At 41.9% G+C, this 144,179-nt stretch overlaps 3 protein-coding genes across 4 annotated transcripts; all 3 read left to right on the top strand.

Annotated features, from left to right (window-relative positions):
- The first annotated feature begins 51,264 nt into the window (after nt 1-51,264).
- Nucleotides 51,265-84,249, top strand: LOC138268682 (C-C motif chemokine 25-like). Its single transcript, XM_069218575.1, has 5 exons — nt 51,265-51,406; nt 64,052-64,144; nt 67,937-68,057; nt 71,191-71,344; nt 80,149-84,249. The coding sequence occupies exons 2-5, from the start codon at nt 64,078-64,080 to the stop codon at nt 80,167-80,169; spliced, it is 363 nt and encodes a 120-aa protein (XP_069074676.1). The 5' UTR covers nt 51,265-51,406; nt 64,052-64,077; the 3' UTR covers nt 80,170-84,249.
- A 905-nt stretch (nt 84,250-85,154) lies between these two features.
- LOC138267760 (proto-oncogene Mas-like) lies at nt 85,155-98,138 on the top strand. The gene is made up of 2 exons (XM_069216948.1): nt 85,155-85,245; nt 94,260-98,138. Exon 2 carries the CDS (start codon nt 94,306-94,308, stop codon nt 95,341-95,343), a length of 1,038 nt encoding a protein of 345 aa, XP_069073049.1. The 5' UTR covers nt 85,155-85,245; nt 94,260-94,305; the 3' UTR covers nt 95,344-98,138.
- A 12,995-nt stretch (nt 98,139-111,133) lies between these two features.
- On the top strand, nt 111,134-118,426 carry UBA52 (ubiquitin A-52 residue ribosomal protein fusion product 1). 2 transcript variants are annotated; one of them, XM_069218574.1, is made up of 5 exons: nt 111,134-111,267; nt 113,369-113,490; nt 114,081-114,167; nt 116,860-116,962; nt 118,267-118,426. In XM_069218574.1, the coding sequence occupies exons 2-5, from the start codon at nt 113,388-113,390 to the stop codon at nt 118,358-118,360; spliced, it is 387 nt and encodes a 128-aa protein (XP_069074675.1). In that variant the 5' UTR covers nt 111,134-111,267; nt 113,369-113,387; the 3' UTR covers nt 118,361-118,426. The 2 variants fall into 2 exon arrangements, with proteins under 2 accessions (XP_069074675.1, XP_069074674.1); XM_069218573.1 differs by having other exon boundaries at nt 111,199-111,349.
- Nucleotides 118,427-144,179: the final 25,753 nt, after the last annotated feature.

Genomic DNA, 144,179 nt, shown 5'->3' with positions numbered 1-144,179 from the left:
AACAAGGTAATCAAGTTGTGAATCACGAAAGTGAGTTCCCCACAAACCTAAAAAGTGCTGGTCTCTGGAAGCATTGGGATTACACATGGAGCAGTTGTCAAAACTCCAATGGAAGCCATGTATCAAATACTAGTATCCCAACAGGTAGAAAGTACTGGGACCAACAGCCTAAAACAACCTAGTGGACAAGGAGCTACGAACAACAACAAATGGGAAGTAGGAACCTACTCCAACACGCACAGCAAAAGGCAGGTGGGGCTCTGAATGAGGTACTTAGTGTGTGTCCGAAAATGGACAGAGCACCAGCCCTACTACCGAGGCCCAGGCAAGGTGGCACATTCCGATACTCTGAGGTAGAAAAACTAAGAAAACTGTAAGCCACGTACTTGGAACTGGGAATTATATGTGTCATATCACCTAGAAAAAAACATGCCAGTATAGTTATTCTTCTGTGGAGTGGTTTAACTCGCAATTGGGCTGAATTTGTGGGGTGTTTATGTACATTACAGGTGCATAGTTTGACTCCACTAGTATGTCCAACTCACTATGTTGTATAGATCCATAATTGGATATGGCGTGTAGTAAATTATTCTTAGATATTTGAGTATAGTACTAAAGGTAAAGGGGAATCTACCAGTGGGATTTTCTCCACTGTACTATTACTGTGGCAGGAGAGGGTTCCCAAGAGTTTTTAAAGAGGGTTGAGTCATTCAACTACAATTAGTCGAGACAACAGTACAGGTTATGCATACAACACAATAATAATGGACATAACATAAGAATTGAAGCGGACAATTGACAGTATCGGCAGATATTATTCGATTAATCATGTGGATAAAACTGAAGTTAATTCTATAGAGACTAAATAGGAATATTATTTACAAGTGGAATTTATATTATAAAAAGATGGATGTTGTAAAACAATGTATCTGTCTGGCAGTGACATGAAACACAATGTGCGCTTAGGTACTAAATGTCAACAGCTAGTACGTGCCTTTGAGTGTTTGGAACAGGGATTAGAGACACAGATTTCTTACATAAGAGGGTGAATGAAAGCTCAGCCTGCTTCCACCTAACTACTGTTTGTTGTGGGATGTGTGAAAACAATGCATTTGTTTCAACTAGAGAAGACAGAGAGGACACTTTGAATAAACCTGTTGTTGTTGTTAGAGTTTGGCTTACTACAGTCGTTATCTCATTGCATTGATGGCAGTGCTGAATGCTTAGGGTCTGTTTGCAAGTTCTTCCTAATTTTACATCCCAAACTTCTGTTTACGCAGGGGTCACAATTACGAGTCTGAAGGTATCTAACACATCAATATTTATCGGATGCCTTAAACAACTCATCGTTTGTTAAATTTCAGCAGGTCAAACCTGCTGAAATGTAATAGGGGGAAACATAGGGTATTTACTGTATCATGTGGATTTTGGTGCGTTAAACAACAAAAACGTGTGTTAATCCCTATAAACGAATAATAGGTGCTATTTATTGCACCCAATAAATAATGTACCCGTAGTATCGTTATTTATCAGGGGCGATAAATAACATCTTAGCTTGTAATCAGGGCCTAAGGGCCTGATTTAGATTTTGGCAGATGGGTGTTTCTGTCAGAAGGGTAATGGATAGACCGTCCTCCGAAATATGTATCCCATAGATTATAATTGGATTTATATTTTGGCATACAGGCTATCCATCACCGTTGTGACGGAGTAGGCCGTCTGCTGAAATCTAATTCAGGCCATAAATCTCTGTGTCTCAGCGTTTGATACGGAATATATGCCTCAATTTGTAGCTGTAATGAAAGCAGCTCATGAGGCTCTTTCAAACACTTTCTTAGTGGAAACAAACCACAATTTACCAGAATTATTAAGAAAGGCTGAGATAGATATTTTATTACCACCAAAGGCTATGAGCTAATTTGTTAAGATTTTGAACTGAAGGCTGTTGTTAGTCATGCACTTTTGATTCTGGTGGGAATTAATTGGCAGTCAGACACAGTGCTATCTCCATATACAATCTGTCCTACACCCAGCGACATCAGTGTATAATTGGACCTATACAGTAAAAAAGTGAGGTAAGTTGATGTTATATGAAATGAGCAAAATAGAAGACCACTGAGGGACGCAACTGGTAACAACCACTAAAAACAGAAAAACTAGCCTGAGATGACCAGTTACAATCTCACTAACGAAAAAAAGCGTCACCAGTTTAAAGTGTTAAGGTCAGCACTGGAAAACACTGGATAGCTTATGAGAAAGTATGCATGGGGGAAGAAATTATATAAAGTGTGCTTGCCCATCATGTATTCAGACCTTAAAGTATGCACACAAAAAAAAAAAATATATATATATATAAATCAAAACCTAAAGTTTTCTCAGAAACCCTTGATGGCTTTAGGAATGACTTACAAACTTTAAAAAAGTTTTGATATTCCTATAAAAGTGTCAAAATGTGATGTAATGTGCTTAGGTTTTATAGAAGGGATTGAATTTTCAGGCGTTCATCGACTTAGCAAATTTGTGTGTGTTGTAAACAATAAACTTAAATTTGAATTGATTTAAATTGCTGCTTTTATAAAAAGCATAAATGCTTATGTTTACTCATCTATAAATAACACAATAACAAAAGAAAGGATAAATGGAAGTATGTTGAGGAAGCATTGAAACATAAAAAATGTAAAGCTAAGTGTGCAGGTTTGGCCCCTGTGCAAATCATCTTTTCTCCGTTCCTGTTTCTGCAGAGATAGTGGTGTTTTTGTCATGGTCTCTCTCACAGTGGTATCCAGAAAGACTCACATACCACTTTATGCAGTAATATGTGGCAGCATCCATAAGTTCAATGTTGCGTATAAGAAACTGGTACTCGGTTCCAGCAGAATTGATGGTGGCTGTAAAACGCGCTGATGACGTCCCTGGTGCATAGCTCGGATTTGCCCATGAATGATGATGAGACATGATGCCCATTGGGGCTCCTCCTGGTACCTGCTTTATGAACGCTATCACCCCGCCATCTTTAACTCCAACATTACAATTGAACGTTATGCTCTGTTCCAACCTTACTGAGTTGGTAGCTGGAGTCAGCACTGGTGCCTGTGACTGGGAAGCTGAGAATAAATATGCAGAAAAAAATTGTAATTAAGACATCTGCCCTACAATCATGTCGGGTCATACAACATATACCTGATCGTGGTGCACCCACATGATATCCACATTGCAGTGGTCAACAACACATGGATGAGCAGCATCTTTATCACAACAGGTGTCCGTACTGAGCTGAGTCTTGACAAGACTGCCTGTAGAGGAACTACTTATACCAGAAGAGGCCACTACTCCCTGTCAATAAATGCAAATATTCAGCTTGCACAGGCTCACAGCCCAAGCTAAGGTTGTAAAGATGTAAATAGAGCCACATCTGTGTCCTCATTTTGTAGATAGTCCCACTCCTGCTTCTCATTCAAAGTGTGGCTGCCAGGAAAGTTGACTCAATTATTTGAACAACTCTCTGTCGTACTTATTTATAAATTGGTGCAATTATCGGACACTGATACTTCCAGTGCAAATAACATATGCACATGACTAGAGGTGGTTTTCACACACATTTGTAGATAATTAGGAATTGAAAAAAGCGAACAGCAGTTGCAAATGTTTTGCTCTGATGTTTGCACATGCAAAGTCCACCAGGTATGACTTTTTTTAAGAAACACAGCGGACAAGGAGAGAGCCCGATTTGCACACTCTCCGAATTGCTATGTATATACGAGTGAAAATTGCTCTCGATTTTTAAATTATCTCTTGAATCTAAAACACCTTTTTGTAGAACCTGTTGCTCTCTTAATAATTTAAATTCTTTAATTTTAGCACACACGTCTTTGTACAACAATACCCACAACCCAAGACTTATCAATAGTATACCACACCCATTACTCTGTTTTCAGATTTCCACTGCCACAACATCAATAACAAGTGATACCACAAGACATTTGAACAACAGACTTGTGATGTGATGGACCTACATGTATATGTCTTGCATATTCATTTATAGGTGAAGGATAAAATGTCAAAACGTCTTTGTTTTAAGTTATATGGGACTCTGACTCCCAGCTCCAAGAAATGCTACCTTTCCATTTTGTAACACCAGATTCATTGCATATTGAACCTCAGGATTTTGGCAGGTGGTAGGGCCTTAACTTATACATCAGACACAGCCCCAGGAAAAATTATCCAGGACTGACACTGGACAAGTCAGTAGGTGTAGCTGAAACTGTGATAAATAGCCAGTAAACTATGGTGCATATTACAAGTGGCAAGTTGTTCCCAGTGGAGCAAATAACATTTTACCAGCACCAACAGGAATCGCAAGAAGTATGTTATTACTGCACCTGGCATTGCTTGGAATGGCAATACTGCTAGGTTTAAAGGGGTCGTATCCTCCAGGTCTTACCTAAAGGCTTTATGTCCTCATTAAAGCACTGGGATCAACAGATCCAATAGCATCAATCTCTGCATGTTTTTTTACAATTGCATGGGGGCCTTTCAAGAGGGCAACTGGTAATACCCAGTAATGTCAGCATCCCTTATTACTGATGCTACCCCTTACACCTAGGCCAATTGTAATAGGAGCCAAAATGTTGACATCCATATACTTACAGGGTGACCCATGTCTCTTCATTGGAGCTCTGTTATGAGGTTTGGGGAATGCATTCCTTGTTTCTCTTCATTTTTCCTTCTCTTGAGGTTTTCACAAGCCACAGATCTGCAAGTCCTAGGAGTAGCGAAGGAAGGCTACGTCTCTCTAAATTAGTATTGATAGTCTCTTGTAAAATTTGAGAGGTGGTAGAGATCCATTCAGCCTCAGTTTTTGTAATCAACATGATTATAAGAATATAGCCAGGAGTGTGTTAAACTAAAACTCCTTAGGCTCGGTTTCTTTTTTAGAAAGTGACTAACTTTGTAACATCAGGACATGTTTCTGTCAAACACTATTGTCCGAGCAATATACCATAATAAACAGAGTTTGAAGCCTGTTACGCTTCCAAAACTGTTTTTGCTGTATTTTTCTATTGCTAATTTTTTAATCAGGCAACATCATGAAGTTGAAAAACTTTTCAAAACACTTTCATAGAGTTTTTACATTCCAAATGCCCCATTTCTACACTCCCTTAAATTATATATTTATTTTGGCATAACAAAAATGCATTGCCTCATATAGAACGTGGCTTCAACAGGCCATCCGTCAAAAATTGGCAGATGTCTCTAGTTATGTCATATTTTTATGCATTGCGTATCTGTTGGAATGTTTCCAAATGGGTGCAATAAACTTTATCTACATGCCGATGCTGGCATTTGTTCCAGTTTACTGGATCTCTCCTGCACTGTTGCACTGTCTGCTGATAATAGATCATCTGAACCTACAGTGACCATATGTCCTCATTTTAATGTCCCATCCGCTAAATTCTAAGGGACTTATTTAGAGACTGACGGATGGGACTCTCAGTCAAAATGTAGCAGATATCCCGTCCACCGTATTACCAGTGTCTCATTATACAGCGGACTAGATATATTTCAAGTTTGTGACACAGTATTGATCCAAGTTTACAGGTGATAAACCACAGTGTTCCTGATAGTGTAGCCACTCCATTTCTTCTATTAGAAACACACTCACTGGTTGGTAACCACCGAGACTGAACAGAAGAGAAAGCATCAGAAATCCCACACTATTTATGGGGATACTTTCAGCCCCATTTACACCATTTTATTTCCTGCCCAGTAAAACTGTGAACAAAATGGCTTTCCAGGCTCAGAACAATTATCAGTATCCTCCACACACAGTGTGCAAACAAACAGCATCGCAGAAATTTTGAGTTACTATTTTCAAAATGTAATTCTTGCTTTGGGTTGTCTTTTGAAAATGTGGAGAATGCAAACCAATTTAAGGTTCCCCTGTGACATGGCAGGCTGGGCATCCTTTTGGGAATTTATAGAAAGGGCTACGGCCATGCTAGTGGAAAAACGTTGGTGAAAATTGGGACAGCTGAAGTGGGTTCTCTACACCCAGAAGTCTGGTGGATCACAAGTGACTCTCTAAAGTTAGTTTTATCCTTTATTCAAAAACCTGCTCAACCCATAAATTGTCAAGATAATTTCTGGATTGAGATATAGTTAAAATATGATTGCCTTCTTCAGAGAGGCTCCTACATGTTGAATCACTAACGTTTCCCCATTACACGGAGCAGTTATAGGCTGGGAGCTATATTAGACCCTGTCAATATCAATAAAGTATTTCACTTGCACTTGCCTTTTTCATTTCTTAAACTCAGCTAGACCTGCTGGTACTTAAACCTGTGAGATGATCCCGCCTGTTGTTCTGGGAGGAAAGTATTCATTTTGATGTGTCAATTGAGGACGCTTGGCAGAAAAAGAAATGTTGCTCTCCAAATGGGACATTTTCTATTCTAATGGAGGGCGCCAATAGCCAGGGACCCTCTCACTCACGTAAAGTCAGTACTCCTTCCTTCCTAGGTAGTGAAAGAAGGTTTGGGTCACCTTAATTGGACCCAGGCATTAAGACAAGGAGAAGGAGGAGTTTCTGAAGAAAATAAAACCTTTATCAGGCCACAAACTGCAACAGAGTATCATCAGTGATGCAGTAGGTTAAAAGTAGAGTTTGAATGCCTGGTTCTGGGTTTAAATCTTTTTATTGAGTTAAAGACAGGAAATGCATATAAACCAGCTTATGTACATAAAGCTGTGTACAGAAGAAACACGGCAACCCAAACCAACTACACGGAGGTCGAGCACCATTAGGGGACACAACTCCCTCACCGGTATGAGGGGGATGTAAAAGCATATTTGTAGTAACCAAAACAACAAGGGAGGAGAATGCACAATTATGAGAACTGCCGGCGAGCCAAAGAGAGCTCATAGGGGGGGAACCTGCTCTGGGGTGTGAGTGCCTGATCCTGAAGTCATGGAGTCTTGAAATGAGAACTTTGGAGAGTCCAGAGTCGGTGATATTGCAAGATTGCGAATGACAACTAACTTGTGAATTTGTGGGCATTGATAAAGTCCTCACTGGCCCTCCGACTGGACAAATGGTCAGAGATCTAGTAGAAGGCTGGTTTAACTCTCCTCCCATGTTGGGAGATATAATAGAATAGCTGCAAGGTTTGTTGGTCTTTAGTTTTAGTGGAAGGGGCTTCTCTACTGGTTCATTTCTGGATTTGAGAGTCAAACTGTGCGTATAACTATACATTGAGAAAAATGTAGCATCATTCGCTGTGGTACATTTTGAAAGCTGCGCCTTGCAAAGCTTTACATAAGCCTAGGGATGTTTAGTGGGGTAAATGGGAAGAATGTTTGCAAGGATTATTTGTGTATGAAAATTTGGCTGTGGTGAAATAATAGTCATCGGAGAGAGATATTTAACAATATATTATGTTAGCTGGATTGTTATTAGGGTTACTAGGGCTATAAGTTATTGGGTTATTGTGTGAGAGGAGTGGAAGCACAACTCAGGCAACAACTGCAGTCCATATCCGGGTAAACCACAGAAGTCACTAAATTAAACCACACTTAGGGCCTGATTACCCAAATGTGACGGATATCCCGCTCGCTGTATTACGAGTTCCATAGGATATAATGGACTCGTAATACGGCGGGCGGGATAGCCGTCACAATTGGGATGGATTAACCACCTCCGCCAAAGTTGTAATCAGGCCCTTATTGTCTGGCAGCTTGGCACAAAGCAGTCTTGCTTCAGTGAGCGTGTGATATGATGTTTAACAAGTGTAAAGTCCAGTTTGGAATTTCCAAAATTTGAATTCACAATCGTATCTAGCTTTACTCTCAATAAACAGTATGGTGTAATTTTGGGTGGAAGTAAAATTGACTTCACAGTGCAAACAATGTTTCCATGACTCATTTTCATTGTGGACATACGCTTGTAGCTGGCCGGGGTAAATACCTTTGTAGGATCGGACCAGGGAGTATCAGTCCCAGAATTGACTCGGTGTTGAATAAAAGGTTTCTAAACTAGAAACAAACTCCCATTGAGAAAAAAGGAAGCACAAGCTAGCAACAGGAAATGCCGTTCAATGTGTGCATATGTGCACTACATAGTTTATGCATCCTTAGCCTAAGGTAAATTGAGAAGAGTAAATGTTTTTTTTTTTTAAATCAGACCCATGGTATGGAATCAAGCACAAAGGATGCAATAGAGGCATTTAGCCTATTGTGTAAATATCTCAATTTTAGGCACTTGCATGGCTTAAGGCCATGCTTGGAAAAGTGGTGCAATCAGTGCATTGATTCAATTACTTTTATAGTGAGCTAAAGGATGCTCTTTTTGGACAGATTCCAAAATTATAACACTGGCAATAATATTTCTTTTAGAACTTGTATACTAAAAATATGTTTAAATATCATTAGTAAGTAATGGATACTTTCATTGGACTAAACAATTAGTCACTTTGAAGCTTTTGTGGCCAGTAGAACATGTCATCAGACTGACTCTGGAGGACATTCACATCCAACTTACAATGTGAAACATCTTACTTCTGCTTCTCTGTGTCCTTCCAATTTATATGGTACATTGGAAGGCTTTTCAGCTATCCAGTGTTTAATGTCCCATTGTTTGACCCATGTGTTCCCCTTAACCTGCTCGCCCTCCATCGGACACGAGACCACTGTGGAAACAAATGCACAGTACAGTTCATATATGCTGGAACCCAAAAGAACCATCGCCTGTGATTTAGCATGGAGTGAACATGAATCCTGATCTCCAGATGTTGGGGATTGTATCAAGCACTCGCAAATAGATGTGGCTCTCATGAGCCAAGTTCTTTTACATAACTGAGAACACATATGAAACGTGAATTTGACACCATAGAATACACGCTTGAGAATACACTGATGAGATAACATTAACATCCAAGACTAATATGTTGTCTATAACATGTATATGTCCTGATGTGGGACAACCAGTGAACTCCTCTCAGGTCCTGGAATGCTACCCACAATTGGAATAATCTCCTCTTTCTTCCAAGTCATTCGGAGCTCAATTCCTGTTTTCCCATGATAATTCCTGCTGGGAGATGGACCCATATATTACCACACCTCTGTGACAAAACCTCTCTGTAAATTGATCCTAAGCATAGTCCAAATCTCACTTATCTAACTTCAACCAGAACAGAAGGCACTCCATTTCAGTAACCATAACTATTAAAATGTTAACAGTCTGAAAAAATATAAAGTACAGATTTTAATTTCCAATTAATTTATTAATCTTGGTCACAAGTTGTACTTATTTTCAGATTCAGAGCCCAGATTTCACTACAGCCAGCACAAAACTTTTACTATGGGGGTTTTGGTCACAGTCAGGTGTGCCGCAGTCGCACACTAGGTATCAGAGTAGGCATTACTGCAGCAGTGAGAGTCAGATACAGTCTAGGCACAGGCTTGTTGGAGAGGTGCGTGGATTTGAACATACACACCAATGGCACTGAACAACACTGCGGTGTGTGGCCCGCCGTGGTTTTTAAAAGACACTGATGCAGGGCATGTGTTCACATAGTGACACACCTGTATTTGGCTCAAGCTAACCAGCAGCTCCACCATTTTCATCCTTGTGGACATCACTCAGCCTGGCCAGGAAACAAATCATTGTGCTTTGAGTGACGCAATTTGTTTCAATCCAAACCAGGGAGTGCTTCTCTTCTCTACCTGGCAGTGCCACAAGCTGGCTGCCTGGACCTGGTACCAACCTGAATTGAGTCCACACTTGTTGAGTGCAAGGTGGGTGGACTCATACATCAGGTACCAACTGGGGTGCCAAATCTAGCATCATTAGCTGGCGCAGTGGCCAATGTGGATGGGCCAGCAGCACAACAGGGGTGTGCAGCGGTGTGCTCCCCACAGATCAGTGTGAATCATTGGATAGTTCTTTGAAGAGAAATGCAGGCCACATCCCCATTTTGTGGTTTCTGTGATGTTCAAGGCAACATTCCCTTAACAAACTGTGTCTGCCTGGAAGAGGACATAAACTGTACCAATCCTGTCACATACATAATGGCACCAGGCACTGGCAAACTTTGGCTCAAACAAACAACTGGTAAAAGACTGGTCTAACTGGGCAGTCTGGTACATTGCATGGGTGAAGAGTTTGACACATGTAGGCATATTCACGAAAAGTTTGAAATCTAGGGGAATAGCCACTGACATATTTCATCCCTGAAAGGTCAGTACAGATGGGTCAGAGTCAGTCATACACCGTTCTGTATTTTCTGAAAAACTGCTATTGCTAGATCTGAGATGTTTAAAGTGCAAGGTGATATCTTCGAACAGCCTCGAATGTAGGGTTGGGTCAGCCAGGACAGGAAATGTGAGTACATCTGTGACAGATTCAGTCACCTATCCTAGCATCATGCCTCTAGATGGGTGGGGTAGATGGGGCTCAGTCAGTTTCATACAATGCATGTGGCACCTTTGGTACATATGAAGCATGGAAATGTTTATATATGTTTATCACAGTCCTCTGATCCTCCAAGCAGTAAAGAAAATTAAGGACATAAAGGACATAAGAACATAAAGGTAATAAACTATACATTTTGGATCCCTTCTTAGGCCACAATCGAAAAATATAACGAAGTCCTAGATTTTCAGTCTCACTCAAAATGGGATCCTAAACGTAGTCTATTAGAGCCAGACAGAATTCCTAATACTATAGACCTAAAAATGGAATGTGAGATATCTTTAGAACTGCTTGAGAAGGGGGCCATTGGAAGAAACTACCAAAGGACCTCAACTAAACAAGGTGTCACAACCTCATCATAGAGATCTGCTTTGGGTTATTAGAGAGATATGACCTTTGCAGCCATTTATATCTAAGTTTGTAACTAAGATTGGGTATTTTCACTGGGACTAGAGAGACATTGCCAGTGTTTCCCTTAACCCTTTGGTCGTCTTACCCAATAGTTCAGCACTGACCTTATTTTCCAGTATGTTATAGTGCAACATAAGGTACTGATGGCCTGAATGACTGCTAGAATAATTTTCTTGCCCAATTCCTCTAACCCAAATATTTACTACTGTTCCATTCTGCACATCCACAACACTCAAGTAGGCCATACGCCTGAAGCTATCAGTCAGACCTTGTATCTGATTTCGAGCATTTTGGGTCTTCACTCATCTGGAAAGCAGAACGCCTAAAACTGCCAGTAGATGACTTTCTGTAGTCAAGGGTTTTGTAGGCTGGTATTTTTGACTTCGCTATTCTGACATGCAACCCCATCTGATCTCTATTCTGTTCCCTGCAAAAGCAGACACCCAAATCTGACAATCAGCCATATTAGCTGCCTTTGACTCTCAGTTCATATAATGACCCCTACTGCAGGTCAGATGAAAAGGCTACTCATCAGCACTAGAAGAACACTTCCATGCCTGAAGACTAGAGACAACAAGAGGATCTCAAATCTGCAAATAAATCGGCGTTTGTCAAGAGCAAAATTCAGACTTTTTAGCCCATGACCTAAAATTCTGTATGTGCTGGTCCACTCAAAAGCACAAGTGTCATGATTTAAAATCAAATGCAGAGAAAAAGCCAGCATGAATGCCTTTATTGCTTACGTTTCAAAGATGTACATATTTTTATTACTGCATTCATATAAGCAGCATGTGAATGTGCCCGAATGAAAAGAATGGTCTTTGGTAGGTTTTCTGTGATATTTAGTACTGACTGAGCCTGTGTTTGACTTGTAAGGTACTGGAAATGTGAGCAATCTTAACAGCATACTGCACTTCATTTCTCTCCAACACTTCATCCACAGATTGCTCAGTCCATCACTGTGATCTAGTTAATGTGTTTATATGTCAGAGCATGCTTAGCCCCAATTGTGAGATAACTGCATCATAGGGTTCTGAGGTACACTGTAAAACCATAGACCGCTATATATTCTCATGAGAAAATATGGGGTGAGGTAGATTGGGGAATCAGAATAGGAATTATTAATTTCCTTAGCAATCCCTCATTTCTCAGGGATCCTAAGGGTTCAACTCCCACTCCTATTTAACTCCACATCCGGCTGAGTTAAGGGCACCTCGCAGGAATGTTAACTCGGGGTGCTGATTTAGCACCCCCACATCATGGTCACCCATAAAAAAACCCTGAGCCTGATTCAGAGACCGGAAGTCGATGTTGGAAACATGAAAACTTTCAGGTACAGATTTTTCATATGATCATTTTCTAAAATTGCAGCAAGTGTTTTGATTGTATACAAAACATACATCTGTATTCACATATGTATTTCTAAAAGTGGTAAATTGACTTCTGTATGAGCTTATGTCCCAACATGATTTCAGACAGCCAGTAAGTGTAATACCCTTTTCGACCACTACTTAACAAGAGTGTTTTTGCCAAGCTTTGTAACACAGTGGTGTGCTTAAATACCAGTCTGTCACGGTCAAAAGAGATAGTAAGCCGTGTCTGTGACCGGTACCATTATAATGGATGAATGATATATTCTAGCACAGGTTACAGTGGTATAGAATGGATTGGTTGTACTTCACCTCTATGTATAGCCAGTGTAGGAGTGTTGGTGAAAAAGGAAGTAATTTAGAGATGCTCCTACTGACTATTAACCATAGTACTTTTCCCTATAGTATTATAGTATTATGATGTCACACATTTTAATGAGAACACCTAATCCGCCCTGCCTCACCTACAAAGAAAAAGCAACACCTGAAGAAAGAAATTTAACATCTCCATTAAACATAGTCTCAGAACTCCCATTTTCATTATGAGAGAGCTCATTCCAGGGTCCCTCACATAAGACAGGCTACTGAGCAACCCTCAGTGAGTCAGAGGGTAGGCTAGGTGAGTTATTTGCATGTTTTCATATAAAAGTTGACTCTCTTAGTGGACTGGCCCCCGGGTATCTCTAGGAGCAAGCTATTTTCGACGTGGCACACAGTTCCACCAGATCACAGAATGTGACTTGGTATCGCACATGCACAGTTTGCGGAAATCAATGGGTGTTTTTTGCTCAGGTGCTATGTTATCCACCTTATGAAACCATCTGCCTTTGGAGCCTAGAAAAGCCCCACAATCATTACATTCAGATTCAAAGGGATGACTCTCCTTTCTTAAATGTCTGACAGCACCAGTTGTTAGTGCACTTTATAAATGTTATATTCTTTCAATCATTTATCCATAGTGCCCAACCATGGAACCTGGTTTATCAAAAATCTTTAAATGCACAAAGATACAGAAGCATTTATCAAACTAATTACACAAATGATGACATATTTAATTTAATTCACAAACAAATATAATAAATAAAAACGTTTGTTTTAATGGGAAGTTTGAGGCTGTTCTAAATTCAGCTGAGGCCACCTCTCGTCCGTACTGTGTTCTGTTTGATGCATTTGCAGTGCTCCGACGAATCAGTTTGAGGAAACCAACCAAATTCTTAGCTTTCTACGTCAACTTCCATCACATTTACAGAACTTTTTAACATTTTCAGCTTTAAATTTTGCTTCTTTTTTAAATAAACTTTATTAAACTCTTAATATGATTTAATTTTCTAAGCAGGCGTGGACCCTCTGAGTAGGAGCCATAGGCCCTCAGGGATCTCCAGACCATAGATTAAGAACCGCTGACTTAAAGAATTCTATGTGGAGTAAATTCTGTAGGACGAGCTGACACAGGAGAAAAAATACCTAAAAATGAAGAAAACATAAAAGATGTAAACTGAAGTTTTTTAAGCTTTCTTAATTTACACCTTATTTATAAAAGTTCGAGAACTGATACAACATTCCTTTCGTGTACATAAGATGCATTATTCTAAGTGCCTTTCTCACACTTGTCTGCAGACAACTTATAAAAAGAATTCCATGAAATGAATGGTGCAAAAAGTGTAAGAATGACCACAAATCACTTCAGTATTCACAGGGAGGGTAAAAGAATAAAGGACATGTTTTACTGTGAGTTACATTAGGACTTTCGAAGTTATATTAAAAATCTGCAAATTTCTAAGTTTCAACTGGCATTTGTTACAGATATTTGAGAAATACAAAACCTGGGGCCAGCAGAACTTCTTTTTGGAGAATTTCTTCCACTTAGGATTGTTTCGCTAGGCTCTTTTCCCATGTTCAGTGCTCATTTAGGGCCAGATGTAGCAAAGGTTTTTACCCATTCTGTGTCTATGGGAAAAAGTGTTTGTACATATGGCCCTTAGTTCCTAATGACACATGCTTTATGAAGTCTCATATTTGCTTCATGTCTTAGGCTAGACTCGAGTCAAAAAGTCAGAACACTGTTCAACATTCTGATAGCCAATTTGAGCTTGGAATGGGATTGCAAGACCTGGTAAAGAGCATCAGACATTAAACAAGTTCACTACATACAACAAACATGTTATGGATTGTTAGCAAATCGTAACTTTGTTCACAGTGGTCCAGTGATAGGATTGCATTAAATGAGCCTGCATTCTGGCTTCCCTGGCGAAAATCCCATGAAGCAATTAGGCCTTAATTGAATCATGTTGGACATTTGGTATTTTTGAAAGATTTGCTATATATTCCCAGAGGAAAAAACAAAAGAAACATCTGTGACAGATTCAGTCACCTATCCTAGCATCATGCCTCTAGATGGGTGGGGTAGATGGGGCTCAGTCAGTTTCATACAATGCATGTGGCACCTTTGGTACATATGAAGCATGGAAATGTTTATATATGTTTATCACAGTCCTCTGATCCTCCAAGCAGTAAAGGAAATTAAGGACATAAAGGACATAAGAACATAAAGGTAATAAACTATTCATTTTGGCTCCCTTCTTAGGCCACAATCGAAAAATATAACGAAGTCCTAGATTTTCAGTCTCACTCAAAATGGGATCCTAAACGTAGTCTATTAGAGCTAGACAGAATTCCTAATACTATAGACCTAAAAATGGAATGTGAGATATCTTTAGAACTGCTTGAGAAGGGGGCCATTGGAAGAAACTACCAAAGGACCTCAACTAAACAAGGTGTCACAACCTCATCATAGAGATCTGCTTTGGGTTATTAGAGAGATATGACCTTTGCAGCCATTTATATCTAAGTTTGTAACTAAGATTGGGTATTTTCACTGGGACTAGAGAGACATTGCCAGTGTTTCCCTTAACCCTTTGGTCGTCTTACCCAATATTTCAGCACTGACCTTATTTTCCAGTATGTCATAGTGCAACATAAGGTACTGATGGCCTGAATGACTGCTAGAATAATTTTCTTGCCCAACTCCTCTAACCCAAATATTTACTACTGTTCCATTCTGCACATCCACAACACTCAAGTAGGCCATACGCCTGAAGCTATCAGTCAGACCTTGTATCTGATTTCGAGCATTTTGGGTCTTCACTCATCTGGAAAGCAGAACGCCTAAAACTGCCAGTAGATGACTTTCTGTAGTCAAGGGTTTTGTAGGCTGGTATTTTTGACTTCGCTATTCTGACATGCAACCCCATCTGATCTCTATTCTGTTCCCTGCAAAAGCAGACACCCAAATCTGACAATCAGCCATATTAGCTGCCTTTGACTCTCAGTTCATATAATGACCCCTACTGCAGGTCAGATGAAAAGGCTACTCATCAGCACTAGAAGAACACTTCCATGCCTGAAGACTAGAGACAACAAGAGGATCTCAAATCTGCAAATAAATCGGCGTTTGTCAAGAGCAAAATTCAGACTTTTTAGCCCATGACCTAAAATTCTGTATGTGCTGGTCCACTCAAAAGCACAAGTGTCATGATTTAAAATCAAATGCAGAGAAAAAGCCAGCATGAATGCCTTTATTGCTTACGTTTCAAAGATGTACATATTTTTATTAATGCATTCATATAAGCAGCATGTGAATGTGCCCGAATGAAAAGAATGGTCTTTGGTAGGTTTTCTGTGATATTTAGTACTGACTGAGCCTGTGTTTGACTTGTAAGGTACTGGAAATGTGAGCAATCTTAACAGCATACTGCACTTCATTTCTCTCCAACACTTCATCCACAGATTGCTCAGTCCATCACTGTGATCTAGTTAATGTGTTTATATGTCAGAGCATGCTTAGCCCCAATTGTGAGATAACTGCATCATAGGGTTCTGAGGTACACTGTAAAACCATAGACCGCTATATATTCTCATGAGAAAATATGGGGTGAGGTAGATTGGGGAATCAGAATAGGAATTATTAATTTCCTTAGCAATCCCTCATTTCTCAGGGATCCTAAGGGTTCAACTCCCACTCCTATTTAACTCCACATCCGGCTGAGTTAAGGGCACCTCGCAGGAATGTTAACTCGGGGTGCTGATTTAGCACCCCCACATCATGGTCACCCATAAAAAAAACCCTGAGCCTGATTCAGAGACCGGAAGTCGATGTTGGAAACATGAAAACTTTCAGGTACAGATTTTTCATATGATCATTTTCTAAAATTGCAGCAAGTGTTTTGATTGTATACAAAACATACATCTGTATTCACATATGTATTTCTAAAAGTGGTAAATTGACTTCTGTATGAGCTTATGTCCCAACATGATTTCAGACAGCCAGTAAGTGTAATACCCTTTTCGACCACTACTTAACAAGAGTGTTTTTGCCAAGCTTTGTAACACAGTGGTGTGCTTAAATACCAGTCTGTCACTGTCAAAAGAGATAGTAAGCTGTGTCTGTGACCGGTACCATTATAATGGATGAATGATATATTCTAGCACAGGTTACAGTGGTATAGAATGGATTGGTTGTACTTCACCTCTATGTATAGCCAGTGTAGGAGTGTTGGTGAAAAAGGAAGTAATTTAGAGATGCTCCTACTGACTATTAACCATACTACTTTTCCCTATAGTATTATAGTATTATGATGTCACACATTTTAATGAGAACACCTAATCCGCCCTGCCTCATCTACAAAGAAAAAGCAACACCTGAAGAAAGAAATTTAACATCTCCATTAAACATAGTCTCAGAACTCCCATTTTCATTATGAGAGAGCTCATTCCAGGGTCCCTCACATAAGACAGGCTACTGAGCAACCCTCAGTGAGTCAGAGGGTAGGCTAGGTGAGTTATTTGCATGTTTTCATATAAAAGCTGACTCTCTTAGTGGACTGGCCCCAGGGTATCTCTAGGAGCAAGCTATTTTCGACGTGGCACACAGTTCCACCAGATCACAGAATGTGACTTGGTATCGCACATGCACAGTTTGCGGAAATCAATGGGTGTTTTTTGCTCAGGTGCTATGTTATCCACCTTATGAAACCATCTGCCTTTGGAGCCTAGAAAAGCCCCACAATCATTACATTCAGATTCAAAGGGATGACTCTCCTTTCTTAAATGTCTGACAGCACCAGTTGTTAGTGCACTTTATAAATGTTATATTCTTTCAATCATTTATCCATAGTGCCCAACCTGGTTTATCAAAAATCTTTAAATGCACAAAGATACAGAAGCATTTATCAAACTAATTACACAAATGATGACATATTTAATTTAATTCACAAACAAATATAATAAATAAAAACGTTTGTTTTAATGGGAAGTTTGAGGCTGTTCTAAATTCAGCTGAGGCCACCAATCGTCCGTACTGTGTTCTGTTTGATGCATTTGCAGTGCTCCGACGAATCAGTTTGAGGAAACCAACCACATTCTTACGTTTCTACGTCAACTTCCATCACATTTACAGAACTTTTTAACATTTTCAGCTTTAAATTTAGCTTCTTTTTTAAATAAACTTTATTAAACTCTTAATATGATTTAATTTTCTAAGCAGGCGTGGACCCTCTGAGTAGGAGCCATAGGCCCTCAGGGATCTCCAGACCATAGATTAAGAACCGCTGACTTAAAGAATTCTATGTGGAGTAAATTCTGTAGGACGAGCTGACACAGGAGAAAAAATACCTAAAAATGAAGAAAACATAAAAGATGTAAACTGAAGTTTTTTAAGCTTTCTTAATTTACACCTTATTTATAAAAGTTCGAGAACTGATACAACATTCCTTTCGTGTACATAAGATGCATTATTCTAAGTGCCTTTCTCACACTTGTCTGCAGACAACTTATAAAAAGAATTCCATGACATGAATGGTGCAAAAAGTGTAAGAATGACCACAAATCACTTCAGTATTCACAGGGAGGGTAAAATAATAAAGGACATGTTTTACTGTGAGTTACATTAGGACTTTCGAAGTTATATTAAAAATCTGCAAATTTCTAAGTTTCAACTGGCATTTGTTACAGATATTTGAGAAATACAAAACCTGGGGCCAGCAGAACTTCTTTTTGGAGAATTTCTTCCACTTAGGATTGTTTCGCTAGGCTCTTTTCCCATGTTCAGTGCTCATTTAGGGCCAGATGTAGCAAAGGTTTTTACCCATTCTTTGTCTATGGGAAAAAGTGTTTGTACATATGGCCCTTAGTTCCTAATGACACATGCTTTATGAAGTCTCATATTTGCTTCATGTCTTAGGCTAGACTCGAGTCAAAAAGTCAGAACACTGTTCAACATTCTGATAGCCAATTTGAGCTTGGAATGGGATTGCAAGACCTGGTAAAGAGCATCAGACATTAAACAAGTTCACTACATACAACAAACATGTTATGGATTGTTAGCAAATCGTAACTTTGTTCACAGTGGTCCAGTGATAGGATTGCATTAAATGAGCCTGCATTCTGGCTTCCCTGGCGAAAATCACATTAAGCAATTAGGCCTTAATTGAATCATGTTGGACATTTGGTATTTTTGAAAGATTTGCTATATATTCCCAGAGGAAAAAACAAAAGAAACTTCCTCCTGGCTGAATACAAATCCAAGCTAAATTCCCTGCCAGGAAATATTGATCGATCCCAATAAACATCTTAAGTCAAGCAGAATATTCTCCATATAAGCTCAGTAGATGTCCAGAGGCCCTGCATCTAAAATGAGTACACACCACCAAACCTGTCAACTGGAATTTCTTCTGGGGTTTCATACTCTAGTGGCAGTACAATTAATTAGTTAACCTAAGCACACAGAAGACAGAGAAGTCAGTTTGTGCTTTGCATGTTTCGAACACTCAGATACTCTTAGTTCAGAACCCACTCTCTGGAGTCCTTTAATGATCGTTTATAGAGCACAGGTGCACAGCTCTGAGTAGCAAATCTAAATTTACAACCCACGCAGATGGTGTTTCAGTTTCACTATCACTCACAGGATCACATTGGTTATGAGCACCAAGGTTGCACCTGTTTGGGACCAGAAACTGCAGCATCTGCCCTTAGCACACACTTCCCCTTCGATATCTCCAAAGATAATTTACATGTTTCGAAAGCTCTTTCGGTGGCTTGATAAAAATATATTTACTTTTGCAGCTAGATTTGTGCAATAATACTTCCAGCAAATACAGTACTGCATCACACATTTGTATCACTTATTCAACTTCAGGGTATCCAAAACAATGTTAAAAACGAATTCTTCAACTGAAATTGGATGTGTTCGAAATTATAAGTTCATCTTCAAACTTTTGCAATGGTGCTGGTTACAAGCATTACAACTTTTTGAAGTTGCAGAGATGATCATCTTTGTAAAATGTGTCTGTGCAAATTAATTAACAGATAATATTTTCTGCGATTGCCTGGTAATTCCCACAATTAGGATTTTACACATTTTTATCCTACCAAAACCATGATTTATTCCGACATTCCCTAAATGTTGTTTCAACATTCACTAAATTAAAGCTTCCAAAGTCTCAAAAAATACATTTTTAAAGAATTATTCTTGCAGTGTCACACAACTTTGCTTAACATTTAAGCATTATAGCCTTCTGCCAAGAGGGAGAAGAGGGAGAGGGCCTTTTCAACACTATTTAAGGCAACTACATGAGTACAGGGAGACGTATTCACATAAGATAGGGCATTCTATTTCACAGTGAGAATTTTCTAAACTTCTAAGTACACAATTTCAATATGGGAATACCTCACATACTCACTTTTAGTGGCATCATGTTATCAAGCCACTGTGGTAGCAGACGTGGCGTTATTTGCCCCTGACCTTAATGTCATTGATAAAGGTAAGTTACATTTGAGTATTTTTCATGCCATGGATCACCATGTGCACAGCAATCCCACAGATGAGAAAAGCTGACGGAATAAAATGAATAAGTGCCCTAAAATGGACGTTCGGTCCTGCAATTGCTGTACCACCCCCACACACATTTAAAGGAGGGTTACCATGGTTTGCCAACCAGTGGAGCTACTTGTATCAAAGGCATCGAAACATCTAACAAATGGTTACTAGCTCTCATGCAGCGGGAGGTCTGCCATATTTAGTTCCACTGCATATATTCCATGTCAGTGGCTACCATGATACATGGTAGTCCAGGATAGTGAAAAGAATCAATTGCCTCCTGGAGGAGGCTGATTTCACAGATAATCTGACTGCATTAGGAGGAACTGGGGACAGCTTTAAGGTGATTTCCTTCCACCCTCCAGTCCTGGATGTTTCGTCGTCTATTGATGCTCAGCTCCTTGACATCAGAGTTCCTTCTCATCCCACCACCCCAAAGTACCCAACCTCAGCTAAAGCCTGGATCATCATAGCCAACCTGTGGGCTGTAAATCTGCTACTGCAAACAGTGCTAAATCATTAGGTTCCTTCCTTGACAAGAACCACACTTTACAAGTTCACATTAATGTCATTGGCAAAAGTGCTAAATTCCAAATCAAACTCTTTCATGGAAAGAAGTCCCTTAGCCTTGCTGAGGACCATCTGTGCTCCAAGGTCTAGTTCTCTCTAGACTAGATTATGGCAACTCCTTCCTTTGAAAAACTAAAACCTGTGCCTCCAAACCATAGTTTAGGACTTAAACACTTGTACAAATGACCAGCTGAATGTCTTTGCTTGCTGGGTGACATTGGCATCAAGGCGTTGACTCCTCCAGCTTATCCAGTTAGCTCCCAGTGAGGTTGAGACTCAATACTGACCTTTGTGTTGGGCCCAACTGGAACTGAAAGACCTCCTTACCATGGGCAGGTTGTCTCTCAGAGCACAAAGCGCAGGTGCCTCAAAATGAGTGGTGTCTGCAAACTGTCCCAGGATGACATCAGCTCATTTTCTGCCTCAAAAATAGCTTCTGAATTGGGGATACAAATGGATTCTGTCTCATTTCCAGCATTAATTCAAAGGAAAAAGCTGTGTTTTTGCCCAACGTTTTCACTTAATTCCACATCCCTGTGTGGTACTTCACCACCAGTCACACAATGAAGTAAACAGACACTTAAGGTAGGCAGAGAAGCATTTACTACAAGAGATGATAGAGGAATTGAGTGCCCACCAGACAGTGTCCTGCCTCCTTTGATCACAATCTCCAACTATCACAGCTGCACATCTACAACCAGAACACAGTGACTGACTGAAGGGTCCACAAGGTAACTGCAACATTAACATACAGGACTAAAAATAAGTTACAGCATGTTTCAACACTGAACAGTAAACATGCCCAATCAGGATGCAACGCGCTATTCATTTTTGACTGTCACCTAGTGCTCAGACATTGAACTGCTGTACCATTTGCTTGTACTCCATCTTGGCCTGTCACTAGGTGAAAGCCAAGTGTCATTATGTCGGACTTAGTACATGTTCACTTATTAATATATTACAAGCCAATGAACCACAACTGTATTCCATTTCTCTCTTATAGGGCGTTCTAACAGAGCTCTAGGTTTGTCATGCAGAAAAATAGTCAACTACTGCAATACTTAAAACCTTTACTTCAGTTCAAATTAAATCGCTATAAAGCTATTCAATACCAATAATACTTATTAAACAAGAGAACATAAGCAAATTTCTTCTGCTACCTTCCTGTATACATTTAGGGAATGGCAGAGTTTTTTATAGAAACGTACCACTCTCTGGAAATGAAAGCATACTTCAATAACTGAGAACTTTGACAAAGTACATTAGGAGTATAAATTTGGGTTGACGTTACAAATAAAAATCAATTTCTAGTATTTTGAACACAGAGCACATGGAAATTCAGGGAAATGTTAACAATGGATCATGAATAGCATTGACAATTGTGTTGTCCACTGCTTAACACCCACTTATGGTCCATGAATAACAATGGCCATTGTGATACCTCCTCCATCTCCAGTAATGAAGAACCAGAGATCAAGTTTTCTCTAGCAAAGACTAAATAAGCCACGCTAAATTGGTTGTCAAGTGTAAGTGAATACAAATAAAACCAGAGTATGTATCTGAAATAATGAATACATCTACCAATGTCTGTCTGCTTCTCCCACAAAATCGAATATGATTTTTTTGCCTTCTATAAATATATATTCAAGATCATTTCCTGATGAGTTCTTAAACTGTCACTTTTTTGTGTCACTCTCAATGTACTCTATTGCAACTTTCAACTACTTTCAACTACATGCTCCCACCGTATACCAGAATATCATCCTGGAAGAACTTTACCTACTGTATGCCATACTACTTCCACGGACATTGCAAAACTGCCACCGCTAATATCAGGCCAAACAGCATCCTAATAATCTGGTCCACCCTCAAAGGTGTCAGGACCAATGGTACAAGCCCCAAATCATCATACAATTTCTACTGATGATCAGGAGGGAAACTACATCAAGCCAGAAGTGTTGGCCTTACCAAACAAAGCCATCCTTTCTGCGATAATGAGAAGAGGGTGTCTAGCAGGTATTATGGCTCAGATCCCTCTGGCTTACATATACCATAATCCCACAACTACCAGCAACCAGGAGGACTGTGATCAACCATTCCAAGATTCAGTTTCCTTGATTACTACGTTGTCTAACAACATATTTAAGTCCACCTTCATAGGCTTCTTCACATGTTGGGTGCATGTGACTTTTCAACACAGAGGAAAATTACCCCTGCAGATCAGGACCATTTACTTTTTGATCAAGGAAAAACAAACTCATGATCAAAAAAGGATGCAGAGTGGTGACTTTAAATATGGCCCCTAAGCTGCTCTGCTATAGCTACCTTCTATCAGCCTAAGCTGCTAGAAACACCTCTTCTACACTAATAAGGGATAACTGGACCTGGTACAGAGTGTAAGTACCCCTTGGTACCCACTACAAGCCAGGGCAGCCTCCTACACCTAGCATATCACTCTTTATCACTTTCATGACATTACACCATCGAGGGATTTCTTTCTTAGGTCATTAAAGCAATGACAGATTCATTGTTTGATTGAGAATATTATGCAAATTCTTTATTGCAGATTTCACTGATTGAATAATTGCTGTATTAATGAATACTAAACACTCTTCAAGGCTAGGTGCCCTCCTGTAGTGGCATGGGTTTTTGTTACTTGCTAGTGGGAACAAAGATTACTCAGGGAAGACACAGGGTTGGCCAAGGGGACAAAACCGCCCAAACTCATTTGTGATTGCAAAGCCACAACTTAAATGGGGGAAATCGACCATCGAGAGAGTCAATAGCCGATGGTAAGCTTGCCTGGCTACCCCACAAACCACCATTTTTTTATTATAGAGACCATAAAGGAAAGGTTAGGAGGAGAGAGCACTTCATGGCTATTGTTTCGGATGAGAAATCCTACAATAGGGGCAATTAAAATGCAACAGAGCATGGGGTTGTTATAGAATACCATTGGGCATACATTTGGACACATGTTCAGTTATCAGATCCTGATCCTTACCACTGAAGAGACCTGTGTGGCTGCAAGAAATCTTGGACAGATGTTCATGTACTGAGACATGGGCATCCGCAGGGGGGCGCAAGGGGGCATGCTTGCCACCTCCTCGATTTAGGTACAGCCTGGTGTGCAGGCTCACAGTGCAGTGTAACACTACGGCTGCATTAGTGTTACGCTTCCTGCACTAATATGGCCGTGGCTCCTGCCAAAAACAGTCATGGATGCTGTGGACCGTGGTGGACAGGTCACAATGGGTGCCCCTCCCCATTGCCCACAATCCTGGAATAAATAAAAAATTGTGGTTGCCCATATACTGATTTCCAACAGCTCAGACTAATTTCCCCCATAATTATTTAGTTTCTCAGTAAAAGACCCTAATAGTCATATGTAACACCAAATCTAGGTCCTGCGCTTGCTGTGCACACAACTTAAAAAGCACCTCACTGATGAGGACCAGTAAGGTTGGAACCAGTCTGGGATTGCTTTTCTTACTATCGAGGCCTACCAGTTTTTGACCAGGGCCAAGTCGAATTCATATAATTTCGGTGGCCTTTAGGGAGTGGAGCAATGAACAACAAATGACACACTGGAACACCACTGTGCCTGATTATCTGCTCCAGAAATGCAATGTTCACCACTGCATGAGCTCGTTTTTTTCAAGGTCGGCATCATCATTGCACTCTATACCACACTAGTGCGCATTCTGGCTCACTACAGGGGATTTGAGCTGTTCTTGAACAGATGATTACTGAAAGGGTTTCGGGGTCCTGCTAAGACACATTATCGCCAGCAACCCAAGATGTACCACTGCTCCAGTAAAAAGAAGATGTTGCTGGCCTTACGGATATACTTCCGAAGGTGTTACAGATGTTCTGCCTGGAGGATCTCTTGTGGTGAGTGTTATTCAGTATGGATTACTGTTCCCGACCCCACATTTGGATCTGGAGTTCTCAACCTTTAAGTTGTTTGTGTGGTGGTACTGGCTCAGAGGAGGCATTTCTGGGTCCTTCTCCAAGCTCAGCAGTTTTCGGGACTTTGTGACTCACTTAGGTAGCCACGCATCGGCAAAGTAAAGGATAGTATGTAAAACATTCTAGACAACATTATGTGGTCAATCATGAGGTTATAATTGTTCATTAATAGCACAACAGAGTGTTTGCAATGTGCTAATGGCTTCTTTGGATTTTTGTCATTATCTTACATTCCATTCTACTTTCATCTCCACAGCTATAAATCCCATTTACCATTTAACCAGTGTCTCACTTGTGGATCCAACAGTGATGTCAAAGATTGTAAAATGTAGCCTCTCATATCCACCTTTGATGGGCAGTGTGATTCAAATGAGAGCTGGACCCACTTCTTTGGGACAGCCACCCACTGAGTATATCATTACAAATTTCAGTAAACATGCATTATTGTGAATTTTGTCCTATTCTACACCTGGCCGCAGTGGGGATGCATCTGTAAGCTAGCAGGTTCAGCCCAACAGCATAGCGCTGTCAATTACAGCTCACAGTATCTTCAGAGATGTAAACTATTATGTAAGTTTGATAACATTCAGGGAGCCTCAAAGATATTGTACAAACTGGAGTACATATGATCCCGAAATGTTCCACCACACCCTTTACCCACCCATTTTATGAATGACTTTCTGTGGTGGCACCAACGTCAGTGTAGAATGTAGGGCAAGGCTAAGTCATTCCTATAATCTGTAGGTGGTTTTATGACTATATCATGACTATATTGGGGTAAACGTATGGTTGAGGAAATTGCAAAGTTGAAGCACTAGCAACAACTATACAAAGTTTTTATTCAGCTGGCGAAATTTCTTTTTAATTGATTTAGCAGTTTTATAAGTCATCGAACACCAAGCATTATGAGAATGTGTTATACAGTAACATAATAATGACGTGAAGGTCGCTCGGCTAACACGCACCAAATAGTCATCTGACATATTTTACAGATTTTATACCAGATATATCGTAACAAGATAAGGTGAGGAAAGAAGAATTAGGCATGAGGGCATAGACAGTGAAAAAAGGATGAAGATGGAAAGGATGGGGAGGAGGGAGAAGTTGAAGTAGGGAGGAAGGCAAGATTGGTAGGCTTGGAGAAGTAATATGGGAGGGTAAGAGAAGATGGAGGAAGCTGAGTAAAGATAATGCAAAGGGAGGCAGCTTTAGGAGAGATAGAAAGGGAGAACCCTGAGAGGAGTATGGAAAAACTAGAGATGAAGATAGAGTGGGGGTGAGTGGGTAGGAGGTTGAGAGAGGGAGGAAAGGGGAGTGGAATTGAAGAAAGAGGGTAGGTAAGCACGAAGATGGGAGCAGATATAAGGAAGTAATGAAAAGGAGTAAAGGAGGAAGAAGGAAAGGAGATTAGGGAATGGAACTAGAGCAGTGATACTCAAAGTACGGCCCGGGGGCCGCATGCGGCGCTCCTGACCTTTACATGCAGCCCCTCACTCAACAGCAGCACTAGGCTGCTGTTTACTCAACTCTGTTCTATTATTAAAAGTATATTAAATAAACTGACAAGCAAGTATTTAAAGGTCAATTGATGTTAAATAAAGGCAGGAACTAGGGTGTCCTGCACCGCTTAACTTTATGAACACCTTCATTTTTAAACATATCTTGGAGCAAACGTGTAAAATTATGATAAAGTCTCTTCAAAATTCAAAAAAATTAAAATGCAGAACCATTTCACCTTAATCCATTACAATATATCAGTGGATTGCATGGCAAAGTATGTATTAAAATGTGATTGTTTTGAAACATGAATTTAGAAACATTCATGCTACCCCTCAACCCTGGCAACAATGCCAACTAATACTGACCTCAGAGGCAAGCCGGGTGTTATGTGTTAACTTTGAGTGGGCTGAGATGCTATTATACATGAACAACATTTATGTTTATTAAATCAAACACAGGAGAAGTTTTTATAAAGCGCACTGCCTGAAGTCATGTATTTCAAGGTCCACTTATATGTGAGAATGAAGAAAAAGATGGGTGAAGTTATATAAAACAATTGCCCAAAATTACCCACTTGACCAAACTGTGTAAACTGAGATTGAACCCAGGATTTCTAGTTTCACATTGTGCAATTCTGCCACTGGATTTACATGCTTCTCTTCCCCTACGATCAACCAAACCGTCGCCCTGCTGCCATCAATGCGGCCCACGGTCACACCACAGGACAAACTTTGTGGCCCCTCGGAAAATGTTTGTGAGTACTCATGAACTAGAGGAAGGAGAGCGGAGGATAGAGTTAATGGGAGTGTAGGAAAGTGCCCCTTTGTATGGTCACCCCCTCGCTTTTTGCCTCAGTGCTGATGGTTATGACTCTAAAAGTGCACTGGATCCTGCTAACCCCAGTGCCATTGGCCTCGCCCTAAATATGATGAATGTGGATTGGTATCCCAAAGGCAAAGACTTTAACAACCTTAAAAATCCCTGGTAAATTGTACTAATGGTGCCAGGTTATGGGAAATAAAGGGGTCACCAGGGCCTGAAGCACTGTTTGTGCATCCCCTAAGTGACCCAAGTAAACCGACGACAGCAGGCCTGCCAATGCAAGCTGCAGGAACAGAGCAAACTGCTCTAACGCATATTTACCCTCAACGTGTGTGGTAAGCTCAAAGCACTACTTTTAATAAATGCCAGTCACCACTAAGGTCAGCCTCCTAAGCCATGAGCCAGGGTGAATTATATTAAGGGTGTGGGCATATAAGTGAACACCATATGTCCCTTTAGTAGTCTCTTTCCATTAAGGGCTACTATAAGTGGTCAGTTTACCGCAGGCTAACATGGGCTGGCACCAGGGCATCCCAGGGTCGCTAACTCCATTATGGCCCTGCCGAAGTATGTCATGTTTCCAAACGACTTGTCTCATTAAACCTGACTATATTCCAAACTCAGATTTAATGTGACATGCACCCAGGTGGCTACCTTAGCAGTTGCCTGCCTGGTTGTCCTAGCCTTTCCTGTGCCCTAGGAGGCAGCCTACAGCTACTGCCAACAAAACAGGAATCTGAACCCCTGCCAAGAGGTGAGAACACTCCCAGGAGTCAGAAACAAAGCCCTGCCTGGGTGGGAGGAGTCATCCTAACAGGATGGCTAGTGAAGTGGCGCTTCTAGGTGGAGCTCTTCAAAGCCCACACCATATCTGATATGCAATCAGGCTGACTCCCAAAATAGGACAAAGCCATCCCCCCCGCACCCAGACACATATGCACCCGGGCAGGCAGGAAAATTAGGTAGTCAGGAGGTGTACAACCCACAGAAGGTTATTCACACACCTAGGGTGGGCTACCTGGTCTGTACAGTCGAGGATGGTTTCGGTCATTTAGAAAAGTGGCAAAATAGAGGGTTCTGGGTAGAAAAGGTGGCACCTCCTGCATGTAGTCACCTTAGGGACAAATTACCTGCTGGAGCTAGTAGCCTACAGACTACTTGCACCCACACCCCTAAATCTAGGATTTAAGCAGCACCCCTGGCACCAAAACCTCATGTCTGATTCAACTTGCAACTAAGGACAAAGACAAGACCCAAGTCTGCCAGTTCAAGGCCTGCACTAAGCAAAGGTGTGATATCCTGCACCTGTGGCAACTCCCTTTCAACTGCAATGACTGTGACTGGTCCCAGACCAAAAACTGGTTCCAAAGGCATGAGGAGCTTCTCTGAATACCAAAGGCAATGCTAGAACTCCATTAAAGTAGATGTACTAGTCCCCTGCAGACTGCAGGTAACACAAATGCTCCTGGAACTAAAGAATCACTGTCACTGGCCATCGGACCCGCTGAGGGATTGCCCAAAAGTACATCCTGTAGTGCATAGTGGGAAACATAGTCCTGACCTCAAGCAAGTGCCAAGTGGCTACTGTTTTCCCCCAGACCCCAGGACGTCAAAGTAACCGAACCATCTAAGTGGTAACACCAGCACTCACAGCTCCTGCATTAAGCACCCAGGACAGCCAGGACCACTCTCCACCTGGCCATTCGAGTCAGGTAAAGTTTACTGTCAGGTGAACCTTGGTCTAGGGACCTACACCATCTTAACCCCCATGTGTTCTCCTGAACTCTACCTGCTAGTTACCAAGTGTCACTAGTGTGTTTTTCCAGCACCTGCAGCTCCTGCTTTCAGCACCACTGACAGCGAGGACAACTCTGCACTCGGGCCATACAAGCCACATTAAATAGTACTGACTGCTGAACTCTAGCCCTAGGTTTCTATTGGACTCTACCTGAAAATGAACGCTTGTCACTAGCTGTTTTCTCCATTGACCGCAATGTTAAAGTCTGACAGTAGTGAAATGCACTGATTTATTTTACCTTCTAAAATCCATTAGTCCGGTTATACTGATCCGATTGTGTTCATTTTGGTGTCTAAATTTAAGTAAAAATCTGCTCCATTTTTATAAATTGGTGTTGGATCTCCTTTGATTTGTGTCATTTACTTTTGTCCATGTTGGTGCTCTGAAATGTTTAACATATGCTCCTCTAGTAAAGCCTGACTGCTTAGTGCCAACCTACCAGGAATGAGCTACGGAATTATTAATGTGAATCCAAAGGACCCAGTTTGGGGTTTTGTGAGTGTATTAAAGAGCGCAACCTAACCAGCCTCACTGCATAATACTTAACTTTCCTACGGGAGAAAAGAAACTGCAAAGGATGGAGTAAGAGAAAAGAGCAGGAGAAGAAGTCAGAAGTGAAAATGAAATGGAGAAATAAATATAATAAATCAAAGTCCAAAGTCGTAAATGGAACGGGTAAACCATAATCAAAAATGGAAAGACATAATGTTTCACTGTTGCCTCAATAAAAAGCCTGACAACATAAAGGTTGATCATTAATCTTGCAACCTGCAACAGACATCCCACGTATATTCCTGTTCCGGGTCTCTAAATGGCGCATCTTGAGGCTAGAAGGATGACTTACCCATTTTGCTAAGTAATCCTCTGGTGCCCCTTCTGACGGATGTACATGGAGGTGGGACTCACTGTGACGCTTACGTCTCTGATAATGATAAAACTCAGGCTCTGTACAAACTTACGCTTCTCAGCGGTTTCTGTGGTGAATTAACAAAGATACACACTGCCCAAAATTCACAGCAGTCTGATTCATGATTATCATATAGAACAAGAGTGGAGAATCTGGCTTTTCACAACTCGGCCTAGTCCTATTAGTCACTAATAATCCTGAAAACAAGTCCTGCTGCTGACATCTTTCCCTAGCCACAGGTTACGACTTCAATATTATTAAAGCTAACTCAGCGTTTCATCCTTCCGAGGTCAGTGAAATGAGAACATCCAAATTAGGTTATAGCAACATCTATTATTTACAGCAGGGGTTCCCAACCTTTTGACTTCTGTGAACCCCCTATTTATCATTACTGGAACCTGGGGACCCCCACTGAATCATTATAGGAACCTGGGGACCCCCCATTGAGTCATTACTGGAAGCCGGGGACCACAGCCTAAACATTGTTGATTTGAAACACAAAACAATACACACAAAAATACAGAAACAAGCATTCATCAAACACATACACAAATGATATAATTTAATTTAATTTTCAAACAAATATAAATAAAAAAAATGAAAAATGTAATTTTAATAGGAAGGTTGGAGCTTTTCTAAATTCAATTGAAGCCGCACATCGTCCATACTGTTTTCTGTTTGATGCACCTGTGCTGCTCCCACCAATCAATATGAGGATATTAATTTATTTTTTAGCCTCCAATGTCAAATTCCTTGAAATTTACAGTGCGTTTTAAATTTTTCAATTGTACATTTACCCACTTTATTTATATACACTTTATTAACCTGTTAATATTATTTAATTTTCTAAGCAGTTGCGGACCCCCTGAGGAGTCTTCACTGATCCCCAGGGGTCCCTGGACCACAGGTTGGGAACCAGTGATTTACAGCATTCAGGATGTGGCAAAATTATGAAATTAAGGGCCTGATTTAGATATTGATGGGCGAGTTACTCAGTCACAATGGTGGGAGGTATCGAGTCTGCCGAAATCTAATTCCATAGGATATAATGGCGTAACAAAGTCCTTCGGAGGCCTGCGGTGCGGGGGGTGGTGAGCTTCAGAGGGCCCCCTCAGCACAGGCCTGAGAGCTCCCGACTGGGTGGAGCTCCCCTCCCTATACTTTGTAGGGGGGAGCTCAAGTTTCATTACACCACTGCTTACAACTACGCACATTCTACAACAACAGTACTTTTTTTTTTAACAAAGTTGGACTCGCATATAGAGAAAGTTTTAATGCTTAGACTTATGTTCCCTTTCTTCTACTGTTTTCTGTTTACATACCATTTGGGAAAATAGCCCATTGACCTGAACAGGCCTTAACAGATGCCTTGCAGGGTTATGCAAGCAACCATAAAACAATCAAATCAAGTCACTTCAAACAATGTTCAGTCCTCATGCTAATCGATTTTGCAAGCATTATTCTTTAAAGAAAATGTTGAGAGATTATTTTCACTTTGCGCACATAGACCTGAATTCCAGTGACAAATGGCTGCATTTGGGAATGTAAGGTATTCTGAGTTGATGTTTCTTATACTGATAAATTATTTTATGCAAGTATAATATTATGCCACAATTCTGTACTATTACGCACCGCTAAATGCTTCTCCAGGAGTGTGTGGTAGGCACCCAGTGAGGCCCTCTATCTGCATTTTTCGGAATTCCCACACACACTCAACAACTTGCGGTATTCTCAAAATCCCTTTTACTCCTTTCCACCCTGGAAGTGGCAGAGATGTACTCCTGCAAGCGACTGGACCAAATCACTTGCCAGGGTGAGGAGGTGAAAGAAATGCCCCAAAATGAGTGTGGTGAAACGGAATGGATTACTGCGCGGGGCCCAAGAGGCAATGGTGTTTCACTGTATGTAAATAGAAAACACGTACAAACACCGAAGCAGAAATGCCAAAGCACGGGCGAAAGCTCGAACTCACAAGGGTTTTTCTTTGTGGTACTTTTGGAAAACTTCGACTGCTGCGTGCAATTCAGGAGCGTTTTATGCATTGCCAAATGTGCTGAGGCTTGTGCGCTGTAACTCTGTGGGTGGGCGCCTACAGCATTTTTAAGGTTTTGGCTCTTTAATGCTTGCAAAAACGTAACAGCTAACTCTGTCAATAGGTGGACACTTGCGACTGGATAAAACTGAGTTGTGGGATAGTGCCTTTTTAGGTCTAACAATAAAGAGGCGTCAGAGGCCTGTTATTTTTTCCTAAAAAATGGCGAAGTGTTACCTCCCCAGTGGTATGAAACGACCAGGTAAGCGAACCTTCATTTCATATATTCAACGATCTATTGCAAGAAACTGCTGGGTACTTGAAATGAAGGTCAGGCCTTGGTTGAAGTATTCTTAACTCCGTGTTATTTTCTTTTAAAACTGGTTGAGGCCTGAAATGATGCAAGCTTGACGCTTTCAGGCGTGGCCACGCGTCCACTGACAGCACTGAAGCCAACAAGAAAGTTGGCTCAAATTTCCTTAAAATGCCATCAAATATCGTCTCTCACAAACATGTCAGTATTTTATCATCAGGGTGTTCATTAGGACAGGTGTGCTATGGGCTTTAAAACATATATATGTGTGTGGGTGTGTGCAGACTCTAACAAAAAAAAAATCATCTCAAACAGTTCAAAAGTTCCTAAAACTAAAGCGACTCGTGTTGCCGCACAGTGGAAGGCCCTATGAAAAAGTTAACTGTTCACCTTTCAGTTGCTTATTGCTACGTTTGAGTGTTAAACTAGTACTAATGAGGGGCAACCAATTCCCAGAAAGGGTTAACAAGTGCAAAAATGATAAAATAATGAAGTAATATTCTCACAAGGTGTGCCGCATTATGCCACATAATTTGCCTTTTCTTGCAGCATAATTTCCTCAATCTTGCTGCATAATTTGCCCCAACAGGTGGGCTGCCCATGTGCTATGTGCATGGAGAATGTGTAGTCCTCGGGGTTGAATGCCTGCTGCTGTGTGCATGGGGGGTGCATACTCTACTGGGTTGAAGGCCCATGTGTTGGGTGTGTGGAGGATACATACTCCACTAGGTTAATGGTCCATGTGCTGTTTATGTTGAAGTGGGGTATTCCTCTAGGTTAATTGCCTATGTGCTGTTCAGTTGGAGGTTGTGTATGCCACTGGATGGAATACCTGTGTTCTGTCTGCATGGAGAATGCATACTCCACTAGGTTGAGTGCCCAGGTACCGTTGCCTTGGAGGGTGCATACTCCACAGGTGTGGTGGCTGGTAATGTTGCGTGGAGTGTGCGTTTTTCGCTAGGTTTTATTCCCATATGCTGTTTGTGTTGAGGATGTGTCCTCCACCGGGCTAAAGACCCATGTGTCCTTTGAATAGCGCATGCATATCACACACCAGTGGATTATTGGTGTTGACTTTAATTTGGTTGTGTGTGCCCTGCATGGGTGTACAGTTGATTTCCTTGTGTGGCAGGGTGTATGATCTTGTATGTGTTGCCCTTTTCCCTGTGTGAGTGTGTGCAGTAGTGTATATTTTTGAGATAACTTCTTGTATGGTGTGCCTGTGGCTTATAAGGTTGGATATTTCTTTCGCTATTTCAATGTTATGTGTGTATTATAACGTTTGGTCATTATGAATTCTGCATTTTGTGTTCTTTTAAGTTTTTGTACTTTGTTGTGCTGCTATTATTTGTGAGGAAGATGATTTGTGGTATTCTGTCTCCTATTCTACCCGTGTGGGTCTCCTGTTTCTGCAGTTGTGTATTTCTCACACAAATTAATCAATCTCATTGCCATTGATTCAATACAAAGATGCTCCCTGGCAGGAAACTGAGGAGGCAGGAGCAGGTACTTTATTAAGGAACAAGTTACAAGTAAAGGAACCCCACTAAGAGCTAGAGTTGAACCAGCTCAGCCCTCTCTGCATACAGAATCTCCAACTAACAGGGATAGAACTTTCTCACTAATGACATCACACATTCCCCATGACTCGCAACATTCAACACAGGTTGCAACAGAAGAAACCCGAGGAAACAACAGAAGAAACCATACCACACATCAACCCAGTCACAAAGAATCACAGCGCAGTCTACAGCTCCCAGCATGTTGGCAGGAAGATGATTTATTTAAGTGCAAGTTGTATAACCATCTCTGGCAAATACCACTTATAACTGCCATAGGTGGAATTCCTTCTTCATTATATGCATTGTAAAACTGGTCTGTTCTGTGTGGCCTAGATAGAGATAAGCACCTAGTTTGCATTGGCGTGGCCATTGTTTTACAGGTCTCAGAACAGTCTCTCAAGATTGTAGAATATTCTGGTAAACTCCACTGTAATTACGAAGGTGCTTGTTAGTCCTGACTTTTTGCCAACCTTCCTGCATTTTTCTGATCTCGTTTATGCTGGTTTTAGGACTCTGCTCACTTTACCACTTCTGGCCAGTGCTACAGTGCTTTTGCTCTCACCCTTAAACATGGCAACATTGGCTCCTACCCAATTGGCATATTTAATTCACCTCTGAGTCCCTAGTAAAGTGCACTATATATGCCCAGGGCCTGTAAATTAAATGCTACTAGTGGTCATGCAGCACTGAGTGTGCCACCCGCATAAGTAGGCTGTAACCATGTCTCAGGCCTGCCAATACAAGGCCTGTGAATGCAGTTTCACTGCCACTTCGACTTAGCATTTAAAACTACTTTGTAAGCCTTAAACTCCCCTTTTATTACATATGTCACCCCTAAGGTAGGCCCTTGGTAGGCAATAGGACAGGGTGCTATTTAAGTAAAAGACAGGACATATACTTGTATGTTTTACATGTCCTGGTAGTGAAAAAACTCCCAAAGTAATTTTTCACTTTTGTGAAGTCTGCTCCTACCATAGGCCATTACATACAACAATGCCCTAACGGGGAGAAACCAACGAATTATTTATACATCATAAAACAACATAGGTGAAAGCAAAAAAGCTATTTATTCATATAAATATATATATTTACTTATTTACTTATACATAAATATCAATGTAATATATTCGTCCTAAATGGACAGCCCATCTGATAAAACAACACACCCAGGGACAGATAGTGTGAGAAAAAGTGCTCGTGATAGAAATGAGAATAATACATATTCCAATGAATCAAAAACCTATACAGAAAACATTAAAAACAGTTGGTTGGTTCTTTTTTGTTTGCTGCATTAACTCCATCCCAAATCCTCAGAGAGTCTAAATCAATGCCTTCAATACTCCAAAGATCTTATGCAGTAACCAATCCAGACTATGATATATATGTCGACATTTTGACCCCTCTATATCTTGGGCCACATCCCAGCTCCACAGTGGGTCTTCTTCAGAACTAATACGATAGGAGTCCCTAAAACACCACAACAGCTCAATCAAAAACCATCACTTATATCCTAAACACCTATGTTTTCTAACAAAATTAATCAAAACTTACCATACATATATCCTCTGACTTCTTCACTTATTTTACTTGTCTATTTATGATGCGATCAAGTCTAAAACAATAAACCACATTACAATATTTACCATCACAAAAAAACAACCCAATCTATCATATTCAAACCCTTTCAATGGAGAAACCAGCAAAAAAACACCTACTCACCTGATTTTAAAATATAATTCCTCCTCATATACCAAGTCACCCGTCAATTCCAATGCATTCTAAAACAATTAGCCAAGCACAACACATTATCACATACCACTCAATAAATACCAATATCAATCACTAAAACATTAATATAATATCAGCTCTTTCCCTTACTTAATATCACTCAATAAATATTCATATAATATCCTCTTTCTATATTTCCTATAACAATCACTAAAAACTTACAATGCAATTACCAAACATCCCATTTCTACACTTCCCATATTGCTAAATTATCAATCACGACATCTCCTGTTACACTACAAGGCAACAAGCCTCTCCATATTACTCCCCATTTGCAAACAAGTAAGCCCTCACATTGTAACTATATATCCTTCTTTATATCAACATCCAATAACTTCTCAAAACAATACCAAACCTCACAAACCTTATACATCCCCTTCTTACATCAAGCCACAATTTACCTTCATTCATATGTGAGCCTTCGAAAGACTGATCGTTCACCAAGCAAACCGCAGCCTTTCAAACAGCATCCTTTTATACAACCTGGGTTTAGTACTGAAGTCTCAAATTGGTCACAGCTGCCATCTACCAATGAAAGTAATTACATCTATTAGGCAGAGTCCAATGTAGATAAAAATATATGTGCCACTTAAAAAGCAATCCGTTTAACCAGCACGTTCTCGCCACACCGAGGAATATAAACAGAGCCTTTCAATCTCAGGCCACTTCATTATCCAGAGCCTTAAATGCTTCGCACACTTCATTAAACACTTTCAGTTTCCTACCAGGGTCCAATTTAAATACAAATATGTGTGACTTAGAACAACAGCATTACATTGTTAAAGCAACTCTGAACATTCAAACAGGCAAGTTCTCACCATACCCAACGAATGTAGACAGGCCTTTTAAAACTTGCTTCATTACACAGAGTTTTCAAAGCTCAGCGCACTTCATTAAACAGTTTCAGCTACCTGCCAAAAATGATCTATTATTTTGGCAGCTTTCCAAGTTAAACCAGCAAACAGTCTCAGCTGAACAAAAATGGAAACAGTACCTCCCTGTCCAAGACAAGGGAAATCAAATGCCATAATATATGGATATTTTTCCCTGATGGCTTTATTAATCACTTTAAAACAAAAGCAGTCTGACCCAGTCATGTTGACAGCAGACGAAAGCCACTCACCCACACACACACTCCCTTATATTTTATTAACTTAACAAAATGTGAAATATCAGCCATACATCATCATCTATAAAGAATAAATAAATAAGAACCAACTAAAAAAATATATATATATGTATATATATATATATATATATTAATCTGACTCGACCATAAAGCCACTGACCAGCATATTCACCAAACAAACACCACTAATAACTAAACTGTATTGAACAGATTATAACTATTCCCTTTCACAATTAAGGGCACAATACAACAAAGTAAATTACAAACCAATCCTGCATCTCTATTACCAAAATATAGAAAAGCCAGACCAATCATTGAACCAAACTAATCATTTAAGTATTCAAACATGTCTGAATTTATCACCAAGGTATTAGAATTAATACCCAGTGCGGAACCAGACACCTGAACCTCATAAAATGAATTCAACCATTCGCCAAATCCGCAGTCTGTCTAGAGATTTCTTCATACTCATTCAAGCCATTCTGTACCGAGTTCAAAGAATGAATCCATTTACATTCTCTTAGATTTAGGGTCCTTGTTAGATCACCTCCTCTAGAGTTATGATAAACTTTCTCAATCACCATCCAGCGTAAAGAGTCAATGGGATGGTCCAATGCAGCAAAGTGTTCCACTAAAGGTGCCCCTAATGTTTTGCACCTAATGAGACTGCAGTGTTGCAAGATCTGAGCCTTAACCTTTTGTTTTGTCTGCCCCATATATAGCAATTTGCACGGACATTTGACGATATACATTACATTACTGCTATTACAATTAGTGTGCTCTTTCAAAACTACAGAAACATTTTGATAATTAAACACCTTCATTTCCATACATTGTGAACACGCTTTGCATGACCCACATTTAAAATAGCCCACAATCTTTGGTAAATTTAACATAGAAATCAAAGAGGGTTGTGTGTGTTCCGTTAGCAAGGAACTAACCACCCAATCCTTAACATGTCCACCCCTCTTGAAGGCATACATCGGTAAATTATTAGTCTCAAGCTCATTCACAATCATATTCCAGTAACCATTGATAATCTTTTTAATTTCTGAACTTCTTGTACAAAATGTAGTAACACAAATCAATCTGTTAGTCTCATTCTCAGCCCGTTGTTTGGGTAACAAAAGGTTTTCTCAGTGACAAAACCATGCTCTTTTTCTGGCCTTTCTACATAGACTCTTCGGGTATCCCGTGCAATCAAGCGATTAATCAAATCACCTGATTCCAAAAAGTAATCCTGTTTACGGGAGCAATTCCTCTGAATTCGATGGAATTGACCAAAAGGTAAGTTATCCCGCAAATTCCGTGGATGGTGACTTGAATATTGTAGTAAAGAGTTCCTCTTGCTCTGTTTCCTATACAAGATAGTGTATAAATGTTGTTCCTCTACTTTGATAGTCAAATCCAAAAAATCAATTTCAGAAGAGCTATATTTAATGGTAAACTGAATATCCTTACATCTATTGTTCAACCAATGATGAAAATTCAATAGATCTTCAGCAGAACCTGTCCAAATCATTAACACATCATCATTATATCTTCTCCACATTGTTAAATTAGCATAATAGGGCAAGGATTCCTCAAAGATATAGCGCTTTTCAAAGGAATCCATAACCAAAATAGCAACGTCCAGAGCAAAAGACGCTCCCATCGCTACTCCTTTCGTTTGAAGATAATTACCCTGAAAATAGAAAAATGTCCTGCCCATTGCAATTTCTAACAATTCAATAATAAAACTGGTAGGTACCTGCACAGGTTTGATTCTTCTATCAAGGACTTCTGTCATAGCCTGTAAGGCCTGTCCTTGAGGAATAGTCGTATATAACGAGACAATATCCAAAGTCACCAAAAATTGACTGTTGCATCTAAAGTCTAGGTCATCGATCATAGCAATAGCTTCCATGGTATCCCTTATATACGCCTTTGTCCCAATCACCAGCGGATTAAGGAAAAAGTCAACATATTTACATAGAGGTTCCAAAACTGAACCACATCCCGACATAATGGGACGTCCAGGGGGTTTCCGAGGGTCTTTATGTATTTTTGGGAGAGTATAAATAGTGGGAATACGAGGATTCTTCTTATTCAGAAAGTCATATTCTAAATCGGATAACAAGCCATTGGTCAGACCCCCATCAGTTACTGTTTTTATCATAGTCACCACTTCATTTGTAGGGTTATAACCCAATTTAACATAGCTCCCTGTATCCGCCAACTGTAATAGAATCTCCTCTTTATAATCCTGGAGATTTTGGACCACTATAGCTCTCCCTTTGTCTGCAGCTTTTACAACTATGGTGGTCATTACGACCCTGGCGGATTACTTCCGCCAGGGCCGCGGGACGCGGGACGCGGTGGCACCGCCGACAGGCCGGCGGTGCCCCGCGGGGCATTCTGACCGCGGCGGCTTAGCCGCGGTCAGAGAAGGGAAACCGGCGGTCTCCCGCCGGTTTCCCGCTGCCCCCAAGGAATCCTCCAAGCCGGCGCAGCTTGCTGCGCCGGCTTGGGGATTTCGACTCCCCCTCCCGCCATCCAGTTCCTGGCGGTTCTCCCGCTGGGAACCGGATGGCGGGAGGGGGAGTCGCGGGGCCCCTGGGGGCCCCTGCAGTGCCCATGCCAACGGCATGGGCACTGCAGGGGCCCCCGTAAGAGGGCCCCAAAATGTATTTCACTGTCTGCCTTGTAGACAGTGAAATACGCGACGGGTGCAACAGCACCCGTCGCACCTTCCCACTCCGCCGGCTCTATTACGAGCCGGCATCCTCGTGGGAAGGGAGTTTTTCCCTGGGCTGGCGGGCGGTCTTTTGGAGACCGCCCGCCAGCCCAGGGAAAAACTCATAATACCCTCCGCGGTCTTCTGACCGCGGAGCGGTATTATGGAGGGCGGAATTCTGGCGGGCGGCCTCCGCCGCCCGCCGGAATCGTAATCAGGCCCTATGTCTTTATAAGCTCTTAGGCTATAAAGAGTGTCTTTTTCAGCTTTAGTAGTGTTGTATTTTACATATCTGCCCTCGGAGACCAAATTCATTGTATCCCTCATAACCAACTGCTCAAAAGCTAAAATCTTGTGCGACATCGTATGAGGAGGAGGGGTAAAAGTAGAGGGTGTCCTCAGACCTGTCACTGAAGGGAACGTTACCGATGGGGACTTCCTAAAAAAATATCTCAATCTGATTTTACGAAAGAACTGATAGAGTTCCATTTTAAGATTGAAAGAGTCAGGTAAAGTTGTGGGGACAGAAGATAAGCCCCTTGATAGAACTTGACATTCCACTTCGGACAAACAATGGGTTGACACATTAATTACCGGGTTAGATACCTTTACCACCTGTAGTGTTGTCTCCGGGTTTGTATCTCCCCATGCTCCTCCTGTTGAAATTGCACCTGTCTCCTGCCCCTGTAACATCCCCTGGTCCAGCCTCGATCTCTGGGAAAACCTCTGTTCCAGGGCCTTTCCCCTCCCCGGGTTTGTGGCCAAGAGGTGGGGCCTAAAAAAGGACCCGTAGTCAAATCCATCTGCTGTCCATCTTGATAATGTGGAGCTGCACTAGTACTAGGCTGTTCAGCATCACTTTCTCCTCCGCTTGTGCCTGAAGACTCAGAAAAAGTAGCATATCTCCTAGGTCCACCACAGCCCCTCGTGGAATATCTACCTCTTGCCTCCTGTTTATAATAGTCTTCCACTAGATATGGATAAGTCCGTTTTTTATCATAGAGGCTAATGTCCGTCATTAGCTTATTAAGTTTGTACATCTGAGTATTAGTATCAAAGTCCTTCATACTCCTATCAAGGCAGTCCAGTGCCTCCTTTGCATTCACCAAGGCCTTATTTTCTATAATCTCCTTCCTCAAATCCGCAATCTCTTTTATTAGTTTTTTCACCTCCTCTAACGCTGTTTCTACACCCAATACCATCCAATGTTGTGAGCAGTTATTTGCTACAAAGCTAAACCCTTCCTTAAATTTCGGGATATCTACAAAGATTGCTGGTTCATTCCTCACTTGTAACCCCATCGGAATGGTATTGGATTGTAGATGTTTTGTTAATGAATGTCCATGTAAACGAGTGCGAACCAGTTTTTTCTCAAGCCTTTCTAATTTGTTAATCTTCTCGTTCAGTGATAGATCCACAGTAGATGGGGAACCTCCTAGAAACTCAGAACCTGCTTGACCCTGAATTAATCTATTAATATAGTCTTCACTATATGACAGAGTTTCCCTATCTGAAGCCATAGTGAGACAAATGAATTTTTACACAGTCTCTAAAAACATCAATCAATATTAAAACAAACCCTTCGCAGACAACTATCTGCTCAAAAGAGTACGTATAAACCACGGAGGGTAACCCAAAAACTCGACCGGGCTGGGTAGAAGATAACCATTACATACAACAATGCCCTAACGGGGAGAAACCGACAAATTATTTATACATCATAAAACAACATAGGTGAAAGCAAAAAAGCTATTTATTCATATAAATATATATATTCACTTATTTACTTATACATAAATATCAATTTAATATATTCATTCTAAATGGACAGCCCATCTGATAAAACAACACACCCAGGGACAGATAGTGTGAGAAAAAGTGCTCGTGATAGATAGAAAGGAGAATAATACATATTCCAATGAATCAAAAACCTATACAGAAAACATTAAAAACGGTCGGTTGATTCTTTTTTGTTTTCTGCATTAACTCCATTCCAAATCCTCAGAGAGTCTAAATCAATGCCTTCAATCCTCCAAAGATCTTATGCAGATACCAATCCAGACTATGATATATCCGTCGACGTTTCGACCCCTCTATATCTTGGGCCAAATCCCAACTCCACAGTGGGTCTTCTTCAGAACTAATACGATGGGAGTCCCTGAAACACCACAACAACTCAATCAAAAACAATCACTTATATCCTAAACACCTATGTTGTCTAACAAAATTAATCAAAACTTACCATACATATATCCTCTGACTTCTTCACTTATTTTACTTGTTTGTTTATGAGGAGATCAAGTCTAAAACAATAAACCACATTACAATATTTACCATCACAAAAAACAACCCAATCTATCATATTCAAACCCTTGCAATGGAGAAACCAGCAAGAAAACACCTACTCACCTGATTTTAAAATATCATTCCTCCTCATATGCCAAGTCGCCCGTCAATTCCAATGCATTCTAAAAAAATTAGCCAAACACAACACATTATCACATACCACTCAATAAATACCAATATCAATCACTAAAACATTAATATAATATCAGCTCTTTCCCTTACTTAATATCACTCAATAAATATTCATATAATATCCTCTTTCTATATTTCCTATAACAATCACTAAAAACTTACAATGACATTACCAAACATCCCATTTCTACACTTCCCATATTGCTAAATTATCAATCACAACATCTCCTGTTTGAAAGGGTGGAGGAGCTCTCACTTGCATTTCAAATGGCAGTGGTTGGACCCCAGACAAATGACTGATAACCCTCCACAGATCTCCTGGCAGGCAGGACTGGTTTAAAAGGGGAACTGGTGCACTCCAAAACCACTCTTTGAAGTCTCCTCCACTTCAATGGCACATTATGGTATATATTCTGGGTCTGTGCCCCCCTAAAATCGGACACTTCTGGATGCACAACTGGTCCCTGTCAGAAGGACTGCAGTGCTGTCTAAAAGACTCCACTGGACTGCTATTCTGGAAGGCCTGCTCTTCTGCTTGTTGCCCTGCAGCCGGCTGCTCCCTGACTCTGCTGGAAGGACTTTGCCTTCCCACCACAAGTGAACTCCAAGGGCTTGTCAGCTTGCCTCCTATTAAGAAGTCTCAGGGCCATCAAAGACTTTATCTAAAAGAGAATATCCACACCTCAACGAGCTTCATTAGGAATTTCAACCCAACTCTTGCCTCTCAGCTAAAAAAGCGATGCAACACCTGCAGAATCGACACAGCTCCTGTCTCGTGGCTGAAAATCGACCTAGAGCCTGCAGATTCAACGCAGCACATGTTTCACCATGGTTCCATCATCACAACACATCTGGATTTTCCACGCATCATCCTGGTAGTTCAATTTGTCATCAACCCTGAACCGGAGTAAGGAAGCAAGGATGCGTGTCTGGAAATCGAAGCATCGTCTTTCCTGCGAGGAAAGAATCAACTCATCACTTCCCCTGCCAGTAAGGAACCAACGCATTGTCTTACCTGCGAGGAAAGAATTGACGCATCACTTCCCCTGCACAGGAAAGAACAAAGGCATGCCGTTGCCTTTCTAGCACCTCACCTACCCTGTTGCCCGCATAGTCTTTGTTTTTGACGCATCCCAGTTACTTTGTGCTAAAGAGATACATCCATTGATTCCTATAGATTAAGACTTACATAAACCTCTAAAATGTGATATCTTGACATGTGTATATTGGACCTTTGTGGTATTGGCCTTGTTTTATTCAGATAAATGTTATCTATTTTTTTGGCATGGAGTACTTTTTGTGGTGTTTTCACTGTGTTACTTTATGAGTTATTGCACAAACTCTTTACACATTACCTTCTAAGTTAAACCTGCCTGCTCTGTGCCAAGCTACCGGAGGGTGAGCAAAGGATAATTTAGGTTGTGTTGTGACTCACCCTAAGTAGGATTGTAGTCCCTCCTTGGACAGGGTGCATACCTCTGCCAACAAGAGACCAAGGGCCACATGTAGCAACATTCAGATTTGTGACCCACAAATTGCGAGTCAGAGCGACTCGCAATTTGCAAGTCAGAAATCCGAATGTTGGATGGTGCCCCTGATGCCATCTGCAATTCGCAAAGGGGTCGCAAATGCCCACCTCATGAATAATCATGAGGTGGGTCGCAATTTGCGACCCCCTTGCGAATGGCGGCCCTCACAGGGATGGTGGCCTGCTGTGGACAGCAGACCACCATGTCTGTGACTGCTTTTCGATAAAGCAGTTTTTATTTTTGTAACGCAGCCCGTTTTCCTTAAAGGAAAACGAGATGCATTACAAAAACAAAAAATTAAACGTTTTTGTTTCATTTTTTCAGAGCAGGCAGTGGTCCGTGGGACCACTGCCTGCTCTGAAAAAATGTTTACAGTGCCATTCACAACAGGGAAGGGGTCCCATGAGGACCCCTTCCCTTTTGCGAATGGGTTACCATTTGTGCAGCAGTGTTTACACTGCTAGTTCGACAACAAATGGCGATGCCACGCCTTCCCTTAAACAATATATGTAAATCTCTCATAAGGAAGGGCGTAGAGCCCTATGGCAGGGAGCTATGTATTATTAGGTAATACATATATTTTTCATATGTCTGAGCAGCAACACTTCCAAATTGTTGTTTACCTGCAAAAAAGTTAGTAGCCCTATTGGCTAGTACAGAGTGACCGACTGGAACCCCAGTCTGGCTAACTTCTGAATGCACGTTGAGACCTGGGTCTGGGACCTACTCAATGGGGATGGGCTGCGGCCTCCATTAAGTGGCTCCTGGGAGAAGTGAGAAGTGCTGGGATAACCGGTGTCAGGCAGGAGTGGCAATGAGGGGAAAAAGCGAGGAGAAAGCAGTGAAAAATGAGAGAAAAGCAAGGAGAAGGCACACAGAAAAACAGAGGAAAAAGCAAAGAGAAAGCAGTGAAATGAGGGAAAATCAAGAGAAGGGACTCAGAAACAGGGGAAAAAGCAAGGAGAAAGCAGTGAAAATGAGGGAGAAGCAAGGTGTCACACAAAAACAGGGGAAAAAGCAAGAACAGAGCAGTGAGAACGAGGGAAAAGCAATATCTGTAAGCCTCTCTACGGAAGGCCATAGAACGCTATGGCAGAGAGCATTATTAAGTTAAACATATATTTTTCATAGGTCTTAGCAGCAACAATTCCAAATTTTAATTTTGCTGTGGAAAAGTTAGTAGCCCTATTGACTAGTACAGAGTTACCAACTGGCACCCCAGCCTGGCTAACTAATGAATGGGACTACCTAATTGGGTACTGTAAGGTAGCAAATTAATTGTGGCATTGAACCCAACCTGATGGCCAGGTCAAATTTAATGTCACAATTAAAGTTCTACAACTTTTAGAAAGTTCCCACTCTGTGCCCCCAGCTGGTCCAGTGGCCTCACACAGGCTCTGGCCCACAGACATCTTTCTGGCTGCCTAGGGAGATGTGTGAAAGACTCCTAGGCTTAGAAACAGTAGAAGCCCTGTGCAGGGAGAGGTGTAACCTCTCCTTTGCAGGAAGCCCCTCGAGGTGTTAGCTCAAAAGGGGGGCTTCAGAGGGGAAGCCGCCTTTGAAGGGCAAATGCTGATAACACTCTCAACCAGGCTGCCTTGTGTTCCTGTAAACCAGCTGGAGATAGGGACGGAGAGGGAAAGCCCATCCCCAACTGGTTTTCCCATTGGTGTGTGGCCTCCAGTAGTGACACCTCTAGGGTGGGCTACCAAGCTTCTGATGACCAAAGAGGGGTTCAGACATCTTAAGAGTGACTAGAATAACGCAATCTAGGATTGCCAGATGCCACATATGGCAGAAACTTTGTCACTAGAAGGGAAGGGACCTAGTAGCCCATTGACTAGTGACTTCATGGTCCCCTAAGGGCATTTTCCTGAGATAACGATTGTACTCCTGGCTCCCTGAAGGTCAGATCTTGTTGGATTTGGAGAAAGGACCGTAGAAGGACTGCCTTGCTGCCCTTGAGACTGCACAAAGTGAGGCTGCATCGTCGGAAGGACTGCACCTGCTGCACTTTGGGCTAATGAAGTTTGGACTGTGCCTCTGGCTCCTGGCTCGGAGAAAAGTTGATTCTCAATCCCAGTTTAAGGTTGTGACTCCAAGGATCAGGCAGCTCATCTCCTAGTACCAGCTTCAGGGCCACAAAGACTAAAGGAGCCCAAACCAGCAAGTTGTTCTGCCACTGCAGAAGATTTGCTGCTACCTGCCGCCAGGCGCCCCAAGAGACCGAACCTCGATGACCAAAAGTTTCAGTCAAGTCTGATGGAACCGGATATGCCATCCGAGTCTGGATAGGTCACCCAGGAGGGGCGCCAGCCTCCACCAAATGATTTTGCTCAAGCCATGGTGCAAGGAGATCAGTAGCCTAGCATCAGCTGGCCAGTTACCGTCGTAAAGAGGACTTCATTGGCCCCCGACCTCCGTGTCCAAAGTTGCCCCACATCACCCATGGACTGAAGAATCACCACAAAGGCACCCCTGACGATCATACAACAACTGGAACTTTCTTGAGTATCTTTTCATCCTCCATCCCCAGCATTAGGACCACTCCATTGTCGTCTATGCCGGGTGTGCTGTAAAGGCTGGAACTGGACAATGAAAGGCTGTTGTGGCTAGGTAAACATCCTAAGGATCCTCTCTCAGCCCCCAGACCTCCATCCTGTTGGATTTGGTCACCTAAACCAGGCTGGAGTGTTCAAATTAACTTTTACAAACTTTTGAAAAGTTTCCAAACTTTTTGTTGACCAATGATTGTTTGCAGTTGCATTTAAAAGTAAAAATAGCATTTAAAATCTGTATCTCCACACACCTCCAATGAATTTTGCTCCTCAAGGTCCCTAAAATTCATAAAAATATACTCTATTTTTATAACTTGGTGTCAAAGTTCTTTTGTGTTGTATGACTTTTTTATTTCATTGTTTGGTACTGTTAAATGCTTTACACTAAGTTCCTTTGTTAAGCCTTGCTTGCTCGAAGCCACAGCTACCCAGGGTTGAGCTAAAGGTACAAACGAGCCTGACTGGACCAAAGGCAGTTTTTGCAAGTGTATTCCACGGTAAGGTCCCACAGCCATACCATATAATACACCCCAATCCTCACAAGTAGCAAGCACTCACATGACTTTTACTGTATATTAATTTGGCATTGTGTTTAGGACAGATCTAGCCTAGTGATGCAGTGGTAAACATCTCAAAGTAAAGGAGCATGGGAGAGGTGCACGTGTTTGCAGAGTGCAGGCATGACTGTTTACATAGTTCAGGGAGTGTGCAATAATAGAATGTTTCCAATTCAAAACACCTTTTTAAGATTTGGTGTGGTTTACTCCTGGAAAGCAGCTGTAAATCATGAGGAAGACATAAATAAGTTACACAGACTCATAGAAAAGCCTCTGTGAATTGGCCCCAATAGCTTTTGGGAGAAATGTCCGGGTTAAAGTAGGAACACAGGCCTGAGATAAGGGTAAAATAAGAAACTGATGTCAATGAGACCTCTGATGTATGGAATTAGAAGTGGTGAGAGGGCAAGACCTGAGATGTAAAGTTAGACTGACAGACTTATTTTTGAGCTATTCCTCCTTTTGGGCCTTATACATCTCTGAGTTCCACAGGAATGAGCTGCAAGTTGTGTGAACACTTCCAGATGAACAGAGTAAATTTTTCACCGAGTGGATAGCCACGGAGGTGTGACCTTGCAGGGAGCAATGCATATTTATTTTTTATGGTTAGGTGCTTAGTAAATAAGTATTGTCAATACCAATAAGTCTGTCATTGGCTGGAAAGAAATCTAGAAATCTATACAAGCAGGACATACACTAAATTGGTTTACAAGTACAACTGTAGTCCTCAGTTAAAATACATGTCAGCATGACAGAAAGGAGTGCAGTAATTGTACTTCATTGAATGTAGTTATACCTGGTATCCTTGGTGTGGTTTCCCCTGACTTTTGCCTTCAGACCTACTGTTTTTCAGACTTAATTTCTGCAGGCTTTAGGATTCTGGGCACTTTACCAGTGGTGACCAGTGCGAAGGTGTAGATGCTCCGTACTCTAAACATGGTAATATTGACTTATCCACAATTGGCATATTTAATTTACTTGTAAGCGCCCTAGGAAAGTGCACTATATGTGCCCACGGCCTGTAAATTAAATACTACTAGCGGGCCTACTGCAAAAAGAACAGATGATGGACGGAATGCAGAGCAAATCAATCATTCACCCCCAGTCACAAAGATCTGGGTTTAATCCATCGTTTTTTTGCTCACAATGCCACCCCAGGTTGGACACAGCCAGTTGCAAATCAGTCTTGACCCTGTTCCTCATGGGAACAGTCCAGCCCGAACTGCCGAGCCAGGTCCTTCCTGGACCGGAAACAAGCATCCACGGACCGGTTTCAGGGTATCAACCTTCATCAGCTAGGCTAGCTTGAATCCAGGGGCGCAGTGAGCATGGGACCCATGTCTGGGCATACCCTTCCCACTTGGGGCGACAAATGCAGCATGATTGTGTGACACACTACAGTACCCCTGTAAATATATCTCAGGCAGTCCCCCCACTGCATAACCTGTGTGGTAGTTTTTAAACAGCCATTTAGACCTGCCAGGATTACCCACTTGCCAGGCCTAAACATTTCTTTTTATTACCTGTAAGCCAGCCCTAAAGTAGGTCCTAGTATGTCCCCGGGCAGCGTGCAGTGTATTTAAAAAGTTGGACGTATACCTTTAAGCTTAACATGTCCAGGTAATGATAAACTCTTAAATTCATTTTTCACTCATGAAAGGCCTATCTCTCCCATAGGTTAACATTGGGATTGCCTTAAAACATATTTTAAGTGTAATTTCCAAGTGGAACAAATTAGATATGTGGAGTTTGGTGTCTCTGGAGTCACAATTTAAAATAAATCACAACTCATGGTGAAGTTAGATTTTAGGTTGTAAGTTTGAAAATGCCACTTTTAGAAAGCTGGCATTTTCTTACTTTAACCATTCTGTGCATCTGCCTGTCTCTAAATACACATCTGGGGTGGATGACAGCTGGGTTTATTGCAATCTCTAGATAGTCACACACAAAGGGGGCTGGTGTGTGCCATTTCCATCCTGATGGCCCATCACCATACTGCTGGGTCGTTGTGCGCTAGATGGAAAGGAAGATCTGACACCAACACCTGTATAGGGGTGTGCCTCTCCCCACACAAAGGGTTGCATAACTCCCTATAGAGTGTCTGGAGCCAGGAAAGGAAGGGAAAGACTTTCTGATCTTCAAAGGCCTCTTTGAAACACCCCTCACCTCGAAGGCACATTTGGGTATAAGTACTTGACCACAACCCCACCAAATCAGAAGTTTACTGGAACCAATGACATCTTGCTAGGAAGAGGGACTGCTGTGCTGCCAGGAAGGTCTGCCACTCTGCAACTGCATTGCTGTGTTGGCCTACTGCTTGCTGTATGCTGTGTTGTAGGAGAGACTGACATTTTGCTACTTACTTTGCTGTGTTGGCCTGCTGTCTGCTGCTTCTTGCCTGGAGTGAGAAGGACTGGACCTGTTCCCTACATCCTTGCACCCAAGATTCTCCAAGGGCTTGTTGATTTGCACCTGTTCTCCTGCAGCCTCAAGGACATCAAACACTGCCTGCAACTCTCCTGGTGCCCTGCCATCTATGAGTCCTACCCCTGCCTAAGGTGCCTCCAGTCCTGGGACTCAGATATGGGTTCTGCGTCAGATTTCTGCCAAAACCGATGCATTGCCTCGAGTGCGTGAGAAATTCCGCCGCATCACCCTTCAACACCAATGCAGAGGCTGCTCGTGACATCAGATCCACAGCATGCACGGCACGACGACGACACTCGGTGCGGTTCGACGACAATGCATTGCATTCACTTTAACAGAGCTTGACGATGACGTGGGACCCCTTTTGCATGGCTCATTGATGACGCAGTAGACTCTTGAGGTCGACAAAAGCTCCATCCCAGGTATTTCTTCAGTTGCCCCGGTGTGCGTTCTGTAGCCACCCTGCCCTTTATCACGGTTGGCCTGAACTTTGGATTCACACCGGTCCCTAGCCACCTCAAATAACCTTTTGACAGCTGGTTACTTCTCAGCACTGTTTTCATATTTAACCTTTAAAAATTAATATCTCAAATTCTACTTATTGGATTTTTGCCATTTTGGTCTTGTTTTACCCTGATACATATTCTCTATTTTTCTAAACTGGTGTGGAGTCTTTTTGTGGTGTTTTTCACTGTTACTGTAATTAAGTGTTTCACAAACACTTTACACATTGCCACTTAAGTTAAGCCTGACTACTCTGTTCCAAGCTACCAGAGGGCGAGCACAGGTTAATTTAGGGCACTTACCCTGATTAGGATTGTGGTCCCAACTTGGACAGGGTGCATACCTCTGCCAACTAGAGACCCAATTTCTACCAGCAGCTTAAAAAGCTGATAAGTTTATAACAAACACTTTCAATAGGCACAGTCTGGTACGCTGTGAAAAAGCACCAGTCAGATAAACTAAGGTCACTTCAAAAGAATTTTACAACAGCATTAGTGAGAGACAGAAACTGATAAAGCTGGAATGTCCCATGCGATCAATTGTGGCGTAATTTGTTCTGCTATCACAAAAGGCTGTAAAACAAAGGCAACACTAAGGAAATAATAAAGTAAAAACAAAAACAGTGGCACTGAAGTTAACTATCTCGTGCGCGGATGTGCTTCTTGTGAAAGAGCAAAATGCAGTACCTCAAAATGAAGTTTGCCAATGGCTGATGAAGGCTGTGCCATTGCCACACACTGTAAACTGTAGTGGTTGGAACAAAATATGAATGACACAACAACAGACCAATGGATGAAGAGAGCTGGCAGAAATTTATTTTAGGAAAGTATATTATCCATATAATTTTACTAAAATCAAAAGATCTTGGCTAATACCATACCTAACAAGGACAGAACATCCTTACCTTTCTATTCAATACCATAGGATGATGATAGTGTACTGCAGAACTACAATTTTGAGCAAACCGGGCTAAACGTGGAGTTCATTGACCTATATGTCATGACTAAATAGGAAACTGAAGTATTGGGGGGCCTAATGTTAATCTGCCATAAAATCCTCACTTGTGCTCCGGCATAGAGTGGGAAACTGATGCATTACTTGTTTTTCTCAAATACCATATTCTCAGCTATGAACTCTGATGTCTAACTCAATTCTTTATTTCTTTGTAGACAATGCACTGTATCAGTGATGCAGCAGGTGCAGTGATGCCAGGGTCCTGGGATTGTGAGGCACCTACTGCAAACCAATTATGGATTTGTTTGCTACCAAACCAGTGGTAGGTGCCCATTTTCCTGATGTTATTATGGCCAGAACCACTGGAATTATACAATTTTGCAGTTTTTGAATTTCCTGAATAATTATGGATTTGCCATATTTGCCACATAATCCATCCCCTGCTTTATAATCTGTGAATTTCAGCAAAACAAAATTGCTTCTATCTCAAATGGATCAAAAGTTACTGAAAATGCGGTATGTTACCACGCAGTGGAAGGTTTTTTGTAAAGAATGACTCCCATCGTTCTGTTTCTTATTTCTGTTTTTGAGTGTAAATGTGGTACTAATGAGGTGAAACGTTTGCCCAGAAAGTGATAATGTGCGAAAAAAGCAAATTAATTAGGTAATACTAACACAAAATATGGCACATTACCCTACATAATAGGCCTTTTCTTGCCACATCATTTAGTCAAACCAGCCGCATAATTTGGTCCTCCATTGTCGCGTAATTCTAGTGGCCCTGATGAAGGCCCATGGCACCAATACATAACCACTGCAGTGCAGTGTTTCTCCATCCATCTCGAAGTGATGGTATCTCACTTTTCAAGTCAGGCCCTAGAAAGCAGTATTGAAGCCTAGGTGTTACTTAACCTTCTTTGACTGGCAGCGTGCTGGCGCGCGGCTTGAAAGCTGATATTCGCCTCCAGGTCTGCAAAGAGAGTCAGGTGAGGGCGGGGCTGCAGGCTATAAAGAGATTACACTTAGACACCTAAATTCCAGAACAGGCGAGTGCTGACAGAGAAAACTCCCGTCCCTTCGCTCCTCCGCGCGCTTTCCAGGCCCAGATAATCCAGCGCGCGCTCACGGCTGTCCGGAGCCTGACACCGCTGTCAGCTAAGTCACTGAGGTAAGTGCTCTGCGACCTGAGGCCTGCAATAAACTGCGACCTGTTCTGTGCACAACTCTGTACTTTGTTTTTCTTCCCTCAAATGCGTAGTTGATAAAAAAAAAGTAGACAAAGTAGGGCCCCAGATTTGTGCATGCACTTAGGCCATGAACCTCAATTCACCAAAAAGCCTGGGGTAGTGGAAGTGACATCACACGCCCTTTGACCTTCAACTACATTCACTCACAGACATGCTTACTTATACACAGTGGTTGAAATGGAAAAATAGAAGAGCAGGCACTCTGTCTCAGAGTACCTGCTTGTTTTTTAGAAGTGCTGGTACTCTCCAATGAAAAGTATTATAGGTACTCTCCCTCTCAAAATAAAAAAGTGCCGGTACTCAGTACCGGACAGTACAGGCCCTTTTAAAGCACTGCATATACACACATTCAACCTTGCACTCTCATGTAAACACACACTCAGTCTCAAGCGTGCACACAACATACATTTAAAAAACATTTTTTTGTACTTACCTCATCTACCAGGGAGGGCCATAGTACAGCTAATTGCACTCCCTTTTTTATTACACTAATAGAGAATAAGTAAACATTATGTACTATTCGTGTAATAAAACATGAGAGAAAGCAACGAGAAAGGAGCCGCAGCCAACGTCCATAAGGAAATGCGGGCATAGTGTTCCTGGCACTGATTTTGGCACCTCTGAAGCCAGGGTTTGCAGAGGCAGTGCCAGGAGTTGCAAGGGGCAGGCCATGGTTGCGACCCCATCTCATCAGGGGTATGGACCTCTATATAAATGCACCTACAATACAGTGCAATGCCTGTGTTTCCCGCGTGTTATGTTTTAGGAAGTAAAGTCAATATTCAAGGATAAAAATACAAATGGGGTGACTTAAATTGTGTATAGGGCTGTGGAAGACCCTTAGGATCTTCGGGAGTGGGCTCAGAACCTCTAGTTATGGTAGCACAAGGTCACACAAAATTCAAGATCCAAGCAAGTGGGCTGTGATGTTTGTTTTAAGTCTGTTTACACAGACTGTAAGGCTGCAGGCCAGAACTACAGGTGCTTGCATTGATGCTCGATGTATAAATCCCTTTGCATTGGTGTTTTGTGTAGTTAAGACTATGTACATTGAATGCTGACTTAACAGTCCTATTGAATTCTGTGGGAATGCTCCACATCATTTTTATCAACCAAGTGGGATGCAGTAATTCGTTGTGTGAGGGAGAAGTTGTGAAGATCTCTGGCATGGAACCTGCAGTAATATGTGGAAAGATCTCAATCTTCTCAAGGTGGGAAATTTGCAAGTTTTAAATAAAAGAGGCAGCATTATCAGACCCCCTGCAGTAGCAGGACACCAATTAACCAATCAGGCTACATCGCTCATCTTCATAAAGAGCACATTTCCTGGAATTTGCCAAACTGTGAATCCGGCCAAGGCTGAAATGGTAATTCGCTTCTGCCCAAATGCTATTTCTGTGTAAAAAGCGTTGGTGTTTACTAAAAGCAGGTGGAATGTGTACTCATTAAATGCCACAAAAAAATGGGAGAAAAAATGCAAATCAAGAGGTGCAGCGATTCTCATGCTTCGTGTTATTCCCCATTAGTAGATCATTACCTAATATTTTTTTAGAACTGGTGTGGTTGTTCCACACGGAACCGTTGCTGTGCAACTCGTGTTCGCCTCAATTGTGAGCAATGTTCAAACTTTGTCACTTCTTGCTTCTAATAGTCTTAGAAAGGCCTGTCTTTCATTTTCTTGGTAAAGGCAACCTCTGACAAAAGCCGCCATTTGCATGTAATAAACTATTACAGTTGAACAGTGACACCACAATAACTTCCAGCGCAGAGTCAGTGCACAGGTCTTTATCATATATGTGGGCAAAGCTAGTTTAAAAATGCTTACTGACTAGCCAGCCATCCCTGTGTATCTGGCCATTTTTTGGAAGATATTTTCATATAGAGGTTGCCACACAAAGACGTTTATGGGGCACAATTACTGAGCTCTTTTGTTGTGGCTCAGACAGTGTTCTTGTAATCTTCAGCTATCTCATGTAAGAACTACTTCGATCAATTTTCAAAAACAAATATTTTCTTGTTTTTACTATTCTATTTCCTTTGAGTTGCTCTATTTAATGGTATCAACATATCTGAGGAAAACCTGAATTGTTGTAAATATGTATGTCAGTTTGCTCTAGCTATGGTTAGCGGATGCAGACAGCTGTTATAGTCGATTGTCCTTTGGTATCCCTTGACGTTGGCTTTGCTACCATCGTTTAAGGAGTTAGTAAGGTAGCAGAAGAAACACAAACCAGGGATACAAGAACCCTTGTATACAGTATTTCATTTCTGCTACTTGCCCCTACTCTGGTGCCTCATCAGATAGGAAGGGAGGGCTGAGGGAAAGGTTGATGTAATTTGGGTCAAAGGTCATGTGATGCTAGTATTTACCCCAAGACCACTATTGATTAAGCATCTTCTTGTAAATGGGATGTTGCATATTTAATGTGTTTTAATCAAACCCACCAAGTACTTTAGAGATTAAAATATAATCATCCTCTTGTAGACTGAAGACCTTATGAAGGCGCTTATCCATGGTTGTACAGGCCAATTGCCACACAGGCTTTTTCCGAGTGTTTTGCTATCTCAGAATGTCTCAGGCTGCTGTTAGAGAAGGATTAGCTGCCATGACCATCCACGCCCCTAAGGCTCATTTCAGTCTTGGGCTGGACAAACCTGTTTGCACGGGCTCCTTTTGGTTTCCAGTCTGGCTATGCACCTCCATGTGAACGTTTGCGTCTCCATGATCACTGAACTCATTGGCTTCTCACACAGATATTTCGGGTACCTTACACAATACATAGTTTTAGTTTGGCGTCTTGCATATTCTTCCTCCTAGATAATTTTGTTAGGTGCATACCAATATTTGTAACATCAAAAATATAATAAAAATTTCCTCTAAATGTTCTGTTTCAAATTGTCAAAAGCCTTCAAGTATGATTGAGAGGTGTTTTTAATTTGCATGTAACTTGCAAACTTGGAGCAGGACCCCTGCTGCCAAACCCTGTCTCTCTCTTGGGATTCAAGCGTGCCTGATTTGAATCCAAACTCTTAGAGTTTTGAGCACACCATCTGTCAGTCTTGACACTGGAATCAAGAAATGGGAGTTGGAAATGTATGGCGTACACTTGTTTTACCAATATTTTCCAACCAGGTGACTGTCAACGACCCTGGACATGACCGAGGCGATTTGATCAATTTCCAGTACTGGATTGATTAAAACATAGATTGAACACAGGGAAGACCTGCAAAGCTATGTGTCAATCATGAATCCCATTTCTGATTTCTTTGCTTCAAAAGCACTCAACTTAATTTGAGTGAAATAAGTTCTGCTCTTTCAAATGTGTCTGTCAATCGAAGGTTGTGCCTGGTTGTGTAGATCCAGCTCCGGTGCTCACAGGTTTGCTTGGATTACATGCCTCACCCTTATGGTGATATGTATCTGATAAAAAAAAACACAACCAATCAATCAACTTGAAAAGCTCACAGTTGGTGGAATGGTGGCAAATAAGCATAGATGGTATCGCTGTATTGACTTTGTGTGAAATAGAAATTTTTGAAGGATTTCCAAAACACCAGGTACAATGGAGCTCTGTTCTTAAGGAGAACCTGATAATTCTACTATTCATTTTCTACCCCAGTCCTTGTAAAGTGATGTAGTAAATGAAGCAGAGGCTGCCACAGTTCTCCAGTCAACCTCCTGGTAAATAGCATTGCTTTTCATAAAGATGGGAGTACCTGTAAAATGAGGTGCAGAAAGAAAATAGGATATTTGAACATGCTTAACACTGTTTAGGTTGGTAGATAAAAAACCCAAAGTCAAAAATTGCTGATTATAGAGGAGTTCTAGGGAATAGCATGTTATTTTCATTGTAACATCAAGGTGAGTGACAGGGATACAATAACTGTACGTGTGAAGTCTGCTATTAATACTTTTTGGGCAAAGTTTCACCATATTAGTACCAGTTTAACTCGTGAATGGAACTATCATCAACTTAAATGTGAAAGGGAACTATTGGAAAGGGTTTGCTATTGCATGCCATTATGGGGGTTATTCTAACTTTGGAGGAGGTGTTAATCCGTCCCAAAAGTGACGGAAAAGTGACGGATTTACCACCAGCCGTATTACGAGTCCATTATATCCTATGGAACTCGTAATACGGCTGGTGGTATATCCGTCACTTTACCGTCACTTTTGGGACGGATTAACACTCCTCCAAAGTTAGAATAACCCCCTATGTGTCTAGCACTTTATTTTGTAACGTTTGTTGTGTGTAAGGTAGGGAGACTTTTTTGTTGAAAGAAGGTTAAGCATCAGTTGGTGGGTCATATGGAAATTGTGTCACATCTCTAGCTATGGAGAAAATGTGCCTATAGACAAAGTATAGAACTTCTGAAGACATTTACATTCAATAAAGAGGGCATAGTTTTCATTTCTTATTGATGGAATGGTGTTCTACAGTAATCTCAACCTTGAAGTAATACCACCACTGAGGTTAGCTGTACTTTTATGCATGTTAGTCTAGGGGTTACCATCAACATTTATTAGTAATATCATATCTAGTGTATTATATTGTGGGATTTCGGATGGTTGAAATCTGGAATGTAGGTATTGCACTGACTGAGCTTCCTGGTGTAAATAGAATGTGTAGAATTGCTTTGTGTTGTGTGACTGAGGTGCCTGCAGCATCATACATCCAGCGGAGGGGAGAGGTTGCTGATTCGAAACCCTGTTGGGATCCGAATTTAAGCAAATGCCACTTTCTATTATACGAGTTACTTGAGTTACGTGACCCAAATGTGCATAGTAACCACAAAAGTTACTTTATTGTTGGTAAGGAAGATCATGTTGTAATGATAAGGCCTACATCTGGGAAGAACCCTTATAAGTGCTTAAAGAAACTTTTTTTTAACAACAAAAGCATTTTGTTTAGTGATCACGTCGATACTTCTCTGCTCATCTAAACAAAGAGGCAATCGACAGGCAAATCAGTTGTGCCCTTTAAAGCGCCTCAAAGTTACATAGAGTGGTTTACAAGAAGTAATGGGATCATTTATATCCTGGATGGCAGCCAGATTGGTCTGAGTTCTTATCCACCGTATCTCTGGCCGACATCCACACGCATATATATGCCACTGGTTGATGCACATTCTGCAAAGATAAAGCCTGAGCCGAATGCAATGGATTTGTGGCTCGGCATTTTTTCTGTTTGGACACAACCATCAAAGTGAGAATTTGTTTCTGAAAATAAACAATGGCCCTGATGCACAAAGGGTTTTCTCCCTGACTCTTTGAGCCATTGTTACATTTCTTTGCCTGGATCCACCGTGCCTCACATGACAGACTGGTGCAGAGAAACTGTGCTCTGTGAGGTCCACACTTTGGGCCATTCTCCTGATGCATGATAAGTACTAGCTCTTTGGCAGACAAGCGGCTGGCATTGATTGCTGGTTGTTGAGTGGTTCCCAGTCTCCAAATTTGGGTGACCTGCTGAATTGCTGCAGTTCCCCTCCTGCCAAATGATAAATAAATACATATACAGTGTTATTATCACTCATCACATTTTCCAGTAACTGTTGCACCTGTTTTTTCCGTTAGTGTGTATATCCTTGAAGTATAAACCCATCAAGGCAGCTGCGTTATGGTACCACCACTGAGGCCCACAAGAGTGCATCAAACTGCAACATTTGGCCCACAAAAGTGCTTTGTTGCCAGGAGGAGGAAACAGCCAACTTTTGAACTGTATTTTTCCTGAGGGTTTCAAAACCTTTGCACCTGCACTGATAATATTCTCCATATCTGGCCACAAGCTAAACGTGACTCACATTAATGAGGGAGGCTAGGTGTTTTCCAAATGTGGGTTATCACTCGGGTAAACATTGAAGGGCATTGTGCATGATATGATTTCCTATCAGTGTACAGAATATCCTGCTCTGTTGTCCTCCCACAGATTGTTGCCTCCTTATTTTAAAATAAAATCCCAGAGAAGTAAGTCACAACTCAAGCTGCCAGCAAATTTGATTAAGGGCCTGATTTAGATCTGAGCAGATGGGTTACTCCGTCATAAACGTGAGGGATATCCCGTCTATCGTATTACGATCTCCATAGGATATGATGGGATTGTGATACAGCGGACAGGATATCCGTCATGTTTGCGACAGCGTATCCCCTCCACCAAGATTTAAATCCGGCCCTTTATCCTCCAGGTAGCCAAGCATTATTCCTATTATTCCAGCCCCGCCATTTTGAATTTTCAAATCCATATCACCATCAAATCCAAAGAGAACCACCAGTGGTCCGTGGACAAACCCACAACTCATAATCTAGAGAAATACCTGGATGTGCCAGTTCTGATTCAGACTGCCCTCAAAGCTGAGGCACATTTCTGGAGACATGGCATAGCCATAAATGCCTTCTTAAATATAAGAATGAAATTTGTAGAATTTGTCTTGCAGCCAGAAACCCTCTGTCTCTCGAAGTCCAGCCAGTGTGTTAGGTGGCCATTTAAACCTAAAACAAGTGTGTTAGCACTGTGTGACAGTAGTATGAAAAAATATTGCTGTTTTCTGCTCCTGGATTATGAGGACTTGCAGAGACAGCACCCCCACAGGTAAGAGTGCAGGGGAATGGCAGGAGAGAACTGGTACATCTTTCATCTCCTATATAGTGCTCCCATCTGCCCCCCTTGTCTCAGCCTTTGTGTGCTCCAAAAGAGAAGGTCAATGTTCAGTTTGAAGATGAGCCAACGATGGATGAGACAGCCTCTAAATACACTTCATGCGTTACCTAATGTAATATGTACCCAAAACTATATGCCCAGTGCCCCAATAAGTGCCGTTAGAGAATAAGGTAAATATACCAACACATTTGGTGCTTTACACATTTTCTTGTAAACAATGCAGTTACAGGACTTTACATCACTGCAATTTGCTGAAAGTGGAAGAAAGGCAGCAGATCTGTGCAGGTGATCTGCATTTTCCTTGTGATCTGAATTCTACACTTCTAACACACCTTTGATACTATCAGCCCACAATGGGGGAACATCTAGTTTGCAAGGACACTCTGTAAGCATTGAGTTGCATGCCAATGTCCTCTCATCTAAGAGCTAACTCCCTACAGTAGTGGAACACTGTTTTATATTTCCAGATTAGAAATCCAAAGATATCAATTCTCTTACTATATTATAACTGACCTACATTTCACCTCAGTCTATGAAACACTGAATATGTTATTGGGAGGAAGAATGAAATTATTGCTGATCCTGAAAGATTAACCAGTGGATACTACTATCATGGGTTTAGTATTCAGTGCCATGATAGCCAGGAGTGTACACCCACTTCACAAATAGCTTTACCTCAATTTAACAACTTCACAACATAACAAAGTATTAACTTAACAATTTAGCTCAAATCTTAACAACTTAATGTAAAAACACCATAATTCAGTGATACAACCTATGGCTACTGTCCAAATTTGTTTTGCATGGCTGCAACCTCATTATGTTTGCTTGCAAAGTGAGTGTAACTACATTCATATCTTGATACTTGGGTTCAAGTTTTTAAAGCTCTTGCTATAAAATACCTAACACTGTATGGGGATTGGTCCTTGCTGTGGTTTAGTCTGCGCTTACAAGTACTCCAAAGACTGGCCCAACCACAAAGTGTACTGAACTCTCCCCTGAAGAGATATTGGAATGCCAGTCTAGCTATTTCCAGCTATCCCTTGCCTTTGTATGTAACTGTCCACCTACGTCTAGCAAATCTGTGTATTGCACACTCCTTACATACCCCAATCTGTGATAATCTCATCATACGTTGCACTTGACATAGGTGAGTTTTTAGCAGCTCAGACAGCCCTTTTAAGTGAGGGCTTCAAACATTCACGTTATTACCAAAGACTCACATGAGTCATTGATGAAGCTGTGTGGTTCAGACGGGAGACATTGAGAGCTGAATGGCTCAATTATTTGGTACATTGGTAGAATGATTCAGTTTTTTGGCACATTGGGGACCATTGTGGGATACTGGGGTGACAGAGCTGGCAAACCTGTTTTATGGTCCACTGTAACCTGCATTCTCCATTGCACAAAATAGCAAAACAGTGCAGAACCAACACAAGTCACCCTTTTAAAAGCTGGTTGACTTTTAGACAATAAAGTCCTAGTGCTATTGCAATACACTACTAATCCGATTACTTCTTCGTGCTTCCATAGCAGAGGCACACGACTCAACGTATCACATGTAATAGGTAGCAATATGTTCGTACTTTGCAGTTATTTTACTTTTATTATCTTTATATATTTACATTAAATACAATTTTAAGGGGTTGTACTTGCTTGTGTAATATGAAACACTTTTTCTGTGGGCACAATAATGTACTGAGCTGCACTCATACTAAATTGCGCTGTGTCTTAATGGGCCACACTCTGTCATCGTGGGAAGGGCTGTCTTATGCAGTGCTGTCCTTTAATGGTCTCTTTTCTTACATGTTGAGCAGTGATGTATTGTACAGGGGATCGTTGTTTCATACCAGGCAGTGAGTGTTAAAACATAAAACAATCAGAATTCTTGCTTTTCATAAGCAGTTGGTTTCATGTATGCATTCACACCTCAATGTTTATTTACTTTAGCCTGCTCCATAGGTAATGCTTTAAATTATACAGCACCTAATCCAGCAATATCCATTACTGTTTCCATGAATATCAAATGTTAGCACTCTAGTGGTTCATTGGAACCCTGTGGTAAGTTGATGTAGAACATCGGGACCCAATCTTACAGGCTAGTGCTACTGTCAGGATTGTATATTTCACACACCATTTCAGACATTTTTCTCTCATGGCTAGGAATATGTTTTCAAATTTGTAGAAAATGTAGCCTCATTAGCCCTTGGAGCACGTTCCATAATTTTCATGAGAAAATCATAAGAGATTATTTTATCTCAAACATGGTTAATCAAATCTCAGCAGAGGGTCACAGGGTGAGATCCCCTTAGAATTTACTAAAATTCCTAAAAGTATTAAGGCACTACAATTAGTGATTTCTATTGAGACTAAAAACTGTTATCACCCATCATATATGTACCTTTATGTGACCTTCAAATCTAGCCATTCACTACAATGAATTTTAGTGGGTCAAAATGGTGAAATTTTATCACCAAAGCAATCTAAAATATATGCTTCCTGTAGCCTTTCAGCTAAATAATTAGTAAAAGCACACTTCCAGCAAAGAGTTTCCACCTCAGTTTTAAGGTTCTGATTTACAATAGCAATGTTATCCGAGATGGGCATTTCCAGGTAGTTACTGACCGCGCAGAGTAGGGAGGTCCCTTCACCTCATCCCCTCTGACCCCTCCCAGTCAATAACTCTCTGGGAGTGGCGCCTCCCTTGGACAATATTGCTTAAGTATTGTTTCATAACAGCTATTCTTTGTCCTTAATGGACCACATTGTGTCATGGCAGGAAGCTTAGTTCATAATGGGCATCACTGCATCCTTTCGAGGAGTGCTCTGTAACACTCGGCAGCACACCGTCACAGAGGGCATCAATGTGTAATATGGATACGGATTGCACACTGTGTCATAGAGGCCACTGCGGATATGCGTAGTCGCTTTATGTCTGGCACCTACCACTAGTGCTTTGGCATGCAAAGGCTCAATGATATTAAAAATCTGCTGTTTCGGAATCGGCACCAGTGTACCCGCCGGGCCATTCGAATGAACAGACTCATTGACAAGATCCTACAGCGAACAAACAGCATGTCATGCAGGGCTAGATTAGTCATTCTGTCACTGTAGCATCTCTCGGGTAACCTACAGGCAAGGAGGGGTTGATTAAGAGCAGAATGTGCTGCCAAGACCTAATGATTGCACCATAATACCACCCTAGCCAAGGCCTCCTGAACTGTGGAACCTGATTAAACTGTTTCAGCCTTGAAGGTCCGAACATACACAAGGTCTGTTATTTGATCCTCTGTCCTAACTGTGTGCAATTACACAAAAGTAAAACCACAAATTACAAGACCAAGTTTTATTAATCAGTCATAGGTTATGATAAGGTTATGTTGTTTAAAAACTGTGTAAGCAGCTTGTGGGTGTTAATGAGTCACCCATCCAGTACCGTTTATGATGGTCTTTAGCAGTTGGCAATAACAGATTTGTAAATGTGCAACCAGATGCAAAGTTGGGAACACTCTCTCAGGATGCTATAAATGAACTTTGCTAAACTTTAACAAATATGTTGGAAGTAAGGTAGGCTAGTTGTGTTGAAATACACCATCTCCAGTTCCTCTTCAATTGTGTTTATACTGACCAATCGTACTACTGCCCTTCTTATTAGTACTAGTAGTAACAGCAATACTAGCTCTATAAGTATTATTACTTTCATAACCTTATTAATTCTTCTACTTCTGATGCTCCTTTTGTTTTCATGAGTATTGCTATTTTAGATTGCTGTTACTATCTTTAAGGCTATGCAAATTTGCAAAGTACAGTAGGTTGCAACTTCATATAATTTTTCTTAAAACCTGGGAAGCTTCACAACATTAGGAGTCACGTGGAGCAGGCAGTATGTTGCACCTGAGAGGTGGTTGCATATGTTGTGCTTACAGAAGTCTCAGCTTCGCCTGGTGATGCCCTTTGAAGTCAATAAAGACTCTGTGGATTATTGCACGGTGCAAATCTGGGTGCTGATTCTGGGGCTGTGTGTCATGCTGTAGAATATTGCAACTTGTGCAACAGCGTGTGTTCTCAACCTGTTTTCTGCAGTCTCTTGCATTCTTCTCACAGTGGAATGCTGGTACTCACTGTCATCTGAGGATTTTTGGGGCCCCCGGCAAGACATATTTTAGGGGCCCTGGTATGGAATTAATTTGGATTTTTTACCCATTTCATGCTAATGCTAGCTCACGCAGTGCCAAACTATTCTAAATAACATTAAACTTAAAAAGGGTTACAGAAAAACAGTTGTGATATGGCTTACAAGGAACCTAAACATCCTTAAGATGACACTGGGTAGAAAGACAGGGTCAGAGGTAGAGATAGGTAGAGAGGGAGAGCGGTTGAGATACAGGAATAGGATAATTAGTGGTCTAATAGAGAGAAAGTTTATTCTCCCAAGCGGCCTCTTGGAAGATGGGGAGCTTTGAGCAATTGCCCATTTTGCCTATCCTTTAAAATGTCTCTACTTGTACTGTTTTCAGAGGAATGAGAGAAGAGTCGGGTGTTAACAAAGGAAAGGTCCGTTCAGTCCTGGTTTATGACTGATCATTTTCTGGGGAGACGCTCATTTTGAGGCTAACCAGAGTGGATCTGTGCTAGCAGCTTTCTGAGATTGAGGAAAGTGTCTAACTCAATGCATCCTTTTAAAATATTTTAACGGTCCTAGCAGGTTCTTTCTAGTATTGCTTTTTTAGATTGGTTGCTTTCTTGAGGACAAAGCGAAACAAATTATTTGGTCCAAAAACCACCCATCTAGATTGTGGAGCAAATGTTCCCCGGGAACATAATCACATGTGAGCTTTGGAAACATTCATAAGAGCATTGTTTACATGTGCGACTTTCAGCAAAAAAAGAATACTCTACAATGCAGAATAAATGACCGGATCACTGGGAGTGGTTGGTCGCTGCTGAAACTGTCCCCACATGTGCTACCTAATGTGTGCTATCTTCATTTGAAGATTATTAGCCAGAAAAGGGAGGGGGTAGTTGGAATGGAGGGAGACAGCCTCAAAGCACATGCATTCTTATAGTGTGCTGCAAATAAAAAAGTAGGCCTGGCGCGAAAGCGCAAGCAGCGGAAGGACAATCACTCAGAATGTACACAGTACCTGGGCCATGCTCCAGGGGAGTGACAAAGACACAAAGAGGAAGTGAAGCAGGCATGTGCTTATCAAAGAGAACTTGGAAAATTAGAGTGACAATGAAGGTAACCAATTTTAACCAATGGGCAGGCTCCAAGCCGCCGTAAGCTAACTGTATGTCTTGCATGCACTCTCTCAGGGGAGACCTAAAAACTAATGCATCATGATAAAACCCTGCAGCAATGTCATGCCATTAACAGGATCAAGAAGTAACCACAGCTCGAATAGTCCTTTTTCATTTCTGAAATTCCCACTCATTAACCATTTGCTTTTCAGAGGGTAAGGACTTTGCAAGGGGTCAATAACGTGATGTCACTGGTACTGCAATTTAAAGGTTTTGCGATAACACTTCCCCTGACATGACCATTTTTATGATACAATGTCCTTGTAACCAGTAACAACACTGAAGAAATCCGAATTTGTGACAGAGTTACCAAATACTGTTGATTAGTATTTTTGGGTCGGTATGTCTTCTTCTCCCATTGAATTAGCCTGTTTATCACCTATCAATTACAGGTTCATCCACCCTTTGCTTGGAAATCTTGTTGTTGCTAAACGTACATGTCCTACATTCCCATGTCCTTTTCCCAGAGCTCTAACTTGGTGGGGAAATTATGCTGTCCTAATAAATTAAAACATATTACTTTTCTTGAAAAGCAAGGCTTTTAGTAAACCCCCTTAGATAAAGTTTCAGCTCTCTTTACTATGCTCTCATTTCTACTTTTCACAGGTTGGAAACATTTGGAGTTTTTAAGAATGAACACTTGGATTCTGATATCAGTAATTGTGACTAGTGTTTGTGTATACACAAGTGATGGCCAAGGTAAGCTTTTACCAAACTATTTCAAACTGGAACTGGGCCCTACAGTAACTCATAGTCCTGGTAAAATGTAGGTGTGTTAAAATGTTTGAAAGCCACAATATGTAAGCCATTGAGGCTTATAAGTACATGATATACCATGAGAAAGTGAGATAGGAAGGTCGGATTAGCTTTATTGTCACCCAATTTACAGATTTGTCCAACTTTATAGAGAATAATGTGCCTACGCGTCATTGGCATCCATTTTGCAGAAGTTGTTTACACCTTTTGGTCCCTGTTTAAAAGGGTGATTTTGGCTTTAAATCTAAGTTCACAGCCATAAATATCTCATTGACATCTTCCAGCAATTCACAAAAGGATCCCGGTTGTAAATACATGTATTACTGCAGATTTCCCCATCAGGCATGTGTGGAAATCCAGTGTGGTAAATCCAACTTAAGAGATTTCAAGTGGCTGTACAAAGGCGTGGTTTGGTTTTGCGGCCAGTCCAAACTCCAGTCCGAATCGTTTCCATCATACAAATGGTTGTAAGTTACTCCAACCAAAGCTGAAGCAACCCTACCTCCAAGATGGGAAAATGGGAAGTGAATTGCTACTAGATTTGCTCAGGGTGCTGCTGGTGGATTTCTCCATGGGGCAAAAGATGTACTTCCTTGAAGAAAAAGAAAAAAGAATTGCACAATCCTAAACTACGTAGAATTGTGCACCGAAGAAACAGGTCATCATAGAGTATATCACATAACATTTCCAGTAGTACATCTGTAAACCTACCCCCGGTACAGCTTCCCAGGCCTTCACATGGTTCCTTCAGGAGGAGATGTGCCTGGCTTACTTTACTTATATGGGGTTTTGGGGAATAAGGCGTTGTATCTACTTCGCCTGTGCTTTTATCACCAACTTGATGCAGAATGTGAACAAAGTGCAACAAACCATAAACTTGCTGTCCTGTGTCTTGAAGATAGTGCTAGATATCCATATGTTTGCTATTCAGTGGAATTTTACACCTGTTAAACTTTGGCATTCTTAATGAGCAAAAACCATGGGTGTGCAGATCCTCACTCATGGTAATTTCCGGCTGTGGTAAATTCCACACCACTTGTAATTGTGATCCCTGTGAAAACATCTGCATAAAAGGGTGTAATGAAAAAAACAGTGAATAGACACCCAAACTGAGAATCCGCAGGGTGACCCATCCTTTAATGTTATGCCATTATCAGTTAAATTTTTCTACTATATGGGTACAACATTGACCTGCACGCCTGTTCCCTCAATCCATATTAGAAAGTATGCATTCTTCCAGTGCCACTGTAAACCTTCAGATCAGCTCCCTTGAACGTTTGCTACATGATATATGTGTGCGCAGAGACTGTCAAGGCATGTGAAAGACACATACAACAGAGAATATAAGGTCATCGACAAATATTTGACTTTGCATCATCAAATTTCAAAAGCCTGGGAATGTGGTTTTCGAATATATGTGCAAATCTTAGCACACTCAATCCTGGAGGGTGAACAGGTAGTAATGCTGATTGTTACGAAGAGAGCAGATTCAAGCAGTACAGGCCATGATCTTCCAGCCAAATATGATGCAATAGCTTAGCCAGAAGTGATAGAAAGAAACTACATCTCCTTTGTTTTTTAAATCAGCGACTCTAGAACTGATTTGCATTGAAAGTCGAGGTCTAATCTGGGTCAGTAGCACAGCTTGGACTTTGCAAATGGATGCCAAAAATGTTCTCAGAAGGCTTCCACAATCAAGAAACGTCTCTGAAACTGTGGTGAGAGAAAGAACTTACAGCACCACAAAAACAAATGTACACATGCTAGTAAGCATTGATGGCAAGACTTGGTATGAACATCATGCATGAGTCAAATATTCACAAATTAATTTGTACCTTATATTTCTGGCAGCTTCTGAAGCTGAACACGTAAAATCATTTGACAGCTATGTCAATAAAACATCAGAATTCAAAAACTGTATCACTAAGACATGGATTGAGCTCACATCTGCAAACTTTAAGAAGACATGTACCAGGTAGCTTCTAAACAGGCTCTCTATACACCAACTCATAATTCTGAACCAAATCGATCAATAAGTGGTAACCGTGGGTACCAGCTGATGCCACTGCCTTACTCTTTATTAGCCCTGGCCCAGTGGTCATGAAGGCTGCAGTAGTAACAGATCTTTAAGAGCCCACTACACTCTCTGTAGTTTCCACTGCTAGCTCTTATAACACACTCAGCACTACAGAGAAGGCTTGTGAAGGACATAGGGATGGACAAGGGGTCAACTTTTCAAGGTCACAGAGTATGTGATGTCTCCTCTACTACCACATGCATTTAGGTGAATCCCTGCCCAAGAATCTCAACACTCATGGCAAATGAGGCACTCATGGACACCGAGGCCTAATTTTATGATTCTCTGTTTCAACGACACTGAACCCAACCGCACTGCATGAGCTTAGAGTAAATGCTGACAGCTCTCCAGACTCGGGTGAATAGAACACAGTATTTTTTTATACATTTACAGATTAAATTAGTAGTTTCCAGAGCTTCAGAAAGTACTGTTTTGTGATTCTCCCTAAATTGTAAATTTTGCTTTACTCACTCTATCATCTCCCTAAAATGTATTAACCCAAATTATAATTATTTTCCAATTTATAGACGTTAACAAAGCATTGCCATGGATAATGCACCGATTAGACATTTAGCTTTACAGCCCTACCACCAACATCAGACATCATCAAAATCACCAGAAAAGCCACCACCAATACTGCTACAACTGCTACAGCCATCATCAACACTGCAACACTACTAATAACCATTGACAAAAACACCACCAAACCACTATCAAAAAGCCACTCATACCACCAGCAGTAATACTTCAAAGGGCGCCACCAGAAATGAAGCAACAGCGCCACCAATACTGCTATTGCCATAATTTAGCAAAGCCGTAAGGTCTGGCTTTAATGTGCCATATAATGGAAACAGATTTTCGGTATGGCTATGTTTGCTAGTGTTGTCTCAATAAATCAAGACCTACTAGCTTTTAGCAATGTTGGTTTATACGGATAGATTGCATTTTGACTGTGGTCTTGCTTTATCAGTATTGCGCTAAAGTAGTCCTTAATAATGTGTTCCTAGCGCAAGCCAAATGGACATCAGTGATCTTCAGCAGCACAAATGTAATGGATGGAAATGCTTGAATTAATCTAATTGACTGTTATTTACTGGGGTGCATTCTACTACTTTACGCTTTATCTCGCCTGTGCCATGAGAGAGAGGCGTGCACCCTACGCAATTTAGTGTTCACTCCATCACATAAAGAATACTGGAGTTGCATATCATTATAAGACCTTCTTGAGTACAGAAGCGAATACAATAACACAAAGTTTCCTTCATTATGTTTACAGTCCCTAGTCCTTAAGGAATAATATTTCCTAGCTCCGTCCTACAGCCTGTGTAGAATAGATAGGGATAATGGCCCTTTCATACACCCCCTCGGCAACACAATTTTGAGTTTTACCTCAGTATCTTCCTTTGCAGAGATCTAAGGAATTGGGCTTTATTAAAAGTTTGATCTCCAAGTGTCATCCTAAAAACAAAAATTCTGCTGTCAGCATAGACCTCTGTATGGTTACTGAACTTTCCCTGCCATGCAATATTTGTATAACATATGGCACCTGATACCTCATGCCTTATATATTATGTATATGTACTTATGATGTACATGTTTAAGACAATAAATAAATCTCATAATATTAACTTCTGTTTTCTCATTTATATTTCATGCAGGATACTATGAAAACTGCTGTCTATCATATGCTCAAAATATAAACCTAAGGATACTTTATAAGCATGTGAAATCCTATAAGCAACAAGAAATCAATGAGAGCTGCAATAGGAAAGCAGTCATGTAAGTAATCACTGTTCCTTTTGTAAGCTTTGCTCAGTGATGTAGAAGTGTTTCTTCCATTGAACATTACACACAAATTTATGGTCAATGATTATACAATATCTGAAAAGTGACTACAGCTTCATGTGAAATGCTAGTGGCATGGCATTGTTGCCTGTGCCAGGTGTTTCTTCTTCATTCACAGGCTTTCCTCTCTATTCTTGGGAATGTCTGCCTGGAACATTTCAGTCTTGCAGTGTTCTGAGTGGTTTACATGTATCCTTCCAGGGTTGACATTGCTTGCATTCAAGGAACCACTTTTTCTATTTCCTTATGCACTCCATTGGATTTTTCTTGCGTTCTCTATTCAGTGTACTGCTTCCCTCATCATTTTGTCCATGTCACCCTTCGATCTCCTTGTTGCTTTGCCCGTGCTTGACCATTGCTTCCCTGCCCCTCACCAGCCTCCTGCCTCCTGTTTTTAAATATCGGCCACCTCTGCTTTTCATCCCCCCCCCCCAATTCTGCAAGCAATTTTTATTTTATTTTCTTTAAAAAAACATGTTTGCACCTGCCGGGCTGTTTGCGAGCATCCATCTTACAATAATATGTTCAGCTCATTTCAAGGGGGCCGCCTGTGATTGCGCATGCATGGGGAGTACATACCAAGACATAGGCGGTCATTATGAACATGGCGGTCCGGACTGCCATGCCGGCGGTCACGGAAATTACCACCACCGGCATGGCGGTCTGGACCGCCATATTATATTCACATGGAGACTGCCACAGGCGGAACTCTGCCACCGCCGCCAGGCCGCCTGACGATGGTGGAGTTCCTTATCCGACAGGGCAGCGCTGCAAGCAGCGCTGCCCGCCATATAAAGAACATGTGGTCCCCCAGCCTTTCCATGGCGGTTTCCCCCACCAGGGAAAGGCTGGCGGAAGGGGTACTCCAGGGCCCCCTGGGGGGCCCTTCACAGCCCTGTCGCACGTGTCAGTGCCCGATTTACGGGCAGTGATAGGCGCAATGGGTGCTTCTGCACCCGCCGCACTGCTACATTGACGACGGCTCCATGTGGAGCCGTCGGCAATGTCCAAGCCCAGCATTCCGCTGGGCCAGCTGGAGGAAACACAGTTTTTCACCCGCCGGCCCAGCAGAATGTTGTTTATTTGGCCGCCGGGGTCCGAGTTCATAATGAGGCCTATAATTTGGTTTTATTTTATTAAACCTGTTAAAAATGTGTGCATTCAGCCATGGCTATCTTTGAAAAGATGCTTTAAAAAAATACAATTGCTCTAAAAAATGGCAGCCGTGGATGTACATGCATTAATGTCATTATTTTAATGCAGGGAGCTTTGCCTCACTTACCACCAGGAGACCATACTGATCTCAGTGGCACCTTTGCCATTTTTGTATTTCGGAACACTAATAAGCAGTGATGGCACTGCCAAAAACGGTAGCCGCATGTCAGGGACTCTTGCAATATGGGCCCTTCAAACCAACCACCATTTAATTTTGAATTTACATTTTCAGTAGACACGTGTTGTGACGGAAGCAGTACTGTGCAACTCAGTCATGTGGGAGTGGAGTTTTTCCCCCACAGCAGATTAGATTAGACCCGGCCATATGCAAATCAGTCTTAATCCTACTCGAGGAGTAACAGTCCAGTCCACACTGCAAAACAAGGCCCTCTCCAAATTGACGCATGTGCAACCTAAGTCAGATTCCACCCTGATTGGGGCTTGTCAGTCAGGTAAAGCTTGGTTCAAGTGTGAGTATAGGTCCCATGTCTGGGAATCTCCTTGGACACTTAGGGCATTACATCAAAACACACAAAAAGTGATGGGAGGAGTGCTTGTGATTTGTCTAACCACTGGCAAACGCTTGGCTAGCATTCCGACCAGTCATTCTTTTGCCCACCCTGCCACCTCAGATTAGACCTAACCAAATGCAAATCAGTCTTGATCCTGCTCCAATAGGAACAGTCTAGCCAGAACTGCCAAGCCGGGTCTTCTCCAAACTGGAAAACAAGCAGCTCAAGACTGGTTTTGGCCTGATTAAGGCTCATCATTTGGGTGCAACTTGGGAACTATGAATCGGAATGCTAACTCCAGTGATTGTCAATACTTAGACAGATTGCAAGCATTCACCATTCAACTTTTGTCAGTTTGAGGGATTTTCTGGTCACCAAACATATAATCAACCTCCAAACACAGGAGTCTTGAGATTCACTAGGCATGTTTGCTAGCATGTTTGGTATGTTCACAATCGCTGCTAGTGCATCATGGTTTCTAATTTTCTAAAGTTATTAAAAAAATGGTGCCAACGTGCTCCTGTACCCTCTCTTAGTAGCAGAAATTGGCCATTAGTCACAATAATTCACTAGCCTGAAGTACAGAAGTAAAGAACAAAAATTTATTAGCACCTTATAGTGACACTGCTTTGAGGTTCCAATCACTTAGTAATCACTTAGGTAATAATTTTGTAATCGATTAGTAATCATCTTAGGTAATCATTTAGTAATCACTTAGATAATCAGTTATGTAAGAACATGTTACACAGTAACAAAACAAGGCCTGTTCTGTAGGCTTACCGTCTGGCTACTAATGACAATATTTATTAGATTAAAAAGTTTGGTTTTTTTGCACAGATTTAGATACATATCTGACAAATCATATCACAGTCTTCATCAACTTCCTCTACAGATCTTTCCTTTTCTACATAGAGGATATGCCCCAACTCGATAAAACGTTTTTAGATCCATTCCTTAACATTTCTCGTATTTTATGTTCCCAGTGAGGATCGTCCCATGGTTTTGTGATGGCCTTAATTATGTTCAGGACATTACTTGGTACAAATTAACCACAGTGTTCACTTTGGAAGTTTAAATCCTGAAATCGGATAATTTACACTGCCCCTACACTTGGAGTGGATTATTAATCTTATTTCAAGGAATGCTGATCATTATGCCTTCTTTTCGAAGTTATTTTCTTTCTGAGTGAGAGTGTAAAATACTTAATCTCTGTTTCTTACTTCTGACTGCCCAGCTTTACTTTATTAATATTGTCCATATTAAGAAATAATACACACTGACAAAAAATGAGCACAAGAAATTCACAAAATTAATAAATGTTATTACTCTTTTATTCCCAGATTTCGGCTGTCCAGGAAAGGGAAGGTCGTTTGTGGTGACCCCAGAGAGCACTGGGTGCAGATTCTCATGAAGCACCTAAACAACAGGCACAACTTTGGCACCATGAGGCCATTTCAGAAGAATAGGCATAAATCTGCACCACAGTTGGGCAAGGTGTGTAAAAATAATCCAGATGTAACAGCTAGAGTCAGAGACTACACTCATGGTGCTGTACCTAGCAGCGCAAACTAAAGTGTGCAGACTGATATTTATGGAGGCGGATACCAAGACGTGAGTGCTGGAGCCAGCTTAGTTCCTTGTACTAGCAGTGAGCACTGGAGTCAGCACACTGAAACACATAGGCCCTTGCTGCCCGCCAAGTTGAAACCGCTGGGCGGCCGCCAATGCAGCCACACTCCCGTGGTATCTATTTTGAGATCCCCGCTGGGCCGGCCGGCGGAAACCTGGTTTCCGCCCGCCGGCCCAGCGGGGATCTCGGCCGCAACAAGGGAGCTGGCTCCAAATGGAGCCGGCGGTTTTACTGCTGTGCGACGGGTGCATTGCACCCGTCGCGCTTTTCACTGTCTGCTATGCAGACAGTGAAAAGCTCCATGGGGCCGTGGCAGGGGGCCCCGCGACTCCCCTTTCCACCAGCCTTTTCATGGCGGTTAATACCGCCATGAAAAGGTTGGCGGGAGGGGGACTCGTAATCCCCTGGGCAGCGCTGCAAGCAGCGCTGCCCTGGGGGATTACAACCGCCGGGACCAATTTGGCGGGAAACCACTTGTCCCGGCGGTGCGACCGCGGCGCTTCTGCCGTGGTCGTAATTCCCAGGAAAGCACCGCCAGCCTGTTGGCGGTGCTTCCGTCAAAACAGCCCTGGCGGTCTTTAACTGCCAGGGTTGTAATGAGGGCCATAGTGCCTTGTACAAGCAGTGATCGCTGGAGTCAGCACACTGAAACACATGGTGCCTTGTATTAATGGTGAGTGCAGGACTTAGCACACTGAAACACATGGGGCCTCATTACGACCCTGGCGGCTGGCGGAAAGCTACCGCCAACAGGCTGGCAGTGTTCCGCCAGCTATTATGACCGTGGAGCAGTAGCCACAGCCATACCGCCGGCCCCCCCACTATACCACCAGGCTTCCAACTGGCGGTCATAATCCCCAGGACAGCGGTGCAAGCACAGTGTTACTGTCCGCTGGCCCAGTGGAAAAGTCACATCAACATTTCTGCCGGCTCGTAATAGAGCCGGCGGCAATGCTGATGTGCAGTGGGTGCAGTAGCACCCATTGCACATTTCACTGCCCGAAATTCGGGCAGTGAAATGTGCGATGGGGCTATGCCTGGGGGCCCCTGCACTGCCCATGCCAAGTGCATGGGCTGTGCAGGGGCCCCCAGGAGCACCCCGAGTCCCCTTACTGCCAGCCTTTCCATGGCGGTGTCTACTGCCATGGACAGGCTGGTGGTAAGGGAGTCGAAATCCCCAGGGCAGCCGGTCCCGGCGGTGTTACCGCGGCGGTAACGCTGTGGTCAAAATATGGTGTTCTGTACCACCAGCCTGTTGGCGGTACGAATGCCACTATTACCGCCAGGGTTATAATGAGGGCCATAGTGCCTTGTACAAGCAGTGAATGCTGGAATCAGCACACTAAAACACATGGTGCCTTGTACAAGCAGTGAGCCCTGGAGTCAGCACACTGAAACACATAGGCCCTCATTACGAGCCTGGCGGTCTGTGACCGCCAGGCTCGCGGTTGGCGGGAGCACCGCCGACAGCCTGGCGGTGCCCCTTAGGGCATTCTGACCGCGGCGCTTTGGCCGCGGTCAGTGCAGGAAAACCGGCGGTCTCCCGCCGGTTTTCCGCTGCCCGTCAGAATCCTCCAAGGCGGCGCAGCATGCTGCGCCGCCTTGGGGATTCTGACACCCCCTACCGCCATCCTGTTCCTGGCGGTTCGCCCGCCAGGAACAGGATGGCGGTAGGGGGTGTCGCGGGGCCCCTGGGGGCCCCTGCAGTGCCCATGCCAATGGCATGGGCACTGCAGGGGCCCCCGTAAGAGGGCCCCGCTTGTATTTCACTGTCTGCATAGCAGACAGTGAAATACGCGACGGGTGCAGTAGCACCCGTCGCACCTTCCCACTCCGCCGGCTCGATTCCGAGCCGGCGTCCTCGTGGGAAGGTTGTTTCCCGCTGGGCTGGCGGGCGGCCTTAAGGCGGCCGCCCGCCTGCCCAGCGGGAAACACAGAATGCCGGCCGCGGTCTTCAGACCGCGGTGCGGTATTCCTGCGGCGCAACTTTGGCGGGCGGCCTCCGCCGCCCGTCAAAGTTGTAATGAGGGCCATAGTGCCTTGTATTAATGGTGAGCGCAGGACTCAGCACACTGAAACACGTGGTGCATTGTACAACAGTGTTCTGCTTTCCCACTTATCTCATAACCGAGCTTACAGAACCTCTCTGGAATGCACTTCTGAGTTTAAAGAAGACATTTATTGTTATTAATTCCCCACCCACAAGTTCCTGAGAGACGAAGTTAGTAGATTGGAAGCACACGTTCAAAAGTAGTCGCAGCAATGAAAGCAAAATATATCAAAGTGCTTCTCAGTTGCAATGTACACAGCAAATATAGGTGATTATAGTATAACATACCTGCAAAGCAAAGCATAAAAGTCAAATTCATCACCGTATGGGCAAGGCGGTGGGGCCTATACTCAGCTTCATCTTTCTGGGGTCTGCAAGTTGATGACTCCGGTCAACTGCGAGAAAGAGATTCTCTACCCAAACGGGAGACGGGCAACTGACGTCTAGTTCCCGTCTGAAGTCAAGCAGATTCAAATCTAACTCACTGTAGCCCAGAGTCATCCTTAAAAGCAAACTCAGTGTGAGAGCCAAAGAACCTTGGAGAGCGGCCAATTCTCCTGAGCTCCTCGTTCTCAGACTGGATTGCGAGGTAAACACAAAATCTACGTGCTCTTATCAGCTAAGGTCTGGTGTGAAGAAAACAGCTGGGTCCATCTTGTGGAAAAACACGGCTTGGAAAAACACAGACATCTGTAATGTCTCAACTGCAATGTCTAACCCTACGTTAAAGCCAATAGGCAGCTAACCTAAATATCAAATGTAATGTCTAATGTCATGTCAAAGCCAATAGGCAGCTAACCTAAATATCAAATGTAATGTCTAATGTCATGTCAAAGCCAATAGGCAGCTAAACTGAATACAGAATGTAATGGCTAATGCCATGTCAAAGCCAATAGGCAGCTAAACTGAACAAAACATACAGGGGGTCATTACGACCTCGGCGGTCTTTTCAGAAGACCGCCGAGGCCGCGGGAGACAGAATACCACCATTGCCAGCGGTATTTCTGTCTCCCTATTATGACATTTCCGCTGGGCCAGCGGACGGTAACAGTGTTACCGTCCGCTGGCCCAGCGGAAATGTCACATCAACATTGCAGCCGGCTCGTAATAGAGCCGGCGGCAATGCTGATGTGCAGCAGGTGCAGTAGCACCCGTCGCGCATTTCACTGCCCGAAATTCGGGCACTGAAATGCGCGACGTGGCTATGCCTGGGGGCCCCTGCACTGCCCATGCCAAGTGCATGGGCAGTGCAGGGGCCCCCAGGGGCACCCCAAGTCCCCTTACCGCCGGCCTTTCCATGGCGGTGTGTACCGCCATGGACAGGCCGGCGGTCGGGGACTCATAATCCCCAGGGCAGCGGTGCATGCACCGCTGCCCTGGGGATTATGACCGCCAGGCGGAATCCTGGCGGCAAAGTGGAGGGGCCGGCGGTATGGCCGTGGCTTTTCCGCCACGGTCATAATTGCTGGCGGAACACCGCCAGCCTGTTGGCGGTGTTACCGCCAACATACCGCCGGCCGCCAGGGTCGTAATGACCCCCACAATGTGCTACTGGTGAACATTGAGCAACTAATATGCGCAGTAGTGAAACACAAAGTAATTGGCCAAAAACAAAAAACAAAAACATCAACACAAAAAACATTATAAGCAAATCAGATTTGAATGATAAAAGCAATCACTGTAAAGCAATGGAAGTGGATTAACATATTGATCTCATAACCCTTCACATCAGATACATCTACACAGAAAAGACTGAAACGTATATTGTCTCTAATTCAACAGTGTCTCTAGAATAGCAATTTGATGTAGCATGAGTTCTACTCATGTAAAGGTGCACGGTCCACCTGAAAGGTTTGCTGGAAGGTAAGTGAAAGTCAGAGTTCCACACGACAAAACACAGACAGTTAACTGTTAAGGTTGCTTAGTTCCAGTGGAAGAATGCAATCAAACAAGTTGAACTTGAACTGAAGGCGCCAGTTGCGCAAAATGGATCCATGGGGTCTGTACTTTACTCAATCAGGTTCAGGTTTGGGGTTCGGTCCCTTCCCCGACCCCACACGCACACACCCGAAGGGAGACCACACAGCACACTCATGGTCAGTGGCGAAACGTGGTAGGATCTGCAAAAGAAAAAAGTATGACTTTTCTTGCAAATAACATTTGTCATCTGAAATGTGCCCTTCCTCTTCCTTTCTCTGTTTTATAATCAGCAGGACGTTTTTAGGGCCCTTTGTTATGATTTCTGCAGGTTCTGGAGGGTCACTTGGGGCTTCAACCCACACCTCAGCACTGAGGTTTTTATCAGCTGCACCACAGCTTCCCTTTCCTTGCACTGTCGGAAGGGCTGGGGCAGCCTTCTTCTTTACCAAACCTCCATTCACTGCATGTTTGACAAGTTGGGCCATTCTGTCTCCAATTTGTACGAATGAATCAGATTATTTTCTAGTTACCAGCATAATTTTAATTTCTCCTTGGTAATCTGCAGCAATCACTCCCCCTAAAACCTGATCAATTTGCCATAGTGCCTTGTACAAGCAGTGAGCGTTGGCGTCAGTAGCACAATTAAACACATGGTGCCTTATGTAAGCAGTGAGCCGTAGAATCAGCAGACTAACACACATGGTGCCTTGTACAAGTGGTGAGCGCAGGACTCTGTGCACTGAAACACATGGTGCCTTGTGCAGGTAGTGAGCGCTGGAGTCAGTGACAAAACACATGGTGCCTAAGGCTAGCAGTGAGTGCTGAAGTCACCTAGTGCCTTGTACAACAGTGATAGCTGGAGTCAGCACACTGAAACAAATGGTGCCTTGAACAGGCACTGAGTGCTGGGGTCAGCAGCACATTGAAGCATGCGTTGCCTTGTAATTGCAGTGAGTGTTGGAGTCAGCACACTGAAACACATGATGCCTTGTACTAGCAGTGAGCACTGGAATCAGCACATTGAAACACATGATGCCTTGTACTAGCAGTGAGCACTAGAGTCAGCACACTGAAACACATGATGCCCTGTACCAGCAGTGAGCACTGGAATCAGCACACTGAAACATGTGGTGCCTGCTAGGACAGTGAGTGCTGGAGTCAGCACACTGAAACACATGGTGCCTTGTAAAACAGAGAGAGCTGGAGTCAGCACACTGATACTGAAAGTGCCTGGCACCAGGAATAAGCTCACTGGTTCGAGTGGCGCCTGGCTTCTAAGAGTCAACATCAGTGCCAGCACACTGCTACATTGTTCTATATCACATTATGACCCTGCAAAATATTGATCCAAAGATATATCATAACCAATGTCATTGACTCTTCAAATAACGCCAAGGTACAGATAGATTTATTATTAACTCACTTGTGATGATATTAGTATCACAGTCACAATTTATCTGTAGGTCAATATTTCAACTGTGATAATGCGAAAGAACACCATTTACATCAAGAGCACATGACGACTAGTACCAAACAGTGACCACTAGATTCAGCAGACTGAAACACATGGTGCCCGGCACCAATCAAAGATCCCTGGAGCCAGCACAGAGATACACGTGGTGCATGGTACCATGTTGTTTCCGCTGGAATCAGCACATTGATACACATGGTGCCTTGTACAAGCAGTGAGGACTGGAGTCAGCAGACTGAAACACATGGTACCTTGGGCAGGCAGTGAGCGCTGCTGTGAGCACACTAATTCATGTGGTGCATGAAACCAAGCAGTGCACTCTTTAGTCACCACATGGACATAGTGCCTAGTATCTACAGTGAGGACTGAAGCCAACCTACTGACATAGATGGAGCCTAGTGGCAAGCACTCAAAGTTGGATTCAGTACACTGATACTCATTCTGTCTGGTACTAAGCAATGAGCTTTTGTGTCAGCACAATGATACACATGGCCCTAGGTGACAACTGTGAGCTCTGGGGCCATTACACTGACACGCCTGGTGCCTGGTACCAATAGTGAGTGCTGGAGTTACCGACCTTGCGCACATGGCCAGCAAGCAGTAAGCCAGGAGATACCAAACTAATTCACATTGCACCTCTGATAAGCAGTGAGCGCAGGAGGTAACAGGCGAGTGCACACAGCTTCTGCCCCCAACCAATGAGCGCAGGAGTTAGCAAACTGCTATACATGGCATCTGTCACTTAGTAAATAGCAAATGGTATCGTCAACAGACTGATGTCTCTGGCACTTGCTACCAAGCAGTGACAACTGGAATCCGCATACTAATCTGCTTGGAACCTTGGGCCTCACAGACATTATTTACATCTGGAACATAGATTCAGGGAAACATGTAGACCACAATGACACAGCAAGGGAAGTCAAAATAAAGGTGAACTAGGGGCAAGGTAGTAAATGAGTGCAAGGAACGATAGAAGATAACAACTGCACTCAAGAAAAAGCTATGATGCTCCCTCTCACAGTATCATCTTTGTTTGCTTTATTTAAAGGCCTCAATGTGTCTGGTGAAAAATGGCAGATTGTCTGATTCATTGATTAATTCAACAAGCATCAGATTCACACTTCACAGCAAACCTCAACTAGTTGCGCTTGACACCAGGTTGAGATATTCTGGATAAATATTGATATACATCCGTGAATTCTCATAGCTTCAAAGCACGCTAAAGGCGATGTGGCACACTAAACAGTGGTGTCCAGTTTAGGTGTAGGAAGACCAGATATATGCCAGATTTTCAGGATATGCCCATAAAAATAGGTTTTCTTGCAATGATCTAAATGGCTTTTATTCGAATAGCCTTTAGCCTGAAAATCTGGCATGGATCTTCAAACTGACAATAAATTCAGCCTACACATAAATATTGCTCTCCACCTACACAAGGCCATTACCCATTTGTATGTTATCTGCTTAAAGCTATTTTGCAAACCTAGGGCCAGATGTAGGAAACGATTTGCGACTCGCAAACGGCAAAAATGGCCGTTTGCGAGCCGCAAATGTGAGTTTCCTATGCAGAAATGCATTTTGCGAGTCGGGACCGACTCGCAAAATGCATTTCCGACTCGCAAATAGGAAGGGGTGTTCCCTTCCTATTTGCGACTCGCAGTGGGATGCAATTCCATTTGCGACCGCGTACGCAAATGGAGTCGCAGTTACCATCCACTTGAAGTGGATGGTAACCCACTCACAAACGGGAAGGGGTCCCCATGGGACCCCTTCCCCTTTGTGACTGGACCCCATATTATTTTTTCAGGGCAGGTAGTGGTCCAAGGGACCACTCCCTGCCCTGAAAAAATACCGAAACTAAAGGTTTCGTTTTTTTTTTTTAAGTGCAGCTCGTTTTCCTTTAACGAAAACGGGCTACAATTTAAAAAAAAAAAACTGCTTTATTTAAAGCAGTCACGAACACGGAGGTCTGCTGACTACAGCAGGCCTCCATGTTTGCGAGTGCCTTGACTCGCTATGGGGCCGCAATTTGCGACCCACCTCATGAATATTCATGAGGTGGGTCATTGCGACCCCATAGCGAGTCGCAGTCGGTGTCTGAGACACCGTACTGCATACCAATTTGCGAGTTGCAAATTGCGAGTCGCAAGGACTCGCACTTTGCAACTCGCAAATATTTTATTTGCTACATCTGGCCCCAGGAAACGTTATAGAACACTCTATTTAGTCCACATCTACACCTTTAACTAGAAATCTAGTTGTAATTTCTTAGGGCTTTGCAGCTTTAATTTACTTACATTTACTAGTGGTAAGTCCATGCAGTTGATCCATTGATGGGCTTGGGGGAAACTGATAGATTGATACCAGGAAATGAATTCAATTGAACAGCATATTACATGTGGGTGTTTTCTAAATGTGCTATGTCTGGTAAATGAAACAGAAATATGACCTGAAAGTTGGATCAAAGTCCTTTTAGCTGTCTTTATCTGTCTAATACCTTTTTTAATGTACCCATTAACTGTATGCTTAATAACTTTATTCAACTATATTAATCTTATCAACAGACAACTGAGTCAGCAACCAACAATCAGAGATAAATGAGTGGAAGATGTTTGTAAGAAAGCATGAGAAAGCTTGTCCCCAGGTGTGCACACGGAAATTTAGGAAAAGCCTTTGAATACATGGAGGAAATCTCCACCACGTTAAGTAGTTGCAACTTAGGTTCACTTCTTTAAACTACCTTATGCTCTGGACTGGTACTAGATCACGATGTTTATTCAAACCATACTAATGTGTTCATTAATTGTAGAAAGTGGAGGATTGAGAAAACTATCTTTTGCTTAGCAGTTTGTCTGATTAGACCGTTAGATGTTAGATACGACACACCTGGATTTTATATGCTGCTGTAAGAGTTTGGTTCTGACTTTTACATGCAGCTTCAGAATCGCTTTGCAATGATCCTTGTAAAGACATCGATGCTTTTTGTGTGTTTAAACAAAAATTTGAAGTCATTTTTCATGGCTTTAACATTTTATGGTTATAAATAGCTTTCTTTTGAAGGTCTAAATAGAAAATGGTATTAAAATTAAGGAAGTCAATAATTACAATGATGGGACATTATCAAGGGTAGTCATTCATGGTAAACAAAGTTATATAAATAGAGTTAAGACAGAAAAGTACTTTATAATACCATTTGTTAAAATGTGTGCTAATTGCTTTTCTTTTAGAGAAGAAGAAATTCTGCATGAAACGGGCTAAAGACTCTTCTGGATCGAGGGACTGAAGCTTGGTTCATGCAATATGGTTTATGTAAAATAAGTAAACTAAGAACTGAACACTAAAAATATTACAAGGAGCTATTGTATTTAAAATAGCACATATTGTTTTCATTGTTCATTGTAACTGTTTGAAAAGAATTGACATGATTTTATATTAAGACCGTGTTCCCTTTGTGTTTTATCAAAAAAAGATGGCAATTTTTTTAAGAACACACATTGTTCTTTTCGTTCTTGGCCCAATGGGCTTGGTAGTTTCACGTCTATTGTCAAATTATATATTTGTTTCTCTTTAAGTGTATTTTGATGTTATTTTGTATTAAACAAATATGAAATGTACAATGTGTTGCAATACCTGCTTTTACAACACTAGAATACTCTGGGCTCCATTGAAGATAATAAAGTGCAGAGAGTTGAGTGCATGGAATGTTAGATTGAAATTAAGTTGCCTCAATATACATACTATATTAGAATCCTTTATGTAAATATTCTGACATTATACTTTGCTATTTTGCATTATATTTTCTACTTGTACTTCCCTAGTCATTCATATTTTTACACCTAACTTAATCCGAAATGCCTCCAGTTCATGATATTAGCTATGTATTGCAATTTTTACTCCATAAAAAGGAACACTGACTATGTGCTCTTTGTAAGACCGACTACAAAAGGAAGAGCACTGATTTTAAACTTTGCTCGTAATAAGACTTTATTGATATTCAAGATATTTTATCTTCACATGTCAGTCCATTTTAAAACAATTCTCTGTAAGCCCACCATTCTTTACGTGTCAGTTTTACAAAGAAGGGATGTCACTATGCCTTTTTGAGGCATTCTGCCCAGAACTGGGTGACCGGTCCAAAGCCATTTTTGGTGGTGTCATATCAGCCTTCATCTCTGGCTCCATGGAAGGGAACACTACCTTCCCCCATGCTCAGACTGAGAAGAAAATACATTTTTTGGCCCTGTCTAGTTTATTTTTTCAGTGGACTATCCTTCAAAATTTAGGAATTTCTTTAATCGGTTTCAATGGGTTAAAAATCCTAACTCCATAATTTTAGGATTACTAAATGACTATAAACGAATCCCACTTCCGAAATTATTCTTGTGGACAACATTTGCTATGAAGAGGGCAGGATTAAGGTCTCACATTTTGTCCCCACTGTGGAAGGTCATTCAATATTCTAAGACTGCTCTTCAGTCACTAGACTAATGAGCTCTCACTCTGGTCAATTGAGTTTGTCGAATTTTACACAGGTGATGTTTTCCCTAGTTGACTTCATCTGCTGTGTACAATAGGAATGGTTTAGAGCATATTGGTGTTGGAGGGCAGTAAGGGGAATGTGAAAAAGGTCAGTGTTTCAGGGGCAGCACTTGATTTCCCTTAAGTTGGAGTGTCAGTCGGTCAAATGTTTATGTTCAGCATATCTCTCTGACTGTCACACATACACCCTCCCATCATTACACAGCCTTAAGCAGAACCGTAGATGTTATAACTATCCCACAGGTTACACAGCTGCTAGACACCATTAGGAGCTGTGAAGCGTCCATAGTTCACTATAAATCTCAGAACCTCGTGAGATTTCTGATTCACCTATACCTAACACATCAGAAGCAGGCCATGAAAACCTGATAACACCCATAAAGTTGTCAGTAGTATCTCAGCCAACTTGACATTCCGTATGGAAATACAGATCTCAGCAACATTGTGGATTTTAGAACTATCCTGTAGCTCAGCTCTTAGTAACACTTTAGATTGCAGAGTGATCCCCGTCACTCAGACCTTAGACAAAATACTATTTTTCGGATTCCACATCGTTCAGCTAAGACAACAAAACTACCTGCGAGCATTCAAAGCCTCAGTGAGGTGTTTAGACAGCAACTCTATCAGAAGAACTATCATCTGGGTTATTTATGCAATGTAACTCACAGCCTCAACAGCCGAACACTTTTCAATAAAGGCGTGATATAGTGGGGGTACGCCTTTGCATAACCCTTCCCCAGTTTGGGCCACTCCATGCAGAGTGGAAAGGAATCAACGTAATCAGCAAAGAGATTGAATCACCTTCTTTGCACCAGTGTTTCAGGGTCTTATTTATAGTTTGGTGGACTAGATACTCCATCAAAACTTTACAGATAACACATGACGGTATTACTAGTGCAAAAGGCTATAGAGCATTTCTAAAATGGCAGACAGAATATTCGCAGTGACAGTCACCCAAACTCTAAATAAGTCCTTAATATTGAGCAACTATAGGGCCTGGTGAGTCAGTCAGGCAATCAAACTTTATTCAGTTTTAAACAAACCATAAAAGCCTACATATAAAACTCATTTCAGTAATTCAACTAAAAATGATGATCATATCATTGAAACAAAGTTAAAATAATATATTAAAAAACAGAAGGGATGAAAACAGCACCATCAATGAATTGATTACATAAAATATCACAATATTAGATACCCAAAATATAGGACATACCTAGAAAAGTGCATTCATACAGTGCGTTAATGTGGAGGCTTGAAAGGTAAATATTCAGTTCATCAAATTTATACAACTTAGCAAAGATTGCTTTAACGGAAACCCATCCACTCATTTATTTCGCCCATCTTCCTTTTAAAGATTTTCTAGGATCATATGCCTACTATTTTCTTGTGCTGCACCACTGAGGCTATAAACCTGTAAATGGTAATACAGTTTGCCTCAGTCTCAAGCAAGTGTAAATAAAACAAGGCTTCTCTGAATTTCCTAATATTTAGGTTCTGCAATAAGGGTCTTAAAATGTGCAGCCTCTGCTCTTTGTAAAGGTCACAGAAAAATAATAGGTGTAATTGTGATTGGCACGATATTGAATCACAGGGATACTGTAGCAGGTGTTTGTTTTTATAAACATTAGCGGGGTAACACACTAAAAAGTAAACAATGCCAAGTCTAAATCTATCCAAATAAAGCCTCTGATGTTGCAGAATTTTAGTCAAATACGGTTTAATGTCGGTTGTGGTGCACAGAGGAGAATATGCCTCAGCTAGCTTTTTCTTTTTTTCAGAAGACAACCTATTTCTTGAGAATGGTTTAGCAGGTCCTGCTTAGCAGTGGTCCTGTTGGACTGGTTAATAGTTTGCAGGTTATCACAGAGATCAGTTCTTCCTATTGCCCGCAAATTGTTCTTAACCCACCTCAGGCCTTGCTCAGACAGACAGCCATAGAAGGACCGGTACTATTTTTAGCCGATCCTTAAGATACTGAAACCCTAAATATTAATGCACAATAAAAGAGGGGCTGGAATTCAGGAGGGAAAGGACCCTTCTTAAAAAACTGTTCTCATTGGACTGGAGAGATGACCAATCAGTGAATCCCCATACCCCTGCACCATAGGTGGCAACTGTTGCAGATCTGGTTTTGTAAATAGCGAGGGCAGCATTTAATGGCATAGATCTCCATTTGGCAGCAAATTTGAATAGAGCAGCTAAAGATTGATCTATTTGCTCGGCCCTGACACCAGTCAGGTGTTTCCACGAACTGGCTTTATCGAACTGGATCCCAAGACAAGTGAAAGTGAAGACACACTTAAGGGGAACACTGGTGATATGAAAAGAAGGTATCTTACTCTGAGGTTGGCCACACACCATAACCTGGTGAGTCCAACATGCTTGTTTCTGATTCAGTTTAAAGGGAGGAAAGCCCTCCCAAAAAAATAATGCAAAGATTTAAATATATGACAAACTGAAATAAAAACGATAAGAAAACAGGTATGATAAAGAAAATGAAAAGAATATATGTGTTTTGTCTTTCTCAGGAGTGCTGTTCATAGTTGCGTGTCAGAATATTGTACACAGAAAATATCATCTGCCGTAAATATTGTGGTCTTAATATCGTTTACAACAAATACCACGCTTTGACTCCAATCAGTTGATATTTTTGTGAAAAATATTAACTACACTATATTTATATGATATTCTTGTACTATACTTAATTGGTTAAATTGCGACTACTTGCATTGCCGAAAAATGAACCCAACCTGTGTTTCAATAAATCGTGAGAAGATATTCCTTTTTATCCAGTGCTGTGTGGTTTCATTCATTTCGACATTGTCACCAAATGCCTATTTTATCCATATGAAAAGTACCTCTTGAGTCTACCGGTATCAGTGCTCTGTTTTCACTACTGTTTCTCTCTGTCTCACCCCTAATTCAGTCTGCACCCATTTTACTTCATTCCTCTCTGACCAGTGCTTGATTTGCACCGGTGCTTGCAGGTGGAACCCGCCGGTAGGCGTTTTTGGGGCCCAGCACTTATCTTTCCTCCACAGACTTTGATCTGGAGCAAAAGAAAGAAAAATACAAAAGAGGGAAAGAATGAAGAGGAAAAACAGTGACAATGGGAGAAAATAGAACCTGCAAAAGTGAGGTACAGAGGAAGGGAGTGGCTGGTGGTTGATGAAAGAGGCATCATGTGGCACCGCTGATACTCATAGCGCTGGCGTGGGGGATATGAGCAAAACTTTGGGCCCCAGCACTGATACTTTTACAAAATTGGCCTGTAACATTGTTTAAATCTCTGTCTCTCTCTCTCCCACCACAATTTTCTGCTGCCTCTCCCTTTTACTCCGTCTAGCTTTTTACTGAGCCATCAGTTGAGCCTCTCTGCTGTCTGACGTCCTTGGATCATTCTAACCTAATTTCTCTAATTCTTTATGTTGGAGGAAGAGCAGGGAGACACATGCAGTTATCTTAGAATGCAGTTACAGAAAAACAATTTAATAGAATCCTCTCGCTCTCTTCCGGGTTGGGGAGGAAAAACATTAAATGAGTCCGGGTATTAAGTTCCGCCATTAGAAGAAAGACTCGTTGATCCGCGGTAATGAGGGCAGAAGAAGGGCCCAATTACTGGCAGCTGCACAAAGAAGACCTTTTTTGACAAATTGCAGGGTTGGGTGGACTACAGTGAGGGGTGGAGGCAAGTGCTGAAGTCCATTTTCTGCCACAAACCACTGAGTGAAACCAGTCTGCAGAGAAGGTCTGTCAGGCAAGAGGGAGTTTCCACTACACCGGTGAGTATAAAACGTGTACGTGCGTGTGCCTGGCACTGGCTAACGGTGAAGGATGATTGGTGGAGAGAAGATGTTCACAGAGACATCTTAATGATTTGGGGGCCCAGGGAACAGCTCTGAATTTATGACCCATTTCAGCTTCTTCGTGCCCCCCTTGGTCGGTGCACAGGCACACCAAATTCTAAATGTGTTCGCATCTAATATTCAGGGATAGTGACTGTGTGTTTTCAATATTGTAACACAGCAGCAGCTCGCTAATATTATTGCTAATAATCCCAAATGTGAGGTCCCGTTTTGATCCTAAAGATTTTTTTTTTTTTATGGATGCTGTATGAACATAAGCACATTTATCTGCAAAATGTCTGTATTACACTCTCACACATCACCCACATTAAAATAAATTAAAGGAAGACATTATTTAAAACAATCTGTTTAGGAATCTTTCAGGGTCATCAGGGCCAGACTCTGCAAGCAGAGCTGGGTCTGTAAGGGGCCCCTGAGAGGCTGGGGCCAGGGGTGTAGATTGGTCAGTAAGATTGGTGGGGTGAGCTTCAGATTTCCCAGCAATCGGGCTGGCATGCAATGTTTAAGTACATTATAAGACAAGCAGAGTGCATTGGGAGGGCTAAGGAACAGAGGAAAGTGAGAGGAATGCGGGTTGGTAGGGGACTAAGTGAGGGAAAATACAATATTTTGTAAAACAAATTACCAATATTTTTGAGAATTTTAAAAACTGAGAGAGAGAGAGTGTGTGTGCGTTTTTGTCTGAATGTATGTAGAAATTCCTGGTGAAGTCCGGCAGACATCTCACGATACCCGACTGAAAGCATCTGTATCAACTATAGATCAGAAAATTAATTTATTGAGGGGGTGTAGTACCCCACACACCCCTCCTGAAACTATGCTCCTGGCTGTGCCCCTGGGGCAGAGCCCACTTTGCCCATGCCCTGGGCAAGGGAGGGCTTCTTGAATCTAGTCTGGCTGCTGTAACTGGTGGGATTGAGAAGGTATTGGGATACATACCCATTCACTCCTTGGCCTCTCTTCAGTGGATCACAACTAGTGTTCAGAAATGAGCTTAGTGTCAATGCTGTTGCTTCATACCCCATTCTCCAAGTCTCACTCTATGCCTTTTGACTATACGCTCCTTCTCCCATTGCGCCACATTTCTCTTAATGGCCCATATGTACAAAATTCCAAAATTTTGAATCCCAAATAGCGAATCCGTAGAAATCGCTATTTGGGAATTGCAAATTGAAACGTATGTAACCAGCTATTTACTAATAGCGATTACTACAAATTTGCATTTGCTATTAGGAAATCGCTACTTAGGAAATCACAAAATTGTGATTTCCTAGTAGAAAATCACCATTTAGTAAACAGACCATTCTGTAAGCAGAATGAAGATGTCCAGAGGGTATTGTAATGTAAAGAGGCTTAGATGCTACAAAAACTTTCATCAGGTGTAAGAGCCACAAAAAAAAAGTTCAAGGTGGCAATTATGGTCCAAATTCAACCAGTGCAAGGCAATGTAGGCAATGCCATCTACCCTGATGTGCTTCCGAGAGGGAGGGTATGCCACTTACCTCAACAGAAAAGTGACCTGTATCTCCCACTTGTAAACATGTGGTGGCGCTATCTGGAGGTCAACCATATTGGTTAATAAGTAAGGTGCCCCTCACTGCACTGTATATAATAATGTAGAGCCAGCCGTCTTTGTGTGCTTGTGAGTTTACTACTGTACAGAACACCGTGGTAATGATCGCAATGCATCTAAGCGTAAACCCTTTGAGGAATACCTGTGCTGGTGATGCTGTGTAGCTATCATCCTGCGGTCTTGTCACTAACCAGGAACACTCAAAAATTATGTATCAAGTCCTATTAGTCAGGAGATGCTCACAAGGACATCAGCCACCGTGTAATGCTACATCGCGATCATGTGCATACAAATATACTAGCCACTAGTACCAGAGGACAACTACACAAATGCTGTAATCAAGTTATGATATCTCCCAGTATCGTGACAATAACCCCACTATCCATGCAACATGGTGCTAATCAAAGGCGTTTAAGAGTCTACTTACATCCGTGGTAAACCAAAAGACACTAATTCTTATTGTTATCGGGTTTTGTGATCCTAACAGAATAAATCACCACATGCAGCGCTTCCCTGGTGGATTACGACTCCCTTCTGCGTAAGCGGTTTCATGGTGGTAGAACCGCCATGAAACGGCTAGCGGAAACGGGGTGCAGGGTGCGCCAGGGGGCCTCTGCACTGCCCATGGCATGGACAGTGCAGGGGCCCGCTTGGCCACCCATGTTGCAATGTGCACTGTCTGCTTTTTGAACATTGCGATGGGTGTTGCTGCACCCTACACACTACAGCATTGCTGCCGGCTGTTATGAGCCGGAGACAATGCTGTGGGCCGTTCCCTACTGGGCCAGCGGGCAGAAACTATTTCCGTCACTGACCGAGCGGGAAACTCATAATGGGCCCGGCAGGAAGGCTGCCGCACTGGCGGTAACCTACCCTTCGGGACTTCAGCAGACAGGCTTTTCCATCCACTGAAGTCATAATTAGGCCCATAATGTATTATACTTTATTCCAATTCACTCTGGTACCATTTTGGGTGCCTTTTTGATTTTTGCACATAGTTGCCATCAGATCCGATTCAACGGTAATAGCATTTCCTAAATGTCCATTTTGCAACTAGTCTCAATTAGGAAATGTTAGGTACATGCGGTTATCGGATAGGAAATCCCTATTTGTGATTTCCTGTTCTGCTTTTTGCAAAATGCGATTTCTACTGGGTCACATTTTGCAATGCCGCATATGCCTTTCTTAAATAACGAAAGGCAATTTTGCATTTCGTAACAGCCCAAAATAGTGATTTGGACTGTTAAGAAATGCAAAATTGGTTTCAACATATGGGCCAAAGTCTCACACTTTCTCCTTCTAAAATCCACAGTCTTTAGCTATTTATGTTCTCTCCTCTTCCTCTCCAAACTTCCTCTACTCTCTGATAGTCGCGGCTCACTGACCTTTAAAGGGACGGGACAGGTGCAGCGCAGGCGGGGGGGGGGGGTAACATTTAATTTAACAAAAACAAAAAAAACGTACCTCCTCCGTTGCTGCACCACTCCTCTCTCCCTTGTCATCGCTGCAGGCAGGCAGGCACTGGCTCCTAGCATGCCCTGCGGCTCAGAGAAGCGATAGGATTGGCTGGGAACGTCCTGGCTGGGCGCTCCCAGGCAGACTGGGAGCCTGTGCATGCTCTATCCAGCCCAGTAACACAGTGCCGGGCTGTTTGGCCGTCCCGAGACTGTCGGTCAAACACACATGCACTCTGAGGGGGGGGTGCTCTGTGCACTCCCCTCACTGCCTGTCACCTCCATGGCCCCACCCTTTCACCACGAAGAGACAATAAACCTAGTTTATTATCCCTTTGTGGTAAAAGGTTTTCAGCTTCTGCTGCTGGCGGGGGCGATGCTCCTCCTCCCTAATGGAGAAGCCGCTGCTGCTCTCTGAAGATATCCCTTTAACTTCCAAAACTTCTTGTTCTCCAGAATCTTGCCCTTTACCACTGGCACACTTGGTACTAGCCTGTTGGCGGTGAAACAGCCACCTTTGCCCTGGCGGTCTGGAGACCGCAAGGGTCATAATGACCACATAAATATATTTTAATTACTGACCCAAAATAGGTCTTAACACTGACCCTAAATATACTTTAAATATTCTGTAATCCCTTAATTCAGGAACATTATGCCTCTGACAAAAACAAGAATGATTAAGTATAATCACATTTGGAGTGTATCAGAATGGTTAAGACACACTAAAATGATTTTTAAGAAAGCTCAATGTAGATTAAATGGTTTGATTAACTTAACCTCGTGTTTGTTATTGTACGTTTACTTACTGTATGATTTGCATGCCATGATAAAAGACTATAGCTTTGTAATTTATGGCTCTTGATGATTTTTTTGGGTGGGTTTGATATTTTTACCTGAAGTAGATGCTGGCTTCCAGGAGCCTTTGAAGATCATCTTTGCAGGGTGATGTCATCACATTTCGTTGCCCTTTTCACTAAGTATCCTTGAGCATGGAGGATGGCTTTCATGGGTTCTGGGTACAATTTGGGGAGGTCAGCTCCCATCAAGTTGCTGCCATGTGGGTTCAAGAGAATGAAATTGTGGACAACAGTTCTGAAATGTACTGTATGGATGGTGGTTTTAGTTTTGGTAGACAGAAGACTGTGAAAGAGGCAACTTTATTGTGTTTAGAGATGTGTGGTGTTTTGGATAGGCTTCAACCTATAATTAACCTATATGGTTTGGGGTTGGAAAAGAGGTTGGAATGTGGCAAATGCCAAGACCCCTTGAGTCACAGGGTTTTTATGCCATTTTTTAAAGGTGTTGGAGATTCTTTAGAGTGTTAGAGAAGAAAATTCAGTGTAACTGTATTTAGGTTCAGAGGGAAGGAGTTCACTTATCATTTCTACAGTGAAACCTTTCCCAGGTATGTCGGAGGGATTGAACGCTATGAGATAAAGTTGGGTATCCTGGGCACATCGATGTATGGAGAACTCTTGTAGAAGAGCTGGGTCCAGGAAGTGGTTGAACAATGCAGTTTAGAGGCAAAGGGGTTGGCAGTGCAATATCTGATACCAGAATCAGAACCTCTGTCAGCATCATACCATACTCCCCGTATCTGAATCGTGTGATATTATTTGATGCCTAATTGACTATGGCCTGCGGGATCAAAAAATGCGGTACAGTATGCCAACTATGAATTGGTGATATTCCTCCACTCAAATCCACACAGTTAAGTGTCACCTTTGGCATTTCCATCCCCAGACTTGCCACAGATGGGAATCTCTAGAAATGACCTGAGAATTGGTGATGTAGAAATAACTCCTGTCATACCCACATCCCAAGGCACCTGGAACCATATCTCTGATTACATTATCATGGGTATGCCAGGGCAGGTCTTCAAAAGGAGAATCTTGTAGATTAATTTTACTGTTCTCATAGCTGACAAGTTCCCTGGTCCATGTGTGAATAATTTGCCCAGTCCTGTTTTTTTTTTTTTAGAATTCTGGGACTTGTTTTCTTATTTATTCCAGTATTAAACTAGGGCTACAAGTACCAGAATTCCAAAGGAGGGGGACTGAGCTAACTAGTTCCTCTCTGACCTGGTAAACTCGACAGCTATGTGTGCTGGGCTTGCTCCTTTGTTTGCACATGCTTGCCGTCTCTACGGAAGGTAGTACTGTAGATTAGCATATGGGCTTCAGCACCATGGACCCCTCAGAAATCTCTAGTGAATCTTCAGGTCACAGGGTCACTCCCAGGTAAGGGTTCTGCCTGCTGGCCCAATATGGCTGCTCTTGGAACAAACATCAGAATGACGCCACTTACAAAGCTGGTTAGATGTCTGCCCCTACGCCACCATTCTCCTTCCACAAACTGACTGCTCATGTAATTTTTGGTAATTAGCACTGTTGCTCCATTGCATAGGAGTGGGGGATGCATGGTCACAGGTTTAGGCCTCTTCCCACCTCTAAATGTAGGCTCTAAGCACCAGGCAGAGGTATGCCTTTGATATAACGTGTCCTCTCTGGATGGATTTTGTTTTTGATTTGGAAGATCACGTTCTCTTGTTTCTTCAGGGTAGTTCTGCACAATCCAAGTTTTCAAATGAGCCCCTGGCAGGTTCAGATTCATTGGAAAACTGTCCCAATTGGGACATAAAAACTAGAGCCAATGTATGTGTAAACAATTTTATCTCTTTGGAATGAGTAGTTCTTCCTTAAATGGGTGGGCAAAACCAAACTTCCCGAAAAGCCTGACTACTGGGGGGCTTTGTTAAACAAAATACTAATGTTATGTATGGATCTCACTGAGGGCCATTAGCATGAATGTCACATTCCAAATGTGATAATTCACTGCTGTGACGTAGCAATGGTGGGTTACATCTATCAGAAATCACTGTTGATATGTCATAAAGGAATTCCCGGCAGCTCAGGCTGGGATCCGTGATAGACTGCACAGAGGAAGCACAGATTATGTAGGCTAAGGAATGGAAGGCACAGAGAGTGCTGAGGGTGGATGACAAGCGGTCAGATATGTGTGTTTTTAATCTGGGATAGGGAGGATAGACCCTGTTATGCATGGGTATCCCAGGGGCTATACATAACAAAACATTATAGATGGGTAAACAGCGAATTACGGGGATGTTTTTCACCTCGGGGTTCTGAGTGACATCATAGAGAACTCGTTGTCTAGTTCATGTCACTCAGAACCCCTTGGTGAAAATCAGCGCCGCAATACACTGTTACCCATATATGATTCTGTATCTACATTGAGAAGCCTATACACTGTATTTCTTTAACACTCTCTCTCTCTCTCTCTCTCTCTCTCTCTCTCTCTCTCTCTCTCTCTCTCTCTCTCTCTCTCTCTCTCTCTCTATATCTCTCTCCCCCTCTCTCACTCTCTCTCTCAGTTTATTGGTCCCTCTCCTTTTATCTCTCTGAATACACAATTCACCATTATTCACGGCATGGCATATCATTCTCCTCCACTGATTGCCAGTGCGCACCTTATATCAGTCTGAAGCGTGCAGGATAATGCCACAGATGTTTGTTCATTTGTTTGCACAGTGTCATCGTATGCCTGCCCCAGAAGCCTGGGAAACAGATCAGTGGTGCTAAATGAAACTTATTCAGAGTGTGGGTGTTGCCAACAATGTTACATCATTGAACTATAGGAACAGAGCTGCCAAGTTTTTCAGGTCCATGCTTGATATACTACTTCAGTCCAACATTTTTTCTTTGAATTGTAGGACTTGTAGTCCTGTTTTATCATGGAATACACAAGACTACAAGTCCCACAATTAAAAAAAAAGAGCGGCACATCACACAATGACTGGGGAAACTTGGCAGTGCTATGCAGCCTGTGAAAATCCAAGTGTCACACAAAGAACAAGAATACCAAATGGGTCCCACCCATTCGCCAGGAGAGTGGTAACAGTGTGGAATGTAGCTGGGGGTGCATCTTGAGCACATTGCCACAAAGATGTCACAAAGCATGGCATGGTAGAGCACAGTCAATTACAGATAGCACAGTTTCCACTGAAGTTTCACAAAACTCACGCTGACATGCCAGTTTACTAATAAAACTATAGACCACACAAATGCAGATTTCAGCAAATATTTACCATTTGTGCATCACTAAGTAAACTTTCTTTTTTTTTTCTTCTGTTAACACCTTTGTTTCCATTACACTCAATATTTACCAAACAAATTGTGCTTAATTTGTCCTTTCGTACCTGCTGATATATTTCGAACTATTTGTACTGTTTGTGTACCGGTATTTTTAATGTTGTGATGTGTACAAAAAAAGCTGACATCCTACGGCGTTTCCTTTCACACTCCCCGTACCCCCACAAGATTATCAACTAATACATTTTACAAAATTCTCTAACTTTGCCACCAGAGAAAGGAAAGTAAACACTGTGCTGCTCCATGTTAAAATAATAAGTAGTCGATTGTCAGAAGACAAAATCTGTCATTTGACCAGTCTTTGAACGCACAGGAAATGTGGCAACATTCAAACAAAATGTAAAGGCATCTTCATTGCTCATTCACCTTCTGAAATCCAGCATGGGCATTTTGGGGGCGCTGCAGCACAGATTGCTCCCCTAGTTCCAGTGCCTCTGACTGAATCAGGACATTAACTTAATACTCCTGTGGTTACAGCAGTGGACTCCCCTAATGACATAGTAGAGAATGATAAAGAGGGTTGTGATGCAAATGACAGACAATGGGGCCTTTTCTCACACGTAGGTTGTAGAAAGTTGTATTAGGAGCGCATCGGGACCCTCCCAACTCTGAACTATGCTAATAATAGCTACACCCATATACTCTCATGGTGGAAGTCCTTTAGGTCATCGCATTAGCATGTTGTTGCTTATGAAAGAAGTATCAGTCCTATATGATTTCTTGATTCCAAATAAAGGCATCATTTTTGTTTCCAATCTTGAAGCTATCAAAGTGATATTAGTAAATTGTTAATAAGTTAAAACGTTTAGTCTTTTTGATTTATGTCAGAACCGATTGTCTTATGTCTTATATTTATTATTAGACACTTTGCCCACTCAACTGTACCCTCACTGATTCAATCCTAACATTGAGATTGCTGCACGCTTGGTGACGCTTTGTGATGTTTAATTTGCACGGATGAGTTCCTATCATTTAAAAACAACTTATCTTTATTACCTGGGTACCTATGTTAATACTTCGCAATTTAATTTTTTTAATAGCCATTCATCTTGGAAATCAACATACTTGTTTTTTTACAGGACAGTTTTTATGGTTATCATAATAGCATTACATTTGTCACAATTTGCAAAGATTCTGGTTGACCTGCAAATTTACAACTCCTTCCTTAATCCTGAATTGATGACCCAAGGATGCTACAACAGCAACTTCCCCGTGACAAAACAATGTGAATTGGCACATGGTTTTACAACCTATGATATAAACATAATAAAATCTAACAAAATTGAAAAGTAAAGTTTGAAGCATGACATTGCCTGAGACACCCACAATCACATTTACCACTCAACACAAATCTCTAAAACTGGAGATTCACAGGAGTACCAGAACTAGTACTATAGGAGTACTCTTTTATGTTGTCCTACACCCTTCGGGAATCAGCCCTGAAAATTCCATCTCACGGTTGCTAACTGCACAAGAAGAGTATTCATATTTTATTCCTAGTTTGGATGTTTTAGGGCTCACAAAGGTGTGTAAGGGAAAGAAGGGAACTTTAGGAGTACTACATTAAGTACTCCAAAATACTGTTGTGAATAGGCTCTGATACCTTCAGAAATCATTGTTCTTCTATTGCTGGGACCAACACAAAATGAGATACCAACACACATTGATTCTCACTCTGCAGCATTACAATTTGTTTTTAAAATAATCTAATTCAATTTTAACCCATGTTGACAGGTCTAAAGGAAACTCAACAGTCACAGCGGCTCCTGGAGGACTAATCATGCTAGAGTTACTTCTCCAACTACACAACAAAACAATAGAAGTGAGGGTTAATGAGACAGCAGGCATTGGCTTAACATTCATGAAAACGATGTTTGCACCTTCGCTGCTAATCTCCATCCTTGGATTAATAGGCAACGGGATCGTCCTTTGGTTCCTGTGCATCCGGATTAAGAGGAACACCTACACCGTCTACATCCTCAACTTGGCAGTAGCTGACTTTTGCCTCCTCCTTTACCTTGTTGTTGCTCTCCTGTATGTTTGCGGAATCTCTGTAAGGTCGATCATTACTCCCTCCAATAATGTCCTCCTGTTTTCCCTACGACTTCTCTTTACATCTGGACACTACACCAGCCTCTTCCTTTTAACAGCCCTCAGTGTAGAGAGATGTCTTTCAGTCCTGTGTCCAATATGGTACAAATGCGAGCGACCACAACAGCTATCCAGCATTGTCTGCACACTCAGTTGGGTTTGTGCAACCCTTCTCACCACAGCTGAGTGTTTGGCCTGTACAGAGAAGTTATACATTGCAAGAGTCCCACATTGCACTGCATCAGTATTGTTTTTTGCAATTTTAGCTTTTGGGATTGTCTTTCCACTCATGATTCTACCAAGTGTGGCATTGATTATCAAAATGAAAATGAGGTCTCTGAGACATCAGCCTACAACGGTTTATTGGGTTATCCTGCTCAACATTGTGGTCTTCTTGGTCACTATCTATCCTACAAGGGTTATGGCTCTGCTTTTCTACTTTCGGGTTATCCCACAACATGAATTTAACTATTATGCCATTTGGAATGTTCATTTGCTTTGCACAGCCATGAACAGCAGTGCCAACCCGTACATCTACTACTTAGTGGGAAGGAGAAAAAACAGAAAAGACAGAGGATGTGTTAAGGTGGCACTACAAAGGGCCTTCAATGACGAGCATGTTGCTCCGCGACAAGATATAGCACATGGTTTATGCAAATTGAAGACTGGATCGAGCATTGCCCCCAATTGTAACACTTCTCTTATAATGTGTAAGAATCATTCCTGAACTTCCATCAGCTATATAATTTATAGAAGCATTCTATCCCTGTATAAAAACTTCCATTCTAATTCACTTATTACAGTCAAGTTGTGATGTCTCTAGCCACTCGTAATAAGAAAATGATGTAGCTGCTCAACTGTAATAAGTTATTATAGCTGAAATGTGACATCAAATGCCTGCTACCAGAGTCAGTAGCCATGCTCAATGACTGGGTACCTTTCCTAATTAGAGATGCAGTTTAAAAAAGAAAGTAGGAGAGCTGGCTTTTCGTTCTTCTGATTTATTTTTTCTAAAATGAAGCAGAACAGCAGAAAGTCTAGATTTATAGCAAAATGTGTATTTTTGTCAACACTATATGTAATTATAGGAAATATAGACTCTGCTTGTGTCTACACATTTTGAGCTGCAGCAATATTGTAATCTGTTATACATTACAGGAGGCCTGATGTAAGGTATAGTGGGTGGGTCACGATCTGTCACGATGATAGAGGTCATTACCTCTGTCACCCTGGTTGGACTCCTGCCTGCTATAGCTATCATTGGCAGTTATGCGGTGATCTCTAAATATTAAGAAAAAATGACACAGACTGTCAACTTAAAATAGGGTGGGTGGTCTTATGTCCTTACTCTATCGACTGCTGCTGCATCAGTCTATCGGAATACGTTTTTCAGTGTTAGGACCAGTATACACCGGTGCACAAGAATCTCCATGGACAGACATCTCTCAGTCTTGTGAAACTGTGGGTGCATTACTGACCTAGCAGACAGCCAAGCTCAGCCAACCTCATGTTCTCTTTGGTTGGCCTTTGGAATCATTTTGTTTGTCCATTGTCACTGAAGACAAATGTCCAAGATTCAGGGAGAGCCTGAAGACACATTTGCTCAGCTCATACTTGCCGTGTGACAGACCCTGGTTGGTAATCTAGACTGAAATCTCTTAGTCATTGCCAATATCCTCCTGGGCGCTGAACTACAGATACAATCTCCTTTTGCTTTGAAAGTCCACTCAAGCAGCTTTTAGTTGCATTTGGACATCCTAAATACTATATTTAGACGGAAGACCAGATTATGTGGCAAGTTTACATTATGAAGGCAAAAAATGCATAGCACATTCTGTTGCTGTACTATTTTAATTTGTTTGATTCACAAACAACATTTGTATTAAAGTCAGGAAATTATGTTGCACATTATGCAGCAAATTAGTTGGCAAATGTCTTAATTCACAATTATGTGGTAAACGCTGGAGCCACAGAATCTCAAAAGTCCTCTGGCCATCACCAATATTTTGTAAACAATTTCTTTATGAAAAAACAAAACCTAAATATTCGAATTCAAATTTGTGCCTTTCGTTTTCGCCATTTTGTAGAGAATAGCTGTTTTCATGCTAATTACCTCCAAAAAAAAATGTAATAAGAAACATACTTAACAGGGAACATGTTTAACATGGCCCTTTGTTGTCACCCTTGAGCTTCTGTGGCGTTTACAAGTGAAAGTGTGTTTTTTGATTAACAAATTACAAAATTAGGAAAACATTTAAGAAAAGTGATGCTGCATTCTTTGCAGTGCCACTTTTCTTGCCCCCCTTGTCGCCCATCTAACACCACAGTGTGTGCGTCACATTAAACATATGGCACACCATGGCGCAGGTTAGGCACAATAGCATCAACATTTTTGATACAATTGTTGTACTTTGCAGGATTAGCACCAAAAATGTTGGTGCTAATCCTGAAAAGTACATGGAGGCCCATTATAAATAAAGGTGTGCCTCCTTTTAACCGCTGCTCTGTGCCGGTGTTAAAAAATACTGCAAAAAATGGCGCAGTGGAATCTCATAGATTCTACTGCACCATTTTTGTGGGCCCCCTAATGGGAGAACGCCCCTCTTGCATACATTATACCTGGCGCAGGCATCATATGCAACAAGGAGTTACAAACTGGCGCAATGCATGCATTGCGCCACTTTGTAAATATGGCACCGCAAATTTGACCTTGTTGAGCCACATTAGTGTCATAAAACATTACGCTAATGTGGCGCAAGGAGGAGCTAAGCCCTCTTAAATCTAGGCCTTATTGTTTTCGAGAATTGTCAAGCTTAGAAAGAGTTCTTTTCTAGCACAATATCAGGTATTTCTGTTGCTATGACCGATGCCCTTAAACCCCAGCCACCAGGTACAGTGGCAGTGCGTGGTTTATTTTATTTGTGTTTTAGGTTATGAACTTTTTCTGGATTAAATTAGATTACCTTTTTTTGCATAGACAGTATATGTATTTAAATGATTATAGCTAACACTCCTAAATTACAATCATACATTTAAGCCTATATTGTGCCTATACTTTGTGCAATTTAGAATCCCATTCTCATTATTTCATACATGTATTTCCCCATGCTGTAGTCCCATTCAAATCTTTGATTGTGGAAAACTCAAGAAAAGTCAGTTCACATATTTCTTACCCACTGCACTAGTGTAAGAAAACTTCAGGTTTGAGCAACTGGGATTTAGAAAATCTGATGCTATGACCTGACCAAAAAGTACCGGCTCATGAATTCAGAATATTAACAAAACATAAACTTCACTTACCCGGGTAACCAAAGGAAATGTGTAATGGATTTCTGTACATTTCTGAAAAAAATCAACAGAGACCGTAATGCATGCTACAACTAGCCCTAGTACTGTACTAGGTATTGTATTTTTGTTTACATTTCTAATATTCACATGTACTAAGGTGTTACCTAAAATTACTTTAACCGTGTGTCATTTTTTGCGAATTAGATATGGTTGTTATAAAGATCTGCAAATCTAATATTGTGGTCTTTGCCTTCTCATAACATAAAGTGTTGGACCCAGCGAAACAAATAAGCGTACAACTGTTTTTGTTAGTCCTGGAACAGTTTTGATTCTGACACGCCCCCGGTCATTTAGCCAACAGAGAGACAGTAAAAGCCGCCGTCCCATGTCTGCAGGCCCACGGGCTATCTATAAGTGACCAAGAGGCAACTTGGGGAACCCGTTGGCTTTCATCATCAACATACAATACAGCTATTGTGAACAAAGTATTTGTAATACCTAATTTAACATCTTCTGTTCCATTTTTTGTTTATTTTTTTTGAAAGCAGATTTCGACTGGGCTTCAACACTTTTTCCACTGTGGAAGATGTGAAAAAATGACTTCAAAACTTACATACCCTTTCTCCCAATGAATCCTGCCGAATGCATCTAAAAATAAGAGTGGCTGTCTCGCAACGTTGAAATGACTTCTGCTGGTTCTTCACCCTTGTGTGTTTGTTTGAATTAAGTGACTGGTCCCAGCCCTCCAAAACATGCTCTTTTTTTAAGGTTATTTCCTTTTCTCCTATTGAAATCAATGCCCCTCTAGCACAAATGTTAAATTGGATTCTAAACAATACTTAAAACTTCCACCTTCATTTTCAAAATTATATTATATAACCGTAAAATGTCAATTCAGTTCATGCCAACAGATCATTTTGACTTTAAAAAAATGAACATTTCACACTTTCATATATGAAATCTGTGTTTCATGTTTCTGATGCCTATCCTTGGGCATATGTCATATATTTCCAACCCCTAGAGCATATCTCTTTGAAGTCTGCCTTCACCACAGTTGTATTCTGGAATATCGAGTATACAATAATGTCTTGGCACACTAATATCATTGACAAAATATCAAGGGAGAAAATATTGAAAGGTAATTCATATAGGGAACCGTAAATTTATTATTCTTAGCACCATATATATGGAACTTGAAGACGTACAGATTGTCATTTGCGTATACGTGGACTAAGGTATACAAAATCTGTATATATTTGTCTTTTTATTTTTTGTACCTCGAGAGTCTGTCCATAATAGTGTCTCAAGATATTCTGTAGTCAGTATTCAGTATTCAAGCCTTTACCGCCTTATCCATTACAAATCTGCATTTAGGCACCTAAATAGCATTGCTTTCTTACAGTCAAATGGGAGATTTTCTCCAACAGATGCCAATCAGGACCCATTCACCCGTGGGATTAAAATTTGTAATCCAATTGTAAACCACTGTTTGCACGGGGATCGGAGTTCCAAACAATGTGTAGTTTAACGCGGCCAGCAATTATTAACTGCAGTCAATTCTGCAATCACCTAACATTGTCCCCGTCATTTTTGCCAAGTCAGACCTTCTGAAATTTACCATGGGAAAAATGCCTGAAAATGACAAGCACTTGCCTAATTTGGCGTGTTCTCAATTGGGCCTTATTTGCGGACCCTGTAAACATCAGACCCCTTGGTGTCAGTATTAAAGTGTTGCAGTATGTACTTCAAATCATTGCACCGTACTGGATATTGGCACCTTTGAAGGTATTGCTCAGATTCGTCTAGTCTTCCCTTCCCACAGGCAGACCCTTTTTCTTAATTTACCCTTACCGATTATTAATTAAATAACCCCTAACCTTAAGCTATTTCACATAATTTACTTCTGGGGAAGTAATGTCAGGCGAGGCACTAGAGGCGATGTAGTGGAGACAATGTGGTCATGCGTGCTACGACTATGGCCATATAAATGCAATGCAAGGTATGTGCTGACAATTGACTCCACAAACACTCGACTGTCTTGATATTCTCATACCACTGAGATATTAATTGGACAAAGGCTCGCAGCATGCAGGGCAGGGCACCTGTAACTTCACGCCTCCCTGTTTCGCCTTATCCATCCAAAAGCTATTGAAACCTGTGACCCTTAGGTTGAAGTAGGTTTTGCAATAGGGATATGAACACCTTGACCTCGATGTCACCTGCAGATTACACACACCCACATTGAGGCAGCAGCATATAAACACCCTGAGTTATCTAAGTGAGATTTCTGCAATGGACCTATAAAGACGTTTTACTATCTTACTGACATTCAAGCTGCAGTTTGTATATATGTAAGAGATAGATTGCTACATGCACAATGACCTGATGTTATCTTACCAGCAGATTCTGAAGTGTCAACAGTAACTTTAAAATAAAATATAGCATCACAAACATACATTCATGTTACACAGCATGAAAGAAAGGCTGGGATTGGCCTGAGCAGGCTGAAATGCCACTCAGGGAGGGAGTGGGAGCCTGCACTTGGTCTCCACCCAGCTGCGAAACACAGCCGGGTGGATAGTTCTAAGGGTGCATGTCAGTTTGGCCGGCCTCAGACGGTCGGCCAAACCGGCATGCACACTCGGAGTGCACCTAGGGCTCCTTCTACCCTATCCCCGCCCCCGTAAAGTGGAGAATGCTGGCCCTGCCCCGACCTACCTACACGGAAAAATAAAATGATAATAAAAATGCTTTTATTATAATTTTATTTTCCTGCTACCCTGCTTCCTCCTTTAAGCAGGGGGGCGACGCTGGGGCACACCTTCAAAATCCCCAGAACAAAGTAAAACAGATGTCCCGCCCAGCACGCAAGAGACGTTTTTACATTTTTATACTGCTGTGGTGTGCTTAGAAGCTACACACACCAAAATAAGCTGGTGGAGATGGTGTTAGGAAGCTCGTCATAAATAGGGTGAACATTCCAACAACAAAGGCCTGTTGTATAGATGGGAGTATGGTATTTAGTCTCTCAGGGAAGCCCTAGTCATAGGCAGGAGTAGCTGTAAAGGTGGTTTGTGTCAATGCGTTAAAAGATTGACAGACTGCTTTGTCAGACATGATGGCAGTCAAGCTTTTAAATTGTTTTTGTTGCATCAGAATCATAATCCTAAAGTCTGGATTATATTTTTGAAAAAAGCAAAAACTAAGAACCCAATACACCATGGAAGTCTTGGCTCATGGTATGGGGGTAGTTTGTACGTCTTTACTGCCCCTGCTGCCAGGTGCTTCACAGCGCTAAGGATCTTAAAACTGGCTATTTGAGTGCCCACTCTAAATCAGGCAGGCTATGAAGTAGCCAAACGTCTGCCGGCCCTTACTCTGCCATCGGAGAAGTATGTCAGCGATGGAGCTGGAGTAGGCTCCGTTGTCGAGATACTATTGTTCCGCCTGCATGTAAATCAACCGGGCAGACCGAGAGTTTGGCAGGGATGGCACTCCATCCCTATTGCGAAGGAGTATCCTCTCCTTCAAACTCAAAATGAGCCCCAGGTCTCCAGACGATTAGCTCAATGCAAGCGATTTACTGATAGCACAGCAGGTAGCAGCACAGTTGTAGTAAGAGCACAATCACGAACCTCCGAATGAGGCAAGGCGTGTGAGAGTAGGACAGGAGGGCGCACAATAAACCACACCATAGGTGAGCTCTGAAACCTGTGGGGACGTCCCATCAATGGGGTACGCATGACAATATGGACCAGGTAGAGGAGATTTGTAAGGATGCCAGAACATTTAGAAATTAATGCACAAAGCAAATCAGGTTAGGTGAACAGTGGAAGCCCTGTAGAAGTCCCAGGCTGGTATATTGTCACATGATGCTAGTCTGGATTAATTTGCATAAGCAATATGTGAACTAATGGTTCTTTGTAGCTGTGCATGGGATATAGGTCACAGTGCACGTGAATTAAGGAATTTCATACGACTACATAGTCAAGAAAAACTGGAGTGACTGATTTAGTCATGGGATTGTTGTCGTAAACAGAAAATCGTTGGCACAGTACGACCATACTGAAAGTAGATAAGTGCATTCATTTGCAATATTTTCGTTCAAGAAACTATAAAAAGCAACACGTCTGGCTTCAAAAATATGTGCACATCTTGTTTGTAAAGGTAATAACTAACAACCTATGTGAAAAGCATACTGGAATGTTCATAATAGTAACTCTAATCACTAAAATGTCTCAAAAAAAGTAGCATTTATCTAAGATTTTAAGGAAGAAACAAAAAGAGGGTAAAATAAATGTAAGCATATGTATATAGTACAAGTAACAAAAACACAGTCCAAAAAAGAGGTTCTGTTATTATTCTGTTTTACAAAGCTGTTAAAACTAGAGGAGTGACTGTGAAGTGTGGTAATCTGAGTAACTATGATTAACACAGCTTTCATATGTGATCATTTGAGCAGCTATGTCGAGCACTATTTTTCATGTCATAAACTGAGTACCTACTGTGAACACACTTTTCACATGTCATGACTTGAGTTGCTATTTCAAACACACTGTAATTATATCATAATCTAAGTAGCTATTTTGAAAAATAGTTTTATCTACATATAAGGCAATTAAGTATTTGAACATTTTACTATGAGATGGTTGTCTCTCAATTTTATGGAGTACTATCCATACTAGGCCTTCACTTAAAATTCAAAAAAATCCTTAGCCTAATAACTTCACTTACAACCGTAAAACATCTTTAGAAAGTGACGGTCATATTTTTATACAAAGAGATTTAAAATCTAAATAGTTCACAACTCTAATAGTGCCCCACATTGTATCTGCCAAGTTTATCGATTTATGTCCAATACTCCAGGTTTCAAACATTTCCATTCTAACTATTCGTGGTATAAACTGCAAATATTATCTAGTTCAGATGTTGTTATGAGAGTAATGTTTTATAGGTTCGGAAAACCCGTAAAGAAGATATGTTTGTGTTCACAGTAACAAGCAGAACTATATCGCTTCTGCTTTTTTATTGCAAATAAAGATTATAATAGGTCGCCTGAAATATCACAGAAAACCACTAGATGGCATCAAAGGCCTACATGAAAATAATGGTACTTTTATACAAATAACAGTTAGATCTTTGATTTTAGGTGTCATCGCACACTTCTATTGTTTCGCATTGTTCCATTGTAAAGTACAGAGTCAAAAAGTAACAGTAAATGTGGTTATAATTCTATTTGCTTGTGCATTAGACACATTTACATATTATGTCACTTATATGTGTATACACTATTGTTTAAAAGAATGTTGTGTATTTTTCAGAATATTGCCTCTTTCCCATTGATACCCCTAGTCTACTCCAATATGTTTTTTGCCAGCTACCTACCTGTATGTTAAATCGTCTATTTTAGGTCTAAATTATGCTATTAATCATTGAGAAATGTCAGAATCGAATGCCCGCCCTGCACTACAATTTCACAGATTAAAGGATACAGCTCTAAAGAAAGACAGAGGATATCCGAACAGCATTATGGACGTCATAACTATCTGGGTTATACAAAATGATGAGCAACATTACCACCTTGAAGGAGTCGCATTGTCGTCATGTTATGTATTTGAAAAGTGCACTATCATCCACAGGCATATCCTGGTGCTGGGCCTGGTGTGTGTCTGCCTAGTCCAACCTATGGTAGGTTGGTTAATTAAAAAGCCAGGTCCTCAGCCTTTTGTGGAATTCAAGGAGACAGAAAAAGAAAGCTCTGATGTGGAGCGAAAGGTCATTCAAAGCTTTAGGAGTGAAGGAGGAATGAAACTGAATTCTCACCCAGAGGAAAATGTGGTTCATGAGGACTCTTTTCCTGGTCCCTGGGCAGTTATGGACTCCTGGCAAGAACCAGTGGCTCATATGCCAGGTTAGGTTGTGCACTCCACTCTTGCCATGATTTGTTTTATAGATGGAATGTGTTATTTGCCTTCATCTTTCCCTTAGGCAGAATGCTGCCCACTCCGTTCTCTGCTATTGTTTTAATATCAAGGGAGAGGTCTAGGCAGTGGGTTTTAGCAACACTAGTGCTCTGCACTACATTGGTGGTGCTTTTTTGACATCAATAAAGACTGTTTTTTGCTTCAACTGTGTGATATCTTCAAAACTCTCCATTGTAACCTCTGTTGAAGAAGCAGCTACGGAATACTCTAGTAGTAACAATGTGTGAAAGTTGCCAAAACTTTTGATTGACAATTCACGAACATTTATTAGTATTTGTGTCTTAAGAAAATAAATATCAGGCTACTAAGGCAATATAGGTACGGTGCCTCTCAGTACCTATTAACCATATCTGCTGCTTTGAACCCCCCAGCTTGCCTGTTGTTTCCTGGCTGCCCGGTCTCCTGCCAAAAAACAGATCCAACCCACTCAACGAGCAATCCTTTTCCTTTATTTCCAAACTCTGTCTTTACATATCAGGCTTTTCAAGGGCAGTGCTAGAGGTCACAAATGGCAATCGAAGCGTTGTGGCTTCTACCCCTGGCGACCCCTAAAAGTAGCCCTTGATTGTCCTTCTAGCCTGCTTTAGCAGAATGTACTAGCCATTAAAGTCCAGGACAGTTGTCATGGGCACTAGAATTTGGCTGGTGAAAATGACCCTGCAGAGGGCCATTAATGGCTGGTAAAGCACACTCTGCCAGACTATACATCTTTAGTATCCCTCCGTGACACATACTCACTCATGAAGATCATTAATTTCTGAGACCGTTTTTTGTCACCTCATAAGGCGGTGTCAACTTCCCTTTCTTCAACATAACCCTTTACATCAAATTTTTTAAAATCCTTAGCATAATAACTACACTTACAACCATAAAACATCTTTATAAACCGACTGTGATATTTTTATACGACAGTGAAAATCTAAATAGTTTATAACTCTAAAAATCGTGCTGCATTGTGTCTTTGCCAAGTTTCTCAGTTTATGCCCAATGCTCCAGGTTTCAAACATTTCCATTCTATGTCTTTGTGGTATAAACTGTAAATGTTATCTACTTCAGTTGTCTTTTATGAGAGTAATGTTTTATAGGTTCAGAAAGCCTATAAAGAAGAAATATTTCTGTTCTCAATAACAAGCAGAACTGTTGTTATATTACACATAAAGATAATAGTAGGTTGACTGTAATATCACTAAAAACCACTGGATGGCACCAAAGGTATAAATATGAAATAATGGTATTTTTATACAAACAACAAGTAACTTAGTAAACACGCGTTTCTCAGAACTCTTGCTTGAAAGTGCTATATTACATTGAAACTTCATATGCACATGTCAGTGTCTCCGTGCACTAACACATGAAAGTAGACTTAATGACTTTCATATGCTGTTTTTCTTTATGTCAATGTATTCCACGCCCTTCTGCATGTTTTAACATATTTGTGTTCAAGTATGCACGAAATTTACACGATTCCTCACTAAAACATTCAAAAGCCTGCTGCAGCGAAAAAAGAATCAAAACGAAAAAAAGATTTAGAAATATAATGTATGTATGAGATAAATGATTTTATGTTTGACTAATTGGTGGACTTTTCAGATGTAAAATAGTCCCTTATGAATTGCAATACAAGCTTTCAGTAGGAGGAGGAATGTTACACCGCACAGCCAATAGCTTAAGGTGATGGACAGCGTGGTACCCCTGTGGGGTCCCACAGCCCACTCTGTGTATGATAGAGGTTCAAATACTCACCATTTCCAGTACTTTTTTGGCTCCTGAGAAGTGCCGGTACTCTCTCATTAAATTAATTGCAGCAGTACTAAGAAGGGCCAGTACTCACCCTTTCAAATTTAAGAAGTGCAGGCATTCCGGGCTATGCTTGCTTGCAATCAGCCATCTCGCTTTTCACCATTTGTTCATGGCGTGTCACTTCCTGGCCGCACAAGAAGTTATGACTAGCTCTAACATAATATGAAATGCCCTCCATTGATATAATATCTTGAGGTCCTCTAAAAATCTGATTTGACAAGCTTTTCATTACATTACGCTGTGCACTGCACGGGTCACTGAACTCTGTTTCACAGTGTAACCAGCAGATTGGCTAAATGTAAAACTGACTCAATTTATCACTGAGCCTCTGCTGCTCTCTAGCGGTTGTATTAATTAAGCACACGTCACTGCTTAATTCAGGCGAGTGCCATGTATATTCTCTATGCTTATGTTTGTCTGTAAAGGCTGCTTTTTATTTTATAGTCCTTCTGCTCTCATTGGTTTCGTTCACCTCTCACTCGAGTCATTGCAAAAGGATATCGAATGGCTGCTGCAATAAACAAACACAAACATACTGCTTTCTGAGTGCAGTGCACGTATTACATAATGTCGTTTGTCAAAAATTGTGATGTTGAGTCTACTTTCCAGATGTGAGATAGCCCTGATAGCATTCCAAGGGAGGTGGAAGTATACATCCCAAACACCAATAGAAGACGGTGACTGTATATGTGAGGCAATGTCTCAGGTAGTGCTGACTTCAAATAAATCAATGGCTGAAGGAGCTTGTCCCATGCTTGTGATTAAGATCAGGAATCTTATGAGCATGATTCTAGGTGACATGTCAGTGCCCATGTTGATTCGTGGTGCTACACTGAGGTGTTCTTTTTTTACCTTTTCACTAGTACGAGCACATAGTGGACCCATTTACTTGAGATTTTTGTTCTCCATTCTTTGGATCACTGGTTGTGCATGTGTCCATTTATGCAAGAGGGTCTTGAACTAGGATTTGCACTTTTGAATAATGTTAGATCATTTTTCATTTTGATGATGGCTCAAACCTGGACCTGCCAAAGTTTGATATTGTTTTTATTTGTATTAACTTCCACCTCATCTCGTCGGCTGCGATTGATGGCTCCTAGCCCTTACTGCTACTTAATGCACTGCACTATTAGCACTTTACCATCTTGAGGGTTGACACAAATCTATTCTATAGGATAGTTGGCTTCCTAATTGTAATACCTGGGAGCGTAACCACGACTTGTGCCCCTGTGACCAGGCGTCCCTATAAAGTATTTTACATATGATGTTATTTTGTAGTTTTTATTCAAAGCCTTCCTGATTTAACATTGTTTCAGATATTGTACATAGGCACATTTTTTTTCCTTTAAAGATTTAACATCCAATGAAGTAACAGCAACAGCTTATAATGATCTCAGACCTGTGATTAAAATCAGGAAGACTTATGGGAATGACTCTAGGTGACATGTCAGGGTCTGTTCTGATTTGTGGTGCTAAGCTGAGGTGCTCCTCTTGACCTTCTGCACTAGTAGGAGCTCATAGTGGACCCATTTATTTGAGGTTTTGGTCTCCACTCTTTGCACTGGTTGCTAGATTAATGCATCTACTTGGGTAGGAGGCCTTGAACTTGCACATTTGAACATTATCAAATTACTTTTAATCCAGATGATTGCTGAAACCAGGAGGCGCTAAAACATTATATTGTTTTTCATTGTATTAATCTTAGCCACTTGTACTGTTTTAACTTGTCCTGATACTATTGAATTGTAGTGTAGTGGGTATTATACAAGAATATTAATTAGGAGTGAATAATCTGTCAGCTACCCGACAGGCATAAAAGTTAAACATGCATATGCATTAAGAAATACATTCAGGACACATTACTGACTGGTTTATAATTTCTCTTTGAATATTATATAACAAGAAATGGAGATTATGTGTAGGTGGTGATCTCTAATGTGTCATATACAAGCCCTGTTTATGGCATGAGCAACCCATCCAGGTTAGCCATAGAAGGCATGGCAGACATTGGCACGAAAAGTGCAGTGTTTTGCAAGCAGAAGGAAAAAACCTTTGCATCAGCTTCATTTAGTTTTTCTTTTTTCAGAAACAACTCCCTGCTCCACTGCTGGTTTATGGCTTGTACCCTGCTTGTTCTGGTGGTTTCACTACAGAAGTTCACCCTCATCATTATTAGCACCTATAAAATTGAATATTATTTCCAAAGCCAAGTTTTACAGCATGTCTTTTATGATTCAGCTTCTGCTTCCCAGACGGCTCATAAACAAGCACCGGCCTCTCAGACACCTCTGCCCCGAATTTAAATACTAGCCCTTACTTCTTTTAGTAGGAGGGTGCAAGTGTCAGAAGTGGGAGGACAAAAAAGTGCAAAAGTGCAGGGCCGCAGGAAGTATAATGGAGCCATGCGAATAACAGGTGGAGGAGGAGAAAGAGGATGAACCACCTGAGGGAACAAAAACACTGGAGGACCAGAACTGCCATAGTGAGAAGGAGGGTCACAAGCATAAAGAAGAGGTGGATGAGAACAACCACAAGGATGACGAGATGGACAAAAAACGAGAGGAGAAGGAAGAACAGGAAGACCAGGGGTGTAGGGAACATCTGGAGCAGGATTAGCACCACTAGGTGGATTAGAGCCACCAGGGCCTCCAAGAGGAAGTGGGAAATTACCACCAGGATGACCACTACAATCATGATGATCATCAACTTAATGCCCAGAACAAAAGGGGCCTGGAGGTCCATCAGTAGGCGAACCAGGGGCATGGAGAGGACCAGGAGGTGGAAGACCAGTCCACAAGAAGATCTAGGAACATGAAAACCAAGACCAGGAGGAGAGAAAGGAGGAGGACTAGTATAATAAAGAGAAGGTCTTGAAAGAGGAAGAAGGGGTGTCTGACTTAGAAGACAAAAAGAAGGAAAACTGCAAGGAGTATGAGGGCCCGTACATCCATGAGGACTAAGAAACTAAAACCAGGATCACCAGCTGTATTAATACAACTGGACAGACAAAGACAAGGGACCAGGACCAGCAGGACCAAAGAGAATTAGAGAGAGCAAGAAGGTGGACATTACTGAGGATCAGGAGAAGAAGGCTACCACTGGAACATGGAGAATAATTGTCATGACCACCAGAAGGAATATGACCTGGAGGGCAGGCCATGATGAACAGGAGACCATCAACAAAAGAAGGAGGAGGAGAAAATGGGCCACCATGGAATTATGGCCATAACTATTAGTAGGAAAAAGGATCACCAGGCAGCTCAAGACCATGATCAAGAAGAGGGTGAGAGCTAGCAGCACTAGGACTAGCAAGACCAGAAGTGGTTCTAGATCACATATATTAGGATATGTCCTTAGTTACAGAGGTAAAGCCTCTTATACTCCTTTCTTAGTTATGTTTCTTCTGCTATGGCCCTTTCTTTCAGCATAGTTAAAGGATAGGGCACTTCACCTTTAGAGAAAAGGGCCTTATACGAACAACTGCTGTGTTCAGAAAATACTTAACCTTCTTTTGCCACCCTGTTGCTAACTTACAAACTATGCTATAGGACCATCTCCAGTTACTTTGGCAGCACTGTAGACTTCCCTTGTCTTGTCCTTCTAGCACATCTGCTGCTGTAGGATTTCATGGGACAGTAATTTGATCCTCTCCATCACAGCACATTAACAGAAGTACTGTTAGTTCTTGTCCATGAGGATCACCAAACTTGATGTCTGGCGCCTGTATCATGTTCGGTAGAACATAGTATGTTTCGGCCATAACAGCTAGGTCCTTCCTCGAACTTCATCTGCTCTTATCAGGCTTGTTGCAGCCTTCTTGAAAGTGCTTTCACAGTAGTGGCCTCAACTTCAGTCTCTCACACATAGTGCAGGGAAGCAGAAAACATGTACCACCTTCACTATATTGCCACGCTATGATGTGAGTTCTTCCCATTCTGGCTTAGCCGATTAGCCTTTATGTTTTGTCTTTGCCATAAATAACCAGCAAATGTGGCATGAGTTTCAGTGTGGCCATGGTCATGCTATTAAACTTTGACAAGAACTAAACTTCTCCACACCAGAAATCAAAGTGGGGTAGATCTGAGGAGCAAAACATGCCTGTAATTTAATAATTTAATGCATACAGTTCCCCTTCTTTCTATGGAAAGACATCCATCACAGGATGGTTAATTCAAACAGCTGAAACACTTCAGCTGAAGTGTCAGGCAGGGAGTCTCCTGCGCTGTGAAACCTAAGGAGGAGCAGACAGCTAATCACAAAGAAGCCTTCTTGCCAGGGCGTCTGCTGCCTGAAAGAAATGGAAGTGTGGCAACTGGTTAATCTGCAAATGTAAAGGCTGCTTGGAAGCTGGTATTAGCTTTAATTGACGAAAATCCCTTAACGTTTCCAGATGAAACAGATTTATTCTTTCTGAGCAGTATTGCAAGGAAGTTACCAGCTGAGCTGTGAAGTGTGTGCTTTAAAGGACAGTTATAAAAAGCATGCACTGTGTACAGGCTGGGTATTACTAACATCTATATTTTACTAGTACTCTTTTATCTTAAACTTGTTTGCACATTTTGGAGCAGCCTATCTTGTACTCTGTGTAATGCAAGTTTAAAATGATGCCTTACTTTTTCAGAAAGGCTTACAAGTCCCAGAATCCAAAGGAAAAACTTGGACTGGATAAACTTGCACCCATCTAGCAAACATTAGTGCTTCAGAGTATTTTTTTAAAATAATTATCATACATGCCAACAAACCTGATTCAGGCTGAAGCCTCAAGAATTTTTAAGCCAAAAGAGGCTTAATTTTAGCAGTCTCTGTCTGAAATTGCTTCTGCTTAAAGTCTATGGGGAAAATACAGTCCCCGAATTTTAGTTTTCAAAACCTCCCTCTTTCTTAGTTCAAAACGTTGGCATGTCTGAATTATTATTGTTGAAACCTGAAACACCAGACGTGTCAGCACATGTGTTTAGCACATCACCTTCATGCAATGTAGTCAATGCGATGGGTGATGAGCCACGACTACCTTGCCAATGACACAGCTCATCCAAATATCCGGCTGTCAACTTCGAAGGCGTCTGTAGAAGTTGCGGGGCAGAGGTCAGTAACAGTGGCGGCCATGTTGAAAGAGTACGTGTTCCGAACCGTACAAATGAATGGCTAGTTATAGATAGAAGACTTTTGGACTTCTACTTGGTAAATATGTGTAACGTATATTCAACTATGTAAGATAATCATCACTAGCTCCAATTATGTGATCGTAAGAAGGCGGAACTTTAAATTAGAATCTAATTTTTTTAAATAAATATAAAGGTTTCCGTTTATTTATTTTGAAAATAGACTTGCGCAGGTAAATAATATCAAAAGCTTCAGTTGTTAGTATTCCTAGCAAATATTCAAGACAGATACGAAAGGCACAGAAAGATCCTTCGATGGAAGCTGCTGTCTTTCGATGTCTGTCTTTTCTGTCTACGGCGCCTGTAGGGCGGTCCCTTTTCAGTCTCTACTGCTCGTAGGCGCGAGCGCCACGGAAGTGTGGAAGTTCTATTTCCGCTTCCGCCCCTCCTTTCCTTCAGTGCGTGGCCGCCGTGCGGGTGCGTTTTGAGTGCTCTGGGGTTGTGGGCATTATACTGTGGCGCCCACAGACGAGCTGAGGGGTTGTCGCCGGCACTAGAGGTAGAAGGTTTTCGAGAACAGTGGCGGGCTGTGCTTTATGGGTTGGCTCGCAGTGGGCTAGGGTCTTCGGCACTGCTCCCCTGTGTAGCCCGAGGCCGTCTCCGTGCAGGTCCACACGCTGCCGTTCCCTTAGGTTGCCTGTGTACCCGTCCCTTGTGTATACCCGCAAGTCTGTGGGCTTTCAGGGATAACGTGGTCGAACCTGTAAAGTGTGATTCTATTGAAATCACTGAGGGTCATTTTATTTGGGATGTGTATGTTGTAGGGAAGGTGAGCAGACACCCGTTTGAGGCGGTATTTGAAAGGTTAAAGGATGACGGACCCACGTTCAGCTGCGACTCGTATATTCTAGCCTGCGTGTACTGATTAGGTTATGCTGTTAGTTGGCCACAAAGTTTGTTGCTCTCTTCTTTCAATATATTCTGTTTGAAAAGTCGGGGTAGAATACTACCATGTTGGAGGAGGTCCTTTAGTAGTACCTTAAAAGCTGTTAGTTGGAAATAATTAGACAAGTTGCAGGGTCATTAAAGTGTAGCAGCCACAAGTACCAGTCTAGAAAAGCCTGTGTTTTAAGTCTAAGAGAAGTGGTTTAAACGGCTGTCACTTTATATATGCATGGTTATTCCTTAAACATAATTTTGGAACCGTAGCCTACGCGAGTCAACCGGGGTACCTGGTTTCTTTGTGTTAGTTTAAAAGTAAATTGAAGTTTCTAGCCTCCACATGCATAATGCCTGTATTTCACGTTGAAATACCCATCCACGCATAAGTGTAATCTGTGCTGCGGCTTGGGTATGCGTCCCAGTCACGAAGATAGCCACATCTTCATTAATAACCTCTTGCTTTTTTCCTGATGAGTTTAATTCAGGCGTGCTAGCCCGCTGTTGAGCAAGATTGGAAAATGAAATGGAAATGAAGTAGGAAGGACATCTAGCCGTTGTAGTGTCTATTCTGCCAATGCTGTGGCCTTATTAAATTATATTGATATTTTGCTGAAGTTGATGTTAACCCATGCACTCTATAAGGAAGGGAATACTTATGCTACAAATGCCAACAAGCAGTTCTTGTACTTGTTTCGAGTTTTTTTGTATATTTCTCAGGGTATAGTAAGGTGATTATATTGACGTTCCGTACCGAGGCAGTTTAGTGCATGATCCTACTAGACAAGTGAGGAGGCAGGAGCTGAATAGGGGTCTCCTCGATCACACCAGCAACTCAGTTTGCCACTATAGCATGTTTTCCTTCAATGTTGTTTTCGGTCATGCCATTAAGAAAGCTTAAAATATGATGAGCATGTCCTGTTTCATGGTTTGGAATCTCTCCAGTGATCCTGTTCAGTATTTTTACAGTTGCGGACTCTTGAATGTGACGCGTGTTGTCCAAGAAGTGGATTAAAACCAGTTTTACTTTAGTTTCCTTTTTCAAAATGTTGAATAAAATTGGAGTTTCTACTTTATCGTGGGGGCATGAGTTTTCTTAGTTGCCTTCCTCCTTTATGACCTGTTAGCATTCTAGATGTTATATTTTTGTTTATGGTTGCTGCTTTACAATTTGAGCACTGCCTCCTTGCCAACAGTATGGAATAATTTGAGTTTATGAATAGATGCCATCATACTTCCAAAGCAGCAGTTCAAATTATTTAATTTCTAGCACATAACCAAGGCCACTGGAATTATGTACTTGTGCGGCCACAGCGATTTCCCCACAACTTGCGATTTCCCCACAACTTGTCACCTTTATATTTCTTATTGTTGTACTTGGATGTTAAAATAATACTACGGTGCAACCAATGCCCAGACAGTGTGACCAAGTTTAAAAATGATAAAACTGCTGCATTATGCCACGTAATGTTTTTTTCTTGATGGATAAATTTACTAAAACCTGGTGTGCCGCATAATTCCAGTAGCCATCACACTTGGTTCGGTACTGCAGTTGTTTCTGTATAAAGTTTACCGTTTCTTTGAGTCACTATTGGAACCAGCTTTAACATGCTTTTTTTTTTTTTTTTTTTTTGTCCAGGTAATCCGTAGGTGCCAAAATGCAGATCTTCGTGAAGACCCTCACTGGGAAAACAATCACCCTCGAGGTTGAGCCTAGCGATACTATAGAGAATGTTAAGGCCAAAATTCAGGATAAAGAAGGTAACTTTTATGCCGTTAAGTTGGTAATCATGGTAGTGGAGGGGGGGGAAAGCATATTTTGTCATTAATAGTAAATATGCAAAATCTGGCTACAGTAATTGGATGGTTATGGCTTAATGTAAGTGCTGTGTGTGTATCGGATCAGGAGATGTAAATTGTACTCTGGGTTACTTACCAAGGGATTTGCAGGACAGCATGATAGGATTCGACATGACTTGAATGTAAGGCATGCTTATGGGCAGTTTGATTCTTCATCTGATATAATTAAGCATCCCTTCAAGGGTACTTTGGGTTTAATTAACTGTTTACTCCCAATAACAAAAATTATAAACTTGGCAAAATTGTGGTCTGAGATGCCTCCCGTAGCCCTTAAATGAACATTGTGATTCTGGAGACTTTACTAAACACAGTTGCAAATACATTAATTAAAATGTAATTATTTAATCCAACTCTGTACCTCTGAACTTCATTTACAGAATCTTATATCGTCTTCAAACATACCCTGTAATCCACAGTGCAACATTCTGCATTTCTCTACAGTCAGGTTCACATCTTATCAAAATAAATTATTAATTTTTGTCTTGCACCAGGTATCCCACCTGATCAACAACGTTTGATTTTTGCTGGCAAGCAGCTAGAAGATGGACGTACTCTTTCGGACTACAATATTCAGAAAGGTATACTGTTCTACTGATTATACCTTAAATTGGTATCCGTGTAATGTAGTTAGTAGTAGATTACAAGTAGTTTTTTGTGGGTTTTTCCGTTTGTAAAGTGGCAACAACAAGATTTCAAATCTGGAACTAAAGTAAACCATACAAGGAAATAAAATGAAAGATGGATTTTAGGTGTGAGCAGAAAACATAAACCTTTGTCAGCAAGATCTTTTTAATCAACAGAAAACTGACAACCAAGAGGGGATTGCAGTGTTGTCACATATCAGACTAAGCCATTCCACGATTTGCCAGAAGAGGAGGAGACCTTCCTAGTTAACAGGTTTTCAGTCCCGGTGCGGCTAACTTCTATCGAGGAAAGGATAGAATACGTTGTTACATGTACGCTTGCCAGTCTGACCTGCTGGCACAAATTCAGAGTTGTTCATTATGAAGTGGTGCCGCAAAACTTTCACCTAATTTGTGTGCAATATTTTGCTCAACGGATTTACAGTTGCATCGCCAAGACGCTTGCATACTTTTCGATTTATACCATAATGTGGTTAATTGGCTAGATGTAGGAGGAATCCATAATAATTGTAAGTCCTTACCCTTGGGCAAGGAGATGTTTTCACGTCTAATGGAGGTGCCCATTGTTCGCATAAAACATACCAAGATCCTCAACAAATCTTGTCTTTGAAGAACGTATGAATGTATTTTATTGCATAATTTAATTAGCGCTTCTTACTCTGTGGGTATTGAATGGCTAACCCACATAGTTAGAAAGCTGCACCTTTATAGGGTGTGTAGTTGGGGGACGCGGAAAGGTTTTGTTTTAAATTTGAAATTGTTTTCATGCTGCACACGACATCTGTAGTAGGACTATTATCGTGTTACGCAACACAACGCCTGGCAGTGTGAATGGAGAGGGTATATGAAAGCCAAACTGCAAATGTTTACTGCTGGAAACTAAAACATTGGCAGCAACTCTGCACAACCTAGCAACAGGTGGAGCTGGATGCAGTCGAGTGCACACAAAAAGTGGGTAATCTGAGATGGCTCATTGTAATCTGTGCCGTTTAGACATACTGTCAAATGAGTAAAAGGATATTAAAGGGGCAAGAATTGGAATTTGTGACCAGAGCATGAGCCATTACATGCAGCTTTTTAAAGACATGGGTACTGCCTGTTGAGCTAATACACACCAGAAAGGTGTGTAAACAATGTTGTTAAAATGGCCATATACCACTTATTCCAGCAAGGTCAATAGAAGCAAACATTTTGAGCAGGGATTCCTGGCACACTGCTCTCTGAAACTCAGAGGTGCATGAGAATGTCAGGTGAGCTGTAGTTGGGTTGTGGCTCAAACCCTTGCCAGACTAGCACTCTGCCCCTGAGGGTGAGACATAGCTCTTGGTTGGTTGCTGCACTGACAGCGCAAGAGTAATTTGTTTTGTTTTGTCTTGTTAGCCTTCCGGACTCAGCCCTTATTGTGCGCCCCAGTACTTTTCTTCAAACCTTGTTGCTTCTAGCTTGCATAAGGAAATGTCTTCTGACCTAGAATTTCCTCCCAGAACAAATTCCACGCTCATTACTAGTCTCAAATAACATTTCAGGGTACAAAGGAGACTTCACCTGCTTTCTTTGCTAGGCCAGCAGCAGAGCAAGAGTTTGATAAAACTCATTTGGTTTCATCTTAGCCCACTTCTTTGAACTGCAAACCATGTGAAAAACACCTTTTAATAGGTCTCCACAAGATAACTTTGCTTCTGATGTCCATTGTCTGATTCTGACTTTTTAGGGTAGGGCACGCAAAGCGCTGTGTCCCTGTTGTAATCTCTCTATGGACTTGTAACCACACCCATGTCATGCCCATCAGCCTTATCTTGAACAAACGCGAGACCCACTGCATTGGAAATGCTTGTTTACTATGCTCTAACTTCTAGCAAGAGGCCTTTGATCATAGTATCCAGTAGGTTTCTTTTGCTGTTCTGGACCACTCCTGATTTAACCCCTGAACGTTGGCAGTGTGTTTCGATTTAGTGTACAGGATGCCACATCTTAAGACTACCCTGCGATTTTATTGTCTTTGCCCGTCTTGTTCTTCCAAGAAATCTGGCCTTCGGCAATATAGGCACATTGTAGGGTAAAAATCAAATCATCCTTACTACTTCAAAGCTGATTGCAACATTGTGGGCTGGACTTACTGTTTTGTGGGCACTTATTCACATTCTGCTGGTGTACCCCCCTGCGAAGATGACTTCAAACTTGCCTGTAGAAGATGAAAGTATGCCAAACGGAAGAAAATCAAACTGCTGTCCGCCCCATCTCGCTGCATTTAATGGTTTAAGGCTGTTTGCAATGTCTTTACCAGTCTTTCTGATTCTTGGGCCATTGGCCCATACTGCTGATCCTTCCTATAGCCAATATGTGACCCGCAATCTGTACTAGGTTGCCGAAGTGCCGCTGTGAAGTAGTTGCTGCTTTATTGAAAAATTTGTGATTTGGAGTTTACTAACATGTCTTGCCACATATGTTTTAGGATATACCTTGATAAGATTATGGGTTTTAACAGTTGGAATTGAAAATACAACTTGCTGCTCACAATGTTTACAATGAAGGTGTTTTTACTGAAGGCACAAGTTCCCAATATGTCGCCCTTTTTTATTATTTGTAATATGTTTCAGGAATAATAATTTCAATCATATGTTTCCAGAGTCAACCTTGCACTTGGTTCTGCGTCTTCGAGGTGGTATTATTGAGCCTTCTCTGAGACAGCTTGCCCAGAAGTACAACTGTGACAAAATGATCTGCCGCAAGTATGTGTCTTCCTTTCATATTTGTTTGTCAGGGAATGCAATTCTTGTATTGTTGGAATCAGTCAGTGAGGAGTAACTTTTCAAAACATGCAAGTTAGTAGGTTGCACAGACTCAAAAGGGCATTCCATCCTTTTAACTTTTGCTTTCCGCTGACTCAAGCCCCATTATGCAGATGTGGGGAAAGGTGGTAAAATGACGAAATTGCTAGTATTAAAGCTCTACTATAGTATTAACCCTGTCTTAGTCGGGTAATTATCAGAGCTATTATATAATGAGGTTGCTGCCATATGACACCAAAGGACAAGACCATTTTTTTTTTAACAGGACAAGATTTATGGAAACCACTTGTCCCATAAACGATACTTTTCTAAATTCCACACCTTTGTTAATCTATGTATAATGTAACTGGTGCTAGTGTAAAGGGCTTAATGCCCTTGGGTCCAGGGTGTGCTATATATAGATACAAAATTGTTTATTTTGTGGCCATGTAATCCCATTGACTCTGCATTGACTCTGCAAGTATAAAGATATACAATAAGACCTGTCCTGCTAGTCTGCTTTTTATGTCTAACCACTAAGTGTAAACTGGTGGTTTTTGGCAGTATTGCTTGACAGATAAAAAACAGTGAAAAGGGAGGAGTCCTAGAGAGGTATATGGGGAGGCAGACAGGCGACAGGAATTAAACACCTCTGCCCCCAGCTGTCATGCTGTTCACCCTCCTTTCATTGGCTGTGTAACAGTGCCGAGCCAATAAGCGTGTGTATAAATGTCCTTATTTTTTGCGGCCACTTTTGTTAAAAAAATAGTGAGACTCCTGCAAAAGTGCAGATTTCATGCGCTCTGTGCAAATCACGATAGCCTTAGGGGGTCTGCTACTTACAGAAATTCTTTAGCAAGTTTATAATAGTGTGTGTAAAATGTTGTTGGGCGGTGTCTCGAGGTACTAAAACACTATCCTAATTCACATTAGCCTTTAATTCTCATGAGTCAAACTGTCATCAGCTGGATTGGAATTAAAAAGGAGCAGCTCTGTCAAATGAATTCCTCCTCCACCACCCCCTTTATTTCTCACTTCTCTACCAGGCCTTCCATACCGAAGGCTTTACAACCAGTTTTTTTGGGGGGTGGGGGGCATTCCACTTAAGTCACTATTCATTTGGGGGTATGGCTTTGTTTGGAATTAAAATATATCATTACATATTGTTAGCACACATAGTAAGCCTTGATGTGGATATTTCATGTTTGTAAGCTAGCTTCACACAGGCTGTTCCATGCTTAATTGATTCTCTTCATTTGTTGTAGATGTTATGCTCGGCTCCACCCCCGTGCAGTAAACTGCCGCAAGAAGAAATGTGGGCACACCAACAATTTGCGCCCCAAGAAGAAGGTCAAATAAATAAATATCAAACAATTACTATTAATTGCTTTTGAAAAGAATTTGCAAATAAAAATGTAAAAAGCTTGTCATTGTATTGATTCCATTTGTCCCAGACAAATTAAGCAAAGGGAGATATTTTGGAGGTTGGGGGTGGTTGCAGGCTGGGGCCTTACTGGGGTGAAAAGACCAGGTTCCAACTTGAGCACCTGATATAAGAGGGTTGTCTCACTGGTTTGCTGCTGACAAGCTACCTTTGGAAAGAGTTTTAAGCTGTTGATGGGCCTACGTTTGTAATCTAGCACCCAGCCTTTGGGGCTGAACTTTGCTCCGTTTCACACCCTCAGCACTCCACCACCCACTCCTTCTGTCCTCCCCCTACAAATGTTTCCCCCTCTATTTTTCACAAGGTTTTCTGGAATACTCTGCTGGCGCTTTACAACTCCGCAATACCATAGATTTCAGGTGCAGTTCTTGAGTAATTTGGAGTATGGTTTGTGTTCTCTTGTCCTAGGGCATGGCTACTTTCCAATGAAAATCTGGCTGGTCATTTTGATTGTCTTAACGTGCCTCATCTTAGTAACTCCTCACAAGCTAATCTATTCACGTTGCAGGGTAGGACAGCCTGGTCCTTGCTGCGTGAAACACTGATCTCTTGTGGTTCTTTGACTCACTTCACCTAAACTTTGCTTGCTTTCCTGGTAGATGACCCAAAGTTAGAGCCTGCAATTGGCCTCTTCCGCGTTTTGGTATTTTGACCTGTCTGAGTCCGCCTCTGTGGCTACTTACTCTAGTGGTGCACTGAAAAATAAAGTAGAGAGAGAGTATCTCAATGTCTGTTTGAAAGGGTTCAAAGGGGTGTGTGGAGAGGCTGAGGGTAGACAGCAGCTGTTGATAGAGGTTGGAAACCATCCCAACTTAAAGCCCTACGTAGAAGACAACCATGTACCAATGTGACTAAAGCTGATGAAAATGGCGAAATTGCAAGAGGGGCTGGTCTTAGCATCAATCCCGTCCAGGTAAAAAAAGCCTGCAAACACCGGCTACACCCTGCATCCCACAGGAATCTTAACATTACCACAGCCAAAAGTTTCCAGCTATCTGAGCTTTTGGCTTTGCCATTATCTTTTTAGCCATGTTGTACAGCAGCATGGAATTGCATAGCGTAGAGCAGTGGAGTGGACTGGCACTGGTAGACGAGTGGATTACGGTAGAGTGCAGTGGCATGGAGCAGAGTAGTGTACAGTTCAGTATTGTAAAGTGGTGTAGAGTACAGTGGTGCTTAGTAGAATGCAGTGGAGTTCATTGCAGAGTAGATTAGAGTGGTGAGGCGGTGTAGAGTGCAGCAGCGTGGTATCGAAGATAGTGTAGTGGTGTTGAAGACTAGAGCTGTGTGGAGGGAAAAGAAGCAACATAGAAGGTGGGCTGGAGGGATGGAATAAAAGCTATTGGGCTTTGGGAAACCGACTTAAGACAAGCAGCCTTGGAGTATTTGACAACAAAGGGGTAAAAAAAGTGGCCCCTAAAACGGGAGTAGTAGAGGGACACAAGTACTTGGTCCATGATCCAGGGGAGGACCAATCCCAAGAAGAGCACTTGACGCCTGCATGCATTGACAAAATGAGATGCTGAAGCGAACAAAAGGTAACCTCTGGGTGGGCATTAAGCCTCTTGTATGTAAACAAAAGGCTTACAGCACTTTCTAGGTGAAACCTGCAGACACTATCATTCATGCAGTGCAGAACAGCCTTTTGTATATGGGTGTCATTCCATGAACAGCATTCCTTCTTACCTAAGCCAAATATTAACTTAATTCATCTGTAACCTTGAGTGCTCACTTAAACTAATACCAGAACAGTTGTCAGCAGTTGATACAGGTCAAGTCCTTTTTACTGCTTAATGTTCTTACACTTCCACAAGACAAATTTGATATGAGTCTTGTCCATCACCCAGTACTGTACCAGCCCCAAAACCCTAAACTTTGTGTTACTGTCACAATAAGCGCTACATTCTGTTACATAATCACACTGTTAGTTTAATGCTAGCCAAAAACACATCATGCATAGTCAGAAACCAAATCCTTCCAGCCACACAACCTTTATGACATAGATTGCTGCCCACCTAGTCAAGTGTTTGAGTGCCCTCTATCGGGGTAATAAGTGTTGCAATGTGATACTCCTGAGAACGCTTACCCAACACTGTTCACTTTTCTTAAGCTCGGTATTAAGCATACACGACATAATAGATGTGTACAACTAGGTATAATTCCATAACTGCAGTTAGGAGTGCAGAATCATGCCGATGTGACTGGTATTTAGCAGCTGTTGCGCGCACAAAAATGTGTCCCATTAGACAAAAGCTAAATGAAAACGTTAGACCAAACGCTTGAGTGTTTGCGCAATAACAACTACAGGGAGTGCAGAATTATTAGGCAAATGAGTATTTTGACCACATCATCCTCTTTATGCATGTTGTCTTACTCCAAGCTGTATAGGCTCGAAAGCCTACTACCAATTAAGCATATTAGGTGATGTGCATCTCTGTAATGAGAAGGGGTGTAGTCTAATGACATCAACACCCTATATCAGGTGTGCATAATTATTAGGCAACTTCCTTTCCTTTGGCAAAATGGGTCAAAAGAAGGACTTGACAGGCTCAGAAAAGTCAAAAATAGTGAGATATCTTGCAGAGGGATGCAGCACTCTTAAAATTGCAAAGCTTCTGAAGCGTGATCATCGAACAATCAAGCGTTTCATTCAAAATAGTCAACAGGGTCGCAAGAAGCGTGTGGAAAAACCAAGGCGCAAAATAACTGCCCATGAACTGAGAAAAGTCAAGCGTGCAGATGCCACTTGCCACCAGTTTGGCCATATTTCAGAGCTGCAACATCACTGGAGTGCCCAAAAGCACAAGGTGTGCAATACTCAGAGACATGGCCAAGGTAAGAAAGGCTGAAAGACGACCACCACTGAACAAGACACACAAGCTGAAACGTCAAGACTGGGCCAAGAAATATCTCAAGACTGATTTTTCTAAGGTTTTATGGACTGATGAAATGAGTGAGTCTTGATGGGCCAGATGGATGGGCCTGTGGCTGGATTGGTAAAGGGCAGAGAGCTCCAGTCCGACTCAGACGCCAGCAAGGTGGAGGTGGAGTACTGGTTTGAGCTGGTATCATCAAAGATGAGCTTGTGGGGCCTTTTCGGGTTGAGGATGGAGTCAAGCTCAACTCCCAGTCCTACTGCCAGTTCCTGGAAGACACCTTCTTCAAGCAGTGGTACAGGAAGAAGTCTGCATCCTTCAAGAAAAACATGGTTTTCATGCAGGACAATGCTCCATCACACGCGTCCAAGTACTCCACAGCGTGGCTGGCAAGAAAGGGTATAAAAGAAGGAAATCTAATGACATGGCCTCCTTGTTCACCTGATCTGAACCCCATTGAGAACCTGTGGTCCATCATCAAATGTGAGATTTACAAGGAGGGAAAACAGTACACCTCTCTGAACAGTGTCTGGGAGGCTGTGGTTGCTGCTGCACGCAATGTTGATGGTGAACAGATCAAAACACTGACAGAATCCATGGATGGCAGGCTTTTGAGTGTCCTTGCAAAGAAAGGTGGCTATATTGGTCACTGATTTGTTTTTGAATGTCAAATGTATATTTGTGAATGTTGAGATGTTATATTGGTTTCACTGGTAATTATAAATAATTGAAATGGGTATATCTTTTTTTTTGTTAAGTTGCCTCATAATTATGCACAGTAATAGTCACCTGCACACACAGAAATCCCCCTAACATAGCTAAAACTAAAAACAAACTAAAAACTACTTCCAAAAATATTCAGCTTTGATATTAATGAGTTTTTTGGGTTCATTGAGAACATGGTTGTTGTTCAATAATAAAATTAATCCTCAAAAATACAACTTGCCTAATAATTCTGCACTCCCTGTATAGTGGTCAGCTCACTACATCTAGAAGAACAGAGCGCAGGTACATCGCACTTCTCAGAAAACCATAGCTAGACCTCCTCAAACTCTCCTCCCTTCGTAAAATAGGCCAGTCTGGGTGCAGCTTCAAACTACACCTAGACCAGGGGTCTTCAAACTGGGGGCCCTCAACTGATCAGGGGGGTGGGTGCCATGTGCCAGGCTCCAGACAAAATAAGCATTACCCCGATTAGATTTTCGTTTTAAGCAGAAACGTCATTGCATTTTTAAATGGATAACAGTACTTGACTTTAATGTTTAAATAGGTCTAGACATATTGAAACATTGCCATCTTTATCAAATCTATGTGAACATTTTTGAAGGAGGGCCCAATGATTTTTATTTTTCAATTGGGGTGGTGCAACGTTAAAAAGTTTGGCGACCACTGACCTAGACTGATATAAAAAGAGTTTGCAGGCCTTAAAAGTAAACCATAGTTTACGATGTTTCGCTAGACATGCTACATAAACAAGTTTGCATTATTAACCATAGTCCCTCTTCTGATCCCAATAAAAGCATCTTGGACTGTGATTTTTATCCATGATCTGAAGCAAGAACAAAGTGATGAATTGGATGCACGAATTGGCCTCAGCTGCACACTGGCTACTGCACAAGTGGCTGAGCTCTGTCAGACATGGAGGGTGCTCCGCTCGTCATATTAGCAGTCCACTCAAAAATCGCCAAAAGCAATCAGCTGGTGCTCACTGCAGGTTCCTAACCTTTTCAAAGTCCGAATGACCAGCAACTGTTGGCCAGTCAAAAATGTGTCCAAAATTCTGAGTGGCTGAAAACAAATCTCACCATGCTGAGGACTCTACCTCAATGGGAGAGCTCACTAAACACTCCCATCTCAGAGACTTAATGCACTGAATTGCAGTTATCCAGGCCCAGGTGGGGTAAATGCACTGCACCTAAGGAACCGTCATGCAAATAAAGATGCTCTCTATTTCACTGGCTTCTCACTCATTCGAAAATAATCTTCCTCCAGATTTGACTTAAACTGCAGCCCATTATGTGCCATTCTGTAAACCTCATTCTGTGGCTTGCTTTATATATATATATATATATATATATATATATATATATATATATATATATATATATATATATATATATATATATATATATATACACACAGTCCAGTTTAAACTGCCGGGCCACGTCCCCCTGAGAGGGAAGCACAAGCAGCCCGACACCATTTCGGGTAGTTGTGTACTTGGATCTGCACATGTCTAGTTTCTGTCTGAGGTTCCATAATGGGCAAAAATACGGTCAGCTGTATTGTGGTCTACAGTGCTGACAAGAGGCTGAGATGAATTCATGCATGTGATCACTGCCATACGATTCAAATTCCACCGAAAATAGTCCAGAACTGGTCTGTTTGGTTGTGTTCCTGTGCAGAAGGAACCTGACCTGGCGGTTTGTGCTTGGTTGTTTCTATTGGAGCTGGACAAAGATTTACATATGGGTGGTTCATCTGTGAGCTGGCCTGGTTTGGAAGAAAATAAACGAAATCTAGATTAAAGCCTAGAGTAATTATCAATCGCTGAGTTTAATTCAAACACTCTACCCATTCCTATGTTTTCTTTAATACTCAACTCAGCATGAGGTACCTGAAATAGACAGTGTGGTGAGGCAGTACTGATTATGGCAAGGAACTCTACAGGTCCCTTTACATATATATTTTTTTTTCTTGGAGATTAGGCAGCCATGATGAAGACCCTTAACATGATTAGAAAATTGGAATGTTGAAAGCTCCATTGGAGTGGTCTATGACTAATAATGGTCTGTATTGGCTTTCATGCATAAAATTCCAAAGAATCAGTCGACCCTAAATTCGGTGGAATGTGCTAATACCTTTATAACCCTTCATATGGCTGTGGCAGATGTTAACCCCCCTCTCCTTTATAGGCCCTCACCTGCAGCCTTTGCGTATAATTGGGGATCAAGGCCTTTGACGACAGGTGTAGTCCTTGGAAGCGGGCTATAATATTACAAAATGTACCTGCATTTGGTTGTAATTATGAGCATAGAATGTAGTCTTTGAGAAAAGTGTACATATACCTATTAGTATAACATAAATCTTCTTGAATCTTAAGCACCTTCATTTTAAGTTATAACTGTTTTTTTTTTAATATACAGTTAACTCATGCTACTGTAGTTTCATGTTTGCATGGTGCTGTACAGCGTTTGTGGTACTCCATACAATACAAAGCCATTTATAGAGTGCACAGCTGCCTCCGAAAAGGCATCCTGGCGCTAGCGGTAATGGGCTGAGCGCAATGCAGCATATCACCAGCCAGACTAAAAGCCAATCGGAGATGAATCAAAGAGAAACGTTTTTGGATTGTATCTAAAAGCATTTTCTGAGGGACTACATTGCAAGCTGAGAGGGAGAGCATTCCATAAATTAGAAGCAAGGAAAACAAAAGATATGCCAGCTCTCCTATTCTTTCGAATCCAAGACAATTGGGTAAGTTTAAGGTTGTCAGTGATCTGACTTAAAGATCAGGCTTAAATCTCTTCCTTAAATAACTAGGGCCTTTTTGTTCGAAAGCATGAAAGACAAAAGTGAGTGCCTTAAATTGGATCTGCTTAATAACAGCCAATGAAGTTTGCATAAGCAAGAAGCCACTGGGACCTGTAACAGTTTTCAAGATTATGCAAACAGCAGAATTCTGCATTGTTTTGCAGTTGCTGAATTAGGTAAGTAGGTACACCCAAACACAAACTTTTGGCACAATTTGGATGTTCTCAGAGCATGAACAATTGGTTTGCCAGAGTCTTCCAGTGTTAGAGCATCCTTTCAAGGGACCTGAGTGTGTCAAAACCGTTGGCAGAAGCAGTCTTGATTTGGGGCTTGAACGAGAAATTAAAATCTAATTTCACACACAGGTTTGTCTCTGTAGGCACCGGACAAGCCCCCAACTCTTTCGACCACCAGTTACTGGAATCAAGGGAAAAATCTTGGTGCCAAAAAAGAGAATCTCTGCCTTAGAGTTAAGCTTGAGACAGCTTTCATTCATCCACTGACTTGAGGAAAAGCTTAAAGGAACACAATGCTTCCGTCTTGTTCCCCTGACAAGCCAAGAGGAGCTGGCTGTCGGCCACGTAAGAGACCACCTATATGCCACAGGCTTCGACCAGCTTTGGTAGTGGCCCCACATAGATATGAAATAAAGAGGGCAGGACTCGGCGCCGAGCCCTGTGTCACACCTCACGCCAATGGTTTAGAGGAAGAGGTGAAAGAAGGAAGAAAAAATGCCAGAGTCTGGTCTTCAATAAAAGATTTAAGCCATGACAGAGCTTGATTGCTGATGCCAATCCTGCTGAGCCTGTCAAGCAAAATAGGATGATAAACTGTGTGGAGGCTGAAGACGAGTCCAGTAGCACCACCATAGTGGAGGAATTATAGTCAAAACTTTCCTTAATAAACTATGTCACTTCAAGCCAGGCGGACTTGGTGCTGTAGCCAGCTCAAAATCCAGATTGGGAATCATGCAGCAAGTGGTTAGACTGTAGAAAGTGAGAAAGCTGCCTATTGACTATTTTCTCCAACAGTTTAGCCAGTGTCGGCAAGAGTGAAGATCTTCTGAAATTACTTAGTATTTTAGGATCTGCATAGGGTTTTCTTAACAGGGGAAGCAACCGAGCCTGCTTCCAACTCTTAAATATAAAAGCAAGAGCCGAAGAATCGTTCATCAATTTGTTCAGGATGAGGTTCACAAGATGGGGCTTCATAATTTAAAATCGCAGAAGGGCATTGATCAAGAGGGGAGCCATATCTGCATTTATCAAGCTCCTCCGCAGATTCCTCTAGAGATATGAGGCCACAAAAAGTAGAGAACCAAGATGTGAAATGGGAGCCTCTACACAAAATGTGGGACCAGCAATGGAAATTGCTCATGAATAAATTGAATTTTCTCAAAGAAGAAGACGGAGATCATCACTTAAGTCAACTGAGGGGGAAAGAACATTCTTAGCTTCATTTGGGGGAAGAAAGGAGTTGACAATTTTAAACATCTTGCGAGGCTTATAATCTGCTGCTGTAATCTTAAATGAAATAAAAGACTTACGAACCTTAAGAATGGGGGCATGATAACTTTTCAAGGTAGCCTTATGAGCCATTTTTGCATCCTTATCATAAGACCTCCTCCATTACCACTCTAACCTTTTACATAGTAATTTCTCCTCTTTTAAAACATCAGAAAACCAAGGAGGGGATGTCTTATATTTTTAGAAAAGAACGTTTTCAGAGTCCGGAGAATTGGCAAGTCAATTATTGAAACTATCCACATCCTGCTCAAGAGCACCCGTAAAATTGAAGGGTTTAGATTGTAACATCTTAAAAAATTGGGAACAAGAGATCTTATGCCATGGTCAGGCTATTTTTCATAGCACACCTTGCGGTCTACTGGGCAAAGTTGAATGAATATTGAAAGGAATCAGGGAATGGTCAGACCAAACAAGCTTCAGTGCAAGTTTAACCAAGACCGTCGCGGTGTTTGATAAAATGTGTATGATGGCCAGCCTTGTGGGTGGGCGCCTTCACTAACAGTTCTAAATGTGAGCCTTCAAGCGAAGACAAAAAGTGCAGAGCGAGTCTGCAGTTCAAGTCGTCAACATGTAGACTAAAATTGCCAAAGACCACGAAATTGGCATAAAGTAGTGACAATTGACCTGGGGCATTGGAGAGCAGATGTAGAGAACTAGCAGAACAGTCTGGGGGGGGGGGGGGTGGTCTACAGATTAAAACACCAGGAGAGAGCAAAGGAAGGGACCTAGACAAAAATAAAGGCTGAACCCTCAACTTTGGTACTATTTACCAGTTTGGAAATGGAGCATGAAAAAGAGGAGTGGTGCAACTCAACTCAGATGTACTGCAACTCAGTTGTACTCCATGTTTTCTGGTACTGTGTAAATGTAGAGTCTGCCTAGGAGAGATTAACACCTGTCCCATGCATATCACATGAAGGCTTTAGCAGGAGTTGCCTCACTGCATGGCAGGAGTATGACAACACTGGCCATGCATGGAGCACATTGTACATGAAGAAAGGTGCGCTTGTGTTCCCCCCTTCCTTGAAAATGGTGACTCGTATTGTGATTCTTTTTTTGGAAGCCCACCTTTTTGCAGTTTATATTCTCATGAAAGATAGTTTTAAATTGTTCTGTGTTTACGCAGTCAGAGGAAATTCAGTCTAGGATTCCCCCACACCGTACGTGGCTTCTGTCACCATGATCGGCGTGTCACTGGGACGGAAACTATACTAAGTGGGGACATTTCTCATTGTGCTGAGAAAATGTGCTGGCAGTTGTAAGAGACCCTCATGCATGACATGGCAGCCTTCATTGGTATCTGCGTTCCAAAATGGTGGCTGGATGATCAGCCTATTTGTGGCAGCTTCTGGTTACCATTCTCAGTGGCGTCAACATTCTTGATGACAGTGATGGCTGAGCTAGTGTGAGGTCAGCCACTGGGAGCATCAGCCCTCTGGTGGCCTTGTAATAACACTGCTCTGATGGTGGAAGTCTAATAGCACACTGCACCCAGTGAGGCCATTAATCCCTCAGTGGGCCATGGCTAACCCGCTTGTAAACTAGGGGTGCTGAGTACATAGTAAGCGGGCAGAGAAGGGTGGAGCTTTCACTGTATACAGTTTTCAACTACCATATGACTTTGGGCGTTAACCACCCTGAGGTATGCCGACAGGAGAACTGCTTGTTGGTGGCACTGGGCAGGTCTGGCATACAGAAGTCCAGTTACCGCTAATACTGTCTTGGTGAGCTGGCGAGAGGTAGCCACATCACAAAGATAAGTAGGTTGGGGGTTTACTATAGAAGGTAATGCCCAGGTTATTGAGTAGAACACCTCACCTGGAGCAGCATCCAACCCAGCCACATACTACAACCCAAGACCTTGTCATCCTACGGAGAATCCTGTCATCCTGTGGAGAAGTGTGGCTCAATGGTTAGAGCGGCAGACCCTGATGCAGAAATCTGGCCCGGGACTAGGGTTCAATTCCCGCCTCGGCGGGTCTTGGGCTCAATTTCCTCAGACCTGATAATTCTCGCATCGGTGCCTAATCTAATTCATGTGTCCCACTGTGTAACTCTGGGCAATAGCTTGCTTAATCTCCACAACGGCCCCAACAGCGCTGGGATGCCTGGCTTCACCTTGGAGGCTGCCCAGGAGTGGGCACCTCACAGGGAAAAGCGAGGAGGGGTTCCACAGTGGTATGCGTACAGCGCCTTGAGACCCTAACGGGTGAGTAGTGCGCTATACAAGTACGAAGTTTACAGTTTATCCTACGGCAAAGCACTCTATGCTGGAAGCAGCAAGAAACTCCAAACTAGACTTCAGAGAATACAGAACACTGCGGCCAGACTGATTCTAGACATTCTCCACAGCCACATCTCTGCCCACCTAAGACCTACACTGGCTCCCATCAACCAATGCATCACTTTCAAACTCCTGACACGTATACAAGGACCTTCAAAACATCAGACCTGCCTACCTCAACCACTGCCTCTCCTTCTACACACCCTCCACACAACTCCACTCTGCACAACTGGCAACTTATTTTTCTGCCTCAGGCATTTACTGCGGATGGAGGAAGAGAAAAACGAGAAAGTGTCACAATGGGATAAAGCAGAAAGCTGCAAGAGTGAGCTGAAGGGACAGAGAGTGGTTGTAAATGGATTGAAGAGGCCCGAGATGGCTTCAGGATTACGCTTCCTCAGTATTCTGTGTTCGCGCATTTAAATGTAGCAGCCATGTGTTTAAGAGGAGGGCTTTGGGCACCGACACCTTTTATTCACAAACTAAGCACTGCGTGGAAAGGGAGAGGAATGTCGACTGGCAAGGAAAAACACCATCTTATGCAAACTCATCAACATTTTTGAAGACTTTCAAAACAGAGAAGGGGAGACAGTGTGTGTCTGCATCTATGTAGAAATGTCTGGTGAAATCAGACAGACGCCTCACCATACCATACTGCAAGCTCCTGTACCCAATTACTTAGCAGTAAATAAATCTATTAGGGGGTTTAACACACTAAACACCTCTTCTCCCCCACCCCAAGTCAATCTGACTATAACAAATGCAAAAATGCACTAGAGAATAAGCTGTGTCTACTATCTGACTGTGAATAAGGGCTGCTGCTAGATTAATGCAATTCCACTAAAATATGAATAGTTGTACTTTTCAGTAAGGAAATGATTATCATTGAAAAATTGTTCGTTGCTAATCGCTTAAATAATTACTAACGTATTGATTAATGTTTAACTAAGACGTCTGCATATTCTTGAAACAAGAAATCTATTTAAAAAAATGATAAGGTATTTGGTGAGCACGAACATGTAACTGATCACCTCGCTTACAGGAAAACAAGAATGTTTGCAAGAATCGTTTTGTCTAAACACATGTTCAATATACACGATTACCAGCAGGCAGGACTGTAACCATGCTATGTACCACCAGGTGGCGACATTGACCACAGTTGTGAAATTGAAAAGTCCTCCAGTTTGTTTCCACTAATGATTTTACCTTTCAGAAGTCTTCAGCACTTTACAAATAGTACCACAGAGTATTCAACAAGCCTACAATATTTATGCACCTTCTTCTCAGTTATCCCTTCCCTAAAATTGCATAAATGATTTCCTTTCTTACAAAGGTAGGTGTCATTCACCAGATCCACTGCAAAATTATCTCTGAATATTCTGCGTTTCCGGAATTTCACCTGTCTCTAAAACAAATTTCAAAGTTGTTTGACCCTAGACCGTCCATTTGTTTAGGCAAGGACTGTGTATTGGGATTTTCATCTCATCAAATACATTTCACTTTCTCCCTAAAAGGTATTCTCCCCCAGCAGGAACCAGGAAGGTATGGTGATATGTCACAAATATACAGTAACAAATAAAGATGCCAATTATATATATATATATTTTTTTTTCTCTGTAGGGCAGTGTCAGACCATTGTAGTGAAAAGCTTATGTTTCAGTTCACCTCTGAAAAAACATCCTTGAAGTCTCCTTCAGGAGCTTGGACGAATTTGGATTCTCTCTACTGGATACAGAGAATCATCTCTATTAATAGGCTGCCTTCTCGATTCAATTAAATGCTATTGTTACGTAACACAGATTGAAAAAGTCCAAGTTTTTGTTGTGCTGACTCAAGAAGGAAAAAAACACTCAGTGTTTGTGACTGAACCAAGTATATAGCATGGTACTACAGAGGCGATCCAGCATTTAATTGAATCCCAGACCCTTCTGAACTCCTCACAAACAGGTAGCCGGGTAGTCACTCAGATAGGGTGCCTAAACTACTATGTGTTTCCTTCCAGAGTGACTTGTGAATGGAACAGATGTTGGTGGTGTATGTGAGTTGGCTCTCCGAGAGTGGTCTGCAGCACACAACAATAAAAGCTGTTGGCTTCTTTTGGCCAACAGCAGTGGCGGGCCTCAGTGCTTAATTTGTAAATAAATAGGTGCTGGTGCCCAAAGCTCTTATCTTAAACATGCGGCTGCTGCAATTAAATGTGTGAACATGGGATACTGAGGCGGCGTAATCCTGAAGCCATCTGGGGCCTCTTCAATCCATATAAAGCCACTCCCTGCCCCTTCAGCTCACTCTAGCAGCTTTCTACTTTCTCCCTTTGTGACGCTTTTTCGCTTTCCCTTCCTCCGTCTTTCCCATATGTGTATTTTGCTTGCAGAAAATGCTTGAGGCAGAAGAATAAGCCCCGCCCATCAAAAATAAGTGCTGGTGCTTAGCACCGGAAACAACAAGCACAAAATAAGCACTGGCGGGCCTAGACCATAAGTGGTTAGCTGGCTTCAGTCCAGTGGATCAGGCAAAGTAGAATCTGTTTCTCTTACTTGTCTCAAACGATATTTTTAATAAATGTAGCCTCTCAGGAAATCACTTTCTATATTAGTGCGCCAAGTCCACTTGCCTCCAGGGACCTGTAATTCAGAAGGAATTCAATAACTTGTAATGTCTTGTTTAGAACTGCTAATATTTCCGCATTAACTGGGTTTATTTCCGCCAAAAGTATGTTAATCAAAAATGTGTATCTTCTTCCAACTCAAAGGTTGTTTCAAAATTCTGAACATACTAAAGGTTAAACTCCAGAGAGATCAAATGTTATAGGTAATATAGATACATGTATAAAATCAGGGTTCTCATAGTAGCATTTCGGGAATAATAATTCCCTCAATTAGCATGTATGCAAATACTACAAGCAAGCAACCTAGACATAAAAATGTTCATGTTCTGTTTCAGTACAATGAGTTTTCACATCTTTTCTTTCAATAATTCATCTTTCCAAACCGGTAGCTTTAGGTTATCTCACAAAGGCGCTCCTTTTAAAGGTTGGAAAAGTAATGATTCTGCCAGTAAATGTCTGTGATGAGCCTTGGTTTGGCTTATTCTGGTTTTCTAAGTCTTTGAATTTCACACGCTTTTGGTTGCTGAAGTTTCTCCAGAAATGTTTTAATAGTTTTTATTGAACTACACTAAAACAATTTTACAGAGCACTTGTCGCAGTGATTTAGCCGAAGCTGTAAATTGAACGCATCTGTGAAATAAAAACTACATTCTAAACATCAGTAACCTTGCGGGATACCGTAAGCATTGATAAAGCCCCAGCATGCAGGAATCCCTGCACAAGTTGCCCAGTCCTGATGTCTTATCAATTACCAACATTTTAACAAAGTCTGCATGAGACAATGCACGACTGCGGCCTGATATATCTTGGAATTCGCCAGTGGCAATTCAAAATCACTGGATACGATAAAGTGAAAAGCACACTAAGGGCCAGATGTATCAAAGGATTTACCCATTCTGTGCCCGTGGGAAAAAGCTTTCGTACATGTGGCCCTAAGAACCACATCTATGGTGCTCAGTTGGTTCAGAGTAATCCTGATGAAGTGCATTTTAAACAAACCCCACTTTCCACATTTAATCTTTGAACTATAGACGTGAGTTAGGGTAGCCAGAGGGAGCACCCCTTTCACGGCCATTGTATTCTCTGAAATGAGTGATCCTCAAAACCGTGCTAGAGGCCGAGGGTACAGATGGATTCTATGATCCCTGATGACTTTATACAATGTCCAATCTTTGGCCGTCCCCGTCCCTTCATCGGCAACTCTGCAGCGGCTCAGGGTGGTTCGATGGTTTATCCCTTGGATGTGGTCCTGGCTCCAAGCCCTTTATTGTAATCAATAGCCTGGCAGGCAGAGCACATGCAGAGCAGGCAAGAAATGAAAAACAGGTCATGAGTCATAGAGACGAGAGGCAGTGGGATCCCCTGACACCTGGTGAGCACAAGGCTGCCCAAACAAAAGCAGGACACAAACGTGTATGTTTTCAGACAGAGGGACCCAGTGGAGGTCATGTGATGAGACTCAGGCTAAGGTGTTACACGTTTGTAAGTTTTTGAAGTCATTTGAGTAGGTACAAATGACCTTCAAACTGATGCAGAAACGTACACTTTCATGACACTTTCATGACTGAGCAAACTATTCAGAAACTTTTCACACACAAACCCAGACATGAGAGCCAGGCTATACATTTCAGAGAAGGCCACAAACTTGGTAGCAATGAGCAGAAAGATGGCTGCCGCTGTGACATTTTCACTAAGGCAATATTTTGAACTTCACACAAACAGGCTTGCCAGTTGATGGGCTTTCGGCGCCTGGTGCGTTGTTCGGCCGAATGGTGGGCATGAAGAAACATGATTCTTGAGGCGTCTCAGTTTGTGTGCCCACACATGCGCAGGAGCGCCCTGCTGATAAGTTCCTGCAGGCAGGCACGCGTCCTAGGTGCATCCTTGGGAATCATCACCAGTCCTCCTCAAGGAGTCCGTTCTTGTCAACTGCACATTACTTTTTGGACCCCCACAAGTTTCCAAAATTAATTGGGAAGATTTTAGGTGTCAGTGTGTGGCTGGGAACCTGGAATGCGTGTGCAAAACATGAAAATGTCAAAAGTGCCTGTCTGTTTTAGCGTGCCTTGACTTTCCACCCAAACTGTTCGACAGCTTCAGTGAATGCAGTGCCAGAAAGATCTGTGCTTACTTGCAACTGGATGGCTCTTAATATTAAAATAAATTAGGAGTCCCCAGGGGTAACAGCTGCTTCCCTTGGCTATCCCTAGTCTGCTCTTTTCCGTCTGCCCCTTCATTCCCCTTTCAGTCTCTTCTCCCTGTCGCACTGCTAAACCCTAGAGTGTATGTGATGTGTACATAGCGCAAACCTAGCTGAGGGCCAGTGGAGGAGCTGTCAGGGGGTCCTCGGCAAAGAAACAGGGTGCGATTGGTTTCAGAGCACCTGGCTTTAAGAGGAAAATAGACTGTCCATACACCAGGATGTAGCGTTCTTTAGAGAGGTATCTCTGCTTCTTCTTAAATTGGAGGGGTTTGGGTGTTGTTCCAGAACCTTTGATGCACCGAAGGGAAAGCCTATTGACTTGATTTAACTTATTTTTCTTGCACTTCTTTTTCTGATGCATGTCACGGTCCACCCCCCAAAAAACACCACTTTTCTGCAAAACAAAAGGTAGAGCAGAAAAAATAAAAGTTGGCAATAAATGTGGAGGGGACAAAAACACACCAAGATATCACATTGGGGCATATACCCCATTTGCATAGGGTGCGTAAGTGTATTTTCCGCTGTGAGATGTCTGCAAATCTTGGTTGGTCATGTAGGATGTCCTTAACAGGGGCAGTGTGGAGTCTCGGAGGCTTTAGAGTAGGACATTCTCCTATCCAGGTGTGAGAGTATGAGGCTTGAACGCCAGTTCAGAAGTCACTTTTTAGGGGGGAATGGTTTCTCTTTCTTTAGTATTCAGAGAAGCTAGTAAGTCCCCTTATATTTATTGGTGATATGTTCCTGGGGGCTGAGATCAGTACCACTGGTGAATCCGAAAGACCTAGATTGGGTGAAATTTGGGATTCAGATATGTCCAGGTTCATATTGTGCAGCCAAGGTTTGGACTACTTTTTGCTTGTTGTTCTTGGTGACCAGGAAGAATTCTGTTAGGTGGGGTTGTGCTTCCAGCAGGTAGTGCACATCCATGTATGGATCAAATTCCCAATCAGCACTTTCATCAGAGCCTCAGGGGCTGGACTTTCTTCGATGAAGGACTGCATCAATGCATGTGATCTCCGCCACTCTCGACAGCTCCCTCCAAAGAAAATGTCCCACACTCCAGAGCAACAAGCACTGGCAAAGAGGCACACAAGATGCCCAAACACATCCAGGTAGAGGGAGCTGAAGCCAGTGCTCACTTTATAAAAGTGAAATAAATAATTAACACAATTAATAAGGGAAGGAGGTCAAAGTATTTCCTTGGAGCTCACCATTGGCATTGCAGAACATTGAGGTTGCCAATACCCAAGCTGCCAGGTCTCAATTCAACTTTCTGTCTACTTCCTTCAACTCCTGAAGCTTTTGGTCTCTTTATGTCTTTCTTGCAGGTTCTTTTTCATTCGTGATTTCTTTCTTTGTCACAGTTTTCCCATTTTTTTACTTTCTCCCTTGTCTGTCTTCCTCTCTTTTTTACTTTGGGTCTAAGTCTTCTAATAAAAAAAGTTGAAACTGCCAATATGAGTGCCGATGCCCACCACCAGCAACCACCGGCACAATTTAAGCACCGGTTATAGCTTTCCATGCACACAGACCAGCATGCATAGACACATGTGTGCACACAGGCAGTACACACACAGGCATGCATGCATTCAACACTGTGGCAGTCAGTGTGAAATGTCCCACCTTCCTCCCCTCTACCTGTACTTAGGGAATAGGCCAGCCTGTAACTGACCCTGCCCCAACCCAACAGGCCACCAGAGGCAACAATCTGTAAGGACATCTCCAAATCTGGCGCTTGGAGCATCTACCCTCTGCCTCAGTGAAACCTGTTTGTACCTTTTAAGCAGATTTAATTTACAGAGCACAGCCAAAAAAAACTAAAAGCGCTTTTCTGTGTCACTGTGTTCACATCATTGCTATATTGTAGACATAATTCTGTGCTGGAGCAGACTAGTTATTGTAAACAAGAAGATTGGTGTCTTCGCTTTCCGAATGTATCTTCCCTCTGCAGCCTTGGATGTGTCTCTCTACTTTGCTTTATCTCAGACTTGTACCAATGTTTTCCTGCAACTTTACTTGTCAATGAGTCATTTCATGTAAAAGAAAAAGGGAGATGATCACATTTCCAGGCTCCCTTTGGAGAATCACACTGCCCAAGCAACATGTTTCTGTCCTGTGTGAAGCCTCGGATCCATTAAAACTTTTCTACAAGGAAAATGTTCTTAACCAACTTTACGTTGTAATTATTATGAGTGTTATTTAAAAATCTAAACAAGTACCAGAACTGTAATATGTCTTTCCATACTTTAGAGTTCAAATCAAATGGGAGTCGCCTGCTGAACTCTTAAATGTTCACATGGTTGCTCCTTTCTGGCACTAGGATGAGATATGTGGGATAGATGTTCGGACATTCTCACAGTGGAAGTGACCAAGACGTGTTGGTCATTCCTAAGTCTCAAGATCACGAGGCAAATGAGGAGAAGGGCCGTGGCTTCATTGCAAGCTCCCTCAATATGGATTGTGCTTCACTTTTTGTACTGTTTCCGCCAAACACTTTGACATATAGGTGCACAGATCCACTATATCCTTGTATTAAGGAGCAGTTTACAGGGATAGCTGAATATGCAACATGTGCCATAGAAAACATTTTTTTGTCATAACAGCTAATTCTATGCAAACAGCGCCTTTTACCAATTAGTAATCTCCCATCAGGCATTGACATGATACAGTCTCTTTAAATCTGACCCTGAATCCACCATTGATGCAACCCCAGAATTTGATTGAATCTTTTACATTAAGAGCATTTCATGTCTTACACTAACCATTAAAGGGTAAAAACAAAAGCATATGAGGCTAAAGGTAATCGTATGGGCCTTGCCTAATGCCAACAGGGCTGAATACCAGGGCCACCTAGCCTTGATTCCACTTTCTTTCACCATCCAGCATGTCCTACTCTTTGTATAACTTTTGCAGTTCATTTCTTGACCCATCTTTCTCTGTTTATCTGGTCTTTCTCTCCCTCCCACTTTCTTCCCTTTCTATATCTCTCTTTTGGTGATCGGCCAAAAATAAGCCTCAGTCCCCAAAAATAAGTGCCATGCCCACTGCCTGAAACCGCCTGAATAATGAAAGGGTTTATTTGCAAAGACACCCCTGTAAATGCCTCTAGTGCTTTCAGATTCAGAGAGAGCAGTCTTAGTTCAAATGAATCTTATTTTATAGTTGGTAATTTCCTTTTAATAAAAAGTGATTAGAGTGGTTGACATTATTGCTTCTGGCAGACTGGAGTTCTCCAACTTTAGTTATTATCTAGGGTTGCTCAATGTAACCCTCTGTGGATTTTGTCTGAGGATAATTTCCTGCTCTGCTGACCTCCTGCTTAAGAACCTGGCTCAATGCCCACTAAAACGAAGGAGCACAAGTAAATCAGAATGTAATAGTTTTGCAAGAATAATGCATATTGTCCATGTTCCAAGTGGGATAACTAACACTTAGTCAAGAGAAGCCCTGTTTAGTTCATGATCTTCAGTATGAGACACAGTGCAATATTGGCTTCTATATCACCATTAAAGGCACCTTCCATGGTAGAGAAAAAACAGTTCCATAGTCCAGTCGAGCGTGTCACAATCACCACTAATGGCTATTATGGAATATTGCTTTGTTTGATGATGTCACCCAGAGGTTTGTGGCGTCACTCAAGAGAGGGCCCCTTTATAGACCAGCAACCAAATGTACCAGAGGCCTTTGTAAAGCCAAAGCCTGCACTAAGTTAGGTCGGGGTATTTGTGGACGTAAAGCAGCGCACTGAGTGTAATAAAAGTAGGGCCATGGGGGTTATGCAGCATTTTCATCGTAATTATGGATTATCCTAACTTGCTACATAATCCATCATCTGTTGCATAATGTGCAGATTTCAGCAAAAAAATGTCTCCGGCAGATCAACATTTACAAAAAAATATGGCAACAGATATTGCCACTCAGTGGAAGCCCCTTCGCAACCTTTGACTTCTGTTTTTCTGTATTTAATTGCCAAAGTGGTACTTATGAGGTGAAAGTGTTAAAATTTGTAAAAAAGAATGCCAAAATAACGAGGTAAAACTAACAGAAAATGCGCCGAATTAGCCACATAATTTGTCTGTTCATGCCGCATATTTTAGTCAATCCTGCGCATAATATCGTTCTCCAGCTTATTTCTAGTGTCCCTGAACAAAAGAACATGGCAACTTCTCTGCGGCCAAGTGAGCCCATGTTACATGCGATACCTTTGGCCTGTTTCTTTTTATTTAGGCAACAATGTAGCATTCTGGGACTTGCAGTTTTGTTCTTACCTTTGAACGAATGGACACAAACCTGCTGGAATTGCTTCACGCTCATCAGTAATATTTACCATCTTCGAGAGAAGTTCCCTATCATTGCCAGAGTATCTCATCCACTGAGCTCTTTTTTCCTAATCCTGCTTTTTATTGCTCAAGAAATAGTTTCCACCAATGTTGGGTTGCACCTGATCCCTCTGTCTTACAGCAGTCACGGCAGTCGTCCAAGATGGTCCTTGATTCAATGTAGATTCTACGTGCACACAGGCCTGGCGCGATTGGGAATCTTGGATTCTGTCTTTTAACATCTATACAGATGGTGGTAGTTTTTCATATTGTCAGCTGACCCCCCTCTCTCTCCTCCCCCCAGCCCCCGCCTCCCTCCATCCCCATGAACATTTTTGTCAAGAAAAGGTACACAGGTTAATGGCTGTGTCTTTCTGCATTTTTGCCTTTTTGATAGTTACAGAGAATTTAAGGTGTGCAGCTGGAAATCTGCAGCTGTCACTGCTCTCCAGGAGTACTCAAAGAAAAAAGCATTTATGTGTAGTGAAATGATACATAATTGTGCAAGCTGCATTTTGTTTTTGCTTGTGGACAGTGTACCTATTTTTCCACTTGGAGAAGGCCTTGTCTACACTCGGTACGAACATCCAATCCCTGTCCTTTCCATTACAGAAAAGTCTGTTACTAATGACGTTGAGAGGAGTACATCAGTCCGTCTCTAGTTTCAGTTAGGAACAGTTCCTGCCAAACGTTTGTGAACAGCTGCAAACTGGCGGGGTTTGTTGATGTTTTGCACGTATTATCACTCCTGAATGAACACCATACGCCAATGTGAGAAAACGTAGCCACACATACAATTTTTCCATACAGGTACAATTTAAACCCTTTTACAGCCACATACTAAATTTTCTTAATAAAAAAGTAACGTTTTTTTTCTACAAAACAAAATTAGAGCTATGATTTTGCAGATGTAATTGCTTTTAATTGTATGTGTGACTAAGGTGTACAAAAACCTTTGAAAATCATCATCATTATATCAGGACAACATGCACAATGCTGTGCAAAGTGACCTGGTTTCCAGGGCCCCATCCCTAGCAGGTCGAGGCGAAATCTCACAAAATTACTGTCTCACATTTAAATTATATGTTTTTCAACATAAATGTTCACACTGTTGCAAGTCTCCTTACAAGCCGCGTGCAAAACACTGGATCCCAACAGCGTCTGTTGTTTCACCTAGAAAAAAGTTCCCATTTTAGAGTTAACTTTGATACCTCTTCGTAAAATTTGCCAAGGAAAGCAAAAAGTGAAACCTTGAGTCATTAAAACATTGCGAACTCGGATTCTTGCGGTTTCTGAGACGCCTTTCTGTAGAGGAATTGAGTGAGCGAGGCTTGGGATCATAACATGTCCATGCTGTGTTCACGTTTTATATGGTTGAGCTGGCTTCAATGTGGCTTATCCCAGTGACAGTGTACATTTTTACAGTGTCAGCTAGTGACTCACTGCAAACCAAGCAGGAGTATCTGCTTTACTTCCCTAAAATGGGTAACATTTGACCCATTCTTACAATTTCTGAAGAATATCATATAAGAATCTTAATCATGTATTCTCATTTAATTGCTTTTCTGCGTACAGACTGTCATAAAAGTATTTCTGGATGAATCACTTTTTAACAATTATTAAGTTTTAATAACATATGTTAGAAAGACGTGAACTGTTCAAAGCCTTTTAGGCACCATGCTTCAAATTCCATATGTCAACTCAAAAGCCTATTAAAGCGTGCAAGACCTCTTTTGTAATGATGGGCAAGTTTGCTGTTAAGTTGTAGATTTGTGGAGCCAAGTCTGCCAGACTTGGAAATGGTTGTGCTGTAATGCGGCTCTTCCGGTAACTTCCACTATCTGCTAAACTCCGCACAAGGCGGCCATCAAACTCCCAATGTATGTATATGGTATTTCTATAGCGCTTTTCTATAGTGCAAACCTAGCGAAAAGGAAGTGGAGCACTGTACATGGTCAAAGACAAACATAAAGTCAACATTTAAGAGGTGGTGGAGCTGGGTACAGGATGGTTGATGCACTGTGATGCACTGTACTTTGAAGAGGTGTCTTCAAATTTTTCCTAAATTGGAGCAATGATGGGACGGGCCTGACGGATACAGGGATGTTGTTCAAGCTCTTGGCTGCAGAACTGGAAAGAGCCTGCTGTTTTGTTTTTATCTTTCTTCCACTTCTTAGTCTGCAGTCTATTGGTGTCCTGGCTGCAGGTGTGCCGCAATCCACCTGAGATGGTGAGCTTGTGTGCAGAATAAGCGGTGGTACAGGTCGTAATAGCTTTGTAAATGATGCACCTGATTTTGAAGATGGTCCAGGCTGGCAAAGGGAGCCAAATGAGTTCCGTCAGGATGGTGGTGATGTAATCGTGTTTCTTCAGGTCCTGGATGAGACGTCCTGCAGCATGTGGCATGCACCTAAAGGGTGCCAGTGTAGCTTCTGGGAGGCCACGGAGTAGATCATTACCACTATCTAGATGCAGGAGAATAAGGGCATGAACAGCTTTTGTGAAGTCGCTTTCTGGAAGACTTTTGTTAGAAGAAACAACTGGCCGTCTTTGTTTTTTTGGCAATTATTCACTTTAGGGTGAGGTTGGTCAATCCAAGTGGTTTGGCATTCGTTGAAAGCAGTCAAGATTCATGTTATTGAGACTGATTTCTGGAAATAACATATAATATTCTCCTCTATATCAGACAGTATTGGCAGATCCCTGCAGGGTTCGAAATACAGTACCAAGAGCTGTGCAGGGAGCAGCCTTGCACCTCATCAGGTGAAGTGAGGCTTGGACCAGGACGTTTGAGGGCCCGGTGCTACAGGGAATGAAATGAATGCCTGTGACACAGGAAACCAGCTGCTCACAAATGCAGGGCAATCAGAATATGGGAGACGACTGGCTACTCTAGTAAAAAATTGATTCCAGGGCTGTTTTCAAACTGCCCGGTAGCAGTACCTGGATGCGCAATGAGGGAGCAGGAGCTGAGAGTCTGCCAGCGGAACAGCTGAAAAAGAATGTGAAACGCAGACTTCTCAGAGTTTGACGAACTCAACGTGAACGCCTAAGATCAGTAATGGCCTGCAGGCCTGTGTTAGTCCACAGGGGTGGTGGGACCAGCTGAAAGACCAGACGCATGTCCATCTGAACAACAAAGACCTGCAATTGGAGGAATTTGCACTATGGATCCTGTGAATCAAATATTATGTACAGATGAGTATGGCCTTCCCATGATGAGCCAGTGCCTGCAATAATGTCCATGAAAACAATCAGCAAATGAACAGCTCTGTGGTGCAGGATCACCCTTGGTGTGGCAAAGGTCTTTCGTTGACCTGAAGGTGGATAGTGGGGATGTGAGCACTGATCTTATACTTCGTAGAAGGCAAACATGAAATAGTGAATGCATGACCCAGGCTATAAGTCAACCAAAAGCAGTATGACCCTGTCCCTGGAACATTGGGAACCTCGCTTTGCTGCACTGCTGTCATGAAAAGATGTGAGATCTTTAAAACCTACCTGGTGGTCCTGGCACTCTGTCTACATTAAGTTAATTGGAGAGCAAATGCGCCTGTATTCTCATTGCCACATAATGGGCAATGCAGATCACTGATTATTATCACGAAGACCTTGGATGGCACTGCCAACAAAGACTGACGGCCACTAGAAATGTCCAAAGTCTCACAAATGGAAACCTCAGAGTACCAAGATATCAAAGTTATTTCAAGTGATATGAGGAACAATCTGGTAACTGTAGACAACAACATTGACACCCTGATGTCAAAAATGGATAAGGTGAAAGAGTGCCTCAACAGCTGGACTGGTCATGGTGGATCATCGCATGTCGGATGTCAATGACGACTTGTCTGCACAAGCTCAAGCAATCCTCGAAATGAAAAAATTTTGGATATCTGAAACAAGAATCTCAAGATGTACACAAGGCAGAAATACATTATAGCAGGGGCCCCAGAAATCACAATTACAGAATCCTGGAAGCCTTTGTGGAGCCACCCCTCACTAAGCCGTCTGACAGAACTACGTTTTCTCAGGTGTACGTAATTGAAACAGCACACATGCCCCCCCGCCCATCGGTTTACACCATAACCTACGCAAAATTATACTTAGTGAACCACTGTAAATGTTTCCCATGATCTGGGTATTTAAAAAAAATCTATCAATTCGTAGTAAGCACCCCAAAAGATTGCCAGAACGCATAGTCTTGGGACAAACCAAAGATGGCAATCTTTGTTTCAGGGAGTCATTTACAGGAGTCGGATTAATACTCAATCTGGCTCATTCGTCTCTTAGGTCATGGGTTAGCATCTCTTAGGTCATGGGTTAGAAGTTCCAGCTCCAACACTGACCACAGTCGCCCCAATCAGTCGAGCTGTGGATCACCAGTGGCCCAGGGACCTTTGTTGTTTTGGCTTCTATGAATGGTTTTGCTGCTAACAACAGCTATTCCTCAAGAATCCAGACAACTTTCAATATAGCCTCTTATGCAGCGGGCTGAAAAGTGTAATCCATGGATCATTTTGTATTAAGTACCCCACAGTTCCTCTGATGTTGCTCAGCTCTTTCTTCCCATATGTATTCACTTTCAGACAACCCCAGCATGTGTGCAGTTGATCACCCCAATGCCATGCTGTCTCCAGCATTTACTATCTGTATTAGTGTGCATCGTTTTTGGGTTGTTTGGACTCATGTACCAGTTATGCATTATTGTATTTTGGGTCTCACAATGTTGCACACATTGTGTGGTTTTCAGAATATCTCTCCCTAACATCTGCAGTAGTTCATGTGTTATGGACTTATCAATGATTTCCCCAACTTGCTACAGACTCTTTTATATCTTCAAAATGTTATTGGTATTCAGTACAATGGTGAGAGCATGTCAGAGATAAGTTACAGAAAACAAATTGATCAATGCTTTATATATGTTTTAATGTTAAGACTTGCTTTGGACACAAATGCCTATGTAGCCAGAGGGATACTAGTTGATATGAAACCAGGAGTTGGTCAATGTGCCAAACATTAGATGATGCCACCAATCAGGAAGTCACTAAATTCAAATATTGATGGGCACAATAGCATTCTGTCACTTTGGCATGCCTAGGGATTCTAGAGCCAATAAAAAAACTCCTGTGCCCACTCTCCTTCACTGAACTTTGAAATGACTAAAAATAATGGCCTAAGGGGCTGAGTTAGAGTTAAGTAGGCAACTCGCCAGCCTAAGAGGTCAGTAGAGGCCTTGGCCACCTCTCTTCTGGAGTAGGACCGCCCATATTCAGGGATGTCCAACTATCTGGCGGGGATCCCGATAAGGGAATCACAGCAGTCATTATTCTGGATTTGCCTGGTAGGCCGCCATTTTGAAATGATCTGCTCGTGAATCCATTTTTATTTGAAGCAACAAACCCGCTAAAGATGGAGTATGTTGTTGCATAGTAAAAAGCACATGTTTGTGACTAAAATGTTGAGAAATTCTCTCAGTGCAACTGTGTGTGACTTGTATGGCAGTACCCTAGAGGAAAAAACAAGAAACTGTCAGATCTTCTCTTACCCAAAAGGAAATGGAAAACAGGAATCCAGGGTGACGTGTTTTCCTTATACCCTAGTTCAGGAACCATACATCCCAGATGCTGATCCAGAAACATTACACTAGGAGGACTTGACCAACAACCACTGAGGTCATTTGGAAAAGCACAAGATCCCTTGTCCCTACGCAATAGCACCATAATACCTGAAATAGGTTACGCTCAGGGTATCAAACTCTGAACTGCTGCCCATCAAGAGACATATCCCACCGCTGACCTGACTGCAACAAGACATTGGCTGGAAGGTCACAAGACCACAGCCGTTTCCACAACACCTGCTTGAGAAAAATCTACACCCATCAAACCACTCACCAAGGACCGTCAGAATGTGGGGTAGGTACGGCTCATTGCCCTGGACCCCACTCTAGGCAGGGCCTGTCCTTCTGCTAACAACACTTGTGTTTTAATGTCACATATTAAATGGAGACACCAGGTTCTAGCCATGGCCTTTGTGATTGCAGTCTCAGGAGTAGAGCTCTCTGAGAGAGGGCACTCACTCCCAGGGCAAGGGTTTGGAGGGAGTGTTTCAGGTAGAGGTGGGGTGGATGTCTCTTCCTACAAAAACAAGACTGTTGTGTGGCGTCGTTGTCCCAAGGGTGACACTGTTTGCTGTGCTCCACAAGTGGAATAAACATTGATGATGCTGTTTCCGGTACCAAAAACCATTACAATGATCACTTACCTAAGCACAGAGGTAGAGGGCTCCATTGCAGTAGAGATAGGACATTGAAGATTTGATTGTTTATTTTACGGTAATGGGGAACTCAATGTAGTAAACATTGTATAAATACTTTCAGGGCGTCAC

The sequence above is a fragment of the Pleurodeles waltl genome, chromosome 12 (genome assembly GCF_031143425.1).
Source record: "Pleurodeles waltl isolate 20211129_DDA chromosome 12, aPleWal1.hap1.20221129, whole genome shotgun sequence".
NCBI classification, from domain to species: Eukaryota; Metazoa; Chordata; class Amphibia; order Caudata; family Salamandridae; genus Pleurodeles; species Pleurodeles waltl.
The sequence above is the reverse complement of the archived record's forward strand: the minus strand, read 5'-3'. Positions and strand labels throughout refer to the sequence as shown.

Bases quoted from the DNA above. Each gene is read 5' to 3' on its own strand.
- LOC138267760 (XM_069216948.1), top strand. From the start codon at position 94,306: ATGCTAGAGTTACTTCTCCAACTACACAACAAAACAATAGAAGTGAGG.
- UBA52 (XM_069218574.1), top strand. From the start codon at position 113,388: ATGCAGATCTTCGTGAAGACCCTCACTGGGAAAACAATCACCCTCGAG. The intron at 113,491-114,080 runs GTAACTTTTATG...GTCTTGCACCAG, and splicing joins CAAAATTCAGGATAAAGAAG to GTATCCCACCTGATCAACAA. The intron at 116,963-118,266 runs GTATGTGTCTTC...CATTTGTTGTAG, and splicing joins GACAAAATGATCTGCCGCAA to ATGTTATGCTCGGCTCCACC.
- LOC138268682 (XM_069218575.1), top strand. From the start codon at position 64,078: ATGAACACTTGGATTCTGATATCAGTAATTGTGACTAGTGTTTGTGTA. The intron at 64,145-67,936 runs GTAAGCTTTTAC...TATTTCATGCAG, and splicing joins ATACACAAGTGATGGCCAAG to GATACTATGAAAACTGCTGT. The intron at 71,345-80,148 runs GTGTGTAAAAAT...CTTTTCTTTTAG, and splicing joins CTGCACCACAGTTGGGCAAG to AGAAGAAGAAATTCTGCATG.